The 132,995-nt window shown below is 39.7% G+C and overlaps 1 protein-coding gene across 1 annotated transcript; it reads right to left on the reverse strand.

Moving 5' to 3' along the window:
• Positions 1-28,190: 28,190 nt before the first annotated feature.
• Ptn (pleiotrophin) lies at positions 28,191-121,691 on the reverse strand. The gene is made up of 6 exons (XM_042677221.1): positions 121,649-121,691; positions 99,585-99,624; positions 55,541-55,656; positions 54,415-54,588; positions 52,144-52,305; positions 28,191-28,944 (listed from the first exon to the last, which is right to left on the reverse strand). The coding sequence occupies exons 3-6, from the start codon at positions 55,653-55,655 to the stop codon at positions 28,889-28,891; spliced, it is 507 nt and encodes a 168-aa protein (XP_042533155.1). The 5' UTR covers position 55,656; positions 99,585-99,624; positions 121,649-121,691; the 3' UTR covers positions 28,191-28,888.
• Positions 121,692-132,995: the final 11,304 nt, after the last annotated feature.

Below are 132,995 nucleotides of genomic sequence, written 5' to 3' on the forward strand. Positions count from 1 at the left end.
TAGGACTTGCAGAGGCCGTGTTGTTCTGACCCTGGAAATCTTTGGACCAGAGAACAGATCGAAGAGGATGAAGGAGGAAAAAACAATTTTGTTAAAATAGTCTTTCCAAGTTGAATTTGCTAACCATCCATGCTGAAGCCCGGCATTTCTTCCTTCATTCAATCTTTATGTCTACTCTACACTCCGGTTTTTCTTATCACCTTGAATTGTTCTTGGTTGTGCCTTGTAAAGCCTTGTTATTAGTCCTTGACTGCTCATCCCTGATGCTGTCCAAGGGATGGTAGATTAAGCTGTCATCTCCTGAAGGAAGTTGCTATAATTGTGTGTATCTTTGGATTCCCTCTCAGCTTAGACCTTACCATATAGTGGCAGCAGCAATCACACATTGATGAGATGTATTATTTAAAAGACTGACAAAGTGGGTGGTACAATTATGAAGGTAGCAATAGTGTTTTAAATGTGTCCCAGGATCCCAAATTAATGCATTTGAGACAGAAAGGCTAGGAGTACTCATTGAACTTAGCTTTTGAAGGCCAGAGTTAATATTCTACCTCTAATCATGGTCTTTTCATAGCTTATCATGTGAATGAGACAAAGTCTTGAGTGAAATAGAATAATTTGAATTATTACAGGAAGAGTAGTGCTGATTTGAGGAAACTGCACAGAATTCAGGAAAGGCTGAGAGATCTTTTCTACTTATGGTAGAAAACTACCTCAGTGTTCACAGACACACACGCAGACACTCACACACACACCTCTACTCTGTAACATACCATGAAGCTATCATAAAACTCCCTCTTTATTTTCTTTTTGCATTAGTGTTTTCATAATTTGGCTACTTTTATGAATGTTATTTAAACGTAGTTTTATCACAGAATCTATTCCTTTTCAGGTAGTTTGACTTCCTTCCTTCATTTCTCCCTTCCTCCTTTCCTTCCTTCCTACCCTCCATCCTTCCTCCCTCCCTTCCCTTCCTTTTTTCCTTTCCTTCATTCCTTCCTTTCCTTCCTTCCCTCCTTTTCTCCTTTCTTTCCTTCCTTTCCTCCCTCTCTTCTTTCCTCCATCCCTTTTCTCCCTCCTTCTTTTCTTTCTTCCTTCTTTCTTTTTCTTTCATTCTTTCTTTACTATTATGTGGTACTGGGATTTGAATTCAGGACCTTGTTCTGCCACTTGAACCATGCCTTCTGCTCCATAGCTAAGTTGCTAAACATTGTCTCCATCAAGAGCTCGCCTAGTCAATAAGAAACACTTCCTTGGTCTTTGTACAGATTGTTAGGGAAAAGGACAGATTCAAAAGGCCAGAAGAAAGAAAGCAGACCCACAGACTAGATCAACTTTAATGAAAGTTGAAGAGAGACGCCATGCTGACCTGAGGGGAGTCAGAAGACAGGATGCATAATGGGAGCAAGGGTGGAGGAACTGAGGTAGAGTCCTAGGTGGGGGTAGATTCCAAGGCAGCTGGAGAGAGCTGGAGTTTGGGGACATGCCCTGAGAGTTTGTGTCAGTGGCCTGAAATGGCCTGGTTCTGGGGAACCTGTCCTGCAGGTTACCTTGTCAGCTAGGTGTGTGGCCTGCTTTGAGGAACTCAGGTGTCTGTCACCTGCGGGTAAGGGTGAGAAGTGGGCTTCCACATTTAGATTAAGATTCTGGGCTGAAGGATGGGAATTTGGAGAAGGTCCCTGAGGGTGTGGGTAGTCAGGGGGCCATGCTATAGGAGCCAGCATTGAGTTAGGAGAACAAAGCAGATCCCCGTCATGCAGCTACACAGCTGGCCAGTTTACTGAACTAAAATATGCCCACACATTATACCTATTGTGTCTCAGGAATAGGCTTTTGCTTTAGATAAAACTGTTGTAAGGTGCAATTATTCCAGAAGCCACATTTTGGAAGGTTGGAATATGAGAGTCTTTCTTATACAGTTAGCAGGCTGCAGGCAGCCAGTTGTTACAAAAACCTGCAGCCCTTAAATGCACTTAACACAGTTAGGAAGCAGGCTAGAAAGAAAGAACAAAACAATACCAACAAACCAATTCAGCTCCAATGGAAAGCTGAACTGGGATGCCATGATGACCAGAGACAAGCCAGGCGATACACACGGCATGGTGTAATCACGCCTGTGCTGGTCCCACCTAAATATGGTCAGGGAAGGAGGTAGGTCCACAGGAAATTCCCAGTCCCAGGCACTGGACTGACAGATTCAGTAACCTATCAGCCAAGTGCCCGCCCCTGCTTCCAGGGATCGATCCAGGCACCCCATCACCTGGGAGGCAGGGACTTTTCCTTCCCCCGGCTTGAAGCCAAGATGCCAGACCTTGCCATCCATCGTGTGGCCAATATGGTACCAGCCAGACCTGACCTCCTTACCTCAAAACACCCAAAGCACAGTTTCATAATGACTCTGGAAGACCAAGTTTGGCATCATGGAAAGTTCAGGTGCAGTATGACATTCCGACCATGAGGTTCTAGATCCAGTGAGATTCCCAGAGTGTGCATCACTTCTCTCTTTCTCAGACATTTTTTTTTTGTAATTTGACTCATAAGAATAAGGCAGGGCTGGGAAGGTGGCTCAGTGGTAGAGTGCTTGCCTTGCATACAGGAGGCCCTGGGTTCAATTCCTCAGCACCACATAAGCACCAGAAGCCAGAAGTGGCACTCTGGCTCAAGTGGTAAAGCACTAGCCTTGAGCTGAAGAGCTGAGGGACAGTGCCCAGGCCCAGAGTTCAGGCCCCACAACTAACAACAACAACAAAAAAGGCATATATAAAATGGTACTCATTATCTTGCCCATGTAATTGTAACCCCTCTGTACAGTATTTTCACAATGAAAAATAAATAAAATAAAATAGTAACGTAACATTGAAAATGTATTTGTTTTGTTACCCACAGACAAAAGGAAGAGAAGAGAAGACATAACAAGTAAAAGAGTGTCAGGGGAGGGGAGTTAAAAAAAACAACAAACAACAAACAAAACAGCCAACGAGCCATAGTAATTTTCCTACCTTTTAGTTTTCAAAATGGAGGAAGATTATGGTACAATAACTCTTAGTAAGTGATGGTTTTAAAAAGAAGATTAGGAAGAGTCACACAGAGGGAGGTATGGCCAAGCTCACCGATGGTTCTAGGCAGAGGACAGTGGAAGTTGTTTGACAGGAAGTCCTGCCTGCCTCGCCCACCCTTGAGAGTTGCTGCAGAAAGGAGGCCATGATTAGAGGGTGGAAGTCACCATTCCCTGCTTATGTTATTCATTACGGGTACTCCACACATAAGGTTTGCAGAGGAGTCTGTGATTCACATAACAAAGACATCTTTTCAGTATCTACCACTGGGAACACATATGGGTTCCCAGTCATTCCCGGAAATTGGGAATAACAGGAACACCAAACCCTTTAGAGCCCAAGGTCAGCTTTCTCTCATTTCCTGTCTTCTGTGTGATTGAAGGATTACTGAAGAAGAGAAGTGCTGTGAGTCTGCACCTCCCCCACCTGCAGAGTGCTTCACAGCTGGCAACACGTGTGCACACATGTCGCCTCATTCATCATCCTAACTAGATGACACATATCCCTAATATTATTGCCACTTGGCAAATAGGAGAAAGGATGTCAAGTAAGCCAAAAATAACTTGCCAGGATTGTATCCTATTACATAGTGGAATAGGAGCTATGCTTTGGCATTTTTGAATTTGCATTTTGATTGTGTCTATACCAATGTTGAAAAAAATGGCCCGCAAATTCCAAAATAGAAAAAAAATTCTATTCGTAGCTAGGTCTTCTGTGAATGTTGCCAGCTGCCATTACTGGAGACCACGTATCCTTTACAGGGATGAGAGCAGAGGGTATCTTCTGCCATTTGGTGTGGTCAGAACAAAGCTGCTCAGACAGGGCTCACCTGCAGAGGCTGGTCTGCAATTTGTGCCAGATCTCACTAGCACAGCAAATTGACAGATTAAGTGTGTGTGTGTGTGTGTGTGTGTGTGTGTGTGTGTTGAATAATTTAGAAAGCAACAGGAACTTGTGTTTTTAATGTCCTATTCTGAAAGTTTTAATTTTGGAAAATTGTGTGTGTGTGTGTGTGTGTGTGTGTGTGTGTGTGTCTCTATGTTGAATAATTTAAAAAGTACTAGAGGCTTGTGGTTTTAATGTCCTATTCTAAAAGTTTCTATTCATTTAGCTGTATTGTGTATCACAAAAGAGTAAGACCACAACAGCCCTGGGAAGGGAAGATCGTCCTGTTTTGCATAGGATACCCTGCTGTTGAGAAAGGTGGCTCCATCCTGCCAGATAGTATGTCTTATTCAAATGTAAAGAATACAGTCCTCACCAGGCCCTGCTGCACTCCGTAGAGTTGATATAACATGGGGTCTTTCTGAGAGACCCCCTCAAATAGTTTCTGGGGAAACAAGCCCTCATTGGCTAAAATGGCCACTTCTGAAGTGAGACTGCATCTGTTTTGCATTGCCACATTGCACATTGTCACAAAGCCACTGGTGGTAAGCAACATCCGTTCATTAGCTCACAACTTCTATAGGTCAGAAGGGAAAGTACAACATAATGGTGTTCTCTACTCCTGGTTTCTCAAAGCCCAATGGTGGTGGTGGTGGTGGTGGCCTCTTGCAGGTCTCAGGACCTCTTCCAAGTTCCCATGCAGTGTTGGAAGAGTTCAGTTTCTGGGTCTGGCTCTGGTCATCTGTGGGCAGTTCCTAGAAGCTGCCCTCAGGTCTGAGCTACAATGGTCCTTCTCTTTTCAAAGCAGTTCAAAACATGTTTGTTGTTTTCTTTTGAACAAGCACACAGGCATTCTAGACTTCCTTTATAACAAGTTGCCTACTTATGTCTTGCCTGATCACAATTGTCTCCTTTTTTATTAACTCAGTAGGCTGATCAGTGGCCTAACCACTGGAGTGATATCTGGTGTTCATTTCTTCCCACCCTAAGGGAGAGTACACTGTGGTGAAAAATTGGATAGTATCTTGGAATTCTAGCTGTCATTATGGTCGACACATTCTTTTCTTTTCTTTTTTTTTTTCTTTGTCAGTCGTGGGGCTTGAACTCTGGGCCTGGGCGCTGTCCCTCAGCTCTTAAGATCAAGGCTAGCGCTCTACCATTTGAGCTACAACACTACTTCCAGTTTTCTGGTGGTTTATTGGAGATAAGAGTCTCCTGGTCTTTCCTGCCCAGGTTGGCTTTGAACTGAGATCCTCAGATCTCAGCCTCCTGAGTAGCTAGGATTACAGGCATGAGCCACCGGCACCCAGGCTACAGTTTTTTCTTTTTACCTTGTTTTTTGGTTAATCTGTCTGTGGGAGGGTAAGGGGGAGCACAGAAATGGCGGGACAAAAGACAAACAAATGCAGCAGTGAGACTCACTAGACACTATGTCGAAAATGAACTGTACAACGTGTGGGTGGTGATGGGAGGAGAAAAATTGGGAGAGAGCAAGGGAAAGGGTGACATTGTTCAAAAACAAATGTTCGCTTTCTCTGACTTATTTAACTATGACCCCTCTGTCCATCACCTTTATAATAACAATTTAAAAATGCATGAAAAAAAAGGCCCAAAGAAAAGGTATGGTAATGCATGTCTCTAATCCTAGCTACTCAGAAGCGAAAGCAGAAGGTTCACAGCTTTGAGGTCAGCCCAGGCAAAGTTGGTGAAATAATCTAATTTAAAGTAATTTAATATAAGAAATGTTAAAGGGCTTCTCTCAAGTGGAAGAGCATTTATTCACAAATGTGAAGCCTTGGGTTCCACGCCCAGCTCCCTACCTCCTCCCCCCAGGGCAAACAGCAACAAAAAAAAGACAGGGAAAAAAAAAACCCTCATTGTTATATGCATTGTCCTCCCTAGTTCCCTAAGAATATTATTAGTTAAATGTGTAAAGTTCAATTTGTATGGGAATACATCAGTTTCGTGGCAGCCTCTGCCCTCCATTTCACGGCAGGAAGAATCATCTGTTCTAAGAGGCATTTTGATCTCCAAATGCCAAGATCTCAGAGGTCTCTAATACCATCATACATCAAGTTCAGATGCCCAAATGTTGACTGTTTACTGTGGCTCTCCCACATGGTTGGACCACAGCCATCATACCCAGTAGCTCAGAGACTGAGAGACTGAATACCGTGTAAGATCTTAGGAAATGATCAGGAAAAAAATCCAATTCTGAAACTAATGATATCACTGTGCAACACAGACTGCATCTGAAACTCCTTTCTCCCTAAGGTTTTTAGACCGTTCATCTTCTGAGATAGAGGCAACAGAACACACAAAATAGATGTCCCGTCATCTTAGAAATCATCACAGACTTGGAAATCATCATTCAGCCACAGGCTAATAATGACAGAAATGGTGGACACTCATAAAAATTGCTGAAAACAAAAAGTCATTGGAAATTAGAATTAAATGATTGAAACTGGACCCATTTGGCTCATACCAGTAAATCCTTGCTACTTGGAAAGTAGAGATAGAGAAGACCTTACTTCAAGACCCCATTTTAAAATAATAAGTCAAACAAAGTAGGGAACACCTGTAATCACAGCTGTGTGAGAGACACAAGGAAGAGGATGTGGTATGCGGCTGGCTGTGGGAAAACGACAGAATCCCACTTGAAAATAGCTGAGGAAGGCTGGGGTGTGGCTCAGGTGGTAGAGCTGCTACCAAGCAAGTATAAGCCCTTGAGTTCAAGCCCCAGTACTGTAAAGTATAAATACCAAATTTAGCATTAAATTAACATTTAGGTGTGAATAAAAATACTGCATTCTACTACCTACGACCTATAAAGCCAAAGACAATAAAGCTCCAGATGATTGATTGCCTCAAAAAAGAAAACTGAAATCAATACTGGTGGTGGTCAGATCCACAGAAGAACAGGAAACCTTGAGAATTTACTTAGCTCTTTCTTCATATTGTTCAGTTCTTGGTGCCAACAATCAACGCGTGTTTACACGGAGCTTTCAGAAGGAATATTTCCTCATTTCACCGAGACCTGCAAGAGGCTTTCATGTATCCTACCTTCAAAATCTCAGAACAACTTTCTTGTTATGGTGTCAACTAGATGGTCCTCATTTATCTTAAAAACAAAAAAAGAAGAAAAAAGAGGAAGGAAGGTTCTGTGCCCTGGTTAGAATTATTTGGCAGCACAAGTAGAAATTAAGGAAGGGAACATTCAATTCATTAAAATCATAACACAGGATAATTCTTTTACAGAGGCGCACTTACAATGTGGCTTTTGAACAAAGGAAGCATAATAATATAAAAATTTTATTTACTTCATTAATTAATGAGAGACATAATAAATGTTACAAGTTGTTCAAAAGGGAACTCAAAAATCACTATACATTTATAGTCAACTAAAATTTGAAACAACATCAACTTGGAAGGTAGAGTCAGGAGGATTGCAGTTCAAAGCCAGTAGAGGCAAATTAATGGAACCTCTATCTCAACCAATGAAAAGCTGAGTGTGATGGCATGCAACCAGCTGTTGTCATGGCTACATAGGAAGAACAAATAGGAGGAGCACTTTCCAGGCGGATGCCCATTAGAAAAATAATGAAAGCCCGCAGGGCCAGAAGCATGGCTTAAATGTTAGGTCTTCTCTCTATCAAGAATGAAGCCCTGAGTTCAATACCTACCAACCACCCCTCCCCCCCTTCCCCCCCCCCCCCCCCCCCCCCCCCCCCCGGCAAATAATGAAGTCTAGCCTGATGATGGTGGTGGTGCACTTTTGGGGGAACAATGTAAGAATCAAAGGTAGGAGTTTGTTTGAAAAACCAACAAAAAGCAAAAAGAGCCATGGCAGGGTTCAAAGGGCATAGGCCTTGCTTAGTAAGAGTGAAGCTCTAAATTCAATCTGGGGAAAAAAAATGCTGAAACAAATGTACAAATGGATGCAAAATTAATTAAACCGTTTGAAATCCAGTATCCACAGGTGGAAATGGATTGCCTTCCTGCAGACACAGTCTGCATTTCAGAGCAGGAACTATTATGTGGTACTCTCACACTTTTCTATGTTAACATCTCACTGGAGTTGTAAAATAGTGCTTACTTGAAAAACAAAAGAAAGAAAGGAATCAGACAATCCTTGGAGAGCAGCATTTTAGTGAATGATGTGTAGGAATCTCTCTGTCCCATTTCAGAATCCCACACAAACAGGTCTGAGGCTTCCCGGGCACTGCCCTTCCCCCTACCTAGACTGCTTGCTTCTGAGAGCCTGGAGTGGCATCCATTATTAACTCAAGACATGCTTGCTCAGAGAGAACTGAAGGCTGACGTCTCTGTTTCAAGTCCAAACAGAAATAGGTGGTAAGCAATGAACTCCTTCCAAGTCCATATTTTCTATGTCCAATAGACCAGACAAAAGCTGACACTTTTTAGTCCCATGACATAATGATGTAAGTCACTCTGTAAGATAGTTACTCTGCAATGAAGGAGATAGATTGTGTTTTTTTTAGCTGAGCAATGAAACCTCCATTTCTTCGTACTCTACCAAACAGTTAACTAATTTGTAAGACTCACCGAGATAGGGTGAGGTGAATGATTTGGAATTAAAACTAGTGAAGCCCAGTTTATAGCTAAGCACATCGGCCGTGACATCTGACTGGATGGAAGGGGTGGATTATAAAACAAAACCCACTTTTACCCTGTCAGGGATCAGAGTCTCACCCTGTTTAGTATGGAAACTAGACTTAACAGCTCGTATCTTACTTTCCGAGTTTATCTTACTGTAGACCCAACGTACCTTATCTTTTCGAAACCTCAACCTTTCCTATCCTGGAGACAGCTTTGGTACTCCAGATTTCCTAACAGAAGGGGACACAGTGGGAGCATCTTGATCATTGAGACATCGTTAGTCTAATTGCTTCGATCACACCCCTGCTTCACCTTCGCCCTCCCCCCACTTCTTGGAGAAGCATCTGCTAAATGTCAGTAGTTAAGAAGTGTCAGACAGAATGCAGAACTACAGAGCTTAGTTTGTTGGGAGGCAGCCAGAGAAAAGAAGAGGAAGAAAAATATTTCTCTTCAATTCCTTTTTTTAATTGTCCTGAGGACTACTTTTACAAAGACAGAGAAGCGTACAACAAAAATCTACAGAGCAGATATTTGTGTGCATATGTGATTTTGTGTGTGAGAGACAAAGAAAGAGAGAGGGAGAGAGAGGAGAGCATGGAAAATCAAGACACAAGGGGAAAAGTATACACACATGCGGGAAAAAAGCCTGACATCATGACATCATTGGCATGATTTATATGTCTGTTATTGACTTAATGGCTCTTCGAAAAGGGTGGAGAGCGGAACACATATAAAACTCAGCATAGCTCTTAGGCACTGATGGATACATCCTCAACATTTTAGCTCTTGAAGCAGATGCTGGCCATCTGTGTGTCTGTTTGGGGATGGTCTTGATTACTACCTGGTGATCAAAGATATCTATCTAGATAGATCTATCTATCTATCTATCTAGAGAGATAGTACACACATAATGTAAAATGCATCAACAATCTAAAGCAACTACATTACTCACCTCCACTAAGCCTTTCATACAAGCTCCTGACAACGGCATACAGGAATTCTGCCCTCCAGTATTTGGAGTCTTAAATCAATTGGGAGAGAAAGATACATTTGTTCTAACACCACCCCTTCCTCTGCCATCTGTACCCCCTAGGACACACATCTGGTTTTGCCAGGTAGTGATTCTCAATTTGGGGTTCCTCTACATGACATAATTCTAACCCCGACCTACAGTATCAGAACACATAGAGAAGCCCATTTTTAACCCCCCATAGCTAATTCCCATCGACTACAAACTTTGAGGCTCCTCAGGTCTGGCTCTTGGTCTCTTCAGCTGCTGTCCACTCCTAAGGAATGGTCTTGTACACTGTAAGGTGGGTAAACAGTAAAGGAAGAAAGCATTGATCGTTTATGAAAAGCCAGTTAAAATTACAATAATTATCACTTCATTATTATATAGTAAGATCATGGAGAGAAATGTAAACAACTAAGTACACATGAATGACTGCTGAAATTTACCATTCATTAGACTACAATTGATATAGTTCTCCTTAACAGACTAAGCACCCAGTCCCTGTACCCTCTGTGAGAGCTGGCATGGCAGCTCACTTTGTAGGGTCCAGTGTCTGCAGAAGGCATAAGAAAGCTCACTTTGCAGGGTCCAGAGTCTGCAGAAGTCATAGGAAAGTAGTTGAAACTTACGGCTTTGATGAATGAAATACGTCTTTTGGGCAAGGTGTGAGGCTAAAGAGGAAGGAAGGAAGGGAGGGAGGGAGGGAGGGAGGGAAAGAAAAGGAAGGAGGAGGGAGGAAGGCCATATATAAACTTGTTCTGCTCCATGCCACCCATTTGTCCAAAGACTAACATCCCTCTGTGTTTCCTAATAGGGGAAACTTTCCACCAAGCTGATGGTTCTCTGCTCTAAGATCCAAACTCTGCTTCCAGGGGACAGTAACAAACAGAGAAGACTATAATAAAATGGACAAATGAACCTCATTCCCAGTCTTCTCCCCTGGACATATATCTTTAAAAAGGATATATAAAAGATATATTAAAAGAATACATAAAAGGATCTATATTAAAGAGGTTACTTTGGGCTATGAAACCACCCACTTCCCTTTTCCAACTGGCTGTAGCAGACATTAACAAAAGTGGAAGTTTTCTTCACTTCTCTGGTTTCTATAATTTACCATTTGGCTCTAAGTTTCGTTGAAAGTGCTTTGAATTATTAAAGGGAACAATGTGCTTTCTTTTATCCGAACATTTTACAACATTCAATAAAACAAACCTACCTACTCATTCTCTTAAAGGTATTTATTGGTCACCTCCAATACTTGGGCCCTGGGAATAAGACATGATCTCTGAACCTTTTCTAGAGGAGATCTAGGATCACAAGTGAAAAAAAAAAAAAACCTACTATGCTGAAAGTATAGATGTTTCCAAATGAGTACAGAAAAGAATCTCAAAACATGACCAGATTTGGGAAAGACTACTTCAACGTAATGCTAGAACCAAACTTGTGAACTCAAGAAGGACCTACGTAAGTATGTGAGGGAAAGGGAAGAGGGGGCAGGGAGCTCTGGAGATAAATGGAACAACAGCATTAGGTATGAAAACCCGGGATACAGGAAACTACCGCTGAAACGAAGAGTATGCAGGCCAGCTAGAAGCAAAGTAGGGTAGGAGATTGCGTAGTTCAAGAGCAGTAGAATGGAGGGCAGGAATGAATGGCAATTAAATAGAAATAAATGGGCAGGTAGAGGGCTCAGGATAATGTAGAAGATGACAGATGCACTATGTCAAATATAAGAGGATTTATTGATATTTTAATAATGGCTTGGGAAAACTGGCCAATTATTTGAGATAAAAACCAGGTGAAAGGATAGCTATAGGTAAAATATGTCGCACCTGTGTTGTCATCTATTTAGCCATCAGTCTATAGCTAGCTAGCTAGTTAGCTACCGCTATCATCTATTTATCATCCATCACTTATCTATCTATACAAGTAATAAGTAAACAAATCTCCCTGAATCAGAAAACAAGGTTTACCTTTTGCCCTTCAGCTTGGCAAAGATTAAAAGATTAATTTTATGTATTCTGAAAGCAGTGTGAGAGAAATACATAGTCTGGTCATTTGAATGGGTGTGTAAATATGTCTAAACTCTCAGGGAACCTTTTAGAAACATTTTTCAAAATACTAGTTGTGTATGTCCTTTGACTCAGCTGTTACGTGTAGAATTGTTTCCTAAATGAAGGCTCAAATAAGCAGGCAAATAGCCTAGATGGTACACAGAAAATTCATCATTATGATAATGAAACTAAGGGTAGTGCAATGATCTGTACTTACTTTCCTGAGACAATTCAAGTTCATAGCTGTGGCTCTTCTAGGACCATAAATAATGTCTTCCTTTTACTCCTAAAGTGCCTTATTTTGGAAATTGACCTGTAACACATTTTTTCTGTAGTCACTGGGAATGTTATGAGTCTGTATTAGCTGATGTTAAGTGGCACATGTAACATGACTTTAGGGATACAGGTGGACCCATTGCAACAATGAGAAGTACAAGTCGTTATGTCGAAAACGAACTTTACAACTTTGGTGTGTGGTGGGGGAGGGGAGCGGGGAGGATTGGGTGGAGGGGGTGGGGGGAGGCTGGGAAGGATGGGAAGGGGAAACAAAGGAGGAGGCTACAATGCTTAATAAGAAATGTACTCATTATCTTGCCCATGTAATTGCAACCCCCTCTGTACAGTATTTTCACAATAAAAAATAAAAATTAAAAAAATAAAAAATAAAAGGCAATGTAACAAAGCAGGCTACAAAATATGACTCATTTCATTTTAAATTAAATTTACACTTATGTATGTTACTTTTTACTAATGTTATAAATTAATAACTGGTTGGTAGAAGTCACTCAACTTTTATATTGCTGTGGTTTGACGTTTTGCAATAAAGCTTCTTTGATTTGAGAAGCAAATCAAGTCATGAGCATGGAGCTATCAGGTAAAGCATAGAATATCATGCAAAAATAAGAGGTTACCCAATTTATTTTGCATTCATTAGATATTAAATTATATATTGATTCAGTATTAAAGATCATGCTCTATGAAAATGACCTAGGGTTTATAACAATAATATTATTAAAGAGGTAGTTGGTAGATGGATAAAAAATGGAGGAATAGGTAGATCGACATACAGATAAAAAATATTCAAGTAGTTACCAAAAATTTTATAAAGGAACAACCTCACCATTATCATGGAGCTTTTGTTTTGGCATTTCATAGGAAAATGTTTGGTCAATCACTAAATACTAACAGTTACTGGATTAAATATAATTGCATTAAACAACAAGTAGCATGTGCTATTTAGTGATAAAATAGTTCAAAATGGGAGAACATATATTAAAAACTCTTAGTATATCTAAGCTGCCATATTTTTCTGTCCTGCTCTGATTCTCAGTGTTTAAAAATTACATTAAAAAGGAATTTCTTGGGGGCTGGGAATGTATGTGGCCTAGTGACAGTGTTTGCCTAGCATGCATGAGGCCCTGGGCTCAATTCCTCAGTACCATTATAAACAAAATAACTAATAAAATTATATTTTTTTTAAAAAAGGAGTGTCTCTAACTGCTACAGAATAGGCTGAATTTCCTTGCGTGTTTATCATCTAACTTCTTCAATTGTTTCCTTTCTTTCTTCACATAGTAGATTTTTTTTCTATTGTTTTGTAGAAAGCAAATAAAAGCATATGTTAATATATGGGGAGGGAGAGTCCAAAACAGGCCCCTGGCTTTGCTTATCTTTTATTATAATTTTTAAAATTTTAATTTCTTTGCCTGCCAAGTTTTATTAGAGAATATGATCGTAGCTCAGGACAGCTATAAAAGTCACCTTGTTTTTTCTGAAGAATCAGAAAGATTTTCCTGCCCTATAAAATTGCTGTATTTGATTCACAAGTGTTAGCTTGAAAATTTGCTATTCAGTTCTATTAGCTAGAGTTAAAAGAAGTATCCTGAAGTACTTTGATGGTAAGATATTTTAAAATTTAAAACAAGAAAAGTCATCGTTTGGAATAAAGCAGAATTCTTGGCTTAATGAATAAATATATATTAAATTACTTTCAGGAATAAATAAGAACAATTAAACTGAGATCTTCATGTCATCTTGCCTTCACTTAATTCTGACACTAAATTATAATTTGCACTCTACTTTTTTCTTTTCAGTTTTAAAGTCCTGATTTCCCCTCACATTGAAGCAAAAAGAAAAATATCAGTGGGACAAGCATGCTTAACCTATCCCTCTTTGCTCTAAAATTTTATGGTTCTATGGTTCCCTTTCAAAACAGTTTTATTACTACCTATAATCACTACAGAGGAAAAACAGTTGCATTGTTATTTCTCTACCCCTGGTGCTCAGCTGGTACGTGGAGGACATGCAAATGTTTGTGACATTTCTAGTTCCAAGATAACTGAGCATGGACCGCTGATGTTTCAGAGTTAGCTTCGCTAGAAATAACGACAGCTGACAAGCCAAAGGCTAACACCAACTTCCATAATGAAAAAATCATAACCAATTAACCAATATGTGTCAGCCTTTCAATGTTTAATTGTTGTGCTTGCTTCCCAAATAATTATTCACTTTTGGACCCAAATGGTATTCTAATTTTTTTCCATTTGAACACAAAAGTAGATTGAAAGGGGTCCTTAAGTTTGCAAGACCCAGTGATACTTTTGATCTTTCTCTGTGGCCCTGACTGCCTTGGTTTCTTCTACATTAGTAGGTTTATGAGATCACAAGAAACAGTACAAAGCTCGTAACACAATAAAAAAAAAAATGAAACCACAGACTTCCCTTTCTTCTTGTGGTTAAGGAAAAGTAGAAGTTGTGACTGTCATTTAGTGCCTGGAAAGAATGTAAGATTTTCCGACTGCACTGGGTAGCTTTTTAGCCCCCAGCCATCATGTTTATCTCATTGGGCAAGAAAGTTTCCTTCCTCTTGAGTGCCTGGGTTATATATAGGCTGTGAGAATCTCTCATCATCTAATTGCTGCCGGATCTCTCTTATAGCCAGTGGGATTGGATTCTGGGACAGACTGCAGGGTAGAAGACTATGGTGAGTAATATACTTTGGAAGACTCATGGGGGAATATCAAAGCAAGCTTTGGCTTTTCAGTGACTCCACTGCATACTTTCTACTGGAACCATGGAGAGAAGTTTCGGGATAGTGAGGGTCAGGAAGAGCCATTATAAAGAGATCCTAGGCAAGGTTTTTGTGATTGGCCCTTTGGTTTGTTGTTTTTTTGTTCACTGAAATGATGGACATCCAAATAGGTTCATAGCAAAAGTGAGACCTTGCAATATTGACTTATAGAAATTTAGAGAAAGCACCACATTTAAAAACATATGCCTCACCAAGAAAAACTTCAAAACCATCTTAAACCCTACACATTCAAAAGAAGTATTGTAATAAAAAAAAATTACATGGAGAGCAAAGGCTAGCTCAAAGATACAGTACGTTCTGATGCATGAGAGGTAAATGGGTTAAGAAATAATTTCATAGACACTGTACATGCAGCTGAAAAGAAAAATATGAATGTTTTTGGCAATAAGATTCAGAACTGGCCTTCCTCAAAATCAAATCAATGATTAAGTCAGTCGAATAAGAGAAGTTTCCCTTGAGAAGGGGAGAAGAAAAAAAAGAGAAAAATCATAAATAAGAACAAGAAATGAATAAAATACAAAGAAAGAATACTAGCTGCTCCTAAGAAAAGATAGAATCCAAAATGAATGTCTTAGCTAAGATTCAAACCAAAAAAAACCCACAGGTGAATGTGAAAGTAGGACTGAGTCATTGTATATCAGAGAAAACAATCTCCACACGATTAGCTCAATGGCCATTAGATTTCCCTTTCAATATGAGCCCAGTGGTCATCAAAGTTCAACATGTGTTTCAGAGGATGCAACCTTAGCTGCAGGATGGCACTGGTATTGTTTTATTGTTTGTGGGGTTTTTTGTTGTTGGTTTTGGGTTTGGAGTTTTTGGTTGTTTTTGTTTTTGGCCAGTTCTGGGCCTTGAACTCTGGGCCTAGGCACTGTCCCTAAGCTCCTTTGGCTCAAGGCTAACACTCTACCACTTGAGCTACAGTGCCACTTTTGGCTTTTCCTTTGACTAAGAGAAGATAAGAATCTCACAGACTTTCCTGCCCCGACTGGCTTTGAACCATGATCCTCAGGTCTCAGTTTCCTGAGAAGCTAGGATTATAGGTGTGAGCCACCAGGGCCTGGCTAAGATGGACTGCTTTAATCACATCAACGTATACAGCTGGTCAACGGTCTACAGAATCACTGAAAATTAGCCGTGACATTTGCTTTAGCCATGACATGGACTTGTTCCATATCTCCTCACTACTCATTCCCACTTAGTCTCATGATGCAATAAAAAAAAAAATGACTCAAGAGGAGCATGGGATGATTTGTAAATAACTGCTGAAAAATCCCCAGGACTCAGATGTGAAGTGACTGGCAGCATGTCCAGGAGGAAGAGGCTTGTCTCTCACCATGTCCTGTTCGAGATAGTCCGTCCCTCTGGCAGCTACCTTCCTCTCTGCACTTCTCTCTTCAAGGATACCTCCCCTGTCTTTCTGCCAGCCTAGTGATTGATGATACATCTTCATTACCCAAGCAAAATGTATGTTGAACGTGGAATGAATTCATCAACCCAGGGAAGAAGTTGAAAACTAAGTTTGTCATGATTTGGGACACAATATGTCTTAGGAATTCTGTGTATCAGCACCCTAATCTATAGTTGGCCTACCTTCCTACCTCTTCTACTGTTTTTATAACACAAACCTAAGCGGAGCTCATTTGTGCACACCCTGTCCTTAAAATCAAGCATTTACTAATTTGTGTGTTCTCTGGCATTATTGCCATACACAATTTACAGGTCCAGATACTGAGGCTCGTGAAATAATGTGTGTAATGTTGGGCTGCAGGTGTTAATAACTTATCTGGGACTATGCTCAGTCCTCTTTGATTTCAAAATTCACTAGCACAACCATAGTGCTGTATTGAAAATAATTATAATTCCTTGGAAGAACCTTTGTAAAAATGTAGGTAATAGCCCTGCTCATCTCAAAGACCTGTCTCAATATACTATTTGTCAATATCGCTCTCAAAATGCAACATGAAAATTAACAGCACATTTTAGATATTGTCTGTTTAACTCAGAGGACAGAGGGACTGCCATCACATTTAATTTGGATCCAAAATGTCCATTTAAGTGAACTGAAATTGCGCAGGGTTTACCTAACATTTATTTTGTAATAAACAGAAGTTCCAGATTATTTTTAAGCAAATTGTTGCAAACAAAGGCCTTCCCAATCCAACTGTAAAACTCATTGCTTAAACTAAAATGGAAGATCATTTGTCTTTGTTAAACATTATCCCTTTGGATTAGGTCTGTCATAGTCATTTTAAAATTAGATTCTGACATCCATCATATTAGCGAGGTTCTAAATTTTATGTCATCTGCAAATTGGATAACCCTGTTTTCTATGCCTTTAGTCCTGTCATTGCTAAAAAATAAAAAGTAATTATGAGCATAAGTCATATAGTTTGACAATGTCATGTTAGGAATACCCCTAGATACAAAACAGATCTAATAGCTCTGGGGGGAAATAAAAGTACTCCATAATTTGCAGGAACACTGTCTAGGTTATTCTCCATAATTTTATATTAAACGGGATGTAACAGTAATATTTGTTTAAATGGTAGGTAGTAACCCATTACCTGTTTACTCTATTTTCTGATATGTCATTAGAGGATAAATCCACAATAATTCTTTTCTATAGATTCAGAAATAAAATGGTTAATAAGCCTCTACGTTTTCCATGAAGCAAATATTATGTGCTTAGGATGGCTTGTCTTTGTTCTGCCAAAGGAAAACATGGGGTTTTCAATGGAAGATACAATGAAAACCATGATGAAATTTCTTGTGGTACCATATTTTTGAATATTACACACTTTTCACAACAGATAAGCTTCTTAATAACATGTGCCAACATTCTATATATATGATTATTTTGAAACTTTCATTTTATTATGGATAATGGATTTTTTTTGAAACCAGGCAATAGGCTATGTGGGGAATTGTTGTAGAAACTGGCTAGATTCTTTATTATTGCCAAAACAATACATCACGTGGAAGATGACTTGTTGCTTCAAATTTTCCTGGCCATCCTGATTGGCTATTCTCCAAAAGTATCAACTCTGTGTTTACTTTATTTATTGTGTGTCTCCTCTTCACACTAAAGATTTCAACAAAATTTCTTGCTCCAAAGTGTGAATTTAGCCTATACTTGACCCTTTACCAAATAACTCTTGGTTTCAGCATGCAGAGATTTTTACAAGTCCTCATTTTACAGCAAACGATTTCATTGGTTGTGATCCCAGACATTATATAGCTGTCAGTCTGCTTTTTGCCAGGACTTGATCTCTGAATCTTGTCTGATCTTCTCCAGGCTTCCAGCACATTTCCTGGGGCTGCTGATGGGGTTGTTCTTGACATGCTTTTCCAGCGGGCTGTGCAGATGTCTTCCTTGGTCATTTTACTTCTTCGTCGGTGAGCTGGGAAGGGGAATGTCACTGCAGTTCCTTGAGATTCCACATGATGGTGGCCTTGTCTCCACAAACCAGACAAATGTCTGCATGTGCTAAACCTTTGTTGGGCTCAATTTCAAGCTTGTCAGCTTGCCAGGGCCCTGAGAAATGGCTGAGGGTCTCAGCTTGGGCTCCATCCACCAGCTGTGGCACAGAAAGAAAACACTGTAAGCAGAGACGTAGTTGCAGAGAGCAGAGGGGACACCTGACCACTGCACAGACTGCACTTCCCCCTTAACTCAAACCTTTCTTTCATAATGATCCATCTTCTGTCTGTCCATCTCCTCACTTTTTGATTTTAGAATGTGAGGGGGAAAGTGTTCATGCTCCATGTTATAAGTCATGGCACTGTTCTTTTATAAACTCCAAATGACATGCGAGCTAGAAGCAATTCCAATCACTGGAAATCCTTCTTTAGAATACATTGCCAAAGGCTGGGAAGGTGGCTCAGTGGTAGAGCGCTTGCCTTGCATGCATAAGGCCCTAGGTTTGGTTCCTCAGCACCACATAAGCAGAAAAAGCCAGAAGTGGCTCAAGTGGTAGAGTTGAAGAGCTGAGAGACAGCACCCAGGCCCAGAGTTCAAGCCCCAAGACTGGGAAAAAAAATACATGGCCAAGAAGTGTGCAACTTTGTCTGATTGAGATGCAGTGTCCTCAACTTTTAACCCTCTAACACAAGCCATGCATTTCTGGTAGATCTCTTGGGATTCTGACATCGAAGTCTTTTAATGCTTTGAACTCATATTGAACATGTTGTCATTTATAATCCCTGGAGTTTCAGTTATTACTTTATAAGTCAATAGCTGTTATACCTAGATTCTCTCCTGTTTTGTGTTCATGAAATTTATTTTCTTAGACATAATGAAAGGCTTTCCATTTCATCTTATAACACCTCTGTTCTGACAAGGCTAATTAACAATTTGCATTCCCGGGTGAACTATTCTCCTACTTGTGATCTCTTCCTTCAAGTGTCAATGCCGGATTAACTTTTCTGAAAGTTCTACCTTGGTCCTGTCCCATCCCTGCTCATGATGCATCAGTAATATTCTACTATTTCTTTCCTAGTATCTAAACTCCTTCATCCACAAATCACAGCATTCCAGTTTGTCAAAATTTTCTTCTCTGGTGGTTTATTTTTTCCATTCTACTCTCTGTGATCATCGCTATAGATGTAACTATTTCCCACATTTACCATTTCTCACATTCACTTTTTAAAAATTTTGTTTCATATGTGTACTCTACTTCTTGTTTTGAACAAAACAAAGCAAAACATGGTTACTAAGTTGAACATTTTTAGTTAGATCTAGCTGTAGGATCCCATGACATTTTGAGAAATAATGAAAGGTCCTGTGTATACTTCAGCTCCCTCAATGTCAAGATCCTGCAGCTCAGTACTGCAACAGACCAGACTTGGTGAACCTGAAGAATCTGTCCATCACCACCAACCTCTCTCCCACTGCCCTTAACCACTTGGAATTGTGTTCTAGTTTCACTTTCTATAATTTGGCGATTTGCAGAATGTTATACAGACAGATGCCTTTTGTAGATTGTTAGCATTGATAATTTTCTCTCTGGATAAATCTCTGAAGATGTTCCCACAGTTGTTGAATGTAGCAGCCATTCTATTCTTGCTACATAATATTTTATGGTATTTTTACAAATTTAACTATTCACCTGTTGAAGACTATCTAGATTATATCCAGTTTTGATCATCAAAAAATAAACCATGGACACAAACTATTCTAATTTTGTTATCTTAATATTGAACTCCTTCATCATTCTGCCTTTTGAGAACTAATGCTGATAGTTTGGTGTCCTGATAATTGATCCACTATTAGCAATGCTCCAACAGAGATATTCTTCATGCTTCTAAGCTTATTAGTTTTAGAGCCTTTACAAATGATTGACTTCCTGAATTTATCTTGGGAGCAAGATTTCCACTATATAGTTTGTTATTGAGTATCACCAACTCAAGGAATCCTGATTTAGAAACCCATATGGCCTATTCTCCATTCAAATATTTTATTAGAGTCCCTTGGAACATAAGCTCTGCAAGAGTATTTGGTCTATTTTATTTACTGCTTTATTGTCTGGTCTTAGAAGAAGGATGTACATACAGAGAATGGAACTTCAAAACAATAAATTTAACCAAGTGGATCTTTGAAGACTTGAATATTGTATTGGAATATATAATTAACATATATGTTTGGATCTCATCAACACATAGCCTCCCTGAAAACATTAGTGAGAGAAGTGTTATCCTGCTATGTCGGCTTTTCGTTGACATACCAGGATAGGTGGTAGAAATGTCTGCCAGCAGCCTGGATAGCCTGAACTTCAATGAAGATAATGAGATTCCTGGATACCAGGGCCACGTGGTTGACTAGTTTGTATAGGTGTGTGCATACTCCTGTGGTTGCACACTTCATTGGCAATATGCTGGACCAGTATTTTAATAAATAATTATTTAAATTAATATATTTATGACAGCCCAAGTTGAGTTCTTGATTAAGAGAGGCCTAGATGAAGAATTTTCCTACCAAAGTCAGGGGAAAATTGCACTTTATGTGGATTCGATCCAACTTGGCCAAAATAATGATAGAAAGACCAACTTTCAAGTATTTTTTTCACATGGCTCAGATCTTTTTCCTTCATAATATTTATGGCGTTCTGTACATATTGGAGGATCATTAAATGAGTCCGTTTTGCACCAGGATAAGAAAATAAACTGAGGGGAAAGTCAATTTCCTTTGTTATAACTTCTCCATCTCTGACATATTAAATTTCTCTTCTCAAATTGACCATTTAAGTAACCAGAACATGGTCCAATACTTTAATGGTGACAGTCCATGGAGAGACAGTTTCTGTGAACTCTGCAGATCAAATAAATACTGTACTAAGTGCTATTCCCAACTTGAAGATCTTTCTTGATACGTAAGAACTCTCTCCTCCTTACTTATCATCTTGAAGTCTCTCTTTTCTCCCTAGTCTCATAAAATGAAAGAAGAGACCTTTTTTTCAAAAGGTTATTAAAGTTTGTTTTGCAGTCTACTGACTAGGAATGAGATTTCCTGGTGATTTAATTTTGATGTGTTTCCAACTTGGGTGTAATTCTATTCATCCCAATGGATATCAGAGTAAAGAAATACATATTACTGTGAATATGAGCTGCATTACTATGAAGTTGATGATATTTTAAATAATTTAGTACAGAGCACTTTCTACTCTGGTAATTTTAATGACCCAAGTCAACTATAAGAAATTTCAAAAACAGTTACAAAAAAAGCAGAAGTATCACTTGGAAAAGGCAAGCTTCACCCTAGAAATTGTCCCACAGGCCACCATTACACTGGCTAGCATTCTATGGCTCAAGGGCTGAACCCAGCAGACACAGAGCGATGTATTCTCCATGCACTGGTAACTCATGCCTGTAATCCTAGTTACTCAGAAGGCTGAGATCTGAGGATGGCAGTTCAAAGTCAGCTGGGAGCTGGAAGGTCTATGAGACTCATCTCCAATTGACCAGCAAAAGCCAGAAGTAGAGATGTGGCTCAAGTGGTAGAACACCAGCATTCAGTAAAATAGCTAAGAGACAACACCAAGGCCCTGGATTCAAGCCCCAGTACTGATACAAAAAAAAGTGAAGGGTCATTTATAAAGATCAGACACCTATGGCAGCATAGGTGTGCACTAGCCATGTTTTAAAGCTATAACGTTACCATCCCTCTGAATTAAGTTCTAATGATCAAGATGGTTATATTTCAGGATGTGACATTCCCTTTGGCATGGCATTGATTTTCCTCCTGAATAGAGACCTACCCCAGGTATCGCTCCCAGCATCTCTCTGTCCACTGTTCCCATCACACCTCCTAGATCATAACTCAGACCCATGGGTGCTGTGCGCGACAGCCCAGCCCGTGTCTGTTACTGACACAGCTCTTTCCTAATTAATAGCACAGTTAATGTTAACAGCCTGGCATTGTCACAAATGTAAATGGTTTCCAATCCTTTTTAAATATTTCTAATATTTACTTATTTATTTAATGTGTCAGTCATGGGGCTTGAACTCTAGGCTTGGGTGCTGTCGCTCTACCACTTGAGCCTCCTGAGTAGCTAGGATTAAAGGCGTGAGCCACCGGCGCCTGGCTTATATTTTTATTTATTGTAAGAGTGATGTACAGAGGGGTTACAGTTATGCACGTAAGGTAATGAGACTTTTCTGGTGGAACATTGTTACCCCTTCCCTCGTTTTCTCCTGATTTCCCTCCCCCGCCCCCACTCAACTTCCCCAAAAGCTGTATAGTTCATTTCCGACATAGTGTCTCGTGAGCGTTGCTGTTGCTGCATTGGTTCACACTTTGTCCTTTGTCTCACCATTTTGTGATGCCCCTCCCTTCCGCAAATCAGATAAACGTATATAGGAGACACAGGGCAACCAAAATAACAAACAGTGACCTTTTCTTTTCTAATTGACTCAAAAAGAACACATCTGCCAAATCAATGGCTGCCTATGATAAAGGCATTATATTTAATTTGCTATATTTAACACACTATGTATCCCAGAAAGCAGGGCTAAACCCCACAGCTCTCGATCCCACAGTCTCACGGTCCCACAGCCCTCATGTAAACTAAGCTTTGAACAAAGCATTCCAGACTTAGTTTGGACCATCAGCTGCAGACAGGGATCTGTTGGACACTGCAGTCATCTGTTATAGTGCCCTCTGTGCTGTGAACTAGGGCCCCTCAGGCAATATCCCGAGTGTCGTTAAGTATATCTGTACTGTCTGAACACTTGCAGAAAGGAAGGTGACAGAGAAAGCAGGCACATATCTAGAATGTCCATCCATCTGAATAATGATGTCTGGGTTATCATCTCCAGAATGTCCCATTCTAGTTTAATCTGGATGCAAACTTCAGAGTTGATGTATCTATGTGTTCACTGGGAACATCATGGAAGAATATGAATTGATTACCTCGAGAAAACTTTCAGAGTTATTACGTTTTTCTTAATATGATTTTATTTTGTTGGCTTCATTGAAGAAAGCAGGAAATGAAAGCAGAGCTCCCACTAAGAATCTAATTCATGTTTATAATTCTTGATGGAGTTTATCATGCTTTTCTAGTGTATGATTCTTGAGTTAGACCGATGAAACACATATTGGTTGTTATTTATGTAATGAGGATTTTATGGTTCTTGTATTATTGCTGAAGTGAAACTCAGCAATATACTTATAAAAAGCAGAACTATGTTTACGACAAGTTTCAAGCTCAACATATTAAGAAACACAAAGTTCAGCAAAACCTTCATAGCAGCTATTAAGGTATTTTGTAGATCAATGTGCAGTAATACCTAAGTTATGCCTCAGCTATAATCGAAGGTTGATATTTATATATTTTGCTTTCAGAACATTATTGGGAAATTAATCTTTTATTGCAGCTTATAGTGTCCAGAGTCCATTTATATATGAAAAATAGAATCAAGCTCAGTGTCTATTTTAACATAGATTATATGCATATACTTACATATATAATTTCCTCTTAGATGACAGTGAGCAGAAACGAGAATAAGACTTAATTTTTGATACAATTCCTTTGTTCTTCAAGTCTATATTTACATTCTCCTTTACCTTCCTGCATGTTCTGTGTCTTTACTATAGAATGAGGTTATGGAACATCCATTCATAATTGTTATAAATTCTAAAGAGATAATCTACATAAGTGACTGATGACAGATTTCTGAGCGTTGTAATCACACAACAAAGATGTTTGATTATTGTTTTCAAACTGTTCTCTGCTTTTGAAATTTATTATAAGATTTTATTTTTAAGAAAAATAATTAACAATAATTATTAACAGTCCTAAGTAATAACTAATGTATAATAACTATTATAAATTATAGAACATATTAGAACTTAACATTATCAGCATTATCAAGAGGAGAGATGTAAATGTAATGGCCAAAAAAGGCCCCTAGAGAGGGAATCTGCAAGATAACAAAGACTTGGAAGAGGTGAGTATGTTGAGAAGTGCAAATGGTAAGAACATGGTAGCTCTGCCATAGAAGTTTCCAGAAAATTACACAAGTCTGCATGTAATACAAAGAAACAAAAGAGAATGATTTAAGAGGTTAGTAAGAGTGACAAGTAAGATGAGAACCAGTGAAGATTAGGCACTAAAGGGATCAACGTAGTCTCTGGTGAGACACGTTACTACTTCAAGCAAAAGATTTCTTTAAAGTTTTACTAATCAAACAGGTAAATTGTTCACCCCCTTGCTTCCCTCAAGATTCATTCATGTAAGACAGAAAAATTCTCTGTTGGCATTTTTTAATTTAGTAAGATGCATGCTTGATCCACCTCTGAGTTTGTGACTGTATCTCTCTCCGTGGCCTCAGGAATCTCATAAACTTAGATATCTTAAGGTTCACCCTATGTTTAAAGGATCTGGCAATCCAAAGACAGTGGAAAGGTTATACTCGGTGATTCATTTACTGTAGATAACATTTCTTTCTCTACCATGAGCAGGTTGGATGTATGCATGCAATCTCTGTTTCTGCTCATTCGCCCAAGAATCTCTGTTCCCAGTTCAGTGTATGATGTCAGGATTTTCTATGTTTTCCTTCTCTCAGAAGGTAGTTGCATACTTTGCAGGTGATTTTCAAACAACAGAAAATATATAGTGATAATCCTTACCTAAGCCCACATGTAAGTTAACACAATAATTTTGATGTGTTAGGGGCATAGGAATTATATCAGTATCTGCCTGTTTAGATTGTGTGCTCTACAAGTACATTTCATAGAAATGAGATACTGTAATTTAATTTTCTTCTGAATTAATAATTTTAATAATCTACTTTCTTAGTAGTCAAATGTAAATAAATTATACCAATTTACTTGTGATTTCCACAGTATTGACATTTATATTTGGAGCCTTCACTAGTGAAGAATGGAAAAAACAAACAAACAAAAAAATAGGACAGGACAAATCTCTAAGAGTATGACATACTTTTTCTTTCTTTCTTTCTTTCTTTTTTTGTTATTCCTATGGAGTTAGAGAAAGCCTAAGTTTGAGATAGACATTACTTGTTTGGATGTTAAGTATAATGTTATGTTCATTTCTTCTCATATACATGTATTCTAAAACTCTAACTTTTAAAAAAATGGAATACTTTTTATTCTCATTCCAAGGATGCTGATTTACCTTATAATTTGGGGCAAAAATAAAAGAAAAAGCCCCTTGTTTCATTCCATTAGAATCCTATCACTAGTGGCTGCTAAAGCAGTATTTTTTTATATTGAGGAACTACTTTAAAATATTCTCTTTTTTAGATAAAGAAAAGGTTGAACTCAGGATCTGTGCTTCGTAGGGCAAGCACACTACCACTTAATCCATACCTCCAGCTTTAAATGACTTCCAATGAGACATTTTCTTTCTTGTTCCCTCATTCAGGACCTTTGAAAGCATGGGAACCTGTGTTCTTCATCTAAAAAAAAGACTATTCAAGACTTTCAACATTATGAAACCAGAATTAAATATTATGGGGGAAAAAATCTTATACTCTTAAAGAAGTAACTGTCCTGGATACAGAGAAAGGACTGGAACCTACCCTTTCCTAAGACTTAAATGAAATCATTTCAGTTTTGGCAGGTATGCTATTTCTACCCACCCAGTTGGGTAAAAGTCCACTCTAACCATGGTAACAGATGTGAGGAAGGGATGTATATCCCAGAGGTGTATATATTCCAGGAGTATAGAGGGTTACAGAGTCTTTATCCAACGTCCTCTTCTTGATAACCCACATGCAGGGCAAGATGAAGGCTTCCATACAAACTGGACAGCTCAAGGGATAGAGACACGGACAGCAGGGACATTTGTAGTCACTGGTTATTTTGATCAAGGTTTGACCAGGCTGCTTTGCACACTACCAATTAATTAGTGGATGAAAAGCTTACCTTCTGTCTAAATGTGTGAAAAAAATAGAAGTCACTTCTTTACATTTCCCTTCTCATACTCATGCCCTAATGAACTGGAGAGCAGCAGTCAGACAACTCTGAGCATGAAGACATGCAGTCTGATTTTCTGTGGTTGGTTGCTTGTTTCCTCTTCGTGAGGATCAATGATTTGAGGAGCTGGGTTTTTTTTTCTTTAAAATGTATTTATGTTTCAGTGTTTCCGGGTTACTCAACAAGATGTTCAAAGCTCTGAGACTGAGTTAAAATACTTCCCAAAATTTAAAGAACGTTGCATTTTACACCCTGTGCAAGGGAGATTAGTATTCCAACCTTATTTTAAGAGAGAATTGGGGAGTTGTTACATGGTTTGCTAAGAATCATAGTGAAACCAGCAGAAATCCCTAGCCTTTGTGGCTTTCTGCCAGGCCTCCTGCATAAAGGAGAATGCATGGTTATTTACAGGCCTGTTTTTCCCTGGGGAGAGTTTGTTCTAGTTCACCTTAACTCATTACTGATTCATGGGCTGCTGTTTCTGGCTAAATGATGATGGAGTAGTTACATTAGCCAAGAGTCTTATAAAATTTGCTGCGGACTCTTCCATCATTCCAACGTTTGGGAACTTTGCTGTCAACATTCCACTTAAGACACAAATTTCCCTTTCATCTTTTCCATCCATCTCCATGAATACTTTTCCCCTTTCAGGTCAGCCTATAAAAGAGCCATCTTTACTATTCATGTGTCTGTCATTTGCACTTTATAAGGAACTCTGATTTTATTAAACAGCAGTGTATGTTTATCCAGCATTTATTTATTCTGCTTTGTGGTAAAGATAGACTCCCAGTATTTCTACCTTGGGTTGATTCTTACATTAAATGGCTAAAGTAGTTTACTTGCCAAAACCCTCTGGGTACCGCATCGAGCCATTATGTAATTATCGACTTTATAACTATCCCAGAATCTGTGGATGCAATCACCTTTTTTTTTTTTTTTTTGGTCATTTATGGGGCTTGAACTCTGGGTCTGAGCACTGTCCCTCAGCTCTTCAGCTCAAGGCTAGCGCTCTACCACTTGAGCTACAGTGCCACTTCCAGTTTTCTGGTGGTTTACTGGAGATAAGAGTTTCACAGACTTTCCTGCCTGGGCTGGCTTTGAACTGAGATCCTCAGATCTCAGCCTCCAGAGTAGCGAGGATTACAGGTGTGAGCCACCAGCGCCCAGCTATAATCACTTTTGAATATGGACTTACTGAGTCTTACCAGCTTAGAATTAGAAGTGATTATGTCAAGAGTAAGTCTTCAAAGATAATCTTAGCCAATCAGAGATATTATTTCTCTGAATAGTAGAAGCATAGACTCTTTAAAAACTGTGTCTACTGTCTAGTAGATAAGGAGTTGTGCAAATGGTACTTATGGTATCTAATAGAGTGGGATTTCTTGGTTCATGAAAGTAAGCACAAACTACCCTTTTGTATTTTGTTGCTGAGATCCTGGTTTTTGTGCTATTTGGCCAAAAGTACATTCAATAAAAGAAGAGCATTGTCCTGTCCCATCAAACCTGTGGTTACTTTGGGATTTTTGTGGAATTACAGTAGTACCAAGTACTGACACTGATTAAGTATCCCTTACCTAAAATGTTTGGGACTTCTGTGTTCTAGAGTTCAAAAAAAAATTTTTTAGAATGTTTGTACATTCATAATAAATGATGCAGCCATTCTTGAAGATGGGGGTCTAACTCTAAACACTGATTTCATTTATCTTTCCTATATCCCTGATATCCCAACAGTAATTCTACACAACATTATATGTAATACATCCACATCCATCACATGAGATCAGGGTAGAATTTTCCACTGTAGTGTTCTGTCTGTCCTTACAGTTTTTCTTTGTTTTGTTTTGTTTTAGGCATTTCAGGCTTGGCATTTTGAATTAAGAATACTCATCCTCTACAAAGTACCCCATTCCCTCAAAAAAAAAGTTATGTACCATTTGTGATCAAGGATAATTTAACCAGTTGTGTTTTAAATTCTTACTGTGTCGTTAACAAAAGAAGAGGTACAGTATCCAATTATTGCACACAAAGCACCTTTTATTCAGCATCACATTGATTTATTTTCCTAGCACTTTTTTCCTCAGATGGAAAAAAAAATTTCATCAAGAAAGCAAACGTTTCTGCCAAAGTGAAATAATTTCCTGCTTTAATGGTTTGCTTGAAAAACAAAAGCAAAAGCAATGGCGTTGACATTGTACTAGGTCATGGCTCTGCTCCCCTGTCCTCCTACATTTTGCTGACTCATTTGTTTAAAATCCACGGGCAGAAACACAAATCATTTCCTCACGTAGAGTGATTACATTGTATTGCTATTGTGTTTAGCCTATATTTTTTTTTCGCAAGTGGGGAAAAAAAAGTCTAGGTGGGGGAAAAAAAAATCTAATGAGAAGTAGTTTACATGGTCGTAACATTTAAATTGTTGTCAAAAGAAAAAAAATGTAAAAAAAATGTAAATGTGAAATATCATATAGCTTCAAAAACTTACCTCATTGTCTATCATGTATTCATGTACTAGAAGTCAACTTCCTAAATAGTATTACCGTCCCTTAGAATAAGCCCCTAGTGCTACTATGGTATACATTTTAAAAACACTACTACAAAGTTTTCTTTCCTCTTTGTTTTTACCTATTGTGTACTTAAGCTAGAGATAGTTTCAAATAAAAAGCCTACAGTAGGTATAAATGCAATGGTTAACAGATCTTGTTCTGTGGTCCGCTGAAGGTGGCCCTCTCAATCCATCATCTTCTCCTGTTTCTTGCCTTCCTTTTTCTTCTTCTTAGATTCTGCTGTGGTTAAAAAAAAAAGAGAAAGAAAAAAAAATAAACATTAAACTGCTAATCTGCACAGAGAGAAAGCCACTTTTCTGATCATGGGCCAGGATGTAAAAGATAAAATGGAGACCCATTGCTTGCTCTTGGTGGTTTTCGTGGTAAATTGAGAGACATGTGATACGTGTGTGTATATATGTATGTGTTTGTTTGGCTGAGAATGTGGTTTCCAAAGTAGGCTTCCTGTTTGTGTTATCTACAAACCTCTTACCTTATTGGTTGCCACTTTTGGATAGGCAAAATCTTGGGGTTGGAATTGTGTAGAAAACAAACAGTAGACAGAAGAGTAAGAATATTGGCCAGTTCTTTGCTCAAAGGAAAATTATAGCAACTTTAATTAGCCTCATTGGTTCTTGCGGTCCTTTATTAACATTTACATTTTTTTCTGAGCGAATAATTCCAAAGCAATTCTACTCTGGATCTTATATATCCAACAAACTATTTACATAGAAATGACCAGCTATGAACTGCATATAGTCAGTCTGAAACATTGAACAAGGGGACACCTAGTCCTACATGAAGTAAATTGAAGGTACCAATGTGAGTTAATCTCAAAATCATGAAAATTCGCACAAAGACTCCATCTTTATCCAGTCAATCATATTGCCTTCTTGATTTTCCTACATGTAGAATGCAGTAGAAAATCTACTTTGCCTCCAAAGAGTAGATGGTCAGACTCACTAGGCTAGGGGATAAAAGGACATTTTCTAATCATCTCCAAGCTGCATTGCCCATTTGGTACGCAGAAGTGGCAGAATCAATAAGTTAATATGAGACTCAGAAAAGTTAATAAATGCATTTGTGTTTCAGATTAGCTAGTCTCTTTTTTCCTTCCTCCCCCCCCTGCCCCGCAGTCCTAAGGGTTGAATTAAGTGCCTCATGCTTGCTAAAGTAAGCACTCTACCACTTGAGACACAGCCCTACTTCTCAGATTATTCACTTTTAATTGAGCATCTAAATAGTACCACAGCATAGGATATCAACCATAGCATTAATTCACAGATTAAGTGCGCTGTATGAAATCTACTAAAAACAGAACATTGTAAAACAGTACACACTTGATAAAGATGCCGAGTTATCATTGGTGTGATCCTAGACCTAGAACAGACCATTTCTCTGTATAATTAAAATGCTTCTGAATTTCAATCACCAAGACAGATGGACTACACGATGCATTGATTGTGATGTGCAACAGAAAAAGACAGAGATTATGCCAACAGAGATTATGGCATTGTTCACTGAGTTCTAAGAACTGTCTCCGACATTACCCCAGGGGCAATGGTAAGATTTGATATTGTACATGTCCAATATGAAACAGAAGTAAAGCTAGGAACTTGCGTATCTGCGTTTGTATTCTCATCACCTCCAAAGTCCATTTCACATTAAGCAAAGTAGTATTTGTGTTCAGTTCATCTGTCCTAGCTCCCTTTATGCAGGCTTTAAAGAGGCACTGTATGCAAATAGGCCAGCAGTTTTGGAAACGCTGTTCATCCCCTTAAAGGAGATGGCAGAATTTCCAAGTTCAAATCTATATAATTGCAAGGTCAATTAATTTAGGCAGTATTAAGACATATAGTAATCCCTAATCTTTGGCTAAGATTTTAAGCAACAGCTATATACACATCCTCAGGGAACAATCTAGAATATCAATTTGAATATAACTCGCATTTCTCTTAGCTCAACTAGCACAATGGATATTGTGGCAGTATTTTCACGCTTGCTCTATCATGTCTCGATTGCCTACCTAGGTCCAAATGGGCACCAGAGTATTCAGGTGCCTTGCATATATTTATTTCATGAAACTTGAAATTATTTTGAACACGACATACTACGTTATGTAGCTAATGTAGGTTTTCCATCTCCATGAACACTTTGAAAATGGGAGTCTCAAATTCTCCTTGGTAAGGATGAGAGCACACCTGCTTTCTGTTACCTGAGCTTGAGACTTCTTCCTTCTTCATTAATGAACAGCTTACCAAATGCCAGAATAGTATACACTTGACCCTTCAGTTTGCATAACTGCAATGTATGCTTCAAACATAAAGTGGCATTTTACAAACACACAACAGATCTGAGGTCTACTCCTATTCAGTCTAAAGTAAAAAATGAGAACGCTTCAGGAAAAAAAAAATCAGTGCAAAGACAGAAGTACTTGTGTTTATGAGAGCAGCTTGATTTCTCACATAACTAAGTTGTTGAATTTTTACAAATAGAAAAAAAATTGTGTCGGTGGTGTTGCTTTGGATCAAAATCACATTTTTTTTTCTGACTTTAATGAAGGTTTCAGTGAGAAAGGGAACTTTGTTAGTGCTTTGACCTTAGAACTTTTTTTAATGTTAGAATTTTCTAACTAAGGTTTTTAACCTAGTCTACCTTTCGAATTCAAATAGAGTAATGAAATCTATGGTCTAGAAAGAACTTAGTTCAATCCTTTCATGTAGCAGGTAAAGAAAGAGACACAGGCCAGCACGCCTGTAATTCTAACTACTTAGGAGACTGAGATCTGAGGATTGTGGTTCAAAGCCAGCCTGAGCAGGAAAGTCTGAGACTCATCTCCAATAAACCACCAGAAAACCAGAAGTGGCGCTGTGGCTCAAGTGGTAGAGTGCTCGCCTTGAGCTGAAGAGCTGAGGGTCAGTGTGCAGGCCCAGAATTCAAGCCCCACAATGGACAAAAAAGATGAAGGAAGACGAGGAGGAGGAACAAGAGGAGGAGGAGGAGGAGGAAGAAGAAGAGACACAAACAAAACACCGCCCTTTAATCCCAACCTTTGTGTCTGTGACTTACTTCTCTTTCCCCTGCCCTTCTGTCTTATTCTCCAGAGGTTTTAGCCTTCAAACCCACTCATCCATCCTGTAACCCACCCATGCTTCTGACACACAGTAGACTAGGGAAAGTGAGGCACAGTAAACAACTGCCAGGAATTCAAAAACTCAAGCTGAAGGCAATTGCAGGAGATACTCATCCATCTACTTCCTTTAAGATTAAGGGACCAAAGTTCTTCAGAGGAAAATGAGGAAAGATGAATTGAGGGAAATGAGGCCTGATGAAGGCCACTCAGAAACATTGTTACTTAGAAGCACAGAAGCACTATCTTTGCAGCTTCAAAGAAAGACAACAGGATGCATTCCTTCCTGGAGATGCATTTCTCACCCCCAGAATTAACTTTTGTCTGGCAGGATGTATGCTTCCTGAGAGAAGCAACCTCCTACCCAAAATATAGCCAACAGGATGCCTTCCTTATCTCCAGGATAAGCATCTGTTTTATGGCAGGATGCATTCTTACCTGGAAGAAATGCTCCCAGGACTTGACATCGGGAGTAATTAGAGCAAAGATAAAATACCTATCTTCGCAAAACTTTAAAGGCAGACCCCCTGCCGTTACCATATAAATACCCCTAAAAACCAAGGAGCTGTCTCTGACCCGATGTCTCTCCTTTAGAACACCCACACTCTGTTAGAGTATAACTGTTTCTGTTTGCCTGCTTGTCTCCTTGCCTGCCTGCCTGCTTGCTTGCTTACTACTCAATAAAGCCCTGCCAAGTTTTCTTACCATTGTGATTTGTCCAGAAATCATTATTCTGCAGTGGAAGTCAAGGACCCTAAGTGAAGTGTCCCTCTAAAAGGAAGGACACAAACCTACACCTGCATCTAGTGACCTTCCACTACTGCTTTCCTCCTTCAATCCTTCCCATCCCTCACATTCCAACTTGGACACCACTTGTAGTATCTGATTGCATGGTTTAAGTGAGAAGCTTTTCCCTTTACTTCTCTTATTAGATAACTATTTCCCTGTGAGGGCCTACTTAGTCAGGGTGACTCCATCCTGGTTAAACTCAGATTGACTCTACTCCCTCCAGAGAAGCTGACTAGCTAGGGTGACTCCATCCTAGTTAAATTCAGATGGACTCCCCCCTCCCCCCCCCCACCAGAAGTTAACTCAGCTTAAATGAACTAACCCAGGAAACAATCCCAGGAAACCAGTAAAATATGGCCTGTTAGTTCAAGATACCAGAGCCCAGGTAAGGCAGGCCAGGGGAAGCGTCCATTCAGTAAAGAGCACGCAAGCAGCCTCCAGACCACCAGAGATTGTAAACCTCACCTACATGCCAAATTTGAACAGAGTTGTGGGCTAGATCAACTACTATAGGCCAAATGGCAATTCCAGTTATCACCTCCATGTGGCCTAACATGATTGTGTGATCTTTCTGTGTGTTACAATTTTATTGGCCATCTGCTGTGGCCAGGCTGGACCACATGGCCTGAGCCCCATAAAAGTTAGCCTGTGAGGCTGGGGAGGGTCGCTGTCTTTTGAGACAGGCCTGACCAGTCAGTCTCATTCTTGATGCTTGGTGCAAAATAAAAGCTCTGCTTGACCTTCAGTTAGTATCGGACTCGTTCCTTTGCTCTAGGACCCTAAAATCCCTTCTAATTTTTGTTTTTGTTTTATGTCAGTTGTGGGGCCTGAAATCTGGGCCTGGGCACTGACCCTGAGCTCTTCAGCTCAAGGCTAGCGCTCTTCCACTTGAGTAATAGCGCCACTCTGGCTTTTTCTGCATATGTGGTGCTGAGGAATCGAACCCAGGCCTCATGCGTGCAAGGCAAGCAATCTTCCACTGAGCCACCTTCCCAGTCCTTCCCTTCTAATTTTGCCAAATAGTTGTATTTAAGTTTTTAACTGGCATAGTAAGGGTTTTCATTGTGATGTTTCTATGCAGGCATGTTATGTGCTTTGGTCTAGTATTGCAATTGCCACTAGAACTTAGGCTATGAGAGGTCAGATTCTCTACTCCTGTTATACCTCAGCCCCTAGCACAGTGCTATGTGCATAGGAATGTTTGGTGGAATAAATGTGCAGGATGACAAAAACAGGTCTTGTCTATAATCATCATGTAGGCTTCTTGAATTTTCTTCACTTAGGTTTTAGTCTCCTTTCTGTCTGGATGTCTTTTCTCCTATCTAAATTTTGCTTACCTAACCGGACTTGTCCTTGAAACTTTAGCTAACTTCTACATCCTCAGTGTAAGCCTTCACAGAACTCTCAGACTAAACAAGTACCATGCAGAGACACTCCACTGTGACTCATTGCTTTTCTAAAATCAAACTTGAACTGTTAATCATGTCTCTAGTTAATGTGTATTTTCCCCTTAATGAGGAGAAATAGCCTTTCTGTCTCTTGAATCTGTATCTTCAGTGAGTGATACATGAAAGAGTTTATGAAATTTTTGTTGCATACAGACTGGATAGATGAAACTTTGGATGGGAAATAGAGTACCAACTCATTAGTATATGGAAAAACAGCCTTTCTCAAAGAAAGCCAAGGCTATACATTCAATCTCATACTTGTTATACTTTAATCTATCTTTAAAAATATGTACATACATGAATATAACATGCATCACACACACAAGTATTTGTTTTGGTGTTTCATTTTGTTCTGCAATACCAAAGATTGGTTTGAGGGCATCATGTCTGCTTGGCAAGTGCTTTATCTTTTGATCCATGACTCCAGTGTTGTATTTTTTTTTGTCAGTGCTGTCCCTCAGCTCTTCAGCTCAAAGCTGGCGCTCTACCACTTGAGCCACAGTGCCACTTCTGACTTTTTCTGCTTATGTGGTGCTCAGGAATTGAGCCCAGGGCCTCATATACCAAATCAGCCCCAGTTTTGTATTTTTTTTTGGGGGGGGGGTAAGTCATTACTATCTTTGCTCAGGCTGGCCTTAAACTCATGATCCTCCATCCTCTGACTCCTAATTAGCTGGGAATCCAGGCATGGTCAGGGTTTGGGGGGGGGGGGGTTGTCTGGTTTTGTTTTATATATAGATTCCTTAACATTTTTTTTCTTATGTTTGGAACAGAGGCCTAAATTAATTCTGTAGGTAAAACAAATCCTCCATTTTAATAGCCTCTCAAGGTTACAATGAGATAAATGTTTGCTATGAGCATGAGGGTCAGGAATTGGCCCAGAGCATTTGGTAAAGACAAATGCTTTAAAATAGAGTTCTGTAGTGGCTACGGGACAAAGTTATTAAGAGCCAGCAGGACCCCAACAATGATTTGAAACAGCAGGTACCTTATTTCATGCTGAACAAAGCCAAGTCAAGTCACATGACACACATTAAATAGTTCCCCAGGCTATATGTCACTCAGCCCCACCTAAGTTAAGGCTGTGAAGCAGACAGGAAAGCAAGTGGGAAATAACCCACTGTCAGAATGGAAGAGCAGAGTGCCTGGCTGAGACTGACTGGTTTTGTCCCTCCCATGCTGCTTTTGGGGACTTCACTGCCCCCAAATCAAACAACACTCTTGTTATGGATTAACTATGTGGGTATGCAAACCTTCAGCCAGATTTTGAGTTGATGGGAACTGTTCTCCTAATCCTTGGGATACAGGCCTAGCAGAGGATAGTATTGTACAAAAACATAGTATTGCTGGGTCTCATGCCAGTAATCCTAGCTCCTTTGGATGCTGCGACCTTAGGATTGTGGTTCAAAGCCAGCATGGGCAGGAAAGTCTGTGAAACTCTTATCTCCAACTAACTACCAATAAGCTGAAAGTGGAGGTTTGGCTCAAGTGCTAGAGCATAAAAAGCTCAGGGACAGTGCCAAAGCCTATAGGTCAAGCTCCAAGACTGGCACATATGGGCAGGTGCACGCGCACGTGCACGCACACACATGCACGCGCACACACCCCTTTGTACTGCTTTGTACTGCTTGAATAGCAGCAGCTTGTTTTAAGATACACTTGAAAGTGTCTTCAAGGTTGTGAGACTTTCCTAAGAAAAAATACTATAAAGATTCAGACTCTTCCTTATTGCTGTGAATCAAAAGGATCTGAAGTCTCCTCTCTACAACATTCTCTGAAAGGACTCAAAACTCCAGTTTTCATTGTATTTAATGTTGGTATAATTTGGGGAAGGAAAGGGAAAAAAACAAATTGTTTAAATAGGGATACAGGCGGACCCATTGCAACAGTGAGATGTACAAGATGCTATGTTGAAAAACGAACTTTACAACTTTGGTGGGGGGAACAGAGGGGTAGTGTAGTCATGGAGATGGGAGGGCAGGGATGGTAGGGGAAAAACAAAGGAGGAGGCAACAATGCTTGATAGGTAGAGCGAGGGGGAAAAATATAATTTCTCCTAAGTTATTTAATTCTTTTTAAAAGTACTAGCTACTATTTTGGTTTTAATGGTACTATAATTAGGCTCACATATATAACAAAAATATACACATACATGGACAGAAATTTTGCACAATTTCCAAATATAGCCACAGTATGTTTAATGGTAGGCTCTATTTATATTTTCTTCTGTGGCTTTAATTAAAAATATATTGACAATAATAGAATTGTATGATGCAAGTTTAATTGCATGTTTTTCATACAATTACACTTACTTTAAAATATGACTGAGTAGTATTCTTTCATCATTCTATCCCATTTTCTTGTAATCTTCCCTTCTGTGTAGGTTATTTGAATTGCTCTCAAATTTTGTTACTACAAATAATGACGTAATGGTATTTCTTTGCTTGCAAAAAATTGTATGTTTAAATTTTGCCTCAGTGTAGATTGTTAAAAGAAGATTTACTGGATCAGAGAGTAGAACATGTTTGAAGCTCCAGATAGGAACTGGCAAGTTTATTTATTGGAAGGAAGTTCTAATCTAAATTCTTATCAGCAATGTATGTGAAATCCTAGCTCTCAAAAATCCTGGCTCTCAAAAAGCAAGTCATCAAACAGCCTGTGTCATCTATTTTCCATTTATTCACATTGCTTTAAGAATAGGATTGTCACCTAAGTTGCCACAAATAAACATCGAGTCCCATTTTCTATACTGAGAAAATCTGGAAGAAATGTAGTCAGAAGCTGGCCTTGAGAATGACATCAATTTAAAAGTTGATTTTGAAGACTTTGAAGAGGGATGCTTTTGCAAGCACTAGAAGAGTTGAGAATTTCTGGAACAAACTCGGTTTCTCTCTCTCTGTCTTTCCCTCTCTTTCTCTGTGTGTCTCTCTCTCATTTCCTTAGCTGTGTATACAGAAAACTGACAGGAAAATTAAAATGATAAAATGATTGAAGAAAGCCTGATTTTGAGTCAGCCTCTGTTTGCTGCTGATGTTAAGTGGCTTTGGGTCATTAAAGCAATGCAAGTATTAATAAGAAAAGAAACAAGAGATTTGCTCTTTCTGAGAGGTAAAAATTCATTTCTTGAGACAGAGAACATATTCAGCATGGATTCTGAAGATTTGCAAGCCATAGAAGTCCTTGGACAAGGATGTTAGAGTCACCTTACTGAGACCACTACAAGTTCACCTGCGGAAGGCTGGTTCAGTGAATCACAGGAACTCACTGTGCACCAATGTCACACAGTAAGTCTTGCAACCTAAACAGCACCAAGATCACTTAGAACCTGGAATGAGTTAGCAAGGATTGCTAATGCAGAGCTACTCATCATGTTTCCAATTAAACTAGTCAAACTATACATTCAAACTATACATATATATGTAAATATATAGGTATCTACATATATGTATATCATACATGTATATACATATATGTACACAAACTGTGGAACTGTACCTTCAGAAAAATCTGTTTAAAACTCGAGAATAATACTCTTAAAATTATACTACATGTGTTATTTATAGAAATAGCTCAGTAATCGTTTCTGCTTCAGTTTCTTATGGGGTAGTACCACTTGCTCCATGTACATACTTCTGAGAGCATTATGGGAAACATGCAACACACTCACATGCATGTGTGCACAGGATCCCTCCATGCTACCCAGTACATACTATACTTTCTCTGTCTTCATACCTATCCTTTTCTTCAGTGTTCACCTGCCTTTTGGCTCATTAACTCTCTGTTTTATGACAATAGCCCCCACTTGTAATCAACTCTCCACCCTCTACATTTGCTTTCTATCAAGTATATGTGAATAGAAGTATAGGCAGCTCTGCCATCTCTACTAACATATCTGAACTAGGCATCTCCAATCTCTACTAAACATGGCTGCACATTTTCAGGAGCCGCCATTGTGTTCCTCTTAACCTTTGGGCGATGGCTCATCTCTTGGCTACATCTTACCATAGAGGAAAATTCAGCTCTGAACATGCTAGTGAATTATATAGATGTGGATATACAGGTTTAATGGAGGGATAAGAAATTATTCTAGAAGCCAATAAAGTGAAATTAAGGTCCCTACTCATGTCAGTTATTATCCAAAGCAACTGTAATGGATGTCAGTAATAAACAATGGTAATGTTAAATGATAGCTGAATTATATCGTAAGTAATGGTACTAGTAACAATGGAACATACACAGTAATACAAAGGCAAGTTAAAGTTCTAGAATCCCATGATTCTTCTCTATAACACCGCAGCCTCTTTTACCTCCGGCCTCTCCATTTCTCTTCTTTAGAGTAAGCAACTGAGATTCCTGTAAGTTTCTTCATCTCTTTAGGGTACATGTACTTTCTATAGTAGAGGCAAAGCATGGTGTGTTGAGATCACTGCCTCATCTGAACATTCACACAGAATACATTCACATCATCCTTATATATCCGCTATACGTAGTCTTATACTAACACACACATGTGCACACCTGGGTATGCAAGCAGTCATAGATGATAAACTCATGCTTGGATTCTCCTTCCTCAGCACAAGCCTCTGCCCTTTCTCCATATGTTGAGTCGCGCCCCACCCCCACCCCCACACCATGCCAGCAGCAGGCTTCCACCCACAAACATGCTGCATTTTCCCGTCACCCAGCTCGACAGGAGAGACACTGGTGAGGCACCTCCAGCAGCAGCAAAGCCCAGACCAGAAGAGCGCTCCCCTCCCTGCCTCCTTTATGTATTTTTGACAGGAACTTTCACAGCAGCTGAATTGATTACTCTTGTGTGTCCAGGCGTAGATCTGTGAAGAACGATTTTCTATTTTCTGCAGAGTGAAAATAACTTTGAAAGCCTTTGCAAGACAGAGTGCTGTGAAGGATTTAACCTGGAGTAAATATCTCTGGGCTTTGCCCTGCCTAGGTGCCTGGATAGGGTGGAATATCTGGGGAAAAAATGTATCTGTTTCTAGCCCTTTGGGTTTTTGATGGGCTCATGTATGAAGATTGTTTACTCTTCTAGAAAAAGTCTTTATGTTTTTCTTTCAGCTGCCTCTGGGCCCTGAGCGGCAGCAGCCTGTTCTGCGTTCCCTGGGGGATCCCAGAGGCAGTACTGAGTGGTGTCTCGGGGATACAGCCAGGGCCCTCATCCCCAGCGCTGGTTCTAGGACAGCAGGACCTGAGATCTAGGTGCATCTCAGGATCTCACAGCAGAGAGGAGGCTTGTTGTGCTTGTACCTCTCTTTCTCACTTTAACCAACGCAGCCCCTTTTAAAAGACTCCAGTTGGAGAAGTATAGGACTAAATGTTACCTGGCTTTAACAACAAAATTATCATGCAAAGACAAACATTGGCCAGGAGTTGCCTGTTAAGATTGAATCATAAATGACTCCAAATATGCATCTAGGAATAGTTATGTTTTTATCTGTGAAATGGAAAAACAAACGATGATTACTTTTGAAAGAGACTCTTCTGGCAGCACTCAGTATGGGAAACACTAAGAGAAGAAGCAGAAAAAAAATCTTTTGGAACTTGACCAGCCTGACTGGAAGTTTGTACCTAGTCATTCACTAGCTGGTGGCCTTGGAGAAATTGTAACCTCAGTGCCCTAGACTGCAAAGTGTGAATCAAAGTCCTTTTTTGTCACAGTGAGGATTTTGGATGACAGGGTATGCTAAGAGCTGAGCATCATGTCTGTCATGTCGTAAATATACAATAAATATAAAATACTTTAAGGATGCTTAATAAATGGCAATAGGTCCACCAGAAGAAACCCTCAGTTCTCAAGTTAGGAGAGAGAAAAGCAAAAGCTTCAGAGGAGTAAGAAAACAGGTTCTTCAGGCCAGTTGGTAATTAGTGTGTACATTGCTCTATTGTTCTGCCTTCCTTAATACTAATTATTATATAGCTGTTGTCTGTGTGCACAGCTAATGAGCCTTCGAGTGTAGAATTTACCCAGGGAAATGAAAGTAGACAGACAATGTAAAGCAAACCCTCCAGTATTGATTGTTTCCAGTTCTCAAATCTGCTCTAGAAATTAGGACCAATTTTTTTTGGTTTTGGGGGTTTTTTTTTTGGTCAGCCATGGGGCTTGAACTCTGGGCTTGGGTGCTGTCCCTGCACTCTTCAGCTCAAGGCGAGTGCTCTACCACTTGAGCCACAGGGCACTTCCAGCTTTCTAGTGGTTTATTGGAGGTAAGACTCAAGGACTTTCCTGCCTGGCTTTGAACCGCAATCCTCAGATCTCAGCCTCCTGAGTAGCTAGGATTACAGGTGTGAGCCACCGGTGCCTGGCTGGACCAGTAGTTCTTTACACAAGATGGGCATGACACACCAATGGCACCTTCCAGTAGTTCTGGGTTTTTCACAGTGAATTTCTCTTAACTGCTAAAATGAACACAGTGCATGAATAACATACTCTGGGGTGTTAGACCAAGACAATGTAGCTACATGCATCATTCATTCATCCAGGTTAGTACATTTGGTTGAGTTCCTCTCATGGAAAAAGCCTCTGGGATGCAGTTTCCAAGCTCAGGGAGAGAAATGGACTCTCAGCTCAGCCTTATGGCTGTGTCATTAGAGTCAACCCCTCTTGATTCAAATCATCTGTGATTGGATATCTGGAGAAAGCTTACCACTGATCTCTGCTTTCTAGTTCTTCAGAGGAAATAAAAAACTTGGTTTTGGCTTCAGGGCCTTTGAACTTTGCCTAGCTTCACCCACCACACAGACACAACAAACTTTTTCTCTGTCTTTACCACCATGTTTTAAAAAGCGACCTTCTCAAAGAGCTATTTGGTGATTACTCCCCTAACAACCATGTCGCTGTAGCTCTTGGCTTAGTTTATACTGTCATTTATTCTACCATGCATTAATCATTTTAATTACTATTAATTGCCCTTATCATCACAGTTGACCCTCAATCATCAGAACTGTGAGCTAACAGGGAAGGACATTATTTTGTCTATTACTGGTAGTACTTAACATATGTGAGTTCAATGTTGACATCTAATGGATTTTATCAATACATGAGCAAATTAGGAACGATGCCAAACGTCTCTTTGTTGTGCTGCTAGAGTATTTATCACTGGGCCTGCTACATCCACACACATGCCCCTGCTTCGCCCTGCTTCTGAGACTAAGTTTGCCAAGGTCGTTAGTTTATCTTTCATGCTAACTCAGCCACATAGCCCCAACTAAATGTGCTGACTGAACAATGCAGGCTTTACAAAGGAAGAAAGCATAAGTAATAGAAGTAGGAGTGAGACCTACAAGTAAAAAGAGTTGCCTAAGAGATGATGGCCCAGGTAGTCAGCTCATAGAGTCTGGGAGTTGCTGAGGCCGGGTGTGTGGAGCAAAGATCAGGCTGGGGTCCAATGAGGACGGCTCATAAGCACACTATCCTACAAAGCTTTCAGAGAGGTCTGAAATTCATTATCTTGATACCTGTACGAAGAAATGTGATCCCTCCATTGAATAGATGCAGGGGAGGGAGTAATGGATAAGGTAGGAGATTTAGAAACCAATTGCTTTGCATTGAAGTCCTGGGCCCTCTGTTTATTTAGCTGTAAAAATTCAGACCCCAAGTCTAACTTTTCTAAAGCCCCGCTTTCCTCATCTGTAAAACTGAGGACAGTGGTAAATATTTTACAGTCTTGAGAAATTCAGTGATAGATGCCATGTGTGAGAAATGTACTAAACCATAAAACAATCTCAATAATTAACTGTAGCTACTGCTACAGTTTTATTGTCTAAAGAGATGCTTAAGAAATTCATTTGGAAAAAAAAAGAACTTAAATAGTCATGAAAGTGCTACACATTTATCAAACACTTCGTCCTAGCAATGATGCTGTGAGGTATCCATTGTCAACTCAAATCTACAGAAGACAACCCAGCTCATTCTGATGCAAAAGGAATGGGATTAGAGCTACACCATGTGGCCAAACTCATCCTCAGGGGTATTTAGAGTGCCAGAAATGTCAGAGAACTTCTTTTATTTATAAAAGAACTAACCAAAGGATTGTGGTAGTAGAGAAACAATTCAAAATTCTGGGCCTAACCCTTTGTCATTTGACAGTCAGTCACCAAAAGCTATGTCCTGTACACAGAGGAAGACATAAGTATCAAATCTAGGAGAAGGCTATGCAACTGCCCAAAAGAGAATGACAAAACTTTCAAAAATAGCTGGGAAAAATAGGAGTCAAGGCTTTCCTGGGAGGTTTATAGTCCTAGATGTGAATGATTACAGACAGGAAAGGGAGAGCCTGTTTTTCTCTTAAGTATAGGAACTGCGTCCCATAGGCCTGCATCCATGAGAGGAACTCAAGCAAATGTACTAACCTGGATGAATGAATGATTGGTGTATGTGGCTACATTGTCTTGGTGCGGCACCTTAGGGTATACTGTTCATGCACCGTGTTCATTTTAATGGTCAAAGAGATTACTCTTTGAACCACCTGCAACCCAGACATCCACTCACTAGCTCTTACCTCTACCTCTCCCAGAATGCCCTTCAGCTCAAAGGCCAAGGAATGCTGTGATGCTTATCAGAACCAAAGTATTTACAAAGCAGAAACCAATGGCTGTCTTGTGACCAATAAGTCAAAATTCTAGAATGCTCCAAGATGAGAATTGGGGTGTCACATCTGTAGCTCACAGGGGGAGTTCACTGAAGCCTCTCATAAAAATCCCAACCTCAGATCTAGCCTGGCTATGTAATATGCCCACCAATGGGTGTCCAATAGCTGCTTGTGGACCACTGGGTTGGCTATAGGCCCAGGGCTCCCCACAGAAGACCTGTTTAACCTTTCCGTCTTCTAATTCCATCGTGTGCTGATTCTCAGCCCCTTGAGACACAGACACAACCACAGCCCAGTTACTCACCTCCATAGGCATTCTCTGCTCTGATGTTCTCTACAGAAATGTCAGCATAGACTAACCTTTATTTCTAACTTTCCCTTCTTTTCACCAATCAATTAGCCAATCCCACGAGGCATATCATTCTGGTGGCTCCCAAAGATGAGAGAACTAATTCTGTGTTAGAAGAAGAGTCTGGATATCCAGACAGCCATGTCCCAGACTCTCTTGCAGCAGGACTTTCTGTGTGACCTACTTCCTAGCAGACAGACGTATTCTAGTGAAACAAGTGAAAAATACATAGCTGGGGCCGGCTTTAGAGAGAATGGCTATACAGAGGAGAAAGGAGGTAGCCGCTTCTGATCTGCAGGAACAATGTAGTGTTTCCAGGGTTTGATTCTTTGCATTGTGTGTGCTGAGTGGTGGGTCATTTCAGCAGAAGGATTTCTGCCACATCAGTCACATTTGCTGTGATTAGAAACTTCTTTTGGCTCTATTGTCTTTGGCTGAATTCTTTCTGGCCTGGCAATATCCAAGCCAGATCCTCTGACACTCTTGGAGAGCCCTTGAACTATATAATAACCTCAAATAAACCTCCTTTTGCTTAACTACCTAAAAACCCAGACAGACATGAGGTTTTCTTTATAAAGTAAATTAAACTTAAGTAATTAACACTCATCATCTTATTCAAAAAAGAAGGAAGAAAGAGAAAGGGAGAGTAAAAGAAAGAAAGGAGGGAATGAAAGAGGAAAGAAAGAAAGCAAAGAAAGGAAGGAAGAGAGAAAGTAAGCAAGCAAGCAAACCAGAGTCTTCTACACAACTATTTGCTAATACACTCTTGCTAAGCACTTGCAAATTCTGGTTGTCAGCTATTGGTCAAGCAATAATCTCCTTCAGAGCAATGAAGACAAGATGCCTGGGAAAGCTACACGCGAACCAACTACTCTCCAACTACTCTGTCTTCTCCTGGGTATATAATATGGATATGAATGGCAAAAAGCTCTCCTTGGATTCAGTGGGTTTCCCACAGGAGAAAATCCTTAGGTGGGTGATATCCAGTGTCAATGAACCTGTGAACTGATGGAAACTGTACCACACTGACTAAGCAGCAGGAAAGACATTTCTACTGGAAAAGGCCATGCCACCAACTGGACCAGGATGAATTTTAAGGTAAATTTTTAATCTATGTGGGATATTTAATAATTCCCAAGTGTCTGCTGGAAAGTATAGATAGTAACCTTTTTCTGTTTCCTGTCTTTTAATGTTACCAGTAGCAGTCAAGTCACAATTCTAAAATTAAAGAGTATGTTACAAACACACACACACACACACACACACACACACACACACACACACACTGCAAGTCAAGTTATTTTCAAACTAGCCTAGTATTATTTCCCAAAATATAAATAAAGAAATCAAGAAAAAACAAAAGAGGTTTTACTTTTGCTATAAAAAAGTAAAAGTCCCTTTGAGATAGCATTGCAAGAAGGCCCAACATTTTTATCAAACAAAAATAAAACCTGGAACAGACTCACAGCTGGACAACCGGGTGGACATGCTATGCTGCCTCATTGATATTCTCTGTCCGCATTTGTCACACGAAGGTTAGATCAGAGAATAGGCAATGTCTCCAGAAGCTGTACCATTTAATACTTTTACACAGGAAAAAATATACCTGACAAGTTTCACAAGTTTATAATAGAGCAGCTGCACAAAGCAGTTGAAAAGCCAGTAGGTCCTTGTCGTTTGTCTGACTGCAAATTAGAACCCTGGTCCTAGCATCTACAAAGCTGTGCAACTTCTTGTAAGACACTGGACCACTCTGAGCCTGTGTCTTCCTAGGAAAAAAATCAGGAGAGATGAAACTTACCACCTAGAATAACTATATGATTTGTTAAGTGGCAAGCAACTCCTGTCCCAGTGTCCAGTTAGAGCTATTGTTTTCCTATTTCTCTCTATTATCTTCCTCTATGGAATTAAAATAAGAGAGCACAGATGATTTATTCTTTCCTGAATGACAGATAAAAATAATCTATAATTATTTACCATAGCTAAGATATGGAACCAACCCAGATGCCTCTCAGTAGATGAATGGATCAAGAAAATGTGGTACACACATATACACACACACACACACACACACACACACACACACACACACACACACACACACACACACACTAAAATTCTATGCCTCCATCAGAAAGAATGACATTGCCCCATTTGTTAGGAAATGGAAAGACTTGGAAAAAATTATATTAAGTGAAGTAAGCCAGGCCCAAAGAAACATAGGTCCCATGGCTTCCCTGATTTGCAATAACTAGTATAAATCTAGGATAAGCAGAAAAGGTCAAAAGCTATGTACATATGACCATATAAGATGATGTTAAATGAAATGAACCCCAGGATAGGAACACAACTGGTTTTTTCTTTCTTGCTATTGTTTTTAACATATTTAAAATGTACTATGTGATTTTTTTGTTTCTTTGTTATGTTCTTTCCCCATAGTATAACACCTGTTTTCACTGTATTTGATGTCAGTGTACTGCATATTGTATATATGTTTTCTAATTTGAGGAGAGGAAGGGAAATAACAAAATGCTGAAATAAGGATACAGGTTGACCCATTGTAACAATGAGATGTACAAGACAAGTAAGTCAAAAACAATTTTCACCACTTGGGGGGAGGACAGAGGAGTTAGGGAGGTGGGGAGGGAAGGGATGATAGGGGAAAAACAAAGGAGGGGGTAACAATGCTCAATAAGAAATGTACTCATTACCTTACTCACGTAACTGTAACCTCTCTGTACAGTATTTTTGCAATGAAAACATACTAAAAATTAAAAAATTCTATAAGTCAACCACTTTTCTGTGTGCCAGTATTGGGGGTTGAATTCAGGGTGTCTCATTCACTCAAGGATTACATTCTAACACTTGAGCCTCACCTCTACTTCCAGCTCTTTTTCTGATTAACAGGCGGTAAGAGTCTCATGGACTTTTCTGCCTTGTCTGGCATCAAACCTTGATCCTCAGCAATCAGCCTTCTGAGTAGATAGGATTATAGGTATGAGTGACCTGCACCCAGCTATAACTTTGCCATTTTGAGAAAACTTTACATAAATGGCCACAGGAATTGTCACTGGGCTTAGGTGGATTTTATGTGCAAAGCCTTCTAGCATCTATGTATCACACAAATATGTACTCAGAACCTACTTGTTCCTAAAAGTAGACTGAACTCCTGCCTCATTCCATCACCTAAGACTGCTTCCCGGTTGAAGGCTGCTAAATCTAAGATCTTGTGAGACATTCTTTTGGGTGATATCCAGGAACCCTCTCTATTCCCACAGTGGATATTGGGGGCAAGGATATCACTGGCTTGTTTTAGGCACTTCAGTGCATAGTGACTGGAAATCCACTCAATAGTCACAGCCTAGTTTGGCTCTGGTATGGTAACCTGAGTGTGTTATCAATGGAGGTAGTCAATGAGACCCAGCCCTACTCTTAGCCTTAAAATCTAGCAAGCTTCTGCATCACAGTGGTGCCTTAAGGCTATTCTAAGATAACTCAACTTGGTTCTGCAAGCCAAAGGAAAATTGGGCAGTTTTAAACTCTAGCCACAAAGATGCTCAAGAAACAAAAGAAGAGGAGGGTGGTAAAGTAAGCCTTGGGAAAGGAATTGGGGAAAAATTGGTCTCCTCTGGATAAGAAAGGATTTGAAAAGTAAGGATTGTGTTTAAATGTTTGAAAGTATATGTAGCAAATGGTATGAGTATGTCTTGAGATTGGAGCTTACGAGTACAGCTGGTATAAAATTAAGTTAGCTGTAATACACATAGAGTGAGGATTGGTGCACTAATGTAGAACATTCTTTATGTCTTATCTGTATGCCTACTGCAATCTAGATGCTGGTTCAGTTAGAGCCGCCAGGTAGACTCATTGGCAGAGGTAGCTCTCTGAAATCGCCGGGGACTGGACTTCTTCTCATGAAGCAAGGTAGCCTTTGTATTAGGGAAAGTTTGGCCTTGGTTAGAAGAGTCTGAGGGACTGAGTCATGTTATCAGCCTCTCTTCTCATGGTCCCCATGGGCGACAACCCTAATAACTGCCCTGGCTGGCGAAGTTCTCCTCTTGTTTCTGACGTTAACTGTCGGTCTCCATGGATGATGACACTGATTTCAGCTATTGCTGCCCACCTTGATTCTTATCTTCCTGATGCTATTAATTGGCCCTTGTGTAATTAATGCATTAATGTCATTCATACAAAAGAGGCTTGGAGCCATAAAATTAATGGTAATGAGAACTCAAAATGATTCCATCCCAATGGAAGAACTGAGTCAATGATTCGACTCAGGAACAAGTCAAAGAGGGGAGTGAAGTAGGCCCTGAGAAGAGAATAGTACAGCTTCTTTCCAGGCTGCCTTTGTTTTAGGGATTTTAGGAAAAAACCTCTAAACAAGGTTAACTGGACCTTGGCTCCAACCAGCCCAGTTTTTGGAATGGAAATGGAAAGAATGCCTCTAGGTCGCCCTCCCCTTAACAACTTAACCCATCTTCATTGTTTCGTTAAGGACTGACCCATTAAACAGATAGCCAGTAATCTGGCTCATACTGACAACATCACTGGCTTACCATAAACTCCGTCTTTTTCACGTGCTTATGTTAAACTCCACTAAACTCCTCCTTTGTGTATGCTTACCATAAGATCTGCCTTACCATTGAATTGTGAGTCATTTAAACCAAAAGTGATAGGCTGGTTTAAATAGCTATTATGTGACAAAGAGTAACCTCATTGGCCACCTGCATGTGGTCTAGTATGACTGTACAATCTTTTGGGTGTGTGACAATCTCATTGGTCACCTGCGTGACCAAGCTTGACCTTGTGAATTTTGCCTTTAAACACCTAAGCACGTGGGCTGCTCGGGGTCGCAGTATCAGCTCCAGAGCCTGTGCTGTGGCCCTGGCTGGTCAGTGTAGGAACCTTCTCAATAAAGTTGCTTCCTTATTAACAACTTTGTTGCGGTGGGCTCTATCACTCCGGACAACTAGGTGGGCTTGCCTGCCTGAGTAAGGGTCTTCCTACTACAAGTAGGGGTCTTCCTACTACAACTATGTCATAATGAAAGCTGCAAAGCTCTGAGAAAGGGGTAAGGAGAGAGGAAGAGATAGAAATAAAAAGAGGGCCCAAACTTTTTGAAAGTGCATGGTATGCATGCCATGTATGGAATGGTCACAATAAAGCCCCTGCTATTAATGTATGCTCATTCAAATAAAAACTTAAAAATACAAAAAAAAAGAACCTACTTGTTCCAACATAAGGCAGTATGATAAGCCAGATCTCTGTTCCCCCAAATCTTACTCTGTTGGTTGTCTCCAGAGCTGTCATAGAAATAATCTTGCAGAAAATGGCTTCTGTTGGACACAGGAAAAGCTCCCTTTTTTCTACTTCAAAAGGAAAAAGGAGGTTGCCTATTCCCAGATATGACTTTGGTAAGCTATCTGCTGGTACCAAATATAATTTGAGATCAGAGACAGCCACGATTGAGTCTGTCATTCACTGGTGATCCACCCCTGGGAAAGTAAATTAACCAGTGTTTTCTCAGTCTCTTTTCTAATCATATTTACCTGTAGGGACATAGAGAACTTTATACGATGATAAAGTGAAGTACACAGGAATAGAAACAGAATCGCGGCAATGACAATAATGAAATTTGCAGGTTAGAGACTCACAAAAAGAAAACTATAATATCCACCTTGGTCATCTGAGAAAAATGATACAGACATATAGATAACTCACACATGCCACTTGCTATATTTTACTTCAACTATGAAAAACATACATCACAAAATGTGTTGGAAAAAATCTCTGCTTGGGAAGTGGAAATAGGAGAATTATGGTTCAAGGTTAGCCTGATGAAAAAAGTTAGCAAGATCTTGTCTTGGAAACAGACTAGGTACGGTGGCACATGCCTGTAATCCCAGCTACTCAGAAGGTGGGTGTAGAAAGATCATAGTACAAAGTCAGCCCGAAAGAGCAGGATAATAACAACTGAAAGACAGGCAAAAAGCCAAATAGCAAAGGAGTCATTCAAGAGGTAGAATATTTGTCCATCAAGTATGAGGCCCTGAGTTCAAGCCTTAGTACTGTCAAATGATTTTATTTTTAATTTTAAAATCTATTGGATACAGCTCCCTGGCTCAGCTCCTCCAATAATCTTATTGATTGTGCAGTCTGTAGAGCCAAAAAAGACATTTACAAACCTTACTGTTAAGGAGCAGAAGATTGGTTAGTTTAAACAAAGGCAGATTATACATAAAGGGAAGATTATGTTTTAATGGCCTATAAAATTCATAACTGGTGACAAATCCCTTTTCAATAAATTAAATAACCTTAATTATTTAATAAATATGAATATTACAGAATGTCTACCCACTTGAATATTACAGAATGTCTACCTACTTTAACCACCATTTTTCAAGTGAAAACCCTGAAACAAATTTTAAACTTCATTAAGGAGTATTAGATGGGAAAAAAAGTGAAAAGCTCACAAAGCCAAGACTTCTAAACATTTGGACATTTTCCAAATTCATCTCCCAGCCTTGTTGCTTTCCTACTTTTTCCTTCTCTTTTAATTAAGTTGAACATCTTCTCTTCCCTGTCCAAAAGGCAGTGAGAATTTCGGGTGTTTTCAGTGAACTTCATACCAGAACAGCAGCCCTCAATTGGGGCTGTAAGCTTCACTTAACTTTTCAGATTGCCTGAGGATGATCTGGTAGCCTGTTCTCTTGCCTGAGCACTGAAATTTGGAGTTCCCTCTGAAAAGTCTAAGGTGCAACTCAGGTTGAAAAACCTCTGTGCCAGAAATGGAGACATCCTAAGCTTCCTTTCCTTGCCATTCTAAGTCAGTGCTGAATATTTTGGTTCAGCAGCTGCTTTACAATCAATTTGAAGCACATGTCTTTGAGTTTTTCTTCTATTTGGGGAGAAGATAGGACTATCGAGTTTAGTCTCACCTGTAATAGTCACTGGATAAATGACACTGAATAAGTTGGCATGCCTTGAAAATATACACTATGGCAATCGGAGAGTCCCATAACCTGGAATGGGGAGCCTGAATCCTAGATTCATCCTCTGTAGGTTCAGTCGGTCCCTTGACATCTAGATATCTGAAATTTGGAAGGAAGTATTTTCATGGGAAGCTCTCTAAGAGAAGATAAATAACCTGGCATGCAAAAAGAATCCTCTCTCTCTCTCTTTTATTGTGCTTGTACAGAAGCGTGAAGAAAGGCCTTGTGTTCTTGCTTAGCTTTTGGGCTCATGCCTAGTGCTCTACCACCTGAGCCATGCCTCCAGCCCAGCTTTTCTATGGGCTAATTGGAGATGGTGTCTAACAGACCATTCTGCCCTGGTTGTGTTTGAACTGGGATCCTCAGATCTTAACTCTCCTGAGTAGCTAGGATTATTGGCAGGAACCACTGGTACCCAGCTTGAAAAGAATCCTTTCTGATAGTAACAAGCCAACCAGCCAACCCACCTCAGCCTTCAGGAGATATTTTTCCCCCTATTTTCATTTACTGCCAGTGTTTATTACATCCTCATTGTTCTGAATTTCTCCTTATAATTATTGTGGCAAGAAGGCCAAGAGGGTATTGTAATTCAGAGTCCATTTAGGCTTACTACATTTGTTTTCTAGGGTTGACATCATGAAGTACAGGAGAGTGGGTGGCATGAACAATAGACGTGAGTTTGCTCATGATTCTGGAGGCTGAAAGTCTGAGAAGAAAGCTTCAAACTGATCTGATTTCTTCTGAGGTTTCTCTCCAGGGCTCCCAGAAAGCCGTCTTCACCCTGTGTCCTCACACCACCCTTCCTCCTTCTTTGTGTGTCTGTGCCCAAGATCGCTCCTAAACACACAAGCCACACTCACATGGCCTTATTTGTACTGCTGTTCCTTAAGTGCTATCTCTCAATATAGTCACATTCTGAGGTACTGGGGGATAGAATTTCAAAATGGGATTTTGTCCCATGATTTCATAAAATAACTAACAGAACACCTCCTTGACTTGATTTCTGATCTACCTTCTCTGGCTGACTTCCTGAGAGGGAGTACACTCCATCATTGTGGGTGGGAAAATGTATTGGGGGTTGAATTTAGAGCTTGTACAGGCTGACATTTGCTCTACCTGTTGAGCCACACCTCCAGTCCTGGTTCTCACTGGCTTGTTTAATTAATTGTGTCCAACTAGGGGCACATTTGAGCTGCCATGAGCCTACTTTGAACTTCCCATTATGGCTGGGGTCACAGCCATGTGCGACAGTATTTAATTCTGGTAGAGATGGAGTCTTGTGAATTTTTTCCCCAGCTTGGCTTAGAAGCTGGGTCCTCCCAATCTCAGCTTCCTAGGAAGTTTGGGATGACAGATGCATCCACTGTACCCAGTTATAAATTGAGGAGTCTCTCAAACTTTTCTGCCCAGGATGGCCTTGAACCACAATTCTCCTACTATTAAGTATCCCAAGTCACCAGGATTACAGGCATGAGCCATGGTATACATTTTAAATACACTGTATACACTTTAAATTTTGTTACAAATAGAATTTGAACTTAGAACACCTTAGAAAGTTAAAGGCTCTGAGGTTATCTAAGAAAACCGCAATCTCTTAGGTTATGTGGTAAAGAAAGAGAGCCTGTAAAAATAACTTTCCTGATTTTCTGATAGCTGAGATAATCTTGGAGTGGTTTGATTTAAAGTTTTCTGCCTCATGAATTTTCTTTTGACTAAGTTAAATATATATATTTTTAATCCTTAAATAGTTGTACAGAGGTGTTTCAATTCAACATGTTAAACTGTGAGTACAATGCGCCTCAATCAATGGTGCATGAATTTTTTATTTCGGTAGGATCTTCTTCTAGATTAGAAGAAGGTTCTCCTTCTTAGTTGGTATGTTTTACTATGTGGTTTCTTGGTAGTAATGGATTGCATAAATTTCCCTCAGCTACGCAGAGGGAAATTCACACTCTCCCACTGAAAAGCACACTTGTGATGGTTCATATATGGTAAGTTCCCAATGGTGGTCTGAAAGCAATCCAGCTAACATTTTCTTCTAGAAAAATCTGAATTTCCATATAAAAAGACCTCGCCTGAGTCTTCCAATCGAGTAATAGGAGGGTCGATGTCCAGGACCTACCTTGAGGTTTGGGCTTGGTCAGTTTGCCACAGGGCTTGGAGATGGTAACTGTCTTCTGGCAGTCGGCGTTGTGGAGGGCTCGCTTCAGGTTTCCAGTCCTGGTCTTCAGGGCCGTGTTCAGATCACATTCTCCCCAGGCCTGGAACTGGTATTTGCACTCAGCTAAAGGTAGGGTAGAGTCAAACAGAAAACTTTGGAGTGATCCTCCTGGGGTGCCATGATAAAGAAAGAAAGGCATACATCTGCTTACAACTTACCGGATTCAATAACTGCAGATTTCCAGGCACTTAGAAGAAACAATACACAGATTTTCCCCCCATTTCCCTCTGCTTTCTCCAGTTGGGCTAGCTTGCCTAAGAATAGTCCAATCAGACAACCATGACCATGTGACATGCTCTCACACCAGGAATGTCATCAGTTTTACGTGCACTGGCTGGTGTGATAATATGCATATTTTGTTCTGTGTAGTTTTGTCACATGGCCATTGTCACTGATGCACAAAACCCTCTCTAACACCAGAGGCCCCATCGATAGCCTTTTATAGTCATACACTTCCTATGGCTTGGGTCCCTAGAAACCACACATCCTTTCCTCAATTTGAGAATTCCTCCATCTTAAAGTGGTTTATAAATGGGATCAAACACTAAGTAAACTTTAGGAATTAGCTATTAATTATTATTTTTTTAACTTAGCACAGTTTACTGGCTATCCATCTAAGTTGTGTGTTTCAGTAAACTGATTCTGCTCATGGCTGGGTAGTATCCCATCGTACAGAATTTAGCACAGTTTTTTTAAGCATTCAACAGATGAAGGACATCTGGGTTGTTTCCAGAGGTTGCTTGAATTAAATAAAAATGGCTCTGTATATTTATGTACGTGATGTTTAGAAAACAAGTTCTCCTTTCTCTGGAATAAAATCACAATCATTCCTGAGTTGCATGTTAAAGTATATGGATGTTAAAATATACCATCTTTTTGGTGAAATATCTACCACTGTATTTTATGTTCTCTCTTACTTGTTAATATGAGGATTTTTTTAACTAGTAAATTTTGAGAATTCTTTAATGTTCTTGACACATAGCAAACATTTCTTATAAACCTTTCATAGTTAAATCTTGAAAGTGCTCAGATGGATACAATTTAAGACCTAATGTATATAAGCTCTATTGTATTTTTATGAGGCTCTAGCAGGAGAAACAGATACATGTGCTCAGTCCTTTACTTCTCTACTTGCCTACAAGCCCCTGTATATTCCCACAAAACACAGCAAGGGCATATGGTATGTGGTAACCCTCTGTGACCAGGAAAGGCAACCCATAAACCCTGGAATGTGATAGAGAAAAGTGACTTGGGAGTTGGCTATTGGGTTAAAGTTGACATGGTCGACAGGCTTGCCTCAAGTAGATAGGGCAAACGAGCAGGAGGCTGACTATTGTAAATGGGAGAAACATCCATAAAAACCATCTGGGAATCAGCTCTGTTGGATTCAGTAAGTCAATTTAGAAACTGTGTAGAAAGTGCAAAGGACTCAAAAGGGAGAGAGCCTGAGAATAATGCAGACATGGAAAAGAAATGAGAAAAGAGGACAAGGAAAATAAATGTAGAAACACAAGAAGAAAAGAGAAGGAAAACCAATGGAATCAGTGGAAGGGTTCAAGGACACATTATATGTCGCTAGACTGCTGTGCTTTCTTAAACAAAGATGGTTTTGCTGGGCCCTGGTGGCTCATACCTGTCATCCTAGTTACTCAGGAGGCTGAGAACTAAGGATAGTCATTCAAAGCTAGCTAGGGAAAGTGTGAGACTTTTATCTCCACACACACATACAAAAAACCAGAAGTAGAGCACTAGCTTTGAGCCAAAAAGCTCAGCAACAGTGCCCTGGCCCACAGTTCAATACCCAAGACCAAGAAAAACAAACAAACAAAAAAAAAAGGATGATTTCCCCTCACCCTCAGGAAACACTGGATGGCAAATGTCTGGAGACATTTTTATTTTTCACTCCTGGTAGGAGTACGATATATTATTGGAAACTAGTGAGTACAAGTAAGGATGTTGCTCTACCCTATACTGTACAATGTGAAAGAATTGCTTGATCCAAATGTCACTATTAAGATGAGAAACCTGGCTTGAGGCCAGATGTCTGGTCACCTCAGGTCTGTTCAAATTCATTCATTTAAAATAAACAATGCCAGACCTTGAAAAAACATTGGTAGAAAGATCATTGCAGAGAAGGATATCCAATCAACAGGTCAGGAAAGTGAAACTTACCTCCAAACTGCTTTTTCCAGTTGCAAGGTATCTTACATCTCTGGGTCTTCATGGTTTGTTTGCACTCAGCTCCAGTCCGGGTACCCTCCCGGGTACCCAGCCCACAATCCCCACTGGTGGGTACACACACACTCCACTGCCATTCTCCACAATCAGACTTCTTTGCTTTTTTCTCTGGAAGAATAGAAGCAGAAATAGTCAACAGTTAAAAAAAAAAAAGCCCACACAACACCCCTCTACCTCCTAAATAAAACTATGCTAAATTTCTGAATGCCTTAATGACCAGGCTTGTGCTTTTCACCTCTGTCTATGTTGTCTAGTGTAAGTAGCGGGATGTGAGGGTGTCAGTCCAAGGATCAGATCATTGAATGATCAAGAGAAGAGAAAGAAAACAGAGGAAGGGGTTGGAGCCAATATTGATGTGATTCTCACTATGTGTCAAGAGCTATTCTAAGTGATTTACTGATATCTTTTAGAAGTGACATATTTCTAGGAGATAGAGAAGGAAAGGGTGAGTAGCAGTGGGAGGGAAAGGGGAAGAGAGAGGGAGAGAAACAAAGCTTAAAAGTTCAGAAAGCATTCAATGAGAAGAAGCAGTTGTCAGACGAGGCATGGTAGGTGCACACAGATGTTCTCCTTCTGTCTCGTAGATGGAATGACGTAGCAGAAGTGGGTGGGTCATAGATTTAGACTCCCATCTCCACGGCCTGCTTGTGACTGTGTAAGAAAGGGTGTAAGAGAGGCCTTTTGTTGATGTCCCTTGTAGGCTTGCGTCCCTTCATTTGTAAATCTAAGTAAGAGTTAAGAAAAATTCTTCCAGGTCATTAATTGAAGAGGAGAAGTAATTTAAGTAAACGGCTACTATGACTATTTCTACTACAGTGCTATCCTGCTTCGAAGAGCTTTTCACTCTCCCTTCTCGAATAGTAGCACTTCATGACTGATGATTGTTTTCTACCTAGTACTCACTAATAGAATCAGACTTTGGGAGTTTCAGTAGTAGAAAAGTAGCCGGAGCACCACTGAGGTTCCTCTCAGAAGAAGAAGAAGGCAGGGGAGGAGGGGAGGAGGACTCAAGGCAGGTACTACGTTCCCAACAGCATGGCTTCTTGGCTCGGTTGCTTACCTGGCTTCTCTTTCTTCCCTGCGTCCGCAGTGTCCACAGCTGCCAAGATGAAAATGAATGCCAAGAAGGCGGCTGCAAATTTTCGACGCTGCTGCTGGTGTTGTTGGAACTGCATCCTAGGAACAGACAGAGAGAAGAAGGTGCCATCAGTTGAAGCTCGCCATGAAGGATTCCACTTCCCACTGCTGGGATGCTGGATCTCAGGAAGATGCACACTGGTGATGGTAGTGAGATGATTATTTTACCTTTGCTCCGCAGTGGCCGTTGAAATAAGCGCCTTCTGCAGTTTCCTATTTACTGACCAATGCAACAATTCCCTAGCTAAGACCTCACAATGGTGTTCTAGGTATGCTTCTGGGGCTATGAAAGGAAGGCATGTATTTGGGTAGACCCATGCAGTACACTTGTCTGGTAGCATTATTTTGTGGTATTAACAGATAACACCAGGTTCAGAATTCCCAACCATGTCTAGAAACAACTGTTGTTTGATAGGATGTGATGAATAGATTTTCTATGCAATTCTGTTCATTGTCTTTAGACACATTGGGTAATGAAGAAGGTCTCTGATCTTTATTTTTATTTTTTTTTACCACTTTCCATAATCATTTCTATCATCTGACCATCATTCCATTAGAGGGGAAATTTTTTCATTTAATAACTTCCAATCTCTTCTCTTGAAAAACAGCAGATTGGAAGAAGAAAGCTTCTCTTTTCTAACACAATTGAGTGGAATCTAGAACTTTTTAAAAATGATCTTTAAGTCATTGTACAGAGGGGTTATGATTTAACATGTCAGTTTATGTATATAATAAATACACCTTGAACAATGTTATCCCTTTCATAATTCTTTCCCATCTGTCCCAATCCCACCTATCATCAATTTTCCTAGTTCCATTTTCACATATATATATATATATATATATATATATATATATATATATATATATATATACACATACACTGGATATTATTCCTGTATTTGCCTACCCTTCTTCTCTCCATTTGTCTGTCCCCTCTTGACCTCTCCCCCCTGACAAAATTTCTTACAGCTTCCTGATATTCATTTAGTTAAACTGTAAGTTAGTTATTCAAAGGAGTTGCACCATGGAATCCTTCCCTGCATCTACCATAGATTAGTCCATTTGTTGGCTAAAATCAAGAATTTCTAAGATGCTAATTATCATCTGAGCAAAGGACAGGCCAAGAATGGTGGAAACTGTTCCTCAGTGATTTATTTGGAAGGACCAATACAGGATGTAGAGAGAAAGGCTTTGACTCAAACGTCAATTCCATCATTTATTTTGGGAAATGCTTTTGAACACACCCACTAATGTCTGTTTTTGACATCTCCCAAGTGTGAATACTTTGTGGGACTCCTAAGTAGTAGCATAACTACTAAACAGGCTATCATTAAGAATGTAGCGCTAGAGATAATCCAAAATATTAAGAAATATATTATTAGTTCCAGAATAGAATTAATTGACTCCATAGCTTTCTCACCAACATATGAAGTGTCTCAAAAGGCCCCAATATTGAAAGCTTTGATTATTGTTGGATGCAAGCAGGCAAGTTTGGGGGAAAGTATCTGAATCATGAGGGCTCTGTCTTCATTAACTAAAAATCCAAAATCTGACTCGACTGTTGAGAAGGGGAGGGAGTATGTGGGGAGCTGGGCCTTGGTTGGAGGAAATAGGTCAGTGGAGTGGACCTTCCATAACTGATGACTTTCTTGCCCTGAACGCCCTTCCTCCATGACAGGAGCAGATCTGCTCCCCTAGATACAGGTCTGCTATGATGTTCTGCTTCATCATGGACCAGAAACAGCACAGCCAGACAACAATGGGTGTAACCTCTCAAACTTAAGCCAAAATAAGTCTCTCCTCCTTTAAACTGTTTCTCTTAGGCAATGAAAAGTCTGACTAAAACAAATTGCCTCTTTTTATTGTTGAGAAAAGGAAGAAGCATTATTCTTAAACCAATAAAACAAACACATTTCAAATAAAACAAAACAAAAGAGGTAGAGATGTAAAGGAATGAAAATCAACTAAGTTTATTCAGCCTAATGGGATACTTTCATGGGGCGGGGGGAGGGAGCTGGTCCTGAGGCTTGAACTCATGAAGACCCTGGCACTGTCCCTACCTATTTCTTTCAAGGCTAGCACTCTACCACTTAAGCCACAGCTCCACTTCTGGCTTTTTGTGATTAGCTGGAGATAAGAGCCTCACAGACTTTCTTTCCAGGTTGATTCTGAGCCACAATCTTCACATCTGAACCTTCTGAGTAGCAAGGATTACAGACACTAGTACCTGGCCTGTTTGTACTTTTTGAGAGCCTAATATCAACCCAAAGCCCTTCATTCCTGGAATAACTTTTGAGTTCAGATGGGAATCCTATATTACATAAGCAAGTCTTAAAACACTAAGCAAATCTCATAATAATACACCAACAATTATGACTCTATTTTTTTGTCAGTTGTGGGGCTGGACACTGTCCCTGAGCTCTTTTGCTCAAGGCTAGCACTCTACCATGTTGAGCCACAGCACCATTTACAGTTTTGAGTGGTTAACTGGGGATAAGTCTCACAGGGACTTTTCTGCCCCAGATAGCTTTGAACCATGATCCTCTGATCTCAGCCTCCTCAGTAGCTAGGAATATAGGTATGAGCCACCAGTGCTCAGCTTGAGTCTTAACAACACTTAAAATTATCTTTGCTAGTAATATCTTTTGTCCTTCATTTTTTATATTTGCTTAGTATCTCTTATCAAGAGTTTTAACCATTAACCATCATCTGCATTAGAAATCTTATTAATTATAGTTATAAAAGCATCCATATATTTATGTTCATAATTAGTACTTATATCTATGTCTCTCTAGCGAGTTCATTAGTTTGAAGCCATTTTCTATGATAATCCCTTAGAAATGCATGCAGAAATATTATTACTTGAATTGCTTTATGTGCTTAACAGTCAGTTTGGCTGGATAGAGTATCCTAGATTCTGAGCTTCTTTCCTGCCTAAAACATGTTCCTATATTTTTCTTATGTCATAAACATTTCCATTGAAAAATCTAATCATGATACAATTTTCTTTTCCTTCTGAATAGAAGAGCATTTTTGCTGAGAAGTACCCCACAAAATATTTGAAGTACAATAATTTTCCTGACGTATAACTTGATACTGTTCATTATGGGTTGATATTCTCAATCATGAGCCTTTTTTTTGGTATATTTTCAATATTTGCCAGTTTATCTCAACTCTGTTAAGGTATTTTTTTCATTTTAAAGAAAATTGCTCTTGTTTTGTTCTATTTATCTTAGCTATTACTTGCATTTATTTAATCTTGTATTTCTGCTAGTACTCATTTCTGAAATATTTTTCTTTTATTTCTAATTCTTCAGTTTTGTCACTTCATTCTTGAATCTTCTAATGTGAACAATGATATTCTTCAATATTTTATATCATTTCCTTAATGTTTTCTGGCTCATTTCGTAAGTATTTTATAGACAACTTTTTTCTCCCCCTTAAACACCTTCAAACATTTTTTCTTTGCTTAGATGGACTTAGTTCACTCCTTGTTCTCCTGGTTCATTTTCATGGTTACTTTGCACAAGCTTCTATTTTAACACATTTCCCCATTCACATTTATGTTCAAATCCCTTTCTAATTTTATAAAATAAATTCTATTTTCTAGGTAATGATTAAAATCAAATAGCAAGTTTCTGAGAGTTCCTGGTTCCACTTCTTCTCTTTACTTATGTCTAGACTTTGTTTTATTTCTGCTGCTGCTCCCTTGATTGACTTTGATTTTATTCCCAGGCGTTAATCCTCAGTGGGAATTCCTTTCCTGGAAAGAGGTCTGGGTGAGGAAGCTTTTATTCTCAAATCTGCCCACCAGAGTTTACAGTGAATGCCTGGGAGCCATTTGGGACTCTCCTTTTCGGGTGTCTCTGATGTTTTCAGGTTCCTTCTGCTCTTTTCCATTCAGACATCAGTAGATTCCAGATCTTCTGCTTCTTGGTGAAATGTGTCTCACCTGCATTTACTTTTAGATTCGTGGGAAGTAACCTCTCTTGGGTTTTGTTTTAACTCTTGTCCATGGATCTTGGCTTTACCTACCATCTTTCAGACTGTTCCATTTGATTCTATATGATGATTTAGGAAGAGCTCCTAAACCATTCGCCCATTTCCTTCTTCCCCAAATTAATATACTATTTCATTAAGCTTTGAGGAGGGACCAATACAGTGCCAGTTGTGGACCCACAGTCTCAAGAAAGAAGAGGAAGAGTGCTAAAATAGGTCTTTGGGCCGGTCCTCATAAAACTTGCACTCTAATAATGCTTACAGTAATCAAAACAAAGCCAGTTATCATTCCCTATGCTACCATAAGAATCACAGAATGTTATGGAGTATAAGAAGAAGACAACTATTTTACAATCGCTTTGTTATAAAATAAAATAAAGATCAGTTGAGGCCAAATATTTAATTTCTCTGATTTCCCTGTAATGTAATTTATAGATAGAAATTCAGTTATAGAGAATTAACTAGTAATAATAGTCCTGATCATTATTCTGCCTAACTTTTCTTACTTAGAAGTAATCATTTTTATTTAGCTTAAGGAAAACTGGTTTGGATTTATCAGTCAGGAAAGAAATCATTTAATTAATTAACAAATGTATTTAGAGAATTTACTACACTCAAGGAAGTAGTTTATGTATATTTACTTAGGGTGATAGCTTATTTAACATTATCAAAATGTACCTATTTAGCTATTTTAAACTTAGTTACAGGAAAGAGTTTGTTTCCCATGGGTATAAATGGCTAGTGATGGCTGTAATCCTGTATGTAGATTAAATTTCTGGCCCCATAATGCATATATTTAGTGAGCAAGCTACAAAATAACATGCCAACAAACAGACAAGTACACAAAGTCATTGATAAAATAGTTTTTGATTGTGATAAGTTTGCGAAATACACACACACACACACACACACACACACACACACACACACACACACACGGTGATATGATGAAGCATGACGAGAGAAAGAAGATTCAGGCGGGAAGGCAATGCCTAGCTTTATGCACAGAGCTAAGAAAGAACGAGTGACATGAATCCTGAACCCCCAAATTATTACTTTTCCTTCAATAGTATTCTCTTCTGAGATTGGACAATCCTCTATTTACCTCCACTTTTAATATTTCTTGTAGAAATCAACGAGCCACGTGGGTTTCCTCACTTTCCCAAAGTACACTATCCTCTGAATCCACTTATTTTTCCCAGGTTTAACCAATGTCAGAATTTCTTCTATCTATTGGTTCACTGGTTGTCAACCCAGGAAAATGTGAAGTTTTAACCATTTTATAATAAATTGATCCATATCCATGTCCTAATCCCAACATTGAAACTAAACAAGCTGTAGTTTTAAGTGATGTTCGCATTTTTTTCAAGAAAAAAAAATGATGGCAAACATTCATATTTTATAACATCATACCCCAGGAGTCCTTCTTTTACATTTTCTGCCATAGTAATAGAGTGGAAGACCTATGTTGCCTTTAAACTTGTAACCTTCCCAGCTCTGCTCCTATTAATCTTTGCAGTGATGTGTATACATTTCTGGAACACTGCCTTTGATTTCCAATTCAATTTTAACTACTCAGAGGCATCTAGGAAGGAAGAAGGAAAAAAAATCATCTGAAACAAATATTCAAAGGAAATCAATACATTTGATGCTACTTTTATAACATGGCCCTGATATGAAGTCTGTATTCCATTATTTTCGAGTGAAATTTAATTCAAAAGGACTTGTGTTATTTGTAGTTTTCCTTTATTGCTTTAACTTATTACAATCAAAATGAACCAGAGAGTCACTGTTAGAATTTTCTCATTGTCTCTTTATACTTTAAATGTTTGTCTGCCGCACTTTGGTACAGAGGAACAAGAAAGAGTATTGGTGTAACTCAGACTTGAGTTAGCACCCCTACAATGTCTGGGTTTTGTGAAGCAACATATTTGATTTCTTTTAAGCCTATTTTCTCCATCTGGAGATATACTTCCCACCTGCCCCTATATTTTGGAACCAGAGATTATACATGGAAAGTAAATGAGACAATGGCTGGCCCAAGGTAGACCCCAAATGCCTTTCTTTCTTCTATCTGCTCTACTACCTTGTACTTCAAGCCCTCTTTCCCTCCCTTTACTCCCAATCCTCTTTAGTTGCATTAAAGCAACACAATCACAAGGTGCATAGACTCTACCCATAATAAAATGGACTCTGAGGCAGCCAGGTGCTGGTGGCTCATGCAGGTAATCCTAGCTACTCAGGAGGCTGAGATTGGTTCAAGACCAGTCCGGGCAGGAAAGGCTCTGAGATTCTTATTTCCAATAAACCACTCAGAAAACCAGAAGTGGTACTGTGGCGGAAGTTATAGAGTGCTAGCCTTGAGCTGAAGAGCTGAGGGACAGCACCCAGACCCAGAGTTCAAGCCCCATGACCGACAAAATAAATAAATAAATAAGTAAATAAATAAATAATAGTCACTGAAGAAAAGAGCAACGCAATTCCTCTTCACCTGATTCTCACCCTATCTCCTCACTTACCTTCCTGCTGTCTTTTTGGCTGCCTCTCACTTGAACTCCACTGATCTGTCCAGACTGCTCTGTCAAGACTCGCTCAAAAGCTTTCTTCCTCACAGGTGCCTCTTTCCCTCTCCCTTTGCCTACTCACTACTCAATCTATGCATTGTTAGCCTGCAGGAAAAAAAAAGAAATTGGGATTCTTTAAACCCAGAAGTGTTGTTTAAATCAACTGGTCTTGACTCGTGCTATTCTGGGCGATTGAAACTCTTCCCCAAATCCTTCTCCTTGGCAAAATATTATCACTTTGGAAGGTTCAGCACAATGATTTACCTCAGTGTAGCCAGTGCCAAGGTAATCCTATCATATTTATCATCTGAGGACACTGCATCATGACCATGCCATAAACTTCTTTTTTTCATTTACAACCCCTAAGTGCACAAGTGGTATGCTATTGATTCCATAAAATGTAGTATATAAAAATGGAAAGAAAGAACCATGAGCTCTCTCGACCATTTGATTTAGTACCCGTCACATCTTCAGACCTCTTAAATTTCTCTTCTTTCATTGCCATTATGAGCAGTTGACTCTTTTATAGTACTTCTTCCCTTCCCTTTCTCCCCCCCAAAAAAATTGAACAGAAAGTAAAATAAAGCTAAGTTAGATAAAGTTAGGTTGTGATTGTGATATACAAAATGTCTAGGGGATTATAAAGCTATCCTGGGAGGCAGACACCAGAAAGCTAACTAAAGTTCCCCAGTAGCTAATCGTCTGGTACTAGTGCTACAGCAATCAGGTAGTAAATTCCCATTTTAGGAATAACTACTGGGAGTGTAAGGCCTGGACTTCTGAGGTCTTCTTACAGTAGAGGACACTGAGAAAGGCCTGTACTGAGGAAGTTCTGTACCAACCTCTGCAAACTACACATGGGTGTGGTCATTGCACTTGCATTTGTGTCTACATAATGTCTTATGTTTAGGCAGACATCTATATACATCTCCCTTCAGTAAGAAACCACTAAGTTTTGGTGGTTGTTCTTTTGTAAGGTCTAGAACAGTGTTTGGCACATAGGTTTCCTTATATATGTTCTAAATAAGTAGATCAAAGTAAAGTGGAGGAAAGAAAAACAAAATACTATCTACTATGGTGGATTGATCACTCACAGACACATCTCAGTCCTTACTTAGGAGGCAGAAACATGAAGATCATGAGTTCAAGGACAGCCTTGGATATGAAACAAATTAAATACTACCCTGGGAAATAGTAAAACCCTGTTCCCAAAAAAGTAAGTACATAAATAAATATATAGATATGTACATAATTTAATAACTAAGAGAGTCTAATATCCTTGCCAGCACTTTCCTGTGAGAAACTAAAACATCTCCATTTGGGGCACTGAAATTTAAAGAAAAATCTTACATATGGGCAAAATTCAAAAGCCAAGACTATCTGGCAGTAAGAAGTTATGGATACATGCTCTCAAGTTCACAGAAGACACAACTGTATGTATACACTTTAGCTCAGTAAGAAACTACATGCAAATTATGTTAGTCTTAGCTCCTAATAAAGTAGTTATTTCAGGTAAGATTTCTACCACTCTTCTAAAACAGCTAAGTACATCTCTGATTACTCCTGGGCTCAGATGGCATTTCTAATAAGCAATAACTTTATTTGTCCAGATGATGTGACTCAATTAAAAACCTAATTAACAAAACAGCATGTAGAGTTTCAAGTTCACTGACATACCACCAATCAAATGAAGAGTGTGCCACATTACCATGCATTAGGGGAGGGATGAAGAATAGATATTATTTGGCTGGTCTTGGCTCTGTGTAGGACACAGATATTTCTCAGGGCAGCATCAAGCACCAGCTCAGAGAAAAAGTTCTTTAATACTTGCTACAAAGTGAAATTGTTTATAACAGTGCCCAGTCTAAGAAGTAAAAAGTTTGAAAAGGGATATATGTATGTGTTCATTGGTCTCATATAAACATTAAGGTAGTATTATTCCTTGGTAAGTCCTTGGGACCTAGCTCTTCCAGCTTTCTCATTTGAGCTTCAGGCATTAGTGTACAATGTGCCAGTAATATAGCATCAGAGATGAAGAAGGTGTGGCAAGAATTGTCCAGCCTCTGTTCCTATCCATCCTAGAGCAGGAAATCTCACAGCACAGTAGTCTGAACTACCCAGTTGCTTTGTTTATAAAACCCAGGGAAGAGTCAGGCTTAGGTGGTTCCTCAGGTGCAGTACAATATGAGGCACAGATAAGTAAGACACAGTCCTGGACTGATAGTGTTCATGAGCCTTGGGGATTGGCTTGCCATGAATTTGAGGCTTTTGTAACTCTTTATTGTCTATTGGTGAGCAATAAAGATGTATGAATTTTATTTTTGTCTCCTGGGACTGGTACAAATAAATACTTGGACATAAAGGTGATGTGAAGAATCATCTCCAGAGGCTTGGAAAAAATTATATTAAGTGAAGTAAGCCAGGCCCAAAGAAACATAGGTCCCATGGTTTCCCTTATTTGCAATATCTAGTATAGGTATGAGTCAAGCGGAAAAAGTCAAATAATGTGATGTTAGGAAAACGAAACCTCAAATATGTATTTTAATGTTTTTGTTTCTTTCATGCATGTGTTTCTAACGCATTTATAATATTATCTCTTTGTTGCTTTGTATGTCCCTCCCCCACAGTGTAACCCCCGCTTTCACTATATTTGATGTCAGTATAACATGTGGAGGAGATGGGGACAAACAAGTCGTTTAAGGATTCAGTTGGACCTGTTGTAACAATGAGAAGTACAAAATGTCATGTCAAAACCAGCTTTACAATGTAGTGGGGGGGGGAGGGGGGGGTATGATTGGGTGGGAGGGAGGGGGGAGGCTGGGAAGGGAGGTGAAGGGTAAACAAAGGAGGAGGCTGCAATGCTTGGTAAGAAATGTATGCATTATCCTGCCCATGTAATTGTAACCCCTCTGTACAGTAAGTTCTCAAATAAAATAAAATTAAATTAAATTAAAAAAAAAAAAAAAAAAAAGAATCATCTCCAGGCAAGGCATGTGGTTTAGTGGTAGAGTGCTTGCCTAGCGTGAAAGAGGCCCTGGGTTCAATTCCTTGGTACCACATAAATACAATAAATATATAAAATTTGAAAAAAAATCAACTCCAGCACAAACGTGTCCAGTGAGCTTGCTTCATACTTACTGTTCATGACAGTGAAGAAATTATAGAAGAAATTATATCTGAAAGACTGTACCATGTATCTCATTCTGATACACAGAATAACAAAAACTAAGAATAATAAGACTGAAAAAATTATTGACAATACAATAGAACCATCCAAAACACTTCCAGAAAGGATGAATTTAGAAATGTAGCAGGATAAACCTGGACATAGAGTTTAGGGACACGGAGTAGAAGAAGAAAGATGACAAAAAAAAGTTCCAGAAGATTACACAGGAAACTCTTGGAAGTGATGGATATACTCATTGCCTTGATTGCAAAGATAATTTCACAAATATTTACACAAACAAAAAGTAATCAAAGAAATTAAATGGAAGTAGCAAAGGAAGAATTATATGCGACAAGAAGTATTTAAAGAAATACTAATTAAATACTTCATAAATTGATGAAAACCTCAACTTGTAAAACCAATATACCCAGCAGTATTCCAGCATGATATATAAGAAGAATCCATAGAGACGTTTTATCTTGAAATAGTAGGAAATAAAATAAAAAGAAAAAAATAACAGCATGACAACACAAGAAAGGTCTTAAGAGCAATGAGAGTGGGAAACACCAGACTTCCAAGGCTTGTGTGTTTTATTCCCCACTATGGTTTATCCCCTGTTGTCACTGTGTTTGATTTTGGTACCTGGGTATGGTATATACATTTATCTGAATTAGGGAAGGGAAGGGGAACAACAAAATGGTGAAACAAAGGACAAAGAGGGAAAAAATGCAACAGTAACACCGAGAAGACAATATGTTAGAAATGATCTCTGTAACTGGGGGTTGGAAATTGAGGGGAGGGAAAAAAATGGGAGAAAAATGAGAGAGGGGGTAACAAGTTTGACAAGAAACGTACTCACTGCCTTACTCATGTAACTAACTCCTCTGTATATCACCTTGACAATAATAAATAAATAAAATTTAAAGAAAGACTTCACTGACTTCCAATTAAAAAACGAAAGTCAAGAGACAGTGGAATATCAGAGAAGGAAAACAGCAAACTATAATTTATATATATACATGTGTGTGTATATATATATATATATATATATATATATATTTGGGAGAGGGAGGTCAATCATGGGAGCTGAACTCAGGGCCTGGGCGCTGTTCCTCAGCTCCTTAGCTCAAGGCTAGTGCTCAACCACTTGAGCCACAGCGCCACTTCCAACTTTTTCTGCTTATGTGGTGCTGAGGAATCAAACCCAGGGCTTCATGCATGGAAGGCAAACACTCTACCACTGAGCCAACTTCCCAGCCCCAATAATTGATATATTTTAAAAATTTATAATAAATAAACATTCTTTAGGAAAAAGCTGAAAGAACCTAATTTACCAGTTCCTTTACAATGAATTTTAAATAAAAATCGATCAAAACAGAGAGAAGTATCATATACTATTTTATACTGTATGTGTTTGTACATGTTTTATACCCAAATGTCATATATGAACATGCTGTTTGCTTACATATGGAAATTCAGATGTATAGGATAGAATGAAAGAAATAACAATGAAAGACATACAGAGAGAGAATTTTTATTAATGTTCAAGTAGATAATTATTTAAGGCAAGGATAAAGCAAATACAGTAAAGAGCAGGAAAATGTACTTAAACTAAGATATATGATTTCTTTCATTAAATAGAAATAGAGTACATATATCCAAGAAAGATAGATTGTAATAAACAAACAAGACCCAACTATGCAAGAGAGATGTTTTAAGTAATTTTTTCAAAGGTTAAAAATTAAAAGATGGGAAAATGCATTCCGTGGGATAGTTTTCACAAGAGAGCTGGTATAGATACAGCAGTATTATTAGTCAACTTAAATCCCAAGACATGGAAAATTAGCAAAATAAGGAAGGCCATTTGACTATGATTAGGAAGGTTTCCATTGATTAGGACATCCTACTACCAAATTGCACATAATGAAATTTACAAATATATGAATTAAGTGCTTTCAGAGCCAGGCGCCGGTGGCTCACGCCCGTAATCCTAGCTACTCAGGAGGCTGACATCTGAGGATCACAGTTCAAAGCCAGCCCAGGCAGGAAAGTCCATGAGACTCTTATCTCCAATAAACCACTAGAAAACCAGATGTGGTGCTGTGGCTCAAGCAGTAGAGCACTTGCCTTGAGCTGAAGAGCTGAGGGATAGTGACCAAGCCCAGAGTTCAAGCCCCACGACCAACAACAACAAAAAAAAGAACTTTCAGAATAAGACCATGATGAGAGTGAATTTCTGAGAAAACACTCAGCAGACAATAAAGAGAGAGAATGGAGACTGCAGAGACTTGAACCCAGGAGCCTGAGACGAGCTGTTGACAGAGCCCAGAAGAGACATTGCAAAGACCTCAACTATGACACTGAGAAAGAGTGCAAAAAAAAGACAAATTATTTAGGAGACAAAATCTATTGGGGTTAGCAATACTATTGTGTGGAGGAGAAATTTAGTATCTCTCCTGGATTTCTGATCCTTGGCCCATAAAGGTTTAAAGGAAAAAAAACATGAGCTCACAAGCTGTTTTATAAGTAATGCATACTATTAGGGTTTATTCCTACAGCAGTATTCTAAGCATCTGGCATCCATCGACTAGAACTTAATTCTCCAAACATATGATTATATACGTTCTTTTACCAATTGTACTTTTCAGACCAGTAGTTGAGGCTTAAAGACATCATATGAAGCTGGGTGGTATCAGCCTGGACCTCTAGCCACTGGGGAGGCTGAAATAGGAGGAATGTGATTTGAAGCCAGTCTGTGCAGACACATTCGTGAGCCTCTTATCCCTAAGTAACTACCAAAATCTGGAAGTCAAGGTGTGGTTCAAGTGTGGCACATCAGCCTTGAGCAGAAAAAAGCAAAATCAAGCAAGACTAAGTTCAGCTGAATGCCCGTGGCTCATGCCTGTAATCCTAGCTACTCAGGAGGCTCAAATCTGAGGATTGCGGTTCAAAGTCAGCCTGGGCAGGAAAGTCCGTGAGACTCTTGTCTCTAATAAACCACCAGAAAACTGGAAAGTGGTGTTCTGGCTCAAGTGATAAAGCTCTAGCCATGAGCTGAAGAGCTGAGGGAGAGTGCCCAGACTAGAGTTCAAGCCCCATGACCGGCAAAAAACAAAAACAAAAACACTAAGTTCAAATCCCAGTACCAGAAAAAAAAAAGAAAGAAAAAAAAAGAAATCACATCATATATCTGGAAGGAAAAGTAGTAGAATTCTGTTTGATGTGCTATGTTTGAGGTACCAAGAGAACATTTGGGTTTTGAAAGACAGCTCTGGTGTAGAGATAGAAAGAAATAAGACACCATTTTCCTGCTTTCAGTCTGACTTAACTCATCCCATGCATTAAACACTATGTGTTTTTATAAAGCTCTAAAGAATTCTTCATTTTGAATCAAGCTGAGTGCTGGTGGATAACACCTGTAATCCTTCTAGCTTAGAAGGATGAGCTCTGAGAAGCACAGTTCAAAGCCAGCCCAAGCAAGAAAGTTAGTGAGACTCTTATCTCCAATCAACCACCAAAATGCTGGAAGTAGAGCTGTGGCAAGTGTTCAAGGTGGGTTTTAAAGATATGTATGCTCAGGGAGCATGACTTAAGTGGTAGAGTGCCACCTTACAAAGTACCAGACCCGAGTTCAAATTCCAGCATGACTGAAAAATAAATATCCAAAATACAAAGGTATGTATACTCTAGAATGATTAGAAACTAAAGACAGAGCAGACAGATAATAGGAATAGGGTAAGGTTACCATTCACTATTAAAGGCTTTGAATAAGCTAAGAGCTTTATCTGACTTTTATCTTTAACAACCACTTGAAGAAGTGATTAATATTATTCTAATTTTACATCTGAGGAAATATGTTAAGAGAGTTTAGGTACAAAACTACAATTTGTAAGAAACTGTGTTTGAACTCAGAACTGTTTAACAGGTGCAATACCTGAGCTGCTAATAGAAAAGGCAAACACTGGGGGTAAAATAGGAATGCATATGATGCAGCCAAATGTATTTAAGATTGGTTCTTAACTCTCCAGAGGCTATGAAGTGAAATTGTAACGGATTCCTCCAACATTCCAAAAGATGTGCGTTTCATTCTCTCATTCTCTTCCCAGCAGTGTGACAATTGCCGGGCAGAAGAGAGCTATCTCTCCCCCAACTCTTTTTGTTTGTTGGTCGTGAGGCTGGAACTCAGGGTCTGGGCACTGGCCCCTGAGCTCTTTTGCTCAAGGCTAGTGCTCTCCCAACTTTGAGCCATAGTGCCACTTCTGGTTTTCTGGTGGGTTAATTGGAGATAAAGAGTCTCACAAACTGTCCTGCCCAAACTTGCTTTGAAGCATGGTCCTCAGATCTCAGCCTCCTGAGTAGCTAGGATTATAGGAGTGAACTACCAGTGTCCAGCTTCCCTTTCTCTTTAGATGAGACATACATACATCTATGCAAAAGTGTGAGTTATATTGAAGCTCAATGCACTAAATGCATACTGAAGATGTAAGTTTCTGTTTCATAGCCATTAAAATGAAGCAGAATGGAAATTTTAGACTGCTGCAAATTCCTGGAAAAAAATGTTAAATTAATCTTGATCATCTGTTAGACTGACTGAGAAAACAACTGGAAAGAGCAGTGGCAGTCCAGAAGCAGCACCGGTACCGGGAGCGAATCCCTCTCATTGCTGCCCATTTTCTCCAATGATCATTCTACCACAGTAAGAGCTTTGTTAGAAGTTTCCAAACATATTTGGAATATGGAAAAAGATATCATTACTTCAAGAAGATTGGAAAAATGGCAAGATAGAGTTTAACAATGGCTACATAACAAAGTATGGTAATTTCCTAAAGTAACATTTTAGCAATAAAAATGCACTCTATTTGAAAAACATCTTCTCCCTTTGTGGGAATGATCGCATATATTTAGGGATGAGCTAGAAGGACATTGCTTGAAGGCAAATTCTTCTCTTTTCTATTCGGTGGCCTGAGTTTGAACTGTGCCTCACTCTAGCCAGAAAGGCCTCTACCGCTTGCGTCATGCCCGCAGGGTGAGGCAAATACAATTTTTAAAAGGAAACATTACCAATAATTTTATGCCCCACCAAGATGTATGTATGTGTGAACAGATTTGTAGGTATCTCTCGTGAAGCTTCTATAAATCCCTGCCTTTAGCATAGTTTGTAAAGTGGGTATCTGCCTTCCAGACTTCCCAGATTCTCCTCAGTCTGTACTTGGAGCCCTAAACTAAGCTAGAGTAGAAGAGAACATATCAAAGCCTGAAGCCTACCCCCTCCACCTCCTAGCCCATAAATGATGTCAACTCCTTTCCCACAGTTTCCCACAGTGCTGGGAAGGATCTAGATGCATCCTCAGGCACCACAAGGTAGGGCTGTGTATTTTCTTAGGTTAGCTGGCAAACATGGGGTTCTTAATACCTAGTTCCATACCAGAAACAAAACCCTAGCATAATCCAACAATTGCCCAGGAAGCCATTTGGATTGAAGTTAGCCTTTCCTTCAAGGACGGAAGAGCCGAAGCTTGCCAGCTTTGATTTGCACGCCTTTCAGCTACTATTTCCAGCTGATTCAGTTCAAAAACTCTAGCTTTCATTTAGAGCTGAGCTCATTGACTAAAAATAAAAAAAGAAAGAAAGAATGAAGCAAGAAGAGACAAACAAGAAGAGAAATCAAGGAAACGCTTAATTAATTATGCAAAGTGCTACTTTGGGAAAGGGGCAAATCTTGTTAGAATCCTGGCAAACTTAATTCATTAAGGACCTACTGACATCTGAAGTGAGCGCCTTGCCCCAGGTCAGTTTCTAACTTCAAGCAGCCTGGTGGATTGGTAGAGGTTCGTTGTACCTATCTGTTCGGTCTGCCACAGTCTTTGCATTGCTCACCATACTCTTAGAGATGGCTAAATGGTTGCTGCGAAAAGCAAATGCTGAAAATAAATGATTCTTACTGGCAGTTAGAGTTGGCATTTCAAATTACTGGAGTCAGAGATGGTGATTCTGATTAATAACCCCGTCCTCTAGAAACCAGATTTCTTTTTCCAAATAGACCTAATTTCCATTCAGACCTAATTTCCAACATCCTCCTCTCTACCACACATACATATGCCCACCCAATCAGAATCCACCGTGTGCAGGGTTGAGAGCCACTCATGAACTTGTCAGATCTTGTCAGGATGTATGACAATCCACTGCTTCCTGTCCCTGATTTTCCATATTAACAATGACAGTTATGGCTATTTCTTCCTTTGTTTGGAAGCATCAAATACTGCCAATCAATGAAACCTTCCCTCCTTCTTCTCCCTACAACTAATTAGCCTAAGGACTAAGACTACCATTAAAATTTATTAAAGAGTAACAACGAGATCAAAAGGGCCCAGTCATGCCAAATAAACCTTATTTAGTTTTGAAACAAAATAGCTAAAAGAACAGTGATTTAATTTGCCACCGAGTATCTAGGTTTCAGGAAATAAACAGTATTCTCAAAATACACTCCTGGGTACTACAGCGAGGCGCCAATTATTTCCTATAAAATCCCCCAATCAAATGTATTCATATAGATGACTTCAATAAGAAGCAGAAGAGAATTTGTTTTATGGTGATCCACAGGATACAGTGAAGGTTTTAACTTGATCGCAAGCTTAATATATGCAAATACTAAACATGGGTAGAAAAAGAGCTAATGAGCAAATCAGTGTCTCCCAGTTTTGAGAAGCTCAAATTGTGAGACATTTCTTCCTTACAGTGAACTGGAATCTACTCACTATAAATATCATTTCATTATTCCCAGAGAGGAATGACGGTAAATTCCTGGCAACTCACAGGTAGACAATAGATACAGAATTATTATCTGATTTTACTGTGTCAGATATGTCATGACAGCAGAAAGTGGTATGTAAATAGATTGGAGATGATTACTTTGCAGTTGTAAATTTTAGCTGGATTTTTAAATTGCAGTTTTTGCTAACCTGGATCTTCATATTTGCTTAAAACCATACTATCTTTGGGTTTTGTTTTTGTAAAGCCAGAATTTGAAATCAGATCTGATACTTGCTTGGCTTCCTTGTTTTGCTGTGTTCTGTCACTTGAGCCAAATCTACAGCAGTGCCTTTTGCTGGTTATCTTGGAGAAAATATCTAGTAAGCTTTTCTGCCCTAGCTGGCTTTGAACCACAATCCTGCAGATCTCAGCTCTTTGAGTAGCTAGGATTATAAGCATGAGTCATGGGCAGGTGATTAGATAGTATCCCTTAAAAAATAAATTAGACTAAGAATCCAACAACTACATGTAGTTTAAGAACAATATTTTTGCCAGGTGCTGGTGGCTCATGCCTGTAATCCTACCTACTCAGGAGGCTGAGATTTGAGGATTATAGTTTGAAGCCAGCCTGGGCTGGAAAATCTATAAGACTCTTATCTCCAATAAACCACCTAGAAAACTGGAAGTGGCACTGTGGCTCAAGTGGTAGAGTGCTCGCCTTGAGCTGAAGAGCTGAGGGACAGTGCCTAGGCCCAGAGTTCAAGAACACTATTCTTCTCTATAATCTTTCTATCTCTATGACCAGTAGACTATCTATACAATTGGTGAATGTTAAACTGGATAATTACATGAGTGAAATTGAAAAGACTAACTGGACAACCCAAATGAAATAATATCCCATGGTTGATTTCCTTAGGATATTACTGCCTTGAATTTTATGGACATTTTTGTAGGCTTGGGCATCTGATGTTCAAGTCTGTAGTGAAGAAGAAAAAACTGCTATAGTCAATGATGTTAGCATATGGTTAAAGTTAAAGGAAATTGGTGGGTGCTGATGGTTAAGGTCTGTCACTGTAGCTTCTTTGGAGGCCGAAATCTGAAAATCATGGCTTGCAGCCAGCTCAGGCAGGGAAATCCATGAGATTCTTATCTCCAATTAAGCACCAAAACAAGCCAAAATAGAGGTGTGGTGCAAGTGGTAGAGCACTAGCCTTTAGCAAAAAGAGTAAGGAAGAGCCCCCAGGACCTACATTCAAGCAGCAATACCAGCATACACAAAAAGGGGAGTGGAATTATTTTTAAAGTTCATTTGCCCATAGATAAGAGTCATTCCAGGTAGAATCTAATAATTCCCAATAAACTTGTCCTACTGGGTATCCATTGCCTTCCCAACATGGATGTCTATCAAGATACTCTCTCTATAGATAGATAAATGTAAATATATATATATATATATGTATGTATGTATGTATATGAAATCAGCAAGATATAAATATGTGCAACACCTTTTTTTTTTTTACAATTTTTTACAAAACTATACCTACAGTTGGTTGAAAAGCTGAAAACACAAAGGCATAGGCCCCAGGCTCCTTAAGCAAATTTCAATATTCATGGTGACTGTTTTCCTTAGCTTCAATGTACTTCTAGGATCCCTCACAGAAACTCACATTTCCGTCCTTCTGATGAGTCCTATTTTTCACCTCAATAATTGTGACTCAGGAGATAGAATGACACCATATCCCGTTTATGGATAGGTCAAGCAAATTAACACACAGAGGAAAAATGAACTAAAACAGGAGAAAAGTTTTATTATTAACTATGGACCTAGGAGCTGTCCCTGAGCTCTTCAGCTCAAGGCCAGAGCTCTACCACTTGAGCCACAGAGCCACTTCTGGTTTTCTGGTGGTTAATTGGAGATAAGAATCTCACAGACTTTCCTGCCCCGGCTGGCTTTGAACCACAATCCTCAGATCTCAGCCTCCTGAGTAGCTAGGATTACTGGCTTGAGCCACTGGCACCCAGCTTTATTATTTAGTTTTCCAAGTTACTCATTTTTTTTTTTGGAGGGGGGGGGGTCCAGTCGTGGGGCCTGAACTCTGGGCCTGGGCACTGTCCCTCAGCTCTTCAGCTCAGGGCTAGCGCTCTACCACTTGAGCCACAGCGCCACTTATGGCTTTTTTCTTTTTGCTTATGTGGTGCTGAGGAATCAAACCCAGGGCCTCAGGCATGCAAGGCAAGCGCTCTACCACTGAGCCACCTTCCCAGCCCTACTCATTTCTTTAGGGAGAAAACTTTATGATGTGAAGGCAAACTAAATGCCTGGATGGACAATGATTTAAAAATAGAGATAATACAATTTTCTTAAGAAAATACTCATAAATATATGAAATAATCATTTATTTTCTTTTATTTTTGTTGGTTATGGGGCTTGAATTAAGGTCTGGGTACTGTCCCTGCACTTTTTGTTTTTTGCTCGAGACTAGTGCTCCTCCACTTTGAGCCATAGCTCCACTTCTGGTTTTCTAGTGGTTAATTGGAGCTATGAGTCTCATGGACTTTCCTGCCCAAGCTGGCTTCAAACCATGATCCTCATATCTCAATCTCGTCAGTAGCTAGGATTACAGGTGAGAGCCACTAGCTCCCAGTTTAAAAATGCTTTTTAATGAGTTAAAAATAGATAATGTGATATGTACAAAATATTGTACGAATAGTTTGCTTGTTTGAGTGACACTCCCCCACTTTAACCTTGTCTCCAGTTCAGCTTTTTGCTGGTTACTTTGGAGATGGAGTCTTGATGAGTTTTTGAGGCTATTCAGTCTGGGTTTTGTGGACTACAGTACAGTGGGTCAAGATCTGAAGTGTGAAATGTATTCGGTCACAGGCTTTAAGGCAGAAGAGTCAAGGAATGTAGACGGTCATTCTCATCAAGGAAGTAGGGTCTTTAGACTAAAGCTGCAAGGAACCAAATACAGTTGATAATCTGACCTAGCTGGTATTATCGTTGGAATATGAAATCTCCTCACAAGCCCATGTACTGAAGCCAAGGTTCTTAGCAGGTGACGCTATTGAAAGATGACTGAGTGCTAACTTCATCAACTGACGAAGCCATTGAATTCATACCTGAATGGACGGTTGTAAGACGACGCTTAGTTAAAGGAGGTAAGCTGCTGGAGGCCTATCATTGAAGAGTGTACCTTATCTGTGGCTTCGCTCTTCCTGTCTCTGCTTGCTGGCCACTATGAAGTAAGGAGTCTCCTGTAGCCATGATTCTTCCTCACCACAGGCCCATTGCAATGGACTGAGGCCTCTGAAATCATGAGTCAAAACCGACCTTTCCTTCCTTCCCTGTTTTCCAGTTCATCATGTCTATGAGCACAATGCATCTTGATCAATGTCACCCCTTCTACTGTTCTTCCCCATCTCTCCCCAGTCTACTTGTCACAGCGATGAAAATTGAAAACAGCTGGGCAGCTGGTTCTTCTCCATGACCAGAAAGAAATACAGCCTAGCCAACAACATGGTTGCAGTTTCGAAAGCCTAAACCAAGGATTCAAATACATCATGCCTAAATGTCTGATCTCCAGAACCCTGAGGTATGTCTGAGATATGTCTGAGCCATTAAGTTTATAGTAACTAGTCACAGTGCAATAGAAAACAAGGAAGAGTTTCAAAATACATTTATAAAACAACAGTGTTAAACTGAGTAGAACTTTAATGCATGTTTAAGATTCACTTGAAAAATGATTTACCTTATCTGAAAACAATAGAATCAATTGTCTATATACCTATTTGCAAGACAGTGTCAATGGTGTATAAATTAACACCAGATCCATTAAATTCTTCTGGTCATATAATCATGCAGACATATAATAAATAATAATAGTCTCATTAAAAAGAATATGTAAGCCAGGTGCGGGTGGCTCATACCTGTAATCTTAGCTGCTCGGGAGGCTGAGATCTGAGGATCAGGGTTCAAGGCCAGCCCGGGCAGGAAAGGCCCTGAGATTTTTATATCCAATAACCTACTCAGAAAACTAGAAGTAGCATTGTGGCTCAAGTAGTAGAGTGCTAACATTGAGGTGAAGAGCTGAGGGACAGCGCCCAGGCCCAGAGTTCAAGCCCCACAACTGACAAAAAAAAAAAAATCTGAGAAAGAAAAAGAAAGAACCCTTAGGCCTAACCTCCTATCAAAATTATTTTAATTTTTAGTTACTTTCAGTCTTCTACCTACTATTTGTTTTCATGTAATACCTATCTTATGACACTATTTTACATTCTTCTCAAAATTCAACAAGCCATAAAAATGTTTCGACACTTTTGTGCAGTTGTAGTCTCTAATTTTAATAGTTATACAGTTCCCACCCAGTAGATACACTGCCATCGGAAATGTCCATTATTTCTCTCCCTTTTACCAAAAAAAAGTGAATATATTCTTATCTAAAAATTAGGCAAAGATACCTAGGTAGCAAAGCCATGTGAACAGTCCACTTGCCTCAAACCAATACCACCTAAGCTGTTTCTGCACATGACCCAAGATTGCTCTTCTTTCCCAGAGCTAGTTTTTGATCTAGAAATAAACATGTTCACATAGCCTCTGTCTTGTGTTGAAGTAGTATTGAGATAAGTGAAAGGGCTGGGAAGGTGGCTCAGTGGTAGAGCGCTTGCCTTGCATGCCTGAGGTCCTGGGTTCGATTCCTCAGCACCACATAAGCAAAAAGAAAAAAGCCATAAGTGGTGCTGTGGCTCAAGTGGTAGAGTGCTAGCCTTGAGCTGAGGAGCTGAGGAGCTGAGGGACAGTGCCGAGGCCCAGAGTTCAGGCCCACCACTAGACACCCCCGCCCAAAAAAAAAAGAGGTGAGTGAGAAATGGTAATTCTACCCATAAACGAAGCAGAAACAGCTTTTCTTTCCTGACTCATAGAAGTAGAAATATAGGTAACTGACACTAGCTTGGGCTGATATGGGTAAACTTTTTGCTCACCTCCTACTCATCTAACTATCTATGGAAGAAAAATCAAGATGTCAAGATATTGTCTTCTAGTTGATAGTTTCTCTGGACTGTTGTTAGTTTTTGCAGCTTGGCAAAGGGAGTTCCTTGTTGCAGAGCTTGAGGTTGATTAGATTGCTTAGATTATAATGAGGGCTAAAGGCCCATAAAGTGTCCTGGCACAAGATTTAAGGAAGCATCTCTACCTCAGGTGGTCTCAAGCCTGGGATAGTATACAGGCACACTGGCTCTATACATGTCTCCCCTATACTCCCTCTGGCTTAGCAGCCTTTGGGTGGGGCAGAGTTTGCATTGTTGTGTGACACAGCGTTGGTCTTGAACATTCATACTCCTTTTTCAAATTAGCTTCTGGCTGCTTTGCTTGGCAGTCAAGTGTCTCCTCAGATGCCAACTTAGCATCACTTGCTCCCCATGGGACATCTCTTGGTCCACCAAGAGAAATGGGCCTGCTTGCAAATTTCCTGCCATCAATCCCCACCATAAGAACACAGTCCAAATAGCAGTTACTGAAAAGCCCATTATTGATTGTGTTTTGAATTTCTCTTTTCTTGGCTTCCAGATATGTGCCCTAAGGGTCATGCTCATTTTGAACATAAAAATACATGGTATTTCTCATGAATTATATTGGTTCACAGCTGTGTAATCCCCGTTCTTAAAAGGCTGGGGTAATAGGTTCAATATAGCCCTACTACAAGTTCAAGATCACTTTGGGCTAATTGGAAAGACCTAATATAAGTAAATAAACATTTAAATGAATGAAAATATATTAGATGACACTGCATTTCCAAATTGCTTGTGTTGATAAGAAAGGCAACTTAATATAAGTATTGGATTACATTTGGGTATCAGATATCTTTGCATTTTCCTTTACTATAAAATATCTTTTTTGTAATTGTGCCAACCCTAGGGCTTGAAATCAGAACCTGGGTATGGTTCTTAAGCCTTTTTTCCTTAAGGCTCTACCACTTGAGCCACTGCTTAACTTAGGGCTTTTGGATGATTAATGGGCGATAAGAAGTGTCATTTCTTTTTCTTTTTCTGTCGTGAGGCTTGAACTCTGGGCTTGGGCGCTGTCCCTACGCTCTTCAGCTCAAGGCAAGCGCTCTACTACTTGAGCCACAGTGCCACTTCTGGTTCTCTAGTGGTTTATTGGAGATAAGAGTGTCATGGACTTTCTTGCCTGGGATGGCTTTGAACCATGATCCTCAGATGTCAGCCTCCTGAGTTACTAGGGTTACAGTGTGAGGCACCAGCACCCAGCTTATCATGTATCATATTGAATTTTAAATCACAGGTCATTTTTTTCCAGAGTGTTTGATGTACAAGGAAGAAGTTATTTCCCTTGGTCGTCCATCTGGTGATTTATGGTGACGATTCCAATCTACTCATCTCCTGTGATCACTGGCTGTTTGCAACTCTCGAGTACATATAACAGCAAGTCCTAACTGAGCTGTGCTTTTAGTATGGAATGCCTACCAGGTTTTGAAAACAGTGTGAACAAAAAAGGAATGTAAAAATATCTCAAACAGACTCATTCATTTAACCAGTAAGTCTTTAATTTATTGAGAACAGGTCATTGTGCTGATCTAGGTACTGCTGGCTCACATGTGTAATCCTAGCTACTCAGGAGGCTGAGATTTGAGGATCTGATCAGCTTGCCTAGGAAGAAAAGTTCGTGAGACTCTTATCTCTAATTAAGCACACAAAAAGCCAGAAGTGGAATTGTGGCTCAAGTGGTAGAATGCTAGCCTTTGGCAGAAAAGCTCAAGGACAGTGCCTAGGCCTTGCATTCAAGGAAAAAAAAAACCCACATATTCAAACAAGTTCAGTGTTGATCATGATGGAATTTAAAGGCAAATTGATACTATTCAAGTTTGTTTTCTGATATTCTCAAGACAAATACCAGTATAACCCTACTGCAATACCAACAAACTCCTATTAGTACATTGCCCACTGCCATCTGGTCAAAGTGAAGTTTCACGTTGCTCTAGGACTGCACTGTTCAATAAAATGGCCATTGGCCTATGGCTGAGCACTTAAAATGAGACTTGTCCAAATTTACCTGTGTGATAAATGTAAAAATATGCCCTGGGTTGAAAAGATAGCATAAGAAAATAAGTATAAAACATCTCATATTTTTACATGGAGTCCATGGTGAAACAATAATATTTCATGTATCTGATGTCATATGTATTATTAATATTCACTTTAGCTATTTTTAATGTGGTCAAAGGAAAAGCTAAGATGACATATGTGGCTCACATTGTATCTATATAGCACAATATCTCTCATATTACTCCATATAAATCTATTCTATTTCATCAGTACCAATAACCACACTTCATGAAATTTATGTCCTGCCCGAGACTAAGAAACAAACTAACCAAGGTTCTTGAACTAAGAACTATTGTTGTCCCAGTACCTGCTCAACCTTCTTCCTTTTGTTTAAAGGGTTATTGGTTCCTTGAAGGAGTTGACTGTGATTGAAAAGTACAGGCAGCAAAATTCAAAATAGAAGTGGCAGATTATTATCAGAAAACCTGACTCTGGGTTTCAGAACAAAGCAGGAGATCCGGTGAATTCTTAATCTCTTTCGGTGTGCCTAGAACAATCACATATACTTTCTATTTCAGACAGCATTGTAGGGAGCAGATAAATATATGCAAAATCACCTGATAAGCTGTAAAACCTATTGCCATTATCATCATTTGTTTTGATCATCAAGATAACTACTTCCATAAGCAATCAAGGGAAAAAATGTGAGATTAAAAATATACTTCTAGAAAACTTCCAAAAGCAATCAAACTTCAAACAGAAATGTTAAAATGGTAATGAAACAACTGTCAGGCTGACAAAGGAATGAGATCTCACGGAATGGGGAATTAAAGGGGAGGTACAGAAAAGTGTAGGGGCAATATGTTTTGAGGGCTCACATCTACATCAAAAGTCTGATGCCAGGAGATCACTTTGATATGAGCTACCTACCAATGAATAGTCTCTTATAGGAATCATTAGAATACTGCTGATTAAAAATAAAAACCCTCACCCTATTTATGTCATTGTCAATTGTTTGAGTATTTCTGCCGTAGCAGCCATAGGAGGTAGGACTCTGATTTCACACTGCATCAGTTGAAGCATTTGAAAGAGAAGGGCTCTGTGCGTTCTCTGGCTGAGTTATGCCAGGCACCACATCACTTCACCCATAATGCACACAGCCAAACACAGAGACACGATTATTTCCCTGAGTATCTGAGTTGGCTCCAACATTCCTAGTCTCCATTAGACCCTGAAAATCAAGGCAGATCCATGGGCTTCAGAAATCCTCCTTTACTGGCTCCTGTTGTAATCAAGGAGGGTTAGTATAGTTTGAGAAATGGAGCTGTTCTAGGCTAACTTAGTTGCACAAAAGATTCAAAAGTATCCCCAGTCAGTGCTAAGTCCTAGCAGCAAATATGTTTTCTAATACACATTAAAAAGAGAAATGCATACAACTAAAAGAAAAGGTCTTCGCTCCAAGCAGTGTCATATACAATGTTAATAAAAAAAAGTTGGTCCAAATCATGGATATTATACAATGGTGAGCAGTCACCTTCCTCATAGGAACATGGTTATGTTTGCCTGGTGTGTTATTCTGTGGAACCTAAGAACATATGATTTTGTACATACAAAGTAGTTGGGAGGAATAGGGGAGAAAGGATGGAAGGGGTGGCACCAATCAGAATGCATTATACTCAAACTGTTACGTTGAGTCGAAACTCACCCACTTAAAGATAATAAAATATAAAATATATAAATAAAATTTAAAAAGAAATGACAAGACTACAGAAGATATTTAAGACAAGTGAGTACATTTATGTGAATACATTGAATTTCTGTGTGTTGTCTTAGGGAAAAGAGTCTCAGCAAGAAACAGATGGTGGATGGACTCTGGTTGATTCATGGGAAAGATTTTAATGAATAAATTATTTAAAATCATGTCCAGAGAGTTAAGGCTCACCAAGGAGAGATGCTTGATCACTGAGCTGAATAGTATCAAAAATGTTTTATCATTTTTTTAAGTCTGAGGTAGAAAGCAAAAAAATTATTGTCAGAATGTAGAGAAAATAGTGTAAGAGAGGGCAGTCAGGCTGAAAAAGAGCAAACTCTAAAAACTGACAAATGGGGAGGGAGAAAAAGAGGGAAATAAACAGCTCAGAGTTGTTCTTCTCCAACTCTTTGATCCCCTGACAGTGACTCCATTGGCCAAAGCCAAGTAGAAGCCAGAAGGCAAAGGAATCGGTTGATGTTTGCCATGAAGACCAACCTCCCGGTGTTCAGAGCAGAATAGAGAAGGTAGGAGAGGAGAGCCAGAGTCCCACAGAATATATGCAGCAAAGCAGACCTGCTCAGTTAGATCAAGAGATGGACAGGAGCAGTATTCATAGGAGCTGTTCCCATCTGTACCTGCCACAACCTTGCTCTAAGACTCAGTCATCTACTGACTACTCACACTGCAGAGAACAGAGCTGTTACAAGAAACTGCCCCAGACCATTCAACATGAAAGACCGAAAAATAAGGATTGAGAAGCCAAAGTAGGGAAAAGGTAGGTACATCCACAAGCAGTTTTCAGAGTACCTGAGAATTCTTCACTAGAGAAACATTACTGTTTCTAATTTTCTAATTTCACAATCCAAGATTTGTGCTAATCCAAATTTTGATTAAATTTTGGTTGAATTAATCCCCAACTCTGTATTCATCAGCTAAGTAAATATGATTTCAATTTTCTTTTTCCTTGAATTGGCCAACTATTGACCTTATCTGCTTAAAAGCTTAGTGGGGCTATAACCAACCATCAAACAGAAAAATGTACACCAACCACTTAATATAAAGGTTTCTTTCATGTAAATTTCCCCCTACACTGGCTTTGAACCCATAAGCTTCAGATCTCAGCCTCCTAAATATCTCAGAGGCACAGACCAGCTTAATTCTTCCATAAATTTTAATATACAAATATTAGTACTGAAATGGTTGCCAAACGATTTACTGTAATTCATATGTAAGTCCATATGACTGGTTCCTGAGATGCACAAAGACTGAAGACTTGTGGGGGCCCTAAGCACTCTTGGTGGCTCTGCACCCCATTTCGAGCAAGTTGTGAACTCTGCTTGATTCCTGGCCTTGTGGCCCATAATTGTTGTGCAACAGGACTATTTCCTGCCTTCCTGACCAAAGTAGCAGGAGGCATCCAACTCTATGGTCTCCCTTTGCTCTTAGAACTACCTCCCTGCAGGGGTTTGGGTTCCCTGCCAGAAACTTCACTAAAGTAACTTTGTTTTGATTTCTTATCCAGAATTTAGCAATGAGCAAAGAAAGGGACCAGGATTAGTAATAGATCCAGCAATTCTGAGAAGTGGCATGGCTTCGAGCCTGCGCGCTCTCCTAGATTCACTTAGGGAATCAGTTTCATCGGAGACACAGGGAGCTTCAGATTTGAATGAGAAGTGGAGGAACCCTAGAGAGTGTTTCTTTGAGTACTGAAAATAGAATTCATTGCCTTGGGAGCTAATGAATCCTTGCTCTGAGCTTTCATACATCTTCCTCTATGGGTCTGTGCTACTTAGACATAGTATTAGTTACCAACATGAGTTTCGCCCTATCTTTAACCTTTGGTAGTCCCTGAGGTCATGCTATTTAGGAGTCCATTGTCCAAGATCCATATTTTCCAGTTATAACAAAACTTCCTAAGTTAAAATAAGCTCTTATTTACTGTTTTTGTTTTGTTATTATTTATTTTTTCCTTTTTGGTTCTAGCATAAAAAAATGTGTTGTACACTTAGGTTTCCTTTAATCCTTACTATAACCCTATTAAGAGGTAACTGTGAACCTCCATTTGAAAAGGGGGAAATTAAATTTTTAAAAGATAGCTTTTTGGCAAGGTTGATAAGGAAGAATAGGGGGAACAGGGTAAGGCAGAATGTGCTGCATGAGCCTTCATAAGAGGCTGCTGAATGGTATGGTCCACGTGGCTCATCCCTAAGAGGATGAGGAATGAGCAGGAGAGTTAATACCAACAACAAAGAACCTTCATGGGACCAACAAATATGAGGGTGAGCATAGTGAGGGCAGAACATTGATATTGCTAAAACCATGAAAGATACACTCCCACAGAACATAATGTTTAGTGTCTAACTGAGCATCTGTTCTAAGTCTTCAGTGTCATGGCTAACACATCCAAAGAAAAGCGTACTTCAGATTTTTGTGTTTCTGCCTGAGAGTCAATTCTGAATAATATACTGACGTTTGCCAGAGGCCCTGTCCTGGCCCTAGAATCATAGTGCCACTCTTCTCCCCAAGTAAAAAGTACAACCCATTAAAAAGGCTACGGAAGTCCTGCATTACATATATGCATGAGATTCTCAAATCTGCTCTTCCAGTTGTAAGTTTAAGATTTCATGAAAAGCCCATGATTCCTTACCCTCGTGTTTTGTGGGCTGAGTGTGAAGAGCAACGGGCTAAGATGAGCTAATTGCCTCTCTCGGTGTCGTCATGTTCTTTAAAATGCCAACCCTCTATCTCTCAGCAGATAGAGAGATGACAGATACATGAGTGGATAGATGGTAGATAGATAATAAATGGTAGATAAATGATATTTATATGAGAGATAAAAGGTGACGGAAGATGGAAAGAAAGAAGGAAGAAAGGAAAAGAGGAAGAAAGGAAAGGAAGAAAGGAAGGAAGGAAGGAAGGAAGAAAGAAAGAAAGAGAAAGGAAGGAAGGAAGGAAAGGAAGAAAGGCAGGAAGGGAAAAAAAGGAAGGAAGGAAGGAAGGAAGGAAGGAAGGAAGGAAGGAAGGAAGGAAGGAAGGAAGAAAGAAAGACCGGTATTACATTGAAATTCAAAATCTAGGATTGCATGGTTATCTGAATGACCCTAAGGTATAAGGCTCAGGTGGTTAATTTCACTGGTGTAATTTGAAAAGCATAGGAATCAATCAGATATTTCAGGTGAATTTTATAATCTTCTATCTTTCTGCATTTATTTTTGTGACTATTTATAAAATACTTTATAGATGTCAGCCAGATGGTAGATACCAGAGACACAGGGAAAACACAGCATGGTACCTGCCCTGAAGAAAGTTACGGTCTGGTAGATGAAGTTGACAAATCAGCGATCACTATAGGCAATCACCATAAAGAGGACATGAGGGAACTATGGAACAAGATCAGAGCAAGGACCCAGCTCTTCCTTGGGAATCAGGGTGACTTAAGAAACCAGCTCTTCCTTGGGAATCAGGGTGACTTAAGAAACTATCTGTCAAGGCTGTGAAGACAGGCTGGGAATCTCATAGATAAAGTCAACAGAAATGTCCCAGCAGCTCATTTGGCTTGAACACCATGTGGAACAGCTTTGTGCAAGATTCCCAAAGAAGACAAGCTCCTCTACAGAATGAGAAGAATTCTGGAGATTTGGATTAAGATACACAAACAGGAATACATGAACTCAACAGAAATACGTTGTGTTCTACTTTGTTTTGCCATAACTAATGTCATAATAAAAATACGTTGGCATTTGTTGATTAAAGAGGCAGAGAGGTTGAGATCACCACAACCTTTTCAACCAAGCATGTCACCAATTTGGGAGAACAATTACCAAATTAAAGTGTATCTCTCAAGAATCCTAGTAGTTTTTTTAGTTGTGTTATAATAAAGTTTAAGAGCCTTATTTTGACAAAATAAATTCTGCATTCTATGTAAAATAAAAATTACCTGGAGAGTGAAGAGAAATTAGTACACTAATGTCTAGCAAGTCTGTATTTATGTAGAAATTTATGGCTGTGCTGTGTACTTCTGTATTTGATACCATTCTGTGCAAACAAAGAAATTTATATTATCTCCATCGTTCAGAGGGGAAATCTAATACTCAAGGAAGCTAAATGCCATTAAGAATTTGGCACAGCTAGTAAGAACAAAAAGCAGGCAATATACCCTGGCCTCTGATTCTTAGTTACCAGATGGCTTGGATGTTATCAGTACAAGAATAGAATACTTGACTACAGTTGCTTTAAAAATGAAAACAGTTTTAGCAACATCTGAAACTCTGTTTTTAAAAAAAGATCAGAAGAGCCAAGATAAGGACTCAAATGGTTTTTCTTTCTTGCTATTATTTCTAACATATTTATAAGAGGATTTCTTTGTTGCTTTGTATGTACCTCTCCCATGGTATAACCCCTGTATTTGATATTAGTATAATTTGGAGAGGGGAAGGGAAAAAACAAATTGTTTAAATAGGGATATAGGTGGACCCATTGAAACAGTGAGATGTATAAGACGTTATGTCGAAAAACGAACTGAAACAAAGGAGGAGGCAACCATGCTTGATAAGAAATGTACTCATTACCTTGCTCATGAAATTGTAAGGTATTTTTACAATAAAAAACTTATTAATAAAAAAAGAAAAAGAAATCAGAAGAATAAGTTAGGTCAAGCTAAAGAAGAAATCAGATATGGATGCAAAGGAGTTGGGTTTGCTACTAACCAATGCTGAGCATCACAAAGGAGTATGGCTGACTACCTTCTCCCCTTAACCCACTGCTGGGAATGAAGCTTTGTTAAGAAGAATATAATGATGGGTTTATACTTACCTGGTGCATTTATAACCCTAATTATCTTATTTCATTGCCTAGGTAGGAGGTTTGGATAACCAGATCTACCATCTAATAGTGGGATCTGTTGCATAAATAACTCAAAATAACTCAAAGGGGCATCAATTCAGCTCTGTTGTCTCTATTTTCCATGTAAATGATGTGCTCCTTAGCTTTTCCATGAAACAATAACTATTACTTGTGTGGCCGGAGTGAAAAAGCACTTGATATTCATGTGTACTCACTGGACTGTATTTATTGTAATAGCATCAATAAGGCACTGTTTCTATAGGCCAGCTGCATGAGATGTGTTAATGGCTTTGTTTTCTAACACTCTCACTATATTTTGTGGTGGTGGTTATTGTTGTTATTAGAATGGAATTTTATTGTGTGTGGCTCTGAATTTTACCAAGTGCTTTAGAGCTGGGAAGGATCTATTTTCTCTGTCATTGACAATGCCTTACAAAATAAATGATACATCAGAGTCATAATTACAGAGTCCTACATATACATATATGATTCCCAGGTAACTTTGATAAGTTATTTGATTTGAAAAAATAAAACTTGTTCTATGTAACATCCTTTTGGTTTTCTTGTAGACTCAAGTTGAATCATTCCATTTTGAAGATTGAATACAGTTACTATTAAGCTATCAGAATGAAAACACCTTGTCCTCCCCACCCCCTTAAAAAAAAAACTAAGACTAGGGCTGGGAAGGTGGCTCAGTGGTAGAACGCTTGCCTTGGATGCATGAGGCCCTGGGTTCAATTGCTCAGCATCACGTAAGAAGAAAAAAGCCAGAAGTGGTGCTGAGGCTCAAGTGGTAGAGCTCTAGCCTTGAGCTGAAGAGCTGAGGGACAGCGCCCAGGCCCAGAGTTCAGACCCCACAACTGACAAAACAAAAAACAAAGAAAAACTAAGACTGATCACAACAAAACTTCTCTTAGCATAGTTCATAATTGGTTTTAAGGTTATTGGATATAAACTAAGTAGTTTATATTGAAGCATCTGATTTAAACCAAGTAATTTCCAGGCATATAAAAAAGTACTCCATACACCTGGAAAAATTTCTTACTTCCCTTTGTTCATCAGTTATACTTCCCTTATTCAGTTATGAAACACTGCAGAAATCTGTGTAATGGACATTTTATTTAAAATGGAGACAAGAGGTTTGAAATTCTTAGTAAGTAAATTATATTGTGGTTTTAATGGTAATCCATTCCTCAACAAAATTATATATGGGGTATTAAAAACAGACCTGAAAGTGAAACCAAGCAAATCTTACTTACTGGCTACTCCTTTCCTGTAGGTTAAACGTGAGATACTAAACCACTAAGTTTCCATGCATGCATAATTCCCAGAAGGGAGCAATAAAATTTCTGAGCAGCGACAAGGCATTTCCAATACAACATAACCCCTGCTTTCCAAGAGATTCTTAGTGATGAACAAGAGTTTGCCACTTAAACTGTTTTAAATAAAGTTGCCCATAAGGCAGAGAAGCTTTAATCTTGTGCATGTAGCACAATATTTGCCCAACCCAACCCTGTAGAAGATACACAGAGAGGCTCAAAGCACAATGACACACGAAGTCACCAGGCACTATCTGAAAAAAAAAAAACAAAAACTACTGCAAATAATGTTAACTGACCTCGAGATTTGTGCTCCTCCCCCTCCTCTGATCTTTCCCTTCTTTTCCCCCTCCCTCTCTTTACACTGTGCCTTCTGAGAGACTAGTACTTTCACAGTTTCTTTGGAGGTATGATTGTTATCCCTAGTGGAAATCAGAAGCTTTCATTCCAAAGGTGACCACTCTTAACCTTTGACCCTGGTGCCTCCCACCCTGCGGCTCTCCTCCATTTTCTGTCTCCATGGAACTGAATAGTGGAGTGAAAAAATGGGAGCAAGCACAGTCTATAGCTATTCATAGACCACCCCCTCCCCCCAAAAAAGAGAGAGAAACAGAAAGATGAATGAAACTCATTCATCAATAAGAAGCAGATGAAGAAGAAAGCCTTATTGACTGAGAAACAAGCTGAGAAATAGTGAGAGCAAAAGAGAAGGAAAGCCAGGGAAAGAGATGGAGGGGAATAAGGAGGTTGGCATGGAATGGAAGGTCCAAATTCTTAAAAATAAAGGCTACAGATGAAAAGCTGCAACACATATGTCCCCAAACTGGGAGATACATGCACATACATATGTGTGTGTGTGTGTGTGTATGTGTGTGTGTATACGTGTGTGTGTGTGTGTGTGTGTGTGTGTGTGTATATATATATATATATATACATGGAGAGAGAAAGAGAGGTATATATAAAATGGGATAAGTGTTCCAAAAATGAGCGCCTATGTCTTGCATTACACCTTCTTAAAACAAAGCAGGGCTCACATGAGGGAACGGGGAGGAAAAGTCCTTCTGGAATTCTCCTTCCTTACATTTCACAGAGGTACAGTTTGGGAGCTGGGAAAGACGGAAACGAGAAGCTACCTGCCCAGAAAGTTGGGAACTGATGTCTCGGGCACACCCAACACACATGCAGAAGGAAGGTTTCTTCCACACCACAGAGCAAGTTATCGTCCATAAAGTCAGTCTGGATTTTCATCAATGGGGTTGAACATTTCAGTGTGCTTAGACCCAAATCCAATCAGCCAGGGGTTTCAGTTAACCAAACTGGCGACCTCACAGAAGCTGATGAACAAAGCATTTCCTCCTGGTTTAAGATGTTTAATGTTTAATTGGGGTGGGTGGTGGGGATTAAATTCAGATCACACTCAACACTGTTCAACAATTCTGCAGCAAGTAGTATATCCCCTCTTCTCACACAAAATGTAAATATTCTTTAATTTAGTAACCATATATCTGAAAACCTATTTTTTTATCCTATGCAAGTTATCTCTAAGCTAAATACTCCAGTTATTTCATGTAATAGAATAATTCAAAGTAAGTACATGCTTCTGGTCAAGTATGTTGGGACAAGTATGAAAGTGGCAAGTATGCCACTTTCCCACCTATTTCCCTTATACCAAGAGTACATGATCAACACGGTTAGAGGTGAATATGTATTGTGCTTGCAAGAAAGGAAAGTGAGGAGGAAAAGGTCCCTTTCCCTCCTCACTGCATATTCTAGCTTCCTTCAAATAGAAACTCTAAAATTATTCCACGGAGATATTTGGCATTGGTCCTAAATGTCTGTTTGCACTTTCCCTTTCACTTCATCTCTTCTGACACTTTTCTGACTACATTTTCTAGAACTGTCAGGTTTCCAGCAGAAGAATATGCATGAAGGAGGTGATGTATTGTGATGGGAAGGGAAAAAAAAAATAAAGAGGCTGGCAGGCTAACCGGCAAATTCGCATGAGCCCAACTCAAGTGGAAACCTCATTGAACTTCTTGTACACATACTTACCATAGTCAAGGAGTGAAGACTTCGAGCACTTCCTAAAGCCACAGAATACTACATAGAAACGAGTGTGGTATCCTGAACTAAAAGGGCACCGTGATGAATCTGTAGCAAATGTGGATCTTGCAATGGCCCCCCTTGCCTGCACTGTTTCCTCACCTCCTCCTCTTCTGTTCTACAGATTCCCATGAAAAGCATCAAAAGGGAGACCAGAATGCTCAGTCAAGTAGATTCAAAACTCCATTTGGGCCCTTGCCAGATTCTCATTAGGTCCTGGACATGGGAGCCAATGCTGATTTCCATAGCTGATCTATCCTAAATCTGCCCTTCCTGAAACACTAGCCTTTGTCCTTCCAGTCACAGTCTTTAAATGGGGGATTTGGGTGAGAGCAGTACCCAAAGGATTGTCATTATTCAGTCATTATTTTGAAATAGATGGGCTCTAAGTCTTTCTGGCTGAAAGCTCTGACAGGGTGAGATCACATTGGATTGTAGAATCAGGGCTTTTCCTGGTAAACCAGGTTACGAATGGAAAGTAGAGTTGGGAAGGAGAGTAACAAAGGGCATAAAGGAAGGGTGCTTTCCCTCAAATTCATCTCACTTCATGTTGGAAAGAGAGGCTACCCATACTCACCAAAGTCTAATTATATAAATCAGATACCCCAGCTGAGTTTCCAGCCCCCCTAGGGTACAGGGAGAGCTAGAATAAATGAGGTCTTCTGTGAAATAAAAGAAACCCTTTGGGAAAAAAATGTCAAAGCCAATACAGCTAACCTCACTACTTTTTCTTGATAGAAGCAGAAAAAAATCTGGACCAAGGATAACAAATATAGCTGACTTTTCATCTTGGAGCATATTTGGAAATGCATTCACAATTTATTCACCTCCTTGCTAGTATCTATTTATCTTTATTTGGCACCCCTCAGTATGACAAATCCTGGCCTGTTCAATTATCTTAAATACATCCTCAATATGAAATCGGACATCATTTTGGAAGATCATATTCACAGTAGGATGTATTGGTCATAAACACTTGTTTAGCCTTAGCTACCATTGCTGAGGCTAAACATGGTAGAGAAAGTCATAGGAGTAAGAAATAGATGCATACCAGTAGTTAGGCTTTAGTTTAGACACTCAATCTCAGATAGACACTTTGTCTTCTGGGACTTTAGAAAATACGTGTTTGGCATACACATGCAATGAGAAGCAAGAGGTACAACTCTAGTTTTCCATACATGCCACAAGAATGTCAGTATTTAGAAAATCTGAAATTCAATTCAGGTATCAGTGGCATACAGCCAGCTATCTAGGAAGCCAGACTTAAAGACAGAACTTACATCTCGACATGTATTTGCCCTATGAATCAGCTAGCACCTATGTAATTTCAGTCCTGTTCTTTTCTCTCCTCAACAGTGATGTCTCATATTGGGCCCACTGAGGTACAGCCTCTGAGAACCTTGTTGCTTCTTATGTTGCAATATAGTATTGGACAGGATTATACAAGGAAGGGAAGGGAAAGGAACATGGAGAAAGAGAAATGAAAATAGAAAGGGAAGTTAATTATACATTATTATATCAGTGAAGGTACCAATGACTGATTTCCCAAACCTATCACCTAGATCATTCAAACTTTTTTGTTAGAATAAATACTTACACAAATCTTTGGAAAGACCTCTTTCTTTTAATGCCACTAACTGGATAAAGACCTAATTTCTTTATATTGATCTTTTTTTCTGTTCAAATAGCCATTCTTTCCTTTTATTTCTGACCAGAACCAATGAATTAACATTCATTCTTGCCTGAACATCTCAAAATAAATACATATGTGTACGATACAGTTTTCTATGGTGTTTTCTGCGTGTAATATAGTTTATAATTCTGAGATTAGAGTTCTTAGTGTTCATTTACATATATTACCATACCAGCACCAACACCCAATAGAAAAGGATGTTGAGAAACTTGCCCAAAGTCATGGATTCAGGGCAAAGCCAAGGCAAAACATAGCCTCCTACCTGTCTCCCTTGATGTCCTGCTTAACTCTTTTACTCCTATACTTGTTTTGTATGGATTGCTATGTGTTAGAAAGGATAGTACAATATTTGCTGTGTTGTTCTTTGAAAGTGAGAAATAGCTTCAGCTATCTATGGACACTCTAAAATACTTAGGAATATGGTTTCTGTTTCCTTTTTGATTATTTTTAACGTTACAGAATCTTTTAAAATTAGTTCACAGGGAGGAAGAATTACTTCTCAGAGTTTACTATATGTTATTTTGAATTTTATGCTCTGAGTCCCCAGGGCTTTGGAATCCCCCAAATTAATTGCAATTCAAAAGTCATGACTTTTATTTTCTTTTCCTATATCCTGCTCTTTGGAAGGGTTTCACCATGGTTTTTGACCAGCTGCTCAAAAGAAAGAAGATGAAAGAATAACTGATTTACCAAGAGGAAAATTAAAAATCAGTATAGAACCAATCCTGCTACTTCATGTCACTGTGCTATAGACAGGTAAGCATACACAAATACATACAGGCACTCATAACACCAGGTATGTGCATATGTATGCCATATTATGTGGTTATTTCCTCAGGTCACTTGACCAAACACCTGTTGCAGCTAATACAAGACTTCCTTCCTTCTTCCTTCCCTTCTCCCATTGTTCCTTCCTTCCTTCTTCCCTCCCTTCCTCTCACCTTTCCTTCCTTCCTCTCTCCTTTCTCTTTCCTCCCTACTCCTGTCCCTCTCTTCCTTCTTTTCTTCTTTCCTTCCTCTGCATAATACAAGGGTTATTGGACAGCATTGTTTTCTTTTCTGAATATATATTCACACCATACCAGACTGTTGGTCAATGGAAGATTGAAGGATTGGATCACCATCACAGCACATATCTTGGGATACAGAAAAGAATAAGTCTTTTGTTGTAGGCAAATGCACGAGACTAGAGGCACTGGATTCAATCTCCAGCTCTTTCTAGCTCTCAAGAAGGTACCTAAAACATAAACACTCTTCTGGAGACTATAAAGAGTAAAGAACTGAAAGGCTTACATCCATTCTATAACTCTGCGTTCATTAGCTTGCTCATAATTGTCTGCAATAAATATTTAACCATCACCCCCTGATTGGCTCAAATGGAAATTATGTTACTTCTAGATCTACCAGGATGAATTATCCCATCAGGTCAAAAGGTCATATGAAGCTAGAACAGACATAGGAAGTATGGGAATTAAAGTATTCCTTGAAATGGAGTTTAGACAAATGTACAGAAGAAGGGATGGATGGTACAAGATCTCTGTAATCTTGGGCTGGGAAGATGGCTCAGTGGTAGAGTACTTGCCTTGCATGCATGAGGCCCTGGGTTTGATTCCTCAACACCACATAAGCAAAAAAGAAAAAAGCTGGAAGTGGCGCTGTGGCTCAAGTGGTAGAGCGCTAGCCTTGAGCTGAAGAGCTGAGGGACAGCACCCAGGCCCAGAGTTCAGGCCCACGACCGGACCAAAAAAAAAAAAAGATCTCTGTAATCTGAAGGACTGGAATGCTTGAGGAAAATGCTTCTATCATCAGTGGGTCACATCACAGAAAGGTGAATAGGGCTGGATTTAAGATACAGGTAGCCGGGCTGGGAAGGTGGCTCAGTGGTAGAGCACTTGCCTTGCATGCATGAGGCCCTGGGTTCGATTCCTCAGCACCACATAAGCAAAAAAGAAAAAAGCCGGAAGTGGCGCTGTGGCTCAAGTGGTAGAGCGCTAGCCTTGAGCTGAAGAGCTGTGGGACAGCACCCAGAGTTCAGGCCCCATGACCGGACCCCCTCAAAAAAAAAAAGATACAGGTGGCCACCTATGTTATCTATAAAAGTTATCAATAAGGGAGAAACATCTTATTTACTCATTTTTGTTTCTTAATTTTCCATTTTTGTACTTGGGAATTGATCCTAGTACCTTGTACTTGCTAGAAAGTCTCCCCACTTGAGCTACTTCTACCATCTTCATTTTGCTTTAAGACAGGACCTTTCTAACTTTGCTAGCCTCCTTCCTTCCTTCCTCCAGTATTCCTTCCGTCCTTCTTCCCTCCCACCTTTCCTTCTATCCTCTCTCCTTTCCTTCTTTCCTCTGTACTTTTTTCTTCCTGTCTCACCCTCTCTTCCTTCTTTTCTTCTTTCCTTCCTGTGCATAATAGAAATGGCATATCATTAGAGCTAGCAACTGTGGCAGCATATTCTTGAATCTAAACTTTCTGACTGTGTGCAGTTTGTTCGTAGAAGCTCTCTCAGAAGTTGAGTGTCAAATCTATTTTGTCAATTTTCCTAATAATGGTGGGAACTATGTCCTTAATCCATATCTCAAAGATTACAATACCTGGATACCTAGAGGGAATTTTTCTGCTTGTATTTTTTGATTGACCTATACTCTTTCCCTTATTATCAAATTCAGCTCTCAGCCAAACTTTTTATAACTGAAAAATTATGCCAACAAATTCTCATGAATATTTTCTACATTGCAATTCATATATGAATGGGAAACAATTGTGAGAATTAATGAAGCAAAGTCTTTTCTATCTACAACATGGTTATGAAATCCAATACATTATAGATTATCCTATGTATGAGATTGAAAAGCTTCAATAAAGCCACCTAAGAACCAAACAAGAGCATCAATTCATTTATCTAACCAATTCCTGATCATCACGGGATGGGTAAGACGTAGATTCATTATTCAGCCTATTTATATCAGCTACTGGGTTAGAAGTAGAAGCTGAGAAGTAACATTTGGAAAATAGAAAAAAAGATATTGCTTATTTTAATTTGTTTATTATTTTATTTTCATCTATTCTTTACCATGCTTATTATTTAGCTGCTGAGTGATAAGCAAGAATGAGAAATCCCATTAAAAAGGCAGAAGAAGGAATCTATTTTAGAAGTATTGAAGCTCATTGTGATATATTTAAGCACAGCCAAATTTTCACAAGACAGTATGATACCCTAAGCAACACAATCCCAAGACAGGCTTTCCACAATAAGTGTACTCTGCTAACTAAAGCAGATTCAGCAGTATGGTGGCTCATTATTCTTGCTATGTGCATTGTGCTACTTTGTTCTGTGCATTTTGGGGCATCTGGCAGAGGTGAACCAGAGTCACTAACAGAATAACTAGAGTTAACAGAAGATAGGTATATATGAAACTATGTATTGCATACCTCAAAGTGTGAAGTAAAAAGAGCTATCTGAATATACTCTGCCTCAGGAGATTGGAGAGACTTAGAAGGCAAGAGAAAGAATATGTCCCGGTGTGCAGGATAGTTATGCATATGTTTAACTTAGTGCTCAGGCCCATATGCTAGTTTGTAATATTTCCTGGATCCTGTGTGTTTTATTTCCATTGCCAAATTCGTAATTTTATGCATTTCTATCTATTATTCATGCTTCTCCTTTCTGTTAAAAATCATTAGTGTAGTATATTTTTTGGCTGGTCCTGGCAGACAGAAAATTGAGTCAGGAATTCAATCCCAGAAATGGGAGGTAGAAATTGGGTTCATTGTAACCTCGAGCTTGAGGCATAATGATGGCCTCTTCGCCAGTGGACAAGGGGATGCTGATAATGAAGCTGGTAATGCCATCACTGTCAACGAATGAACACAAGGTCACCTGTGGCCAGAGGTGATGATGCATCCACAGAGGGATGTGCCCCAAGAGCCCAAGTGGCAGCTGTCAGGGGCCATTATGGAAGGAAGGATGACTGTGAGGGGTGTGGTCTGGGGTAGACTCTTCTGACCATCTTAGCGCTGTTACCAAAAAAGTGACAAGCCCAGGCTCGACTCTTTTCAAGTCACAGACAAGAATTTCGGTTGTTGGGCTGGGAAGGTGGCTCAGTGGTAGAGCGCTTGCCTTGCATGCTTGAGGCCCTGGGTTCGATTCCTCAGCACCACATAAGCAAAAAGAAAGAAGTCAGAAAACAAGAATTTCGGTTGTAGCTCTGAAAGAACCTCATTTCCTATACATCAAGGGCACATTTACCAGTTTATGTTACAGAATTAAAAGCTAAGTTGGTGTCGCAGTTTATGAATGCTCTCTATGCATGTCAAGAAGATGTTTGGGAAGTAGAGCTCTTGATATTTGGAGGTAGTGGATATAACCAGATACAGAGCCAAACCTAGGGTCATAATCCTGAGTTCCTTGGGTCTCCATTGAATTCCCTTATCAACAGCCAACCATGGAGCCAACTGACTATACAGAAATATGATCTTCAGTGTCCTCCCCAGCTCACAAGGGAAGAATATAACAGCTGAGAGGCGCACACATGTAGTTTCTAGCACATGCACACAGCTACACTGCAGATTAGGGGAGGGGACCCCATGGGCTGAAGGGCCCTAGTTCTGCAGACTTGTGATCTGCATGGTGAAACGAAAATAACACTCAGCTGTTAGCTTCACTTGGTTTAAAAGTATTAAAAACTTCCTACCAAATTAAATCATATTGAAAACTCCAATCTATAAAGTAGATATAAACCTATACTGTTTATATTGTACCAAAATGGGAGAAACTTCTTAGGCCTCTACATCTCCCTGAAAACTCCTCTCTAAACCCGTCAGGCGCTATAGAAAGCAGTACTAAAACACAAAACGAATCTCTGAATTAAATCCTCTCATTACCCACCTTGCTCTAACAGTTGCTGATTCTGAAATCCTCTCTTTATGTGTCATTTTCTTTGGTCAGGCACAGTAGTACAAGCCTGTAATCCCAGCTACTCAGGAGACAGAAGTAGGTGGGTCTAGGTTTGAAAGCAGTCTGGGCAAAAGCACGAGAATTTATCTGAACAACCAACTACAAGCAAAAGGACTAGGAACACAGCCCTTGTGCCTAACAAGCACAGGGCCCTGAATTCCATCCCCATTATGGCTAAATAAATGAAGTGTTTTACTTCTGGCCACAGGCATCATCGTTACATAGAGAGCTATCAGAAATGGACAGTCAGGGTTCTGAGTTCAAAACTCCCCTTCTCTGCAGTGGCCAACTTGGAGTGAGGTGTTTATCCTATGCTTACTTTCTATCCTGAGTAGTTTTGAACTTTGAGGCCATCCTGGCTCTCCTAAGAAAATCCCTCAGGAAGACAAATGAGCATTACTGAGAAATTCAAAGAGAATTGTTTCCCATGATTACATATCTCAAGCAGTACATCGGAAGAGAACTTCACAAAGATCACTTCTTCTCATTCATCACGGGAGTCTCATATCTGTCCTTTGAACAGGAAGGGGCTGCTTTAGACATGAGCAAGAGGAGATATCAATAGACCAAGCGATCCCCCAGAATAAAGAGCACTTTCTTTGTAGTAGAAAATGGCCAGCATTTCAAGGGGAATGAAGCAAGAGGGGACCGGAGCCCTCCTGGGGGAACCCAGAATTGCAGAATGGGCCTGGGAAGCATTACCTTTCCTGTAAATTAACCCGCTGCCAGATCTGGTGAACGTCATAAATCTCCCAGAACAGGGTAGCACTCATGAGAGACCCCAGGTGTTTGACCATCCAGGGTGTTGAAATATGCAAGGCCAGCCCTACTGGGTCACAGCCACCCCTCTGTGCTAGAGTTTCCCAGGCCCCTTCATGGAATTGCTCACAATTAGCTGCTTTGTGTCTCCCCAAGCCCGCTTCTCTGTTGGGTGTGGGGCTAAGCTCAGGTTGGTGGTCTCTCCCTCTCTGCCTCTCTCATTTCCACACAGGCGAGGAAATCTTACAAGGCACAGCAGTCACCCGGAGCTGCTCTGAGCTGTCAGTGATCCGTGGGTTGGGCTGATGAACAGAGGAGTGCTGGGTGAGTCAGAGAGAGAGAGAGCAGAAAGGGGGAGGCCTGGGGAGCTGCTCTCCCCGCCTCTCTTCTTTGCCTGAAGACATTCATAGTGCAGTCCTTTAGTCTCCACAGTCCAGGAATCTGCCTGTGATTTTTATATTTCTGCCCATGTCAGAGTGACATTTGAATATTAAGGCTTTCATAAATGTCCAACTGTTCTATGAGTGGATATGAGTATGTAGGTAGAATAATGGGAAGAAACTCGGAGGACTCCAATTAGGAACCCCTGTCCCTCAGATCTCTGACTCTATGCCTGTGAGTCTCATCTTTGGGAAAGCCTATAGACTTTGAGGCTTTGCCCATGTCTGTTATCTTAGGAATTTCAAAATATGCCAGCCTCTCATCCAAATGTGCTCAAATGGATGACTATTCATTTCTTTTCCTTCTCTAGAATCCATAATGTCTTCTTTAAAAGATTACCTTAATTAAATACAATAAAAATAATTGAATGTAGGGCATTGGACGTCTTGGTAATGCTGCCTTGCAGGCTCAAAAGAAAAGGATATAATCTTTCCTGGAATAACTTAAAATAATTGCAGAAGAAGATAAGGTAGACGAGACACTGGTTGACACAGCACCAGCCTGAGCAAGAGCTGGGGAGCCCAAGGAGAGAGAGAGTCAGGGAATTTCCTTGAAGAGATGGACTTGAACGGTTCCTCACAGGAAGTTACTGCATGGCAGGAAGTCAGCATTTCAGCACCTGCCATGTTGCCCCTGATGACGATAGCAATTCCAGAAGCTTCCAAGAGGAGGAAGCTCAACAGAATCCTATAGGTTCTCTTCTGTTCTTATCACTTGCAGCTCTACATTAGGCTGTAACATTTTAATATAAATTGAGCTCATCAACTACAATTTGAAGAAAATGGTTTTTATAGAATGTCATGTTTCCAGGTCTTGAAGAGACAAGGTGCATAAACGTGCATACCATCAATTAATAAGCCAATGGACCAATGACCCCAGGCTTTTCTGAAAAGTATTTCTCTCCTGTCTTTCTCTTTACCACTAGGAGGTTAAAAGCAGCACAGATTTTGGAGTCAGACAACCTCCGTTCAAATCTCCTCTTTGCTAATAACTAGTTAGTGACAGGGAAATTTACTTAAGCTATGTTAAGTCTGTTTAATCCTTTAAACAATGAAATAATAATACATCAAAGGAAATGATATTTATGAAAGCAATAAACATCATACACAATAAATAGAAGACCTCCTCTCGAACACCCAAGGGTACTTATTTGAGCTTAGATACATTCCTATTGTGCTGTGCTTCTCTCCCTCATCACATTCCTATAGAAAGAGGCCTCATTCTTGATCATCTATCTACTATCTATTTCTCCATCCGTCAGTGCACCTCAATAGCTAAGCTCTCTCTATTGACTTGTCAGGACTACTGACTACTTGATTTCTGCACTTTCTGAAGTGGATACGTTTAAAGACCATGTGTGATTTCCTTATAACCCCTTGCTGACCTCCTCAATTCCATCATCTGTCAGACTGGGTTCATTCATTTCCATACCTTAAAAAATTTGGGTGAGGGTAAAATGAGTCATATACATGATATTGTTATCAGAGTTTCTGGCTCAAAGACTGCTGGAGATTATAAGAAGTTACACATTACTCTGCCTATCTCTCTCCTTCTCCTTCTCCCTCTCCATCTCCTTCCATCCCTCCCTCCCTTCCTATCTCCCTTTTTCCCTCTCTCTCTCCTCCCTCCTCCTCTTTTGTTCTCAGAATGCTTAAGTCTCCAAAGAGTGTATTACTTTTACCATCACCTGAGAGCTCTTTGGGAGTATTTCCTAAACTTGACATTGAATGGAGGTGCTCCAAGGGACCAAAGGAAAACTCTGTCATTTTCCCAAGCCCTCAGTCCTCCTCATTCAGCTCAGTGTTCCTTTTTTGGCTGTTCAGCTTCCTCTCTAGTCATTGAAATGGAAAACCCAGGATTTCTCCCCTGTGGGGTTCTGTTTTCCATTTTATCAGAGTCTGACTGAGTCTCAGACTGTCTCTTGGTGTCCACGAAGGGTATTCAGACCTGTACACATGAGGAGAAGGACACAATGTCAAGGTCTGGGAACCCAGAGTATCTGCAAGACCGGTGCTCATGTGTCAGAAGGGGCCGGGCATGTGCAGTTCACATAGTTTTGCTAGGGCTCCTTGAAGGTAAGGTTTCTCATATCCTGGGCTGTGACTGAGTAGCCTACAAACTGACCTCTGAGGGTCAGTAAGAATGTTAAGTGGTCTGAGTCCCTTTTCAAACTCTCCTCAATGCTACTGCCCTAACTAATGCTACTAACACATTCTACTCCCTAACAGTCTACAGAGCTGTATTCCTCTATCATGGGAATATTTAGGGAAAAGAATATCTCTTCCCTGCAGATTCCCTGCAGAATCTCTCTGCACGGTTTGTATGCATTCAATATGCGCCTGCTAGACAAAGTATATTTATGTCTTATAGCTACATTCATATTTAAGTGGCCACTGAGCAGCTTCAATTTAATAATTATTATTGTATACCAGGAAGTAATAAAACACTCTTGTTCTTTTTTTTTTCCTTGTCCTGATCGTCTTTCGCTGTAAATCCTCTGCACACGCCCATGTGCCCTCCAACCCAATGGCCCACTTACTTCTCACTTACCTGACAGAACAGGAGGTACGGGGCTGCTTTGCAAACCTTTCTGTAAAGCAAAACATCCCAGTGTCAAATTACAAATGAACACTCTATTTTCTACCAACCCAACATGCCACACTGCAATTCGAACTGGGTCATTTCACACTTCTTGGAAATTTAGCACGGCCATTTTGCTCCGATTGTTTTATTCCCTGCATGAATAATACATCATGAATTTTATTCTTTTAACCAGAAGTAAGATGGCATACTCCGCCATCAACCTTGAAGCAATCACTGAGAGAGAGAGAAAGAGGGGAAGGGGGAAAACATCCCACCAAAGTGTCTAGATAAGAGAAGAGAGGTGAGGTCGGATTCCAGAGGATTATAGAAAATCATGTAACTTTGGACAGTAAACAAAAATAAAATTTACAACTCTGTAGGTTTGTTTGTTTTTTTTTTAATTCAAGTCTACCTTCTGTGCTTTCTCTTGATTTTGTGACTTTCTCTGGTCCATTGAATTTCAGTGCTAGCAGCAGTTACCTGACATAAGCCAGCTCTCCCTCCGCCATTCCTCGTCAGCTGCAGGATCGCTGCCATTCTTCAGACATCTTGATGTGATAGCTATTCTTGCAGAGCATACTGGGACTGAGAGAATGCTGCTCTGTCAGAACTCCCGGCTTCCTCTTTCACAGACCTCAGGGTAAGCTTTGAGGACTGTGTGGGCCGTGGTTCTCTAATGACTATTCCACCATGGACTTCATGTCCACAGGTGTCCCATTCAGAGCTCGCAGGCTAATGGATGGGCAAGGGAACAACCAGACAGCTGTAGGACTCCCTTGTCTTCCTGCTCTAGGCAGCATGGAATTATCAGAGGCATGCAAAGAAGCAAAGAAGCCCCTGAGTCCTTACTGCTCTCTCGTCGAAACTCGGAGGTTAATACCATTTACCAAGCTCACTGAACGCCAGGTTTGCTACCTGCTCACAGCTTGCTAAGCATCAAAGGGATGTTTGCTTTGTAAGGATAAAGTCCTTTAAACCAAATATGATTTGGATTCCTCTTTGGAATTTGGTTAAAATAGTGTCTAACCAAAAGCTTTCACATAGATTTCTTTTTTCTCACACTTCATGTTTCTTTGCTTAAGTTGGTAATTCAGTGGCTTTCTTCATACCCATGTGGTAATTATAAAACTAATGAAAGTACTAATATTTCTTCTAATATTATTTAGGATAAATGCCAATCCTTACATGGTTGGTGCTAAGAGATTTAGTAATCTTTCTATAACACTACTCTTTTTTGTTTTATAGTGACTTAATGTTGAGTGGATTTTCTTTTTTCAATCAAGTACAAAATATTTCATATTCATTTCTTAGTTATGACCACAACCTTTGGTATTTAAATATAGGCCTGCAGAAAGTTAATGGAAAAATATAATATGGCTTAAATTATGGAAGTAAGAATTGTGATAGCCTTGAATTAAAGTCTTATATAGAAACTAATTATTAGGGCTTTTCTCACTGGTTTTATTTTTAAAAATAGGCCACAGGTGACTAGGTTAAGCAATGTGTTTAATATGAATAGCTATTTTTCATAAATATATTGCAATAAAAGTGCAACATAAGAAGTTTTGATTTCATCACTGAATCTGCACAAGTGACCATTGTTTCATCCAAGCCTAGGGGAAAAAACACATTTGGTTTGGTTGAAACTCAGAGGCCTCCCTGACTGTTTCTTTGTCCACCCTAGCTTCCCCCTCACACACACACACACACACACACACACACACACACGTGCGCACACGCGCGCACGCACACACACACACACACACACACACATACACATAGTCCCTCTGTACCACATTACCCTCTTTTACTTTCTTTATAACCCTTACTGCTAACGAGAATCATGTCTATTTATCTGTCTCTCATCTATTGAGAATGAAAGCCAGTACCTTTGATGTTTGTACTCCTGGGTTGCCAGAGCTTTGAAGAATAATATGTGAGCATCCCATAAATTGTTGATGGTTAAATACATGGATGGGTGTTGCAACTAGGAAACTCTGTTCCCTAGTTTACAAATGTACTGTTTCTCTGGTAGAGTCATTTTCAGGAGTAATAGGAGGGCAGATATATGGAGACAGTGCCCACTGCGGGGCTGGATGGGAGTCTCAACATGATTGTGTAATCTGAAGCCATGGAAAGTACCCTTCTTAACCCATTAGGAAAACAATGACTGATTTGTGACCTATGAAAAACATTGTCCAGCCATTGAAAACTCTCATTTAAGAGTAACACTAATCTGTCCTTAGTGTACAGACATGTAAAACATTTAAAATACTGAGATTTTTTTTGAGGAGGCGAAGAGTACACTTAGAATCGTGAGTAATTTTGTGTGTTTTCCTGTCCCCACAGTACACCTTACATTACAGAGCTTATAATCTTTTCCTACACCTGACATTACAGAGCTTATAATCTTTTCCCACACCTGACATTACAGAGCTTGTAATCTTTTTCTACGCCTTGGCGAATTGTCACACACTTTTTCAGGTTTGTATTCATCACTCCTGATGTTGCGGAAACAGACCTGTGAATTCCGTTGAAGATACTTTGTTGCCAGTAACTTGTTTTCATGGGGGTGGGGTGGATGGATAGCTTTCTCCTTCTCATTTCACACTCCCTATTTTTGTTACCTTGACTTTCTTTGCCTTTCTTTGTTTGGCTGTGTCCAGAGACATCATCCTTACCCACATTTATTTCAACTCACTCTGTTTATGTTTGATTTGAGTTTCACTTCTAGTGTTGAATTACTTCTCTTCCCTTGTCTGGACTTTCATTTTTGTTGGCTGATTTCTTTGGATTGCCACTTTTGAAAAATTTCTTGTGGGCTTATCACTGGAAGACAAAAGAGATGAAAAAAACAATCTTCCATGCACTTGGGTGCCTAAAATGAATGCCAGGTGCCTGGATGAGGAATTAAAAAGTGATATGATTGGTCACTGTCTACAAAACCCATTTGCATCTGCCATTCATGTGGTGGTTTGTAGATTGAGTAGCTAACTACAGGGTATTTGTGTACTTTATACTGTTACTTTTAGTTAATATATTTACATATGAACTATGTTGTTGGAGAACAGCCAGGCCAGTTAGTTCAAGTGTGATCATGAAAGGCATGTGAATTAGAAGCATAAGAAAGAAGTGAAGACTGCAAGAGTTGAACACTTCATTTCTTGGGCAAGCTTTTATAGGTGAGAACAAGGGGTTCTTACCTGTGGAATCACCAAAGAAAGACAAAGAGGAACTTTCCTAATGGCTTTCCCTGAACCACAGGCAGCAGTTAACTTGTACTTAAAGTCATAACATAGTAGAGGAAGACAATGTATACTTGTGTTTACTAAGTAGGATCAAGAAAGCTTAAATCAGAGTTCTCAAATTTCCTCAGATAATTAGAACCATCGGAGGGCTTACTAACATATAGGTTACTGGCCCTACCTTCAGAGTTTCAGGTACTGAGAATTTGCACTTTAGTGAGCTGCTAGGTAGAGCTATGCTGCAGATCTGAGAACCACAGTTTGAGGACCAATGACTTACAATAGAATATGAAAGAGATCCCAGAGAAAAAGAGGAAAAATCTGGAGATCCCATAGCAAGACCATAAGGCCTGAATTAAAGCTCTTCAAGAGACCTTGGCAACCTTTTATTTAAGCCCTTGTTTCACAAGTGAGGACATAGAAGCCTGAATAGTTTAAGTGATTTAATTGAAAGATTAAGTCAGTGGTGAACTGTATCCAATTCGAAGCTGTTGCAAGTGGTATGATGGATATATGTTAAATATAGTATACACACACATTCATATACACAAGTAAAAAATGGTTCACGAGTTTAACTATGACAGTAATCTTGGGTGTGGTAGTTCAAACTTGTAATCCCAGCTATCCAGAAGTCAAAGCTTTGGCAAATCATTCTTCAACAAAGCCAAATGAGAAAGTGTACATGAGACCCCCATCTCAACTAACACTGGGCACTGCCTGCAGGCAAAAGCACAAGACTCTATCTGAAAATTTAATAAAGCAAAGAAGGACTGGGAGCTTGACTCAGCTCATGTAGAAGAGTACCTACCTAGAAAGTATAAGGCCCCAAATTCAAACCCCAGTACCCCACACACACACACACACACACACACACACACACACGTACAAGAATGAGTGCATTCCTAGGCACTCATCTAAAACTTCTCATTACCTAGGATCATCAGGAGACTGCAGCACAATATTCTTCAAGAAACAGTGCTCCTGAGCAGTAGAAGCAATGCTGTACACAGGAAAGAATAGAGTAGCAAGTTCCTTGGGAAAAAAATTTTTTTGCAAAGTACTTTCACAGGCTATGATAATCCACTCCCAAAAGATCCTCTAAGAGAGATGAGGCAGAACTCACATTCTTTTTCTTTTTCTTTTTCTTTTTTTTTAGGAAAAAACCATGGATTTGCCTCCTCATTGGTTTTATCTGTAGGTAGGGTAATAATATTAAAATTGAAATCTGTAGGACCAAAGATAATAAAAATATAATTTAAAAAAAACCTGATCTCATACAATTATTTGGAGAGACAAAAGTAATTTGTGAATAGAAAAATGTTACATGGAAGAGGGTTGTTAAAGTCATTAGAGAAAAAGCTCAAAACTAACGAAGCAAAAATCAGATATAGTTCTGTGGTAAGAGAGCCTGCTTATTAGCAAGCATGAGACTTTTGAGTTTCAACTCCACTACTACCGAAAATTGGGAAGGAAAAAAAAAAGATTTTACCCTCCTCAGCCCCAAATTACTTGAGCTAGGAATTACTAACTCCCAATCTGAAACCACATTAAATAGAGTATTTACTGAACTACATAGCTTTCTTGGAAAATATCTTCTCTAATCTCTGTCCCCAGGACATATCCTGCCTCTTCTGAGTTGTAATTAAATTGAGGGCTGGAAACCAGACAATTTTGACTTCCTGAGCTTTCTTTTTATCAAAGCTGGGAGGGAAAAGTTACGTTTTAAGGAAGAAAATGGACAAGGGTGTGTTTACCCCCAACTCTGCCCTCACCACCACAGAGGACCCCTGGAGCCGGACAAAGAAAATATAGAAGAGGAAGAGAGAGTCCTCATAACCCAGCTGGGCTTGTGGAGGAGCAGCGGCTCACTGTGAGTAAGAAAGGAAGCACCAGATGTTTAAAGATTCTCCTAAGAAAGGAACCCTTTCAACCAAGAACTTAAGACACTGTTTCTGCCTTTGCAAACAGCCCAACTCTGTTGGTCACACCTATCTCAATCAATAAGTATTGCACCACAGGAGTCTGGCTTTCACTGTCTCTGGGAGGTTGGGTTTTGTGAATGGACTACAGATGGAAAGAAATCATTAGAGCATAGGAAAATGAACAGTTTGGGCAAGAGCTGGTGAATGAATAAGTGTCTGACCTGTGGTCACCTGACTTACAAGAGGCTTTCTAGGCCAATTCACCTCTTCTCGAAGATGTGGCCTCAAGCCATGCCATTTGCAAGTGTCATGTCTAGACCTGATAAGACAGATTTCTGGAAAGTTCATGTATCTTAAGGAAACCACCATCAGTCAGGTACAAAGTAATAAAAAATATTTTTGAGGGGAAAAATAATCATGTTAGCCTGGTCTTACCATGTGGTAGGGAAAGTATGTTAAAGAGGAAAATGTGTAGTAATGAGCCTGGAACGCGAGCATTCAAGCAGGAGCTGGTCTCTATGGTGATCTAGGACTATAAGCCTGAGGCTACTTCTCATCAAAAGACTCTGGTCATCAAAGGCTCTCTGGATACCCAAGAGGCCAGCATCCAGTGCCAGCTCAGCACCACCAATCATTCCGTCTCCTTATAGTTGCTTCAAGCCTGGATGATCATTCACCTCTTTCCCCAAGTCAAAGCTTCCTTCAGACTCTTCTTCCTAGAAATGACTTTAGGATTCACCCGTCCAGCAGTTTTAATAACTCAGTTTTTTGTTTGTTTGTTTTGTTTTGTTTGTATGTGTATGCTAGTACTGGAGCTTGGAACAAGGCCTTTCATTCTCATGTACGTTTTTTGATTAAGGCTAGTGTTCAACCACTTGAACCACACCTCTACATCTAGCTTTTTGCTGGATAATTAGACATAAGAGACTCACAGGTTTGTGTGCCTGGGCTGGCTTCAAATCATGATCTTCAGATCTCAGACTCTTGTTACTTAGGATTAAAGGTATGAGCCACCACAACCCAGCTGTTAATAACTTTTAAAAAATTACCTTTTATACACCTTCCTTCTATCTAATGGCTAGACTCCAGATAAATTGTACTGTCTTTTATAGTGTCTAGAGAAAAGAACCTACCTAACTACCTACTTACTTCTACTCATCCATCAATTATTTCCTCCCTCTCTCTTCCCTCCCTCCCTCTCTTCCCTCCCTCCCTCCTGCCATTCCTCCCTCCTTTCCTTCTCTCCTTCCCACCCTCCTTCCTTCCTTCCTTTACTTACTTACTTATTGAATAGTTTTATTCAAACTATCTTTGAGCAAAAAGATTCGTAGTCAAATAGGAAAAGATAGCCATTCATAGAAACTTTTACAGAAAAACAATAAGGTGAGAATTCACATCAGTATCTCTATCTACAACTTACATGTTCTCTTTTATATTCTTCATTCTTTAAAGACAGAAGCCACAGTCTCCTAGAAACTTTCCTAGAATCCAGCCCCTGCTGACTTAGGTGTATCACCTATGAGCCACCAAAAGTGGAAATCCTAGCCAGGGGCATGTGGCTCACACCTGTAATCCTAGCTATTAAGAGGGCTGAGATCTAAGGATCGTGGGCACAGCCAGCCTGGACAGGAAAGTCCATGAGATTCTTATCTCCAATTAACCACCCAAAAGCTAGAAATAGCACAAGTGGTAGAGTGTAGCCTTGAACAAAAAAGCTTAAGGAACAGTGCCCAGGGCCCTGAGTTCAAGCCACAGGCAGGACTGGCACTAAAAAAGAAAAACAAATGTACAAATCCTGACTATTGCACCATGATCCAACCTGCTCTCTCAACTAGATGGGTGATTTGAGGACAGTAACAGTACGCACTCATCTCTGTGCTCCTGACATTAAACATGGAGCCTAATTGTGCTCCTGACATATATAGAAACTGAAGAAAAGAAAGGGGGAAGGGAGGGAGGCAGGGGGGAAGGATAAAGGTAAAAGAAAAACCATAGGATGTGAAGGAACAGTAGAAGGAGTAAGTGTGCATTTTCAATAAGACAATTTTCATGGAGATGGTATTTAAGCAGAGCACTGAAGCATGAACAAGACTTATACAATTTAAGAGATCAAGGGATTGGGGGAAGGAGTGGTATACAGAATTACTTTTTATAACCTAATTTTGTCCACCTGTAATCTATTACTTGACCAAAAATGACTTTTCTAATATCCTAACTGGAATAATTTTTCACCAAGTTATTTTTCCTTCCCTTTTGTAAAGGACCCCCAGGGATGCTAGACCATTTGGCACAATAAAATTCTTTCATTTGAAGAGTCTGGCAATTATCCCCGACCCCAACCCCCCCCCCCCCACACACACAACTCTGATGTTTGTTCTTAGCCATTCTGCACAATCAGGCCCTTCTGTCCTCTGCACGCTCAGTGTCTTACTTAGTATCATCTCACTCTTCATTCTTACCTGGGACACATTGCTCTACACTTCCGCCACATTGGCAATCTAATCCTGTCTATTAAAAAATCCTGTCCTCTTCACACTCCCTCCACTTTCCCCTCTTTAAGGTCTTCTTTGTCTGGAAACCTTGACAAAGCCATTCTTTTCACCATTTAATCCTGGGTTATATTTTCTAATCATGGATTTCTCTGTCTCTGTATGTTTCTTTGTGTCTCTCTCTGCCTCTCTCTCTGTCTATCTCGGTGTGTCTCTGTCTCTCTGTGTTTCTTTCTGCCTCTCTGTCTCACTCTGTCTCTCTGTCTGTCTCTATCTTTGTCTGTCTGTCTGTCTGTCTCTCTCTCTCTCTCTCTCTCTGCCGGTGCCTACAGACTAAGATTTGTGGAGGCTTTTAACTATACAAACTAGCTTTCCTTTTCACTGTTTTTTGCCTTCATTTTGCAATCCCAGGGTTTCTTCATGCTTATCAGCCCTCTGGGTTTTACCCCTCATCTAAGCCCATCAATTCCAGTCAGAAACCAGAACTGTGAAAGACATTTGGAGGGACGGCGCGCTGAAAGCCTCTTCACACACCACAGACGCAGGGCCTGGTGAGTCCATCACCTAACCTTTCCCAGCCTCTGCCTCTGTGTCCCACTGCTGGGTGTCTGAGCTTGACAGTGAATGCTTTCCAATGGGAAACTGTAGCAGAAGTTTTCTTTTTTTCTTTTTCCCCATCCTTTGGTCCTATTGTGTGTTCAGCTGCACTGGAGCTTGCTGCTAATCAAAGCCAGAGACTCTCATACACAAACAAACACAGCATTGTGGCCTCCCCTGAGGCTGGAACAGAGCAGTCCAACAAACAATTTAGTCAGGTGATGGCAGGCTAAAGGATCAGACGAAGCAGCCCCCTTCTCCGCCCAGGCCTGTTGAACCACCGTGCCAAACTAACCTATGCCTGGGAAAGCATAGGGGAATGGAAAAGCAGGCAGTGCCATGCAGTCGAGGATTTCTGGACTGATGACACCATTCATTATCTGATCGACTGTATCTTCCAGACTGGAATGAGGTACAAATGAATGACATGGTGTGACATCCCATTCCTAGACTACCTGGCTAGGCGGAAGAAGGAAAGGTTGAACTAAAATGACTTGAGGAGTCATTGGGGTCTTCGTCTCCAAAATGAGAGACAAGGAATATGGTACTGATGAAAACTGTGTTTAGATGTATCTGAGCTACAGCCTCAATTCTACTTCATTATTTATCTTTTGTTATGTTTAAGTAGTTGCACAAAGGACTTGCCATTTAATGAAGTAGTTTATGAATACAATATATGTTGATCAATGTCACCTCTTCCCACATTCTTACCTAGTCCTCCCCTTCCCACTCCTCCCTTCCCTCATTCTTCTTAATTTTGTAGAATAGACATTGAATTTTTTTATTGCATTCTCCCCTGCTTCTTCTCTTCATTCCTCTCCCCTTTTTTCTCCCTTGGCCTCACTCCACCCCTTTCAAGTACCCACTTCCTGGTGTTTCATTTCACTGAATTTAATTCTACTTCTCACCAGTGCATGATCTTGAATGAATTACCTAAGAATCTCAAAGACCCAGTTCCTTCATTTAGGAAAATAGTCCACAGAGCAGGGGGGCGAATTGGGCTCCAGCATTGAATATAACATTCTAGTGCTATGCGCACACCATATACGAAAGCACTCAATAAATATCACCTATCATTATTATTAATGTTGGTAAGTGGTACTCAGCAAAGAAGAGGATTAGGAAGTAGTATGAAAAGAAAGCAAGATCTTCAGTTTCCAGAGCTATCTGGTGGTAAGGGACATAATCGCCTCCTATCCCAGAAGTTTCAAGGAATAATACCTAAAGTTACTAGTGGACCCTAAACGTTCATGTATTGTCCCAGGTCCCCAGAGCATTGCAAGAGACAGAGATGTCCATATCCAGCATGAGGACAAGGTACAAGGTAGATTACACACGTAGAGGGGAAGCCTGGTCTCTGGGGGCCTCCTTACTATGTGTATTTGTAGGATATTTCCAACAATGGTAATAACAGAACAGAAATAATTAAGAAATAATAACAGGTAGAATAATAATAACAATAAAGCAGAAATCCTGAAGAAATAGTAAAGCAGGTTACTGATGGCTCAGGTAACCATTTGTGGCTAGGGTTGCTGGTTAATATCTTGCCTTGTCAGTGCAGGGAAGAGCTAGAGGCAAGCAGAAAGATGGATAGAAACTAAGAAAGGGAATTCTCTAATTCCCCAAACAGCAAATGTGGAGGGGGTACCTACTGCTTTGCAGTTCAGGCAGTGAACGAACTACATGTGATTGGCTGCTGATGGATTGATTGATTGATTGATTGATTGATTTTTATGGGGCCTGAACTCTGGGCCTGGGCACTGTCCCCCTCAGCTCTTCAGCTCAAGGCTAGTGCTCTACCACTTGAGCCACAGCGCCACTTCTAGCTTTTTCTGCTTATGTGGTGCTGAGGAATGGAACCCAGGGCCTCATGCATGCAAGGCAAGCACTCTACTAACTGAGCCACCTTTCCAGCCCCGCTACTGATGGATTTACAAACATGTTCAGTGGAAAGATACAGAGCCATGAATACAGTGACTTCCTTTAAATAACAAAGACTCGTGACCCACGGTGATCTGGCATCGGAAGTTGTTTTCATAGTGCAACTTCCAAAAGGGAACAATACAAGCTAGATATTCTCTTATGTGCTGTAGTATCAGAGCTACAGATTTGCTTTAGTAAAATGCCAATTAAGACTTCTAGGCTTTATTTTTTTTTCTCGTATGTACTTAAATGTCCCTCATTTGCACACAACACTTCTCTGCCAGTTTTTCCCTCCTTATTTCAGTAAAAAGTCATACATATTGATCTGCCAAATCAGCTCCCTGGTTTCTCAGTTGCACCCTTGCTTTGCAAACCCTTGCCTATTGGTCTGTCTCCCTACTCCTCTAATCAAAGGTGCCTAGTCTCTCTTAAGGTCTAAAACAATGTTCCCAAGGAAAGGAATAGGCCTTTTCTTTTGTTGTTTTGTTTTTTGCTTAAATGCTACCAAGATTTGAGATAAGCAATACATGTGAAGTTAGAAAAATCAACAAAAACTGTTCCTATTGTGGGGGAAGGGGAAGCAGCCTCTAAATCTCCAAATCTTAGACTGATCTTCCTTGCTAAAGAAACAGTAAAATCATCTTGTGAAGACAAGACATACCTTCTCCAATCCTGTATCTGCTTCCAATTTGGTAATGCTCAAAGTCTAATGGAGGATAATGATGGAACTAGTTACACTTTGGTACAGACTTAACATCAGATAAGGAAGGAGTCTATCCGAGATGAGAAGTGTTGTGTTTGATGTTCATAATTATGTGAGACATTTTGATAGAAATAGGTTAATAGAAACATGTTAGGCCAAAGTCTCACCTTTTTGTAAAATGTTGAAACAGGATCTTCAACATTCCACACTATAGCTGGTAAACAGCAGTCAAGGTAGAACATCAACCAAAGAAACTGACAGACTAAGGAGAGCCCTGGGCTGATGGGACACAGGAAACTCACAGACCAATGAGAGCCCAGGTCTGACAGGATCCAGGAAACTCACAGACCAATGAGAGCCCTGGGCTGACACCTAAGAAACTGATAGACCAATGAGAGCCCTGGAATGACTCTCAAGAAACTGACAGACCATAGAGAACCCTAGGCACTCATTGAAACCGGGGAAACTGACAGACCAGTAAGAGTCTTGGGCTGATGGATCCTGCTGTGCTCCTCCCTAGGGAAAGGAGCAACTTCAAGGAAGGTGGAGAGGACATGTATACAGACTGGGTTAGAGAGTGAGCAGCGTTAAGAATTGGTTCCAGGAACCAGACTATTCAGCTCAGCGTATTGCACTCATGACTGGGTCCATCTTGGTTGAGGAAGGAAGCATTTCCCATCATTGCTGATACTACTTTGTCTTCTGAGAAAAGCAAGATGGGAATGGAGCTGTCACAACCAATGGCGTTGGATTGATTTCGTGGGACTATTATTGCTGGAGACATCGGAAGCCCAAAAGACTTAGAAAGTGAGTGAAGCAATTGCTTTCCAGAGAAGTTTCCTAAGGAGCAGCATCACAGCATATGGGTCCCAAGGACCAAATGGAACACTGCTCCATCATTTGATGGGAAAGCCTCCACACCCCATCTAATAGCATTTCCTGAGGCCTAGAGCTGCTCTCTCTAAACAAAGGGCTTGTATCTTTCCCATTCTTGGATATCTTCCCTAAGGCCTCACAGTTCAGATCCACTTTTATTTTTATTGCGCTTGCCTTTGAAGTTAATGGCTCTCATTTCACCTCTTGAAACAGAACATCTCTGGTTAGGATCTTGGGAACTCACAGTTATCCTGCATTTAGGAAATGTGGGTCTGTTTAAAGGGGAATTGTTAAAAACAAAAACAAAAACAAATCCATGTCTCTTTCTAAACTACATTTGATCTACTTCTCCAGACCAGATTCATTCATGACAGCCTTGAAGTCTATCTGCAAATCCCCAGATACAACATATCAGGAAACTCTCTGATTCCCTCTCCATTAGACTAAAACACTATTCTTTAAAAAGTTTAAACAAACACACTTGGGACCAGAGTTGGTGGGAATCTTAACACTGGCATAGACAATAAAGGCGTTTAACTTTTACCCCTCCTCTATGATCAAGAATGTGGTTGTCAAGCCCAAATTTGATCTGACTTACTTTCAACTGGAGCCAATTGTACACTAGTCATTCCAAATAATAACAGAGAGAATAAACAACACCATGAAGGCTGCCAAACCCTGGAGTGTCAGGCATCAAAAGAGGTTTGCGCCCTGGAGCTGACCCACCTACATACAGTGCATTCTCCCCATCCCTGCAGTCCACCACAGCTCAGAAGTTTCCCAGGCTCTTAGGACCATCTGACATGGTTAAGGGACCTAGGTGGAAACAGACAGCTGTATCTTCCTCAGGGAGACTTTTACCCTCTGGTACATGGAAGCAAGGGTCTTTCACACTATGAAAGGAACACTGTGTTTATGCTGCTTAACCTTTAGTTGGCACAGGCTAATTTCTCAAGATTGTTTGTTCTCATCTAAACAAGTCCTTTGCTAGGAGAGAGAATGTTGTTTTTAGTTGCTGCATGCGATTTTTATTTGTACTTTTCCATTTCCAGCATGTTAAATGTATTGCATTTGTGTGATTCTAATTTAGCCTTAGCAAGCTCAATAAATGGAATTTTCCTCTTAATTGGCTCACTTGGTGCAAATGGATGCATATGTTAATATGTGTATAGTTATTAAAAATATTGCATGCATCAATAATAGTGTTGAGAGAAACAGACATATAATTATGCATGTAACTATTTTTAAAAGTTATACCAGAGACACAGTAAGAGTATATCAGTCTGTTCTAAGTTCTTCCATAAAACTTGAATAATTTGAATACTGAAAGCATAATTTTCTAGACTAAGAAAACATATTGTGTTCCTTCAAGTGTATTATTATTTTCCTCATAACAAACATAACAATGAAAACAAAACTTCCATTATCTTTCAAGTGGTTAAATTAACCAACCTGTTTTCACAAGTTTGACATGCTTTGGGTTTTGTTTGAGACCCTGTATATGTCTAGAGACAATATCCAATAATGAAATATATTGTGAGCCAAGGAAAAAGGGTTAAGTAGGAACGCTTTATGTCATTGCTGCAAGACTTAAACCTGGAAGCTCATTCAAAATCATCTAATAAATTACCTGTGTTCTTCCAGAAGCTTCTAGTTTTTTCATTTGAAGCCCCTCTATGCAAATGCATTGTACGGAGAATGCTACTGCACACTGCACCTGACTAGCTGATGGATACTCCTGACACTGATGATCTTATGCTCAAAATAAAGGCCATCAAATGGCTTTTCTGTTGGAAGCAATGACCCTGTGGCTAGGATGAGAAAAGGCCATATTCTCAGCAAATCTTGAAGGTCGCTATGAAAATGTTATTCTAAAGTTCTGACTCTTTTCTATTTGCTACCCTGGATGACTTTCTCAGTTACCAACCTATGTTCCTTATTGAAGAAATCTGGACTCTGAAGGCAGAAAAAAAAAAGCTCTGGTTCTTCTCTGGGCAATCTAATGCCTTCAAGGGCATCACAGGCAAGGATGGTACTCACTCTTGCTCTTCTTCCATGATGCTATGGAAGGGAAAACAGTTGACACGAGTTCAAACTAAGAAAAGAATAACAGTATGAACCACAATTACAATACAAAGCACCTACGATCATCTCTGGACATTGAGAACTGAGACTACTCATATGCTTTTCATTATGCATCTCAGGCAAATTAAGAAAGCAACATTTGGGAACTCTTATGGCTTTGGTAGGGGAAGAGCTCAGCAGAAGCAATTTTCAGGCAGACCCTGCTACACAGAGCCACATATCTGTGCTCTTAAAGGAGACATCAGCCATGTCGATAGCAATTAGGAAGTGTGTGCAAAATGTCTGCCTTAAATAATCAAACAGCATAAATGCCTGGGCCTAAAGAAGCATGAGCAGAAGCATGAGAAACTTTTCCATTGCCAGACGCACTACTGACAGTGACTCTCATCATATTTATCAAGCTGTGGATCTGGTGAAGAGTTCTGCTCCCTCTGTTCTCTCCCATTTCATCAACCAGACTAAATGTCTTGTGACTCAACATGAAGAAAACCCTGAGGCCAACAGATGCCTGAAAGCCCCAAGAAACTTACTGGCTCAAAACCTACTTTTGTTTGTTGCTGTTGTTGTTTTCACGCTGGTACTGAGGCTTGAACTCGGGGCTAAGACTCCTCTTCCTTAACATGCTCATTCAAGGCTGGCTCTCTACCCACTTGAGCCACACCTCTGGTGCCAGCATTTTGCTGATTAATTGGAGATAAGAGTCTCACAGACTTTCCTGCCCAGGCTGGCTTTGAACCGTGATCCTTAGATCTCAGCCTCCTGAGTGGCTAGGATGACAGGCATACACCGCTGGAGTCCAGCTTAGAGAATCTGGGTGTTAGTGAGATGTCCCACAGCTGACATACAGGGGAAGGGAGAGGGCAGCACAGCTTTGGTGTACACAACAGTAGTAAGGACCTACACTTAGCCTGAAAAATGTGATCTGCATCTTGTAAGACTCTTGGTAAAGAACTCAAATACAGTATTTAATCAAAGAAATGATGACTGTTTATGTTTAGTTTTCCTTGGAAAACTATTTGGTTTTAGAACCATGACTCAGATTTCCTTCTTTTCATTCTCTTCACACATCTTCCTTCTCACTCATTTCACTAGGTCAAACTTACCTTGTGGCACCTTAAGCAATCTCTAGGCATTTGGAGAAAGTAAACCTGACATCAGTAGGACTGGGAAATTGCCTCCGCTGGATTTTCATAATAGTAACTCACGTTTAATGTAATAGTTTATATAGTTTATAAAGGTTACATTGCAGCCGTTGACTTTTACCACCACCTGTCAGGTAAACAAAAGCAGGTCACTTGATCATCTTTTTCAATTTAGATCTAAACACCTAGGCTTGCAGTAGATTAGGGGAGGTTCTGGGCAGTAGGCAGAATGGGGATGAAATGCTGATTCCTGATTTGGTGGTAAAATAGCTCACAGCTGTAATCTCAGCTACACCAGAGTCAAAGATGGAGAGGATTTCAATTCCAGGCCAGATTAAGCTAAAGTTAGAAAACCCCATCTCAACTAATAAGCTGATCATTGTGGGGGTTTGCTTGTGCAATCACCTATGAGGGAAGTATAGGTAGAATAATGGTTCAAGGCCAGCCTCAGACAAAAACACAAAACCTTTTCCAAAAACAATGACAAAAGTAAAAAAAACTGGGGAAGCATGTGGCTCAAATGGCAGCGCAAGTGCCTAGCAAGTTAAGCATAAGACTCTGAGTTCAAATCTCCTATACTACAAGAAAGGAAGGGAAGGAGGGACGGAGGGAGATATACACTGGTTCCTGAATCCAAACATGAATCTCTTAAGACAGAAATCTCCATCAGCAGGGGTCAGAAAGGTCACAGCTGTGAGTTTCACCATGTTGGCAATAAGGTGACTAAACTTTGGACTGGTGGCCCCTGAATGCAGCATGCTCTCTCTATGGAAAACAGTCTGTTTTGCAGATCTTCCATGTGAACTGCCTCAGGCCTTGGATATATTCGTATACTCTGTTTCTTTTTTGTAATTTAACTTCATTGTAAAGAGGGGTTACAGTTACATGAGTAAGGTAATGAGTACATTTCTTGTGGAATACTGTGAGCCCTCCTTTGTTTCTGTTTTTTTTTCACAGTACTGCAGTTAGTGCAAAAGGAGAGAATGATCTAGAAGGAAAAAGCATTGTAGTCATGGTTAGAGGTATGAAAATTGACATGTAAGACAAGATATTTGCCAGTCACATAGCTAATAGATGGGGTAATGGTTTAAACCTCAAAATATTTGATGCTAGAATATTAGACTGATGGGACTTAGACATGTAAGGGATCCTTTGCATCCAGAGTTCATGTTCTAGGTCTGGTGCCCCAATTCCAACTCATAAGAAAGAATGCAGAGCTAGGACCCAAGCCTCTTGATGCTTGGAGATGATTTCTCAATCTTACTGCAAAGCATTAGAGACGGAACAATTGCTCTAGATGATCTCTTCTTTTGTATGCATATTGGATTTTAGATTTGATGTGAGAGACAACTGGGAGATATAATCATTTTATTAGCCAGAAATGGCATTAGGTAATAAAGGAGAAAAAGTACCCAAACTAAGAATCTGACAACTTTTATTCTATTTCTTTTGTTCTATATCATTGAAAGGGTTACTTTACTTTCTGAGTCTTTCTCATTGAAAAAAAAAGTCCTAATTAGCCTGCTTGAGTAATCGAGAAGTAAATGTGAAAACCATTGAGAAGCAAAATCTGCATAGCTGCACAGGAGTTACGAAGAAAACAAATCTTCGAGTGATCAGACTTGTTGCTTTGAATAATACAGTTGACTGTGTAAGCAGGAACAATGAGAAGTTTGGAGAGACTGAAGTGGGTAGATCGTGACTAGGAGACATTCCAAAATACTTTGGAGGTTCGAGGCAGAGCTGGAGAGTCCTCTGGAAGTCTGAGGTGGGCAAATGGGGACGCTCTTCTAGGAAACTAGCACCAGGTGATAGTAAGGCATCAACACCAGTCAGAAGACTGGCTCATAATGGGCAAAAAGAATGAATTATATTGAAGGTCAACTATTTCGTTTTTCTTTCATTATCAACTTGGTATCTTCAGTAAGCCTATATAAAATACCATGGTTCTCAAATCAAATGAGTGAGATCCTTCAATGGGTACAGGGACATTTTCCCAGTGGAAGCTGAGGTTGCTTCAACCCCTGCTCTGTGTGTGTGTGTGTGTGTCTATATGTGTAAGTGTGTGTGTGTCTGTGTGTGTGTGTGTATGACACAGAGAGAGACTTAAAAATGAATGTACCCTTTAAAAATTGACGGGTGCAGGACGATAAAAGGAAGAGTAGACAGAGAAGTTACAAAAAAAATCAGATAATAACATATCCAGGTAGTCACAGGAAAGCAGTAAAGATAATCGTAAAAAGATAAGCATCAAAAGGCAGTATTAGTACATAGTGTTCTTATGCAGTGAGTAAAGGAAAAAGTACAAAAGCTACTGGTTTTATGAAATGACTTCTGATTTCTAAAGCGTTTTCTTCAGAGATGGGTAGGGGCAATTGATTGATACCTTGCAACAAATTTCTAATGCAGTGTTCCATAAATTACACTTTCATAACTTTCATTAGTTTCACTTACCAAACATAAAGTGTTTGAAGTTGTAAAACCATGAACTTCTAGAAAAGAAACTGGCCATATTTCTTAACTCTGTTCCTAATGATGCAGAGCATCATTAGGCACCTAACATATGGATAATTTTTTAAGCAAATGAATCAAATTTTATTTTATTTTATTTTTTATTAATTTTTTGGGGGGGGGGTTTGGTCGTGGGGCCTGAACTCTGGGCCTGGGCGCTGTCCCTCAGCTCTTCAGCTCAAGGCTAGCACTCTACCACTTGAGCCACAGCACCACTTCTGGCTTTTTTCTTTTTGCTTATGTGGTGCTGAGGAATTGAACCCAGGGCCTCAGGCATTCAAGGCAAGTGCTCTACTACTGAGCCACCTTCCCAGCCCCTAGATAATTGTTAAACTGATTAACATAGCAGCAAGAAAAATGATTGCCTCAGCGGGACCTGGGTGTGATGGAACTGAGAACCAGCTGTGCCCCTCCCCGGATGATGAGAAGCTGAAAGGAGAATAAAGTCAATATTTATTACCAGTTGAATGTGTAAGCTGACTACTTACAGGCTCTGAATCAAAAAAACAAAACCCATCTGGTTGAGCAAGAAGAGAGAACACTGGCACTGACAATAGAGTTGAGTGGACAAGGTCAGACAATTGTAAAAATATCAACCTGCAACATCCAACCTTCTAGGAATTCCAAGGTATAAGCAGACATTCCTGACTCACATAGGCCATCACAAACAGAGTGGACAGGGCATCGTGGGTCTTGTTGGGTGGAAATAACAACAACTGGGGTTAATAAAAGAGGGGAATAAAAAGAAATTAAGGAAGGGGAAGAAGAAAAGTTGGAAGAAATGAGAACAAAATGAGACACAGCATGCTAGTTGTGTCTTAAAATGAAGTTTTAGGCTTTACTAAGAGTAATTCTTAATGGCAAAAAAGCAATACATATCCTAAAAAATTAAAAGTGAGGGAAGGAGTGAGTGGGGAGAGATGGGTGAATGTTGCAAGAGGGACATTGATCAAGACACACTGTATTCATCAACTGCTTTGTTGAATGGCAACTCCTTTGTACAACTACCTAAATAAAAAGATTCAAAAAAAGAGTAATTCTTAGAAGAGCCCAGGTATCAGGTTCTATGACTCGTTTTATTTGCACGACAAATAGACAACAATAGATTTTCCTTATAGTTTGTTTATATGCATGAAGTTTAAAAACGCAAGAGTTCTGCTTTTAGCAAACTCAATGATGAACTTCTTTCAACCTGAAATGGTACATTACCTAAACCAATGATGACAAAATAACTCCAAACATCTGAGAATAACTCCAAACTCCGAGAAATATAAAATGTTATTACTTAAAATATCTCAACTAACTCAGAGATTGGTGGTGAGTGCGATAAACATAACCAAATTTATTAATAATACCACAATTATAATGACCCTGGGTGGCATTTCATGATGGCTACCCTTTTGAGCTGAAGAATCTTCAATTGTTATCAAACACATTATATTTCTCAATCTAGATAGATTGCAATGTCAATCACGAAAACTACCACTTACAAGACTGACTTGAAGTACATGAAAAAACATGTCCTAGTGGGGAGAAACTCGAACTAGCCATGAACCAAGAATAAAAAGCAGCTTTCTAAAGGGAAGCCATGATCCAAATTCTACTCAAGCCAATTGACTCTGGAAGGAAACAGCAGACCCAGCTCATAAAAAAAAAAAAGAAAGAAAGAAAAGGTCCCAAGGTCCTCATCTAAACATTCCCAAGGCTGTGGTATGGTTTTATGCCAACAAGAGACATGAGCTCTTCAACTTATTCATTAGTCCAACAGTCAGAGGAGAAGGCATTATGGAGAGTCCCAGGTCATCACCAGCAGAGCCTGGAACAAAGGCAATTTGGGGTTGTGTTCAGCTGAGAGTAAACCAGACATGAAAGTGGGCAAGTAGTCCGGGCTGTGTAGCACGATCACCCTCCCATCACCCGGGGTGTGTTCAATGTGTGTTCAATGTGGACCTCACCTTCTGTAGAGAAAGCAAGACCAACACTCTTAGCTTGTGGCAGCCATAAACAAAACAAACATCAGAGAACTGTCTTGTATATTCTAAATATTGACTTCCTGCCCTCCATCTACTGTTAACTTGTCACAGCCTTTTAGAACAAGCCAGCTGAAACTCTTTCCTCAGAAACTTCTGAGAAATGAAAAAAAAAAAAACTCACCATATCACAACTAAGAAGAGGATCAGAAATCAAGTGAGAATGTCACTGAAGAGAGAAAGCCTGGATATCACTGAAGAGGGAAGTGAAAACTAATCAAAATGCCCAAGTTGTTGGAGAGTCTTAGTTCTCACATTATTTTAAATGACTAGGTTTTGTGAAAACTCAAACCAGGCCCTTGGCTTGACCACAATGAAAAAAAGAATGTCAGTTAATAAACAAACAACAACAACTCAGCCTTTCTATACATTGCAAACGATGCAGACCATATAAGCTATGTGAAAACTTTCAAAAAGCTTGTATCCCAAATTTCATGGAAAACAGGCCCAGGAAAGCAGAAAATTATATATGCTATTGCTAATATATATATATATATATATATATATATATATGTGTGTGTATATATACATATAAACATGATGCTGTATATAATTAAGTTCATTTGTATTCTTCTCCATAATAACTCATTTAAAAGTTACTAAGAGGTCATATATTAACAGCGGCTTCATGACTTTTGATACTTTACTTTTGAGAACATAATTAATTGTCCAGCCAACAGCTAGGGCTCAACAACTCAACATGCTACTTATGGCTTAAGGGGTGCATTTTTTTTACTAGGGGGGGTGGGGAACAGGGTATGTGTACAGTAGAAGAAAGATCACCTTCTAAAGACCTAACATACAGTTAGAGAACAGAAACCTGAAAAGTTTCTTCAAGCCACAAAAGAATGGCATTAAAGTGTTTTTAAGAAAAAAAAAGTGTATTAAAAAAAAAATCTCATCCTCTAATTTAAAAGAGAAAGTACAACTGCTGCCAGTTAGGAATAATTCACATCCCAGAGGGGACAACAGACAATATGCCCTCTAATTTCCTTTGAATTGAACATAATAAGTGTTTTCAGTGATTTGGCCTTCATTTACTTAAAACACAACATAGTGGAGATGGAAAATACAAGTTTCATTTTCTATGTTGTCCGACTTCTCCTTAATTTCACTCTCATTACCTTTTTTAATATTCCTACAAATCAATTCATCTGTGGATGATCAAAGGGCTAGAACGGGCTCTGCAATCTCCTCCAGTACACAGTGGCCCGAGATTGTGACATCAGTCCATTATTTCATTAGTTCAAAAGCTTTTCTTGGTAGTTCCTCGATCTACTCCCATGCCCTTCCCGCCAACACACACACACACACACACACACACACACACACACACACACACACACACACACACACACCCCACACTTAAGCTGCTGGAGTGAAAACAATCCTAAGGAGAGATCTTACAAGAACTCTAATATTCCTTCTCATTGTTCATTCCCTCCTTCCCTAACTCACCCCCTTCACATCTGTTTTCACTCTATCCCTAAATATACAAAGCAACTGTTAAGTAGGAGACAGGAGGAATGAGTTAGCTAAAGTGTGCCTAAACTCTGCGTGTGTGTGTGTGTGTGCGTGTGTGTGTGTGCGTGTGTGCGTGTGTGCGTGTGTGCGTGTGTGCGTGTGTGTGTGTGTGTGTGTGTGTGTAGATGTGTTACAAGGGGGGCAGTAGGGGTTGAGAAAAGAACTTTTATGCTTTGTGCATTGGGTAAGGAGTTGCATATATTCCTTTCCACAAAATGAAGAGACTATTTTGTTAACTTGGCAAACCTATCAACTCAAATTCTGAGTTATCTGGCAAAATTGCAAGCAATACACCCAGGTTTGTATGAGTGAAATAAAAATGTTGAGGTGCCAGCGTGCTGGGGGCAGTCATTAAAATTAGGAGAGATGGGATTCAAGGTGTACCTGAAACTTCCTGGGGCCGAACCATTCCTAGATTGCCCCAGCAGGCTCCAGCAGAAGGCCGAAACCTGGCATCCTCCACCACACCTAGCAATGGCAGCTCAGGGGGGAAGCCCCAGGGCAATCAGGGAAGCCAAGGCAGGGCAGGGAAAGGAAAGAAGATCTGCGTTCTGGAATTACCTGGCTGGCTTTCTTCCCTCTACCAGCCAGACACCTCTAACCAAAGCTCCAAGATTTCCCTAAGAGTACCAACAAGCCAGCTCCAGGGCGTGCGCCAGCAGGTAGCTCCAACCCTGGAAATGCATGCTTCCCATTTCCAGAGCTTCTGTCCTCCCGGGCATCCGAGCGCGCCCTAACTAGCCTCACCTGGCTCCCCCCAAAATGTGCTCTTTGTGCCTCTGGAACAAGTCATTTTTGCCCTTTCAAGGGGGGGGGGGGGAGGCGATTTAAAAAAAAAAAAAAAACCAAACCAACCACCAGGCAGCCTCTCTCCAACTCCAGCCACCACGGTCTGCAGGCAGCCAGAGAAAAGGGACGGGGGCTGGGAGCGAGGCGCGCGCTTGGAGACCCTCTTGGAGAGATCGCGCGCTCCCGGGCACTTACGTGGAGTTGCGGAGGTCCTCTCGGGGCGCTCGGGCTGCCAAGGGGTGAGGTCTGGCGGCGGAGTCCAGGTGCGGCGGGCTGCTGCTCCTGCCTGGGCGCCGGCCGCTCTCTCTCCCCCCCTCTTCTGGATGGATGAGTCACTGCTTGCTTTCTTCCCCTCACCTCTCCCCAGTTTGGATTTCCCAGTGCTCTGGGGGCTCCCTTGGCGGGATTTTGGGACGGGAAGGCGGGGAACCTGATCCTGCCTTTGACTTGATTACGCCCTGACAGGGAGGGAACGGAAGGGAAATGGAGAATGGGAGGGATGGGAAGAGCCGGCAGAGAGAGAGAGAGAGAGGGAGAGGGGGAGAGGGGGAGAGAGAGAGAGAGAGGAGAGAGAGAGTGAGGGGCTGGGCGAGGGAGGGATTGCTGATTGGGAAGCTTGTTAAAAATCAGGATACTCCAAGGCCAGTCTCTCTCCACACACCGAGCAAGAAAACGGGTTTGAACCAGAAGAAGCCCCGGAGATGGAAGATTTGTTTTGTTCTTAGCAGGCCTCCCAATGCCCCCCGCCCCCAGCCCACCCCCAACGCGCAATTTCGTTTTCCAAAACTCCATGCACTGATCTATTCTTTGCTAGCAGCGTGCGTAAGGATATCGTACATGGACAATTGATGGCTATTTTTAGGTGACGGTTTGGGCTTCGCACATTTTTTTTTTTTTAAACGTGATCTTCAGGATGAAAAAGCATCGTCTGCAAATCGAGTTACTCTCCTCCCTGCCCCCAGTGCCCTCCCTACGAGGTCCCCTACGGGGTCCCCCAAGTCCCAGCTTCAGCTCTCAATCCGGCCCACCTGCGGTCACAGAGCTTGAAAAGTGCTTTTTGTAGATTCCCACCTAGAATGACCAGATCGCTCAAAATTACCAATTAGGGCCCATTTTTCCTTTAGGGAGTTTCCCCCCCCCCCCCCGCCCCCTCCTCCCCACACACACTGTTTTGGGCTTCTTAGGTGCCTATAGTGACCTATTTAATGAAATGCTTTTGCCAAAGAATTTAGGGAATCATCAAAGCAGCTCAAGCTCTGAAGTTTATAAAACTCCGAGACTAGACTTCCCTGAATTTTGGAATTTGCATCTCATATATATAATGGAGGAAAGATTAAGGTTACAGATCTAGGGTGGCTTACAGATGAATATTTATGACAGGAATTTGATTTAATTCACATAGAAAATGATTGAGAAGTATAGTGCAACTGTATACAACCTTTTCTTTCTTTCTTTTTTGAAGGTCCTGGGCCTTGACACTGTCTCTAAGCGTCTTTTGCTCAAGGGTAGTGTTCTACCACTTAAACAACACCACTTTTGGCCTTTTCTGTGATGAATTGGAGATAAGAGTCTCATAGACTTTCCTGCCCTGGCTTGGAACCACTATCCTCAGATTTTAGAGTCTGGAGCAGCTAGGATTACACCGCTCCTGGCTTATACAAACATTTTTGAAGTATATATAACTCAAATCAATCATAAAATCCACTTCCATTTCCCATAGTTCTGAAATAACATCTCTTCTATCCAACTGGATATATAGGTATTACACATTGTAGTACTCTTAAAATTTACATTTCTTAAGGTGGTTCCTAAATACTAAAATCAGAGACATGGTTTTGCAGCAAATAGTGTTTAAGGACTTCAGGCTCTTAGACTGAAGACTACCTAGACAAATATCCCCAGGAGAGTCAGCTGGGGATTTAAAAGAAAAAAGGGGGGGTGCTGCTGGCACTCTTCAATCTATCAACCTTCACCCCTTTTTTTTTTGTCGGTCATGGGGCTTGAACTCTAGGCTTGGGCCCTGTCCCTGCGCTCTTCAGCTCAAGGCGGGCGCTTTACCGCTTGAGCTACAGCACCACTTCCAGTTTTCTAGTGGTTTATTGGAGATAAGAGTCTCACAGCCTTTCCTGCCACGGCTGGCTTTGAACTGTGATCCTCAGATCTCAGCCACCTGAGTAGCTCGGATTACAGGTGTGAGCCACCGGGGGCCCAGCTCAGCCCTTTTTACTTTCAAAGCAAAAAGCATCAAAAATTCACTTGGACACTTCTGGTCTACTCTCCCAACCAAACTATACACACACCACCCTCCAATGAAATAAATAAGGGAGCTGTCTTCCTTCCTGTCCCTTCAGATGATGTGTTTTCCATTTGTGTTTCCATTGTCCCCTTGAAGCAGGCAGTCTTTGTTTAAATCTGATTTCACCATCATTGACATTTAGTATTACTATTATTTCACCCTTTTCACTGAAAGATATCTCAGTATTTCCTATCTTCTCCATAGAGATGGAGGGCCAAGACTAGTAGTAAAGGGCTGTAGTGTCTCTTTTCCTTCAACATCTTCCTTCTCATCTACTCAAATGCTGGATTCACCGTGATACTCACTTGTCATAAAGTAAGCATGAGATTCTCATGATTTGCACTTAATATGTTAGATCAGAGTTTTATTTTATATGAAAATTATGTAATGACTGGTTACCAACTGCATGCAATTTTGTACTTTAGGAGATACTTAGAGGTATTTTTTTTGAGATACTACTTTTTTGTCACAACTTGAAAGGTTAATGTTCTGTAAGTGCCATTTACGGTATAGAAGCCAGATATTTCTAGACATCCCACCATGTAAAGTCCAGCCCTTCTCACAAAGAATGACTTAGCCCATTATGTTAATAGTATCAAGACACGAACAGCATTTAGTAGTTAGGACTTTTCAATACATAGACATCTATAGGAATGAGATAAATCATAACCACACTTACCAATTTCACTGAGGTTTAAATAGAACAGTTTTGAATGCATCCTGAAGAGTTCAATCTCAACTCCAAACTTTATCCCAAGGTATAGTGATGGAATTACTACTAATTGAAGATTCCAAGTGTTACATTCATTTCACCAACATTTTTGAGCAGGTAAGTTTTTGAGTGAATAGAACCACGAAGAAAGATAGATGGAAAGTCCTGAACCCCAAGACAGCTCAGGAGTTGGCCAAGTAAATACAGAGAAGAGGTAGGAGGCAAAGAGATCACTAAGGCAAAGGCTCTCAGGTTTGCCCTTGCTGGAGTTTTAGCATGAGGGTCAGAGGTCACTGTGGTTGGAATTCAGCAAGAAGAGATTGGATGATGGGAAGAAGACACCAGACTATAAACTGCCTGTGCTTACTCGGTTATTTTACTTAATGGGAAACAAGAGTGACAAACCTGACTATAGTGTAAGAAGGTTCTCCACTGTGTCAAACAGACCACCAGAGGAGAGGGAGGCCCCAGGGGCCCCAGCAGAAGGCTCCTGCAAGGATGCACAGGCCAAATGTCTTCCCCTAGTACTTATTTCCTGGGAGGAATGGCCAACTCTTTCCCCAACTAACAACTAATAACTTGCCCTTTGATACACGCCCTGCTTTCCCAAAGCTGCTTTGAGCACCTCCTGTGTCAGTGCTCAGAGAGGTATAATTAATGAGCTTCTGGAATGAGTGTTACTAAGTTAAACTGTAATGAATGCAAGGCAACTTGAAATCACAGAAATTATAGCATGTGCTAAGGGTGTTTTGCGAAGGAGGCTACGGACTCTGCAGTGACAAATACAAAGAGATGGGTCAAGTTTAACAATGTGAGAACATTGCCAGCTGGTCCCATGGATTGCCTACATGGCTGGTGGTCGGAGTCCCAGTTCTTCAGTCTTCCCAGAATGCAAAGGGAAAATCACTCAAGCTAGAATCATCTGATAGAAATCCTATTCTTTTGTATATTTTTGAAAAATAATGAGAAATAAAATAACTTATTTTTATTTATTTTTGGGGGGTTGCGAGACTTGAACTCTGGGCCTGGGCACTGTCCCTCAGCTGTTCAGCTCAAGGCAAGTGCTCTACTATTTGAGCCACAGCACCACTTCTGGTTTTCTGGTGGCTAATTGGAGATAAGAGTCTCACAGATTTTCCTGCCCAATCTGGCTTTGAACCGCAGTCCTCAAATCTCAGCTTCCTGAGTAGCTAGGGTTACAGGTGTGAGTCACCAGCACCCGGCTACTTTAGTTTTTGTTGCTGCAACTATAAAACTGTATTAGATCTATTTTCATAATAATTGTGCTGTTTTTCTTTGATTAGTAAATAACAAAGTACACTGGAAATAGTTTAAGTCCTTCAGAATTTTCTTTCACATACAACATAGATTAGTAGGTAAATTCCTCAAAGTATGTAAGAACTTAGATCCTTTCATTCTAAAACTAAACCTTCAATTTGCACACCAAGGCACTTTATTCAGTTTTCAAGGGTATATATGAATACAAGTATATTTGTTTTAAAAGTGGAGAAAGAGCTCAAATAGTAGAGAATAAATCAATTTGCTGATTCCATAGAGGAAAAGATAGAGATATAATGGATTTGGGACAAAGCAGGCATTGACTGCAATAAAATTTTTCACATGTGTACTTTATCAGTTAGTCTTGTGAATCTAAGTAGCTTGATTTACTTCTTATAGGATTATATAGTTAATCTTGTCCTTCTTGATCAAAATTCTTAAGGTTAAGGGATCAAATTGTCAAATAATTTTAGAACAGCAGGACTAAGACAATGACTTCCCTCATGCTCACACAGAAAATACCCAAAATAATGTTTGATTACACACTACCAAAAACAAACAAAGTCTACAGAACAATATCCCTCAGAAATATGGTCATGAAAGTCCTTCACATGAATTATCAAATCAACTCCAATAATTTATAAGTAGTATTGATAACACACATCATACCAGATATTTATCCTAGAAGTTCAAGTCCCATTTCATAGTGAAAAACCAAAGCATAAAATTTACCAGATGAAAAAAATCAAATAGGAGAAAAAAGCAACATGTAAGTGTACACAGGATGAACAGTTGACAAATTCAATGCCTATGTGTAACTAAAGTTCCTAATAATGTAAAAATATAAATATTCTCATTTTGAAATGAAAAAGGCTTCCAGCTAACATAATGTTGAGTAGTAAAAGTGAATACATTCCATCTGCAACAGAGAACTGGAAAATACCACTTTCACTGAACATTGTATTCCTAGCCAATAAAAGAAGGACAAAGAAAAGCTGAAAAGAATGGAAAGGGAGAAGTTGCCTTTTATATGTAGGTAATTTTTATATGTTTATATGTAGGTAATTATAAAGAATGCGCAGAAAGTTTTCCAGAACTAATAAGTAACTTAACTGGGTATTAGTAAAAATTATAAAAAATAATTTCATTTCTACAGTTTGAAAAATGAGCAATTAACAAATGTAATATTGAATTATACACATTATAAAACTTGAAACAGGGCTACACTTTGCAAAGGATGCCCAAAGTTTATACATGGAATCAAGCCAACTATTCCTGATAGAAGTTATAGCATAACTAAGGAAATGGAAGAGATTCATCATGTTTATTCATTTGGTTCTTTGTTTTTTTATTATTTTTATTTTTGGCAGTGCTAGGGTTTGAATACAGGTCTTTCCGCTGCCAAGCAGACAATCTACCACTTGAATCATGCCCCCATCCACCACCTCCTTCTGCCACCTCGCCTCTTTACTTTTATTAATTTTCAAATAGAGTCTTAATTTTTACATGGGCTTTTAAGGACCACACTCTCCTACTTATATTTCCTTCGTACCTGGGGTAATGAGTTCAAGCCATTGTGCCTACCATTTTGGGGGCTGAGATGTGGTCTTTTGAAATTGTTGCCCAGGCTGGTTTGAAACAAGACTCCATGTCCCAGCCTTGTAGTAGTAGCTAAGATTACAGGCATCAGCCAACACAGAAGGCCAGAAAATTGAGGGGTTTTTTCAATGTTTTCATTGTCATTATACAGGTGAAGTACAGAGGGCATAGAGTTACAAAAGTCAGGTAATGAGTACATTCTTTTTTGGACAATGTCACCCCTTTCCTCACCTTCCTAGTTTTTCCCTCCCATCCTCACCCACAAGTTGTATAGTTCATTTTCAACATAGTATCTAGTTAGTACCATTGCTGCATTTGTTCACCCTTTGCCCTTCAATTTCTGTGTCTCCACTTAACCGTTGGAAGATAGATAAATAAAGGAAGAAAATTTAACATTGCTCAGATAATATTTTTTTCAACCTTATCTTATATTCAATACAATTTATATGAGACTCCAATGGCTATTTTAGTACTAATTGATAAGTACAAAAGCTATAGAATAAACAAAGTATTTTTCATATTTTAAAATAAAGAATAAGGTCATTCTATTCAGTCTTACCAGGAGGCTACAATAATCAAGACTAGTGTACAATGATGATATGAAAAGAAACCTGTAGATCATGGAGTAAAGATGGTCACAAATATAATGGAAAAGATTTCAATGAGGTAAGGAAGAATAGTATTCACAAAAATGTGATGTATACCCACAGGGAAAGAAATTCACCATGATACCATAGAAGACAATTAACTGAAAATAGATTATAGAAGTAAATGCAAAAGCAAAGGCTAAAAAAATCCCTGGTTATTAAGAGAGGAAAGATCTTTGTTGCCCTGGAGTAAGCAAAGATTTCTTAACTAAGATCTAAGAAGTATAGTTTGAACTGTTATTAAAACATTGCTAAATTAATTCATTAAAATTAAATTTTCAGCCAGGCGCCGGTGGCTCATGCCTGTAATCCTAGCTATGCAGGAGGCTGAGATCTGAGGATCAGGTTCAAATCAGCCGGGGCAGGAAAGTCCATAAGACTCTTATCTCCAATAAACCACTAGAAAATTGGAAGTGGTGCTGTGGCTCAAGCGGTAGAGCACCCCATTGAGCTGAAGAGTGGAGGGACATTGCCCAAGCCCAGAGTTCAAGCCCTAGGACTGACCAAAAACAAAAAATTAAATTTTCACCTTTTGTACATCATCATTTAAAAAAATAAAGCAATCCTGAGAATGAAACAAATATTCTAAATTTTAAAAAGGTGGCAAAGACTGTGATTGAAGGTTTAAAACATCCCATGTACCTCAATAACCAGAAGTCAGTCAACCCAACAAAAATAAGCAAAACAGCTTAATAATCACTCTATAAAAGAAAATAGGCAAGCTGGGCAACAGTGGCTCATGCCTATAATCCTAGTTATCCAGGAGGCTGAGATACGAGAATCAGTGTTCAAAGCCATCCCAGGCAGGAAAGTCCATCAAAGTCTCTCCAATTAACTATCTAAAAAGCTGGAAATGGAGCTATAGCTCAAGTGGTAGAGTGCTAGTCTTGAGCAGAAAATTCCAGCAACAATGTCTAGGCCCTGAGTCAAGCCTCAGGATTGGAAGAAAGAAAGGAAAGAAAGGAAGGAAGGAAGGAGGAGAAAAAGAAAGGAAGGAAGGAAGGAAGGAAGGAAGGAAGGAAGGAAGGAAGGAAGGAAGGAAGGAAGGAAGGAAGGAAGGAAGGAAAGAAGGAAAGAGAAAGAGGAAGGAAGGAAGGAAGGAAAGAGAAAGAGGAAGGAAGGAAGGAAGGAAAGAAGGAAGGAAGGAAAAGAAGGAAGGAAGGAAGGAGGAAAATTTCAATAAGTATATAAAATAAGGCTTTGCATCATTTGTCCACATCAAAAAAACTCAAACTGGGATAGGAATGTGGCTTAGTGGTAGAGTGCTTGCCTAGCATGCATGAAGCCTGGGTTCGATTCCTCAGCACCACATACACAGAAAAAGCTGGAAGTGGTGCTGTGGCTCAACTGGTAGAGCATTTACCTTGAGCACAGAGAGACTCAAGGACAGTGCCCAGGCCCTGAGTTCAAGCCCCAGGATCAGAAAAAGAAAAAAAGAAAAAGAAAACTACAGCTTTACAGCTTCAATAAGCTACTACTATACCTGCCATAGAACTAAAGGTTAAAAGACTAGCAACCCTGAGAATACAAAATTATGTATCCACTTTAAGGAACAACTCAATGGTTTCTAATAAGTTAAACATATATTCAGCCTAGGATTCAAATAATTCTATGATTTATAGACATTAGATTTTTCACCCTTACTCAAGAGAAAAACATGTCCCTCACATAAATTTGTGCATAAATGCCCAAAGCTTTATTCATAAATGCTTCATTTTGTAAATGAATGAAGGTATTAACAAACTATAGTAGATTCATCCAGTGAATGTTATTCAGTTGTAAAAATAACTGTTAAAAAATATACTGCCAGGTGCTGGAGGCTCCTATCTGTCATACGCGCTACATGGGAGGCTGAGATGGAGAGGTTAGGTTCAAGGGCAGCTCAAGGAGAAAATTCTGAAAGAGTCTATCTTAATGAAAGAAGCTGGGGTGCTGGTATGAGCCTGTCATCCCAGGAATGGCAGGAAGTGGAAAAACAAGTAGATTGCAAAACTTTCACCTAGGTGGGACTTGGGACCCTGAGTTCAAACCCTAGTACCCTCACTAAAATAATAATAATATAATTATAATATAATAATATACAATTATATGTGACATAATAATATATAATTATATGTAATATAATTATATAATAATAATGTTATATATAATAATATATCATATTATATAATTATATAATAATTATTATATAATACTGTTTACCATTGATTCCCTCTCATATGACCAATCTTATAGAGCCACATCAGCACCGTTGCCACCATTATTTATTATTAGAACCAACACACCAACCAACATAGTCACTGGAAGGAATGTGATTTTTTAAAATGCAGAATAAAAAAATAAGAGTAGATTCTGACTTCCTCAGTTTGCTGCTGGGTCATTTTTCTGACTGAATGAATCACCACCAATGGCTCATGGCCTTCATTTTCTTCTCTCTAAAAGTAAGCCCAGCCGTTTTTAAGATTCTTGCTCTTCTCTGTAGATAATTGGACAAATTGATTATAATTTGGGTGAATTTCGAAGCCTTTTGACCAAAGTATTCACAAGCAAAAGAATCCAGCTTTCTTAATATTAGAATCACCAAGTACTAGAGCAATGCTACTTGCCGTGGAATAGTGGAAGTTGTCAACATCCTTCATATTTGTTTTATCACTTAATACACACGGCGAGCTCTGGAAGATAGACATGATTCATGGCATTTCATAGAGGAGGAAGCTGGCATTGAACCTTCCAGCCAGGAGGGCAACTGCTTTATTGATGCTTACCTGTATTACCTGAGGGTTCATCTCTTCCCACCTCTCCTTTGGTGCCAGAAAATGTGTATTTTATCCCTGAGAAGAACTGATGTCTCACTAATGGGAATTATGTAATACATATAATAAAAAGAAACACAACGATGTCCATGCACTCAATTTACACATCCTTCAAGACATTAATGTTTCATTTCTTGCATCAGTAGATTTTTTTAGAGGAATTAATTAAAGAGATGTGAAACTGAGTCATTTTGTTATGACAGGTTGAGGCTCCGTGGTTTATATTTAAAATCAGCTGCTGTTTAGTAATTCAGAGTCATAGTTTCATTTTGGAAATGGCTTTCCGCTTCCACTGGGCATGAATATTTTAGATGACTCTTACTTGAGACCAAAGTCTGGTCTACGAAATTCAGCTGAGTATTTGCTACAACTCAGGTAGAATGTGTCTCCGGGACATAGAATTACAGATGAATTCTGCCAAGTGCAAATATACTAACAAAGGTAAGAGTCTGAGGAAATCTATCAACAAATGCTATGTTATATTCATCTGTAAAGTACACACACACACACACACACACACACACACACACACACACACTAAGGAACTGGGAAAAAATATATCCACAAATGCATTACCAAATCATTCTTCAAGATGAAATTTCAGAATAGTCATTAATTTGTTAAAGAGGGAGAGAGAAGAGGGGAAAAGAGAGGGAGATAAAATAGAAAGGAAAAAAAAAAACCTACCCTTAACATACTGAATCCTTTGTTTAAGATTACCTTACAGTATCTCATATCTATAAAGCAATTTTCCTTTCAAGGAGATACCAGACTATCCATTTCCTGCTAAATGTGCATAACGAAACAGATACAGATGTTGGATAACTGAGTTGGAAATAGAACCAGGTTGATTTTTTTTTTCATATTCTTGGGGTACAAGAGTTCAGAATTTGTACTTATTTCAGTGTCTGCTTTCTACTCCCACCCTCTGCATGGATTTAGGTTGTGTATGCAAAAGGAGATTCTGTGACTAATATCAATGAGACAAAGAAATGAAAGCTCTCTAATCCGTAGGCCAAGCGCCAGCCTCCCCACTGTACAGGGCCATGGGCCAGAAACCCCACTGTATGCATGCCGGCAGGGCCGGAAGCCAAACAGGCCTGGATACAATGAGTTTTACAGCCACCTTTTCAGAGCTGACAGCAAATGTTGGGGCACCAACAGCCTTTGATAAGACCTCCAACTTTCTCTCTAGCATTCCTACCCAATAATAATAAAGGTGTTTTTTTTTTTAAAATAAAAAATGTATGAAGTGGTATTCACTTGAAGATTGCTTTGTGCTTTTGGAGATTCAAAGTTATTCATCACCATACTTATAGTGAGGAACAAGTGTGGGCGCTAGTAGCCAAGAATAGGACATCAATATTCTCTTCCTGTTTGGAGAGAAAGAGAAAGAGCAAAGAAAGCAACACACTGCTTTATAGGACAGTTCATGCTACGATTGCAACTTCTAAACAAAGGTTTCGCATGAATATTCTTCCTTAAATGTGTTTGTCATGAGCTCCTCAAAAAAATGCCTATGTCAGGCCTAATGAGTTGTTTAATCAGAATATCTTCTGTCCTCTGAAGACTTGGGGCTTCTTTTCAAAGGCCAAACACATATACCGAACTAGTTAAGTCTGGCACCTTCCATTGAACTTTCTGGCTGTTTCAGATATAAATATTGATTTCTCTCCCTCTTCTCTCTTTACCAACAGCAGCAGCTGCTACAAAGCTGGAAACTTCATGCTAAGAAAGCACCCAAGAGAGTAGGAACAGCATATATATATATATGTATATATATATATATATGCATATATATATTATCCTATACTTTATTTTTGTTTTCTGTAACTGGAGAAGGGCTGCCTGCCCCTCCATTGGGGAAACATTGAGTCTGATTTCCATTAGAGATTCTGAATTATTTAGGGGAAAGTGAAAGCCCCAATCAGCTGTCTTCTGAGTAGTTGCCTCTTAGTGCCCATTCCCATTCAATAAATACGAAAATCTTCTGTTGGAAAGACAGCACACAAATTTACAACTCGTAGTTTTCATTTTGGATAGTTTGGGAAAACACTTTCTGAGGAATAAGGTTGACTGGAACATACATCTAATAGGCAAGAGTTAAACTTAGGGAAACTGCAAATCAAAAGAGTTGTAAATGCCTCATTTAACCACAGCTAGAGCTACCAACGCTCATCAAAATGTCTTTTATCAT

Source organism: Dipodomys spectabilis, unplaced genomic scaffold (genome assembly GCF_019054845.1).
Source record: "Dipodomys spectabilis isolate Male_0828 unplaced genomic scaffold, ASM1905484v1 ptg000034l, whole genome shotgun sequence".
Classification (NCBI taxonomy): Eukaryota; Metazoa; Chordata; class Mammalia; order Rodentia; family Heteromyidae; genus Dipodomys; species Dipodomys spectabilis.

Bases quoted from the DNA above. Each gene is read 5' to 3' on its own strand.
- Ptn (XM_042677221.1), bottom strand. From the start codon at position 55,655: ATGCAGTTCCAACAACACCAGCAGCAGCGTCGAAAATTTGCAGCCGCC. The intron at 54,589-55,540 runs GTAAGCAACCGA...CTATTCTTCCAG, and splicing joins AGGGAAGAAAGAGAAGCCAG to AGAAAAAAGCAAAGAAGTCT. The intron at 52,306-54,414 runs GTAAGTTTCACT...CCCTACCTTTAG, and splicing joins CTGGAAAAAGCAGTTTGGAG to CTGAGTGCAAATACCAGTTC.